Source organism: Diadema setosum, chromosome 22 (genome assembly GCF_964275005.1).
Source record: "Diadema setosum chromosome 22, eeDiaSeto1, whole genome shotgun sequence".
Lineage (NCBI taxonomy): Eukaryota > Metazoa > Echinodermata > Echinoidea > Diadematoida > Diadematidae > Diadema > Diadema setosum.
In genome coordinates this window covers 10,068,339-10,212,517 of record NC_092706.1, presented here as the reverse complement: position 1 = coordinate 10,212,517, position 144,179 = coordinate 10,068,339, and the positions used below count along the sequence as shown (strand labels likewise).

The 144,179-nt window shown below is 38.8% G+C and overlaps 4 protein-coding genes and 1 long non-coding RNA gene across 6 annotated transcripts; 3 read left to right on the top strand and 2 right to left on the bottom strand.

Annotated features, from left to right (window-relative positions):
• Positions 1-2,558: 2,558 nt before the first annotated feature.
• Positions 2,559-3,932, bottom strand: LOC140245632 (galanin receptor 2a-like). The gene has a single exon (XM_072325195.1). The coding sequence runs from the start codon at positions 3,930-3,932 to the stop codon at positions 2,559-2,561; it is 1,374 nt and encodes a 457-aa protein (XP_072181296.1).
• A 27,306-nt stretch (positions 3,933-31,238) lies between these two features.
• On the top strand, positions 31,239-69,937 carry LOC140245399 (uncharacterized). The gene is made up of 16 exons (XM_072324976.1): positions 31,239-31,305; positions 35,214-35,326; positions 35,804-35,882; positions 37,610-37,664; positions 50,493-50,634; positions 51,075-51,175; positions 51,606-51,704; positions 52,894-52,961; positions 54,080-54,166; positions 54,926-55,037; positions 56,015-56,130; positions 57,969-58,108; positions 59,576-59,771; positions 60,070-60,171; positions 60,507-60,694; positions 63,873-69,937. Exons 1-16 carry the CDS (start codon positions 31,239-31,241, stop codon positions 69,603-69,605), a joined length of 7,398 nt encoding a protein of 2,465 aa, XP_072181077.1. The 3' UTR covers positions 69,606-69,937.
• A 6,585-nt stretch (positions 69,938-76,522) lies between these two features.
• LOC140245446 (beclin-1-like) lies at positions 76,523-95,526 on the bottom strand. Its single transcript, XM_072325025.1, has 12 exons — positions 95,488-95,526; positions 91,190-91,355; positions 90,515-90,641; positions 88,815-88,902; positions 87,586-87,648; positions 86,132-86,281; positions 84,326-84,450; positions 82,481-82,627; positions 80,434-80,583; positions 80,131-80,241; positions 79,124-79,270; positions 76,523-77,590 (listed from the first exon to the last, which is right to left on the bottom strand). The coding sequence occupies exons 2-12, from the start codon at positions 91,335-91,337 to the stop codon at positions 77,488-77,490; spliced, it is 1,359 nt and encodes a 452-aa protein (XP_072181126.1). The 5' UTR covers positions 91,338-91,355; positions 95,488-95,526; the 3' UTR covers positions 76,523-77,487.
• A 1,957-nt stretch (positions 95,527-97,483) lies between these two features.
• On the top strand, positions 97,484-113,436 carry LOC140245631 (uncharacterized). Its single transcript, XM_072325194.1, has 10 exons — positions 97,484-97,899; positions 99,948-100,131; positions 101,059-101,178; positions 101,763-101,922; positions 103,392-103,590; positions 105,142-105,214; positions 107,016-107,060; positions 107,463-107,632; positions 111,203-111,314; positions 113,033-113,436. The coding sequence occupies exons 1-10, from the start codon at positions 97,484-97,486 to the stop codon at positions 113,288-113,290; spliced, it is 1,737 nt and encodes a 578-aa protein (XP_072181295.1). The 3' UTR covers positions 113,291-113,436.
• A 22,177-nt stretch (positions 113,437-135,613) lies between these two features.
• On the top strand, positions 135,614-140,164 carry LOC140245480 (uncharacterized). Of its 2 annotated transcripts, XR_011902346.1 has the most exons (4): positions 135,614-135,715; positions 138,315-138,469; positions 138,769-138,900; positions 139,750-140,164. It is a non-coding gene; the product is annotated as an uncharacterized lncRNA (long non-coding RNA). The 2 variants fall into 2 exon arrangements; XR_011902345.1 differs by lacking the exon at positions 135,614-135,715 and having other exon boundaries at positions 138,135-138,469.
• Positions 140,165-144,179: the final 4,015 nt, after the last annotated feature.

The following is a 144,179-nucleotide window of genomic DNA, read 5'->3' as shown; positions in this document are numbered from 1 at the left end:
GTAAGTCTAACAGCCTCCCAATCAATCTCAGATCTCAGATCTAAATCTCAGAAACCCAGTTAAATAGATTTGTGTCAAGCATTGATCATATCATTTTCTAAACTCCGTTTTAATCAGGTAATTTCAGATTTGCATAATCCATTTGTTTTATCTTGTCTAGATTACCTATTTTTCGGCTTTGCCCACCCAAATGATGTAATGTAACCTAACTGATGATAGCGCATTTTTTTTTTGTTTTGCATCTATATGATTTTTGTTTTACCTTAATCAGGCATTTTTATTGTATTTTTGTGGGCCATTTTGTTCCTTGTCGTGTTGTGAATGCTATCTTTTGTTTTGCATTATATTTTGTTGTTTCATACCATGTAAATTGATATATACGGACTCACTGAAAACACTCCCGAGGTTGATAGTGTTTTTTAACCGTATTGAAACAAAACAAAACAAAACAAAACAAACAAACAAACAAACAAACACCATTTTCAATACACAGTGAGCACGAAAGTTACAGCTGACAATGGAACTTTATTGCAAGAACCTCTAATCACACAAAACAATTACAACCAACACGACCAGAAACAGTCTAAAACACAAGGAGATCGTGAAGTCGATCTCTGCCACAATTGCCATAGTCTTTTAGAAGATTTGTGGTTTACAAATTACCGGGAAAATTATAAGATTGTTGCGAGCAAACTCCGCTTCACGTTCGACCATCGCTAGTAAAGCACGCAATACATTATGTGAGCACTGGGGCGCAGTTGATAATGTCCTCGATTTTACAACAGTGCCCTGTTGCATAAAACCCTTACCGCTGGACTTACCGCTCCTTTCTAGCGGTAAATCTTCAAATTAGCGGTAAAGCTTATAATCCTTGATGCTGATTGGCTGTGACGCTTAATTTTGACGGTAGTTACCACTGAAATTCAACGGTAAGTTTTATGCAACGGGCCACAGATATCAAAGCTGGGCATTTTTGAGGATCAGTGGTAAAATTACAAATGACAATCTGAACAATTAGGAACATATTGGAGTTATTGTTGTTATTTTCATATGGTCGTTATCTTGTGTGTGTGTGTGTGTGTGTGTGTGTGTGTGTGTGTGTGTGTGTGTGTGTTGCCATAATTTCTATTTCATATCATCGTTGTAAAGATTAGGCACTTAATGAGTAAGGCTTGGATTTGTCTCGTATTGCAGCCATTTTATTGCGTCATTGATAGGCAGCATGCCGCATCCTTTCCATCACAAACCAACAACAACAATATGGCCTTATTGTATACCAAGGGCAGCCTATTCAGTATTTGATTTGATTTGATTTGACTTGATTTGAATTGATTTTTTTTCTACTTTGTGTTTACAAAAACAAAACAAAATCACTACACAATAACATTCTGTTGGTCTTCTTTTTTGACGTATACAAACATAATCGCAACGCATATATTCTAATAACATATACATTTGCAAGAAATGGTAAATAAACAGTAGCTATAAGAACCAAAGTGGGGAAGTCTAAAAATCAAAAGCCCAGAGATTGTCTTACTTGATTTGCGTTGATACTGAAAATATAAAGGCGGTGTGTGCGAACCTACGGAATTACGCACCTTATTTCGTTTTCGGATTACGAATCTTCAAAAAAACAAAAACAACAACTACAACAACAACCCCGAACCTTATTTTATTTTTGGATGAACGAACCTTCGGAAGAACGAACATCATCCGGTCAGGCTGTAGGTCCCCTTACGGTCACTGCACGTTTGTAAAAGAAGTGCTTAGGATAGGTCTACACAGTCTTTAATTGAGTACCCCACTGTAACCGCCTGACCGGCCTTTTACCGAAAGCGCGTTGAGGTTGTAACAACAAAGTAACTCTGCGAAATGAACTCCGACCAAAAAAAAAAAAAATAATAATGAGCAATTCCTTTCCGTACTTTTCATGTTTCTCGTGTAATTCGTTTGTTCTACATAAAGGGAAAAACTTACATTGCTTGTGATCCCACGACAATTCAAACTGCAATTTGAGCTCAGTATAGATGAGATAATGATATGCAGGTGAGAGTTTGGAGCAACTCTACACATGGGCAAATATGCAAATGAAAAAGTATTGCTTAATCTGTGTAAATAGATATGATAACAGTATTTTAATAACATACATGTCAAAATGTGATATTCTCATCAAAATATCGAGATTGAAAAGAAAATAAGTGCACAGTAACAGCTTTCTATCTAGCCCGCATCAGGAACTGAAGGTTGTGATTATAATCATAAAAAAGTGACTTAGACCCTGCCAGTTCTAAAGGTCTGTAAGACGAATAAACCAAGTGTGGAAGGAAATATCCAAAATCACTGAGAGGATTTTGATAAGAATATACATAATTTCTTAACATTACTAATCAGATGACCAGTCAAGAACACTTGATGAAGATTTTTTATTTGTTTGTTATTTTATCAATGAAAAAACCCGGAACTTTATTTCCTACAAGGCGCAAATTCAAGGAAATATTGCTATATACAAATGAGAGATACGCTTGTCTGCATAGAGAAGCTAATTCGAATTAGTATATCTAGGCTTTATTGATCACTGATTTATCAGTCCGATCGATCATACTCTTGGAATTGCCACTCTGGCTGTCCATTTTCTGCTCAAATAAGGGGGCGTTTCCATCCGTCTTTCCTGTGAAGATTCCCTTCAGGGCTTCTCTGAACTGAGGGTGGCGGGCCGTGTAGATGAACGGATTGGCGCAGGAGTTATAGAACCCCAGGACGGTCAGAGAGTGGTGCAGAGCACTCCCTGAATAGGAGCGAGGAACGAAGCCAAAGACGTATCCCAGATAGGCGGTGAGGTTTGGCGCCCAGCAAATGATGAAGATGAGGATCACTTCGAACATCATCTTCAGAACTCGGTTCCTGGCAATCAGGTGTGGGGTCTTCGTGGTTCCGCTCTCCTTGTCGTTCTTGAAGCGGAGCGACTGCCGGTGGAGCTCGCGCGCTATTAGGGTTTGAGTGAGCACCATGACGAACATCGGGAGCACGAGGCGAATGATAAACCAGTATGAGCCCAGGATGTAGGAACTGTACTCGGTAGCCAGGACAAACTTGCACTTCCTGGAGACAGGATCGACGATCTCGACGATGAACGACCAGCTGGTGGAAAGAAACGCCCAGGCCCAGATGATGGCGATGGCGATTGAGACCCGACGCTTGGTGAGGAGACGTGAAAAGTGGAGTGGATAGGCCACGGCGATGTAGCGTTCGACCGAGATCGCCATGAGAAGATAGGTGGATGCCATAACGCTGACCCACAAACAGAAGGAGGTGTTGATGACTTTGCAATAGATTTCGCTCAACCACGACATCGGTACTCTCGTCTCGTGTGGTATGGGGATCACGAAGACAGACGTCAAGAGGTCAGCTATGGCGAGGCCGTTGACGAGGGTGTCGGTGGAACGGCAGGCCGCTCTGCGCTGGAAGAGCACGAGAATCACCAGGAGGTTGCCAATGATACCGATGATACCAGAGAGAAGTTGCAGAATCAGATACCAGTGCCATATCAACGGCTTCCAGGCCCAATCGGGTAGATTCAGACTGGATTCCTCGTCTACACTGTACAGGTCTGAGTACTCTCCGCTGCCCGAAATCTCCGGAGATGTCGGGGACCCGTCGGGTTCATCTGTTGCTTCAACTACTCCAAGGAACACAGTGGAATGGTTTTCTGCACGGGTTGGCTGCTGCACGTGCATAATGTCAGAAGTCTGCATTTCGGTGGCTGGTGGACTTTTTGCGGAATACGTGCTTTCAAACAACCCAATTGTCGCCGTTATATCTGATGCAACAGGAAGCTCAGTTGGAATTGTCGAATTTCCAGAACCTTCGAGAGCATGGGCCATCGGTACTACAAGTTGCAGGAAGAAGGCTCCGAGGAGTATCATGATCCTCATCTTTCCGGAGATCAGTGGTGGACTCGAGCGAACCTTTCGTCAATCCCCGTTGCTGGGATACTGAAATCATTAAGTAACATAAAAAGCAGGTTAGGTCATCAGTTCATTGAATACAGATGTAGGGTTTTTATTGTTTGTTCGTTAGTTATTTGGTTAGTTAGTTTGTGTTTAATGAGATAATGTGTTCAAACAATGAAAATTTGAATTTCATTTTGTTCGGGAAAAGATGATCTGCAAAATTTCAGTTCAAGATAAATGTGGTCAAAATATATGCAGAGAATTTGTTTACTTGCCTTATTTCTGTATTTTCAATTAGAAATGAAATCAAACATGACATTCAAATATCACATTGGGTACATAACTGAATATAAAATACAATTTATGATACAATATATTTTAGCGAACTGACAGGTATACCAACGCAGTATATATATGTATATGTATATATAATTATATGATTGCTCTCCGGGCAATAATAATCGAAATATACCGGACATCGCCATCACAATCATAGTCTTATTTCACACGCAAGTATTTACTCACTCTCTCTCTATGTAACACACACACAGACACGCGTACATACACACAAACACACATGCACACGCGCACACGCAAATAGACAGTGTTTGATGCCATAAAGCACACCTCCAGTGGTTTGACTTCATTCAAAGTCATCAAGCACGGCCGATACCATGAAATACGCAAGTAACAAAATTTAAAAGTTACCTCGCATCTTCATTAGATATTGAAATTGACAGCAGCCACCTACAATATATGAAATTTTATGTATAACGTCAATGTTTCAACCTCTCCATTTTTTGTTTTACTTCAGCTTAAACATAAAAGTGGTACGTTACTACAAAAATATATATATATATATATATATATATATAAGCCCCATTAAAAGGTCTCTGTAATTTGAGGACGTTGTGCCTTGTAGTGGAGATTGAGATATGCTGATAAATAGGCTAACTGAAAAATAATGTGCTTTTAATAACTATTTCTATTTCGCAAAAATTACATATGCTATAATGCGTTGGCGACAATGCTCGAGGGGCTTCCTGCAAAGGCCCCAGGAACTAATATCTCCTGTCAAAAGAAATTCAACGAAATAATCTCGATGCACACGCAGAACTCACGACAGCGATTATGCATTAATACAAAAATACAAACATTCATACATACGTACATATAATTTTATGATAAACGTACATCTCCCTTAGCAGTATACTGTATGACTAGCGCATCCTTCATGTTCGTCAACAGCAGTTCTATCAGCGTAATTGCATTTTTGCAAGGTTTGCAAGGTCTCAGTTTTGAAAGGTTCGTTTAATGATGGATGATAGGAAATGGGACAACACTCGTCACAATCATACGCCTGACGCCAGTCAATGAACTTTTGTTTTCACGTTATTACAGAACACAAGGTTACAAGAAAAACAAGTGAATTATAGCGATAACTGTGTAGTTCTGGTACTTTATGAACAGATATAGATGAAAAGAAGTGGAATATAAATATCCGTATATACGTCTATATAAAACACACACACACACACACACACACACACACATGAATATGTGATGCGTTTTCAACTGGACTGTAAGTCATCGTTGATTTAAAATAGCTACGTTCATGCGGAAGCAGTGGTTTCACAGAGGATCAAAAAGATTTGATATACCAAGGGAAAGTAAGTCTCTTTCAAATCCACATGGCTTGTATTGATGTTATTGCCTTTTAAATTGCAATATGCCGATGTATTGGTGGTTTCTGCCTATACTATTATATATATATATATATATATATACATATATATATATATATAGTTGCGTGCGTAACGGGTATGAAGGTAAGTGGATTGACTATTTTTTTTTTTCAATTCAATTCTGTCCAATTCAATTCAAGGCAATATAATTCATTTCAATTTCTTTTTTTCTACAACAGAACATGTCATAACAAAAGAAAAATTACAAGTAATCTTGAGTACACAATATTTTAGAGTGCAATGTATGATGAAAATTGGAAGTAATTAAGCATGTATTTATGAGAGCATGTATGCATAGATTCAAACCAAACATTTATAAGCTCTGAGGGAAAAGAACAAAAATGAGGGATCCACTATACACAGCAGTGATTATATACTGTGGGTAGCTCACGCGATCGACTCAAATACTTACATTTTGTAAATTGTAAAAGGATAATTTCATTTCAATATGAATATCTGTATCATTCCTAAGCGAGCCACCAAGAAAAGGTAAGATTTTGTTGCCTGAGGATGGAATACTTTTCATTCTTTCTTTCTGATTTTCTGTATTCTTTCTTTTCCTTGTTTATTTCGGAGCCAAGATTTCTGTCGTTGATGGTCAGGCATATACTCCCATAGGAGTGGTGACACATTCAAAACTTGCTGCCTTTCATCTGTTTATCAAATATTTCGCGATTTACGACTCTTTAAGGCTTCTTTATTGACCTGGGGGAAAATAAAAAAGAAAGTGTTTTTTTTTTTTTCCGTATACATCAAGAGTTCATTCCAGTGGTGTAAATCATATTACGAGGTCGATATACACGTCCCTGGAGATCGAAAAAATAAAAAAGAATTGTTACTTTCAGTGTTCTTGACGTTGGACTTCGAATAAAGTTGATGACGCAACCCACGCTTTACAGATCTTACTCAGCTACGAACAGATTACATGGGAGAAATCCCTAGATACATGTTATACGAGGTAACATATTCTAAAAAGAATGTAGTGCCAAAATAATTGAATTGTCACCTTTGACGCGCAAAGCACTGAAGTTAAAGTGTATAAACTTATGACTCCTTTTGATTTGTCATTTGTCAATTTCGTTCAGTTCTTCAAGATATAAAGCGAAATCATCTCTTTCCGGAGTAATTATTTAACGTCATATCTATGCTTCTTATTTCTTTTTTTTTCCCGAAAAAAAGAAGTCACCAGCAATTAGAAAATACAATACAGAAAAAAGAAACAACAACTCATGACACAACTTTGTTTGCGTTTTTTGATAATAGCAAAAACAAAAATACAGATAGGATTCCACTGTTGATGCATGGATATCGATAAAGCTTTTGATAAATATTTACGTCTTACACCGTTACCGTCTGTTTACACACGGTCTATGGGCTTGCGGTCTATAATAGGGCAATGATTACTAACACCCCTTTCATATCTAATTCTATCTGATATTCACAGTACGCCCTGTATTGTGTTAGTGTATTTAGTGGGTAAGATAACGAGAGCCGTCACCATAGCAACGCGCAATTATAAAGAACATTATTTTTTTCATATAACGTCTTGACATGTCGTGTATGATACTGATTGATGATGGAGGCCAATGCTATGTTTCATGAAACCATATTGATCCCATGAAGCAGTTTGGTATGTGTGTAACATTAGTCAATAATCGCGTTGTCATGGTAACTGACCCCAATGCTCTGATACCCCGCCAGCAGCAATGAAAACAACAGGATTTTCTAATCCTCATGGTACAATATATTAGATGATTAGATTATTCTTTCCATAGCTTAACACACTATACTCATACACTACGATTCGTCCCATGGTCATGTTCTTCAAAGATCCATATTTTCGTCCTAGATAAGAATGTAACAGAACTAAACGAGCCGCGAAAGCGTTGAATTAATCAATTGCTCCCTAACAGTTTGATATATACCCATATAAGTCAATATCATTTGTCCCCTTTTCTGTAAAGATTAGTTACGAAATGTTTGCATTGTCGGACAGACTCATTAGCAAAGAATGACGGAATGCTTCGCGACATCTGGCAAATATTTGGACAAGACCAGGTACGGACATTTTGACGCTGACGTCATTTTGAAAGGATTCGTCGAGTTCGAGGGATTAAAGCGCCTATCTATCCATAACTTGCTGTAACCACGTTTTATGGCGTCTTTTTAAAACCTTCATTGAAAGGTAGACAGAGGTAGATAATTACACAACGATTTTCATTGACAGAAGGAGTTCTTGAGCTGTAAATTGATGATTGAAGATATATATGAAATATCAACTTAATTCATTCATTCATTTTATTTCAGTACCGCACAAGTTCGTATCCGTGCACAGATAAGAAAAAAAAAACGACACAAAAATACTATGATGTATTTCTATGAAACAATACATATGAATATATAAAATCAGAGAAAAGAAGAAAAAAAAAGAAAAGGAAAAGGAAAAATAATAAACAAGAGCAAAATCACAAGATTATATCACATAAATATGAGTTAAAATAACTCTCAAATCATATCGATATCACAACTTTCTCTGTTATCAAAGGAAATGAAATGTATATGTTTTGTCGAAAAATGGCAGAAACCTTGAAATTGAAATTGACTAATGTCCGATTAGCAAACAGAACAAAAAAAAAACTTATTCTTCGAGATTATTCTGCAATGTTCTCTTTTAAAATATATAATATATTCAGACAAGATTGTGAGACAATATCAGACTATAACTGCATATCATCGTAGATATAATCGTGTTATGCTTTGTTTTACGTGGCTGCTATAATGGGAGCAATCAATGCTTATATAAAGCCAGCAATCACGTGAGCGACGGCTTAACACGCAGTCCCCACCGAAGGATTAACAGGCAATGAGGGTATTAAAGTCTCCTGCCTTAAAGGGAACCACATCCGCATCCAGGGTTTTGGAACTACAGACCTTGGACTAACCATACGTTGTCTCATCTACAAAGACACAACAGCTTCTCTTTTGACCTTTAGCATTGGTCAGTATGGGTCTGGGACGATTGTTTAACATTTGCTTGGCAAGGAAACATCCTCTTGCACAGAAAATTTGAGCTAAAGACACTAAGGTATACCCATAACGTCCTGAATGACTCAGGGTTTCATAGTCCTTATCATCATTAGCGCTTTCAGTCACGTGAGATTCAAATTTGTTCATCCCGACACCATTAAAGCGCCTCCGTTCCACTATCACGATCATTCTCATACATGACTATACGCCTTAAAAAGAGAGATTTTCCTCCTTTCAAGCTGTAGCTTTTTTGGGGGCGTTATTCGATTCAAGTCTATGAAACATCACTGAATCGCTGGGAATATCTGTTAAAAAATAACAGACGTTTGTAGTTCGGTGTGTAAACACGAAATCGTCGCATGGCGGACAAATGCATTTGCATATAATACATTCCGTTTATTGATGCATAATAATCATGCATGCTCCTCATTGTACTCGGTTAAATCCTTTCCTCAACACTAGACAAGTTCATTGTCTCTCAGTCACGTGATTAGCGAAAATGGGGGATTTTACAGATTTTCAAAGCATAGTTATATACTCTCTAATGACAGTTCTTCAGGATACATCAAATTAGACTTAATTTATCTGCGTATCATTGTACCTGGGTTTTTATGGGCATTCCCTCAATATGATAGGTCGGTCACGGTTGAGTTCGAACAGCGAAAATTGTTTTTATGGACTCGTAATATTAGGGCTGCAATTATTAAATCTCCTCACACCGTCACCACAATTAACGTTTACACCTATTATGCCAATATAGATTTCCACATTTTGTTGGTAACCTGGCCATAGAATCACGCAGGTGAAAATCTGCGTGTGGATAGATTTAGAAACTTGATACGGTGGAAAATTTTCTGTTACACCTGAGTTTGATTGTTATTGATTAACGTTATCAACATTATTCGAATGGCTTGCCCTGAGAGACAGCACTTCTGTTTTCATGCGCGAAAAGACCCTTTCTGTTGGCTGTATCACTGTCTTGAATAAGTCAGATTTTATTTATTATTAGTTTGTTTTTTTATAGTTTTTTTTTTACACTTCTCGTAATTCGTAAGAGTTCATCACAAGCAACCTTGAAAAGTTAACATTGCTAACCATCTGGCTTTATACCTTTTCCTTAATTCAACAATGATTTGATAAATACCGGTCCTAAGTATTATTGAAACCATTACTATCGGCAGCATCAGATTTCTCCACTACGGAAAGCCATATGTATGTTAGAGATTGTGCTGAATTATTATCAAGAATTGTATTCATTGCTTTGTGTGTGATCGTACCATTTAAACGTCCATTGTTATATTAGTTGTCATTCTTGTGTTACTCTGATCTCATGTCACTCGTATTTTCTAGTCAGAATGATCGCTGCTAGTTACCTGTACTATTCGTCGATAGTAATCCCTTCTTTGAGAAGACATTTCACGATGGGTAGTAGAAGGCTTAACGGTGCACCACGTATTCTTTCTTTCATATTATACCCAGGAAATAAAGACATTTCACCAACTCTGTCCCACCTTTCCCAGGTGTGTGAATTGTCATGTACAGGCACCTGCATGACCTAACTAAGGATGGAAGTGGGGCTCTTTGAAGACATACATAATTCAATAAGTACTGCTTTGAAATGCAGCATAGCTCTTTCTTAGTTTAAGTGCTTACTGAACCGCTCTTTCTTTTTAAGAGTTAGCCATGACTGAGTAGACAATGTTCTTTTTATCTATCATCTCTTCTATCCTTATGTATACTGCATAATGTGTGTGTTGTGTGTGTGTGAGTGTATGTGATGGTGACTTGTTTATCTACTTGACTTCACACAGAATTATTTGTAATATATGTTGCCATTGTAAAGTATATAGTATTTTCATGGATAGGTATCCTAATACAAGCACAAGATGCTTTCAAGGCTGCCTGGCTCTCATTGTAAACACCGCTATTGTATGTGTTTGTGTTTTATTTTGCCGAATAAGTGGCCTAAATTGGCCTCAATCAATCAATCATCAATCAATCAATCAATCAATCAATCAATCAATCAATCAATCAATCACTACTACTTGCACTGACCGTGGATGTTATCTCAGGTTAACTAATGTTGGGGGTAATGTTGCTATAAAATTCAATTTCAATTGCAGTTACACAATTTATTTTTATATTTCTCAGTGAAAAATACATCAAATATAACAAAATAAAAGGGTTCATGATATCCAGCTAAAAAGCACAACAGAATATTACAAACATAATTATAGAACATAATCTATAAAAGTTTGAATTAGAGAATGAATGCTAGAGAAATATGATGGAACCTACGTAAAAGCACTTAATTAATTGATCATCTTGTTCCCATTCAATGGACATCTCTTAATTTTACCGCATGACCTAAGTGACGGATTAAGCATAACAGGTTCAAGTTCAAGTTCAATTCATTCTTATTTTTCTCCATCTCAACATAATCAATATCATAATTATATGCACAGTGTAGATGAAAGTAAAGAATTTAAACATGAGGATCATACAAATAAACATTATAGTGATAAATTATAGGTCCTACCGTTGGGAGCAGTGATTTAAAAATTTTCACATTTGATGCATATGTGTAGGTCAGTTGTATCACAAAACATCCTACATATAAGAATTTTGCAATAAAACCTATGATATAAGGAAATATCACTATTTTTCTCAATAAACCATAACTGTAGGCGGTTAAATCTGGAAACATTTTTATTATAACCATTGTTTACATTTTGTATATTAAACAATACTTAACATTGATTATACTAATTCAGATTTTTACATAGGTTGTTTCTATCCCTAACTCACATTTTACAACTATTTTGAAGCACTAATGCTGGGTTTTTATTTCATCTGCACATGGTAAATTATGCCTTTAATCGGAATATGGAGATGGGTGACCCACTGAAAAGCGAAGCTTGTAGATTCACTCTAAATGTGCTCATGATCAGAGAGATCAATTAACAAAAATTGTATACCCGATGTTAAAGAGGAAAATGAGTTTTCGTTTACGAAAACATGTGGCGAAGATGAGAATTAGTCACAAATTTTGCAATTAATAGGTTTGAAAAATATTGAAACAGATTTAAAAAAAAAATAATTTTCATCAAAGGGCCCAAATGAAAGACATATTTTGACATTTAAAAAAAGAAAAAAAAAAGAAAAAAGAGAACTTGATAAGGTGCCTTTTCAAACTGGACATGGCGCCTTTTCACCAGTACGTTTAGTATTTCATATATTATTATTTAATATTTGTGTTTGTTCTGTCCTCCCCCCCCCCCCCTTCCTCCCTCCTTACACTCATGAGTTCTGGGATTGTCAATACATGTCATCTGTTAAGGGGATATTGAAAATATTGTGAAATCAATCACTTTGTCACCGCCGGCTCTTAAATCTTCACAAAAGCAAACACATCCGGAGAGATGGTGCCGCATGGTATGCTAACATCACCAACACCAGTACTTATTTTAGCGCGCGAAAGTGCTTCACGGTCTCATCACCTCACCCATCAAGTCCAGGGGAAATTTTGCCGGAAAAAAAAAAAGTTGTCATCATTAAATTTGCATCCTTTGAATTCCGGTGCATATATCATATATTAGAGAAAGATTAAAATGTAAACTTGTTACAATCATTATATCTACTCAAAATCAGAAGAAGCTTTAGAGTAATTTGAAAGAAAAAAACTGCAACTTCTGCAATGCATTCAATGTCAAGAATTTGATTAATGAACTTAGAAACTGAAAAATTGTTGAAATTTATCAAATCAAACTATGTTTGAAAAACAAAATTCTTTTAATAGGAGAATTACAATCCTGCATTTATGATAATTTCTTCATACTTTCCTTAAATTATTTTATCGTTTACCGATTTTTTGATGATCACCTTTGTCCTATTTCTTTCTTCTGTGACGATCAATGCTTAAGATATTTGTATTCTTTTATGAAAGACTAATATGCATTTTATTATTATACTGTCATCTATTTGAAAATATGGCGATATACCTGGAAATCAAATTGAGATTGAAATGAACAAGATTTTTTTTTTCTCTCCCTCCACCTTATGGAACACCAACAATGGATATCATAAGTCAAATATTAACAGGTCAAGCACCAAAATCACGGAAATGTGGTGTCGAAAATTCGATGCGTTCATGTTTCATGCGTTAAATATTGAGAAATCATTTGAAAACCAAACTCCGGAAAGGAGAAGGCTGCAGGAATTTGAAAGAATTGGAACTTTTTTTTTGTTTGTTTGCTTTCGTTGTTGGTTTTTGAAAACAGGGTTATGCTTCATTAGTATTTCCGATTTTTACTTTTAACTAATAAAGCAAAGCTGTCACCTTGTTGACACTGCAAACATTGGATGACATGAAAATTCGAATGATGTGTAATCAATTGTTGATTGACACATAAATTGCTGGAACGAAACAAAGTATACAAATTGTAGGACGAAAATAAAGCATTATTGAATTGAATTGAAGTGAATTGAATTAAATTGATTTGAAATGAAATCAATTAAGTTGAATTAGATTAACTTGAATTGAGTTTAATTAAATTGAATTAAGTTAAATTAGATTAACTTGAATTGAGTTTAATTAAATTGAATTAAGTTAAATTAGATTAACTTGAATTGAGTTGAATTAAATTGAATTAAATTAAATTAGATTAAATCAAATTTCATCGAATTGAATTGAATTGAATTGAATTGAATTGAATTGAATTTACTTGAATTGGAAAATGAGATGTCATTATATTCAGGCAAGTATTCTCCGTTTTGGTTGCTGCACGTCCAAACCTTGACGAGGAGATACACATTTACTTTTGAGTGTGTGTTTTTGGTGAGCAGATTAAACAAACAAACGCTGACAACTTTCTTTCTCACCATTTGTCGTATATAGCGCAGTGCACGTGTGAAGAATTAATGACCCATTTAACTTTACGTGTAATGTCCTGGCGACGTCTATAGCAGCGCGTGTAGGTGTATTGGTTTGACGCCATAACATTGTATATGCCAACGTCCAGCCACATCGGTGCCCATTCATTCTAGTAGAAATGACGTTCTTTGCAAGCAAAATTTTTGGGAGACAGATCTTTGTGTTTTCAGTAGATGTTCTAAGAATGAATATCGATGTCAAAGTTCAGTATCCTTGGAAATTTTGTAACGTACACGTATTGAGGTTCACGTAAAGTTTTCACGAAACAAAATAATCCATGTCAATTGTCAATGTTATCTCGAGGGCTATTGTAACAAGACGGAACCTAAGTCTCACTCTCAACTATTCGAAATCTGGATAAACATGAAGATGCGAAGCAAAGAGAACGAAAGAAGCCCTCGGTTGCATTCTATCTACAACAGTAGGCCTATATTTGGTTTTCGGCTAACAGGCGAAAATATATAAGGAGTCACGTGATGCCCATACACGTGCCAATTGAAACACCAACCTCGTTGCTGTGGAGGGGATATAGGTCTGGAAAAATGCTATTGAATTAATATCTCACAATCCATAGTTGATGAAACCCACCGTTGATAATTTATTAAATTCATTGTTGGCAATGTAAACGAGTACATTAAAAGGGGTGCAGCTGTGGCTGACGGGGGGGGGGGGGGGTAGAAGTGGCATGGATTGGGTGGGAAGGATTTCTCTTTCCTTTTTCTTTCCCTCTTCCTCAGTCCATATTCTTTTTTTCAAATATTTCATTTTCTTTCTTTCGTATTTCTTTGCCTTTTCTCTCGGTTTATTACCATTAGTACTCAAACTTCATTATGATCAATAAATATATACGTACATTTATATAAACGTATGCGAATGTACGATTATAATTATATACATAGTTATATGTATATGTACATAATAGTATGTATGTATGTATACATATATATAATATATATATATATATATATATATATATATATATATATATATATATATATATATATAGTTGTGTGTGTGTGCGCGAAAAACTTTGCCTGGACAGATCATCATTGCATTTGCGGCATTGCACAAATTAGTTTTAATTCTGCTTTGGATTCAAGATTGATAATTCACTTTAAATATTATTATCATTCAAAAGGATTTGACAGAATTTTGAGACTCTTTTCATTGCAATAATGGGAGTTACCAATGAATAATTCTCCTTCATCAGGTAGGTTGCGTCAAACCGTTAAAGAGGTTGATTGACATGTAATCCTTTGTATGCTTTGATAATACCAAGGTATACTTTTGGGCAGTTGTTACTGGGGCATGGAACGTTTAGTGCGATGGGGTGGGGATGAGGGTCTAAGAAGGGGCAATATTCCCCCCCCCCCCCCAAAAAAAAAAAAATCTCTTGGCGAAACCCCAGGAGAGTGACAGTTTTTTGGTTATATTTTCATTATTTTTATCCCCTTTTTAAGAGATAAAAGGTTCCGACGTTCCTATCTTGGTCCTACTTAGTATTTTTTTTTTCCGTTGCAGAAATGTCACTAGCTTCTTCATCGCTAAATTTGTAATTGGTTCTCAATTTGCCAGGTCAGTTTTGAAGATTACAGTCCCACTGCTCACTCACATTTGCAAGTGTTTGTAAATTTTGCTTCGATTTCAACGAATCCAGTCACTTCCATCTTACTCTCTCCAATATGAGATGTGCAGTAAAAGTCAGAAGTGCCAAGATAGCATTGAGAAGATGATAATTTCCGCGATAAAAATTCACCTTGCTGGACTTGATGTGTCAATTGCTATTGACCAGCAGATAGAGAGTGTTTAGACAGCTGTATGTGGATTAACGAATGACCATCGTGCGGCCGTCCCCAAGCAACGCGCATGCCCTTCCTCCGCAACATGCTGTGTTGCGAGAATGTTTGCCCGTATATTGTTTTATTCATGACCATGCATCACTGTGATAGCTCAAAGCGATGACAGCACGCACGTTGACAACAATAGAAGTGGACTATTTACTGTAGCTGCCGATACCTGTCAATTAGCAGTCTAATGGTCATGCTGGAAGAGGAAACAAAAATGAATTTACACTCTCGACTTTGCGTCGAGGTTGAAAGTGTTCTTCCATTTTCTAAAAAAGAAAAAGAAAAAAAAAGATAGAGATAGAAATTTTTCATTAACTTGACCTTCCTAACAGTATCTTACAGGAACAGGAACTTCGTTAACCATGCAACTTAGCTCCTTTATACCTGCCACTTGCCACAGTAATGATTTACAGTAGTTGTTTACCCCCTATTAGTTTTTTTACGTTGTTATTAATCAAATATATCAATAATGATAATAATGATAATTACATTAAAAATGATAATGATGATGACAAGCCATTAATTGAAATTGATACAAAAAGTTAACAGAGGACTGATAGTCCATTTTAGCGGTATCCAATAACTTACAACAATAACATGATGATAAATCATCTTGATTTGCAAGAAAAAAAAAAGAAAGATAAAAAAAAACTTTCGAGTTCCTAAAGGCATGAATGAGTATTCAACAATTAAGTTTGTCAAACGTAAAAGACATTTTAAATCGAATCTGTACCGATAACAGACATGACAGGTAAATTGTATCATATTTTGAGGAATAATCTTCTTGCTGATAATGAACGTCTTTTCCTTATGTGGATAGTAAGCTTAACTCTTACAATGTTTTCTTTCTAAATGTCACCCTTATATAAACATTTCTTCAACTCACCATTAACGCCTCGTCGCACATAGATTGTCGAAAGCAAGATTATCTCTCGTTAATATGGGGTTCCTTACCAAATAAAACCCTAAAAACATTAGAGTAAAATCATCGCACATCCACTCAGGAACAGGCGTTAGTTGTGCCGATTACATTTGGGTTTTTCTTCACGGATTTCTTTAATAAGGTGTTTTTCATCACAAAGCAATCTTGTAGCAGTAAGATAATTATACTCTTATAATATTTTAATCACTTTTTTACTACAAATATATATATATATATATATATATATATATATATATATGAAGAGTTTGTTTGCAAAAACCGATAAGTCCATTTTTGAAGATTTTGAAGTACGGTCTCTGTCATAAAGTACAAAATAATACCTTTTAAATGATACATTGGTCACTACATATAAAAGTGTATTTTTGAAGTTATGGTCAAAAGAAGCAAAAATTTTCTTATTATTCTCTTTATATTTCTTGACCTTTAATCGAAAATATCTCCATTTTGCAAATATGGACTTATCGGTTTTTGCAAACAAACTCTTCATATATATATATATAAAGCAATGTTAATCGTTGAGATTGATATGAAAACTATCTTTGAAACATTGAAACATTGCTTTTGAACCATCCACCTATAAGAAAAAGTCCATAAACGTGTAGGTGTAGTTATTTTACCAATCTCACTTTAGGTGCTCACTCAAACAGGGAAAAAAGCACGGCAAAATTTCATTCAAACATTGACTTTTTTTCTCTCCACCCTGCGATCTCTAAAGAGCTACTCAGAAAATGTGTTGTGTAAACGCATGACGATGTCGAACATTACAGACGTTCTTATAACGTGTTCTTGGTAACATGATTGCAAACGTGATGCAGAGGTCCTTCCAGCAGTGGAACTGATCTTGACTCGCGAATCTAATCCTTTCTAAACATTAATCACTGTTTCAGCTATACTTTATGAACACAGTGTTGGTATACCCGAATGGATTTCGTTACACTTCTCGTCCTTTGTCAAGTCTTTCTCGCAAGACACAGAAGCATGAGTGCCCCCATTGCATAGCAGGGGTTGACACTTCCTAATAATCATTTCGGCAAAATATCGGGTGTCCTTTAAAGGTATAATAGGGCGTATAAGACAAGTTCGACTGTTCAACGAAACTGTAAAGCGTAATTCTGACTTTGGATTTTCCCTTCAAATAGCCATTGAACACACAAGCGTTAGCCTACGAGCTATCACGTGACAGTGTCTTTACCACCTGTAAATTCTCCATAAAATCCTCGTTTTTTTTTGTGTGTGTGTGTGCATACAAAACGAATATGGATATTTTTACATTTCTTGTCTTTATGTTGATTTCAAATGTTACTTTTCAAGGCAAACACACTTCTACAATGGCTTCACGACACTATATCCGAAGTTATATGCAGTGGAAATACATTACAAACTGTTACACAAAACCATTATGCGCAAAGACATATCATGATGAACAGTATACCAACATAATGATATGAATTTTATTCATAAAGAAGGTGATTTTTTTTTTTTTTTTGTCCGGAGCTATAGAATTTCTTTATTCTACTTTTTTTCAGTTCTGGATCACGTAGTACATTTATGACAATCGATTTTCTAAGTTTCCAAGGAAACAACATCTTTAAGAGAACAGGATGTATGCAGATGTAGGCCTACAATACATTTTTTTAAAGATGAGAAAGTCTGGTCATTGGGACTGACAACAACGCTGCATTAGATATCACTACTAGTAGGGCCTACAATGTACTCACAGTATTTCAAAGTATAGTGATCACCAAAGGAAAAAAAAAAGCTTGATTCATGATCTCACACGCGCGCACACACACACACACACGCACACACACACATGCGTAATCAAAACCATCTTTGTTCATGAAAAAAGAAATGCTGTCTACAGCTGCTACAAAAATTCCTGCAATTGGGATTTTGGAATATGACATTTTCTTCTTCTCCTCCTCCTCCTCCTCCTCCTCCTCCTCCTCCTCCTTCTTCTTCGTTTTTAACATCACTATTGCCGACCCGTATAAACTTTTTAACGAAAACGCATAATCATAATAAATGATTAATACAGTATATCTGAAAGCGATGCACAGTTACAATTTTAAAATTCCGTCATCGAACTCACCTTAAATTGGTATCTCAACTTGTTGGCGTATGACAGGAGAGCCTAGCACACAAATTAATGTTGGCGGTGGACTGCAAACGGTTTTCTGAGGAATCCACTTTCTCGATCAGTCGGTGTGCGGCCGAAAAGCAGTCGTGGAAATGACGTCACGAGCAGCGCATGCGCACTCTAAGCCTTGAGTCGCCAATAATGAATCTGGAAAACCAGGTCCACATACTGTTTCGACGCTTCACAATACAGCTCAGAAATTACAGCATGTAAAAGTAGAACTGTTGATGTTTTAATTCCTCAGGAGTATAAGAGCTAATGGGCTTCACTGTAATGATTCGATTGAATAGGGTTCGAGTGTTACGATGGCTTAACTCGAAGTCAGTGTCAGAAATAGGAATGCTTGCTACCTTTAATAAAAATGAGAATAGAAAATGGTTTCACTCCATGCATAGGAAAAGCTGCATTTCTGTGATGGAAATGTGAGATTTGTGGTCTGTGTGATAGCCACATGTTTCATAACAAAAATCAAAGACTGTCAGTCTGCAAGGGCAGCACCAATTATTTAATCTACGTCATGTTTGACACGACTATGACTTCGTGCGCAGAACGCGTGGATCTTATTACATTTGATAGAGCTTTCACTTTTTCTCCCATGTCGGCGTACTTTAAAGGAAGTCCTTGATACCAGAATCCTTCAACAACGACAAAACATGTGACGACAAATGTAGGCTGATGGAGGTCCCTTCCACCTCCCTGGTAGAAAGAATCGCTGGAGTTGAAATGGCGGTATCTTCTCGTAACGGCGTATTATTATATCACACGCAAACCTGCGCCACACCCTATATACACTAAGCGCTATCTACCGTTGATGGCTGAAAGCGTTCCTCTTGTCTTCTGCACGTGTACGTGTCGGTTTGACCCGATGCAACCAGCCAATAACAAAACATTGGAAACCGAGTGAGTTATGGGTGTGCGATTGCTTGTGCCAAGATATACACGATTCGTGATATTCATGGCTTATACTGCAGCATAACAACTGGAATACGTTCGATTTTTTTTCCCCTTTGGTCTCTATGTGTCATTCCCTGATTTTTATCACAAAAATAACGAAGTTTATATTGCTGTAATGAAAACTGAACATATTATTTTCATTTTACTATCATAATGAAAGAGCGTTTGACTTGAGGGTAGAATTTGAAGGCTAGTACTCCCCTTAACATGCTTCAGTAGCAAAGGAGTGTGTACCATCCGTTATGCATAAAAACAAAATTTGTGGAATTTTCTGATTATTTTCTTTACGTCGTTGCCCTTGTACCATCACGAATTGTTGTAGTCTTATACACACGGATTTGAAAATTTTAACAAATAATAAAATGACCGATTTTCCTTAAAACTTTACTAATACTGTATCTAATATTCGTTTATCAGCATCAATTCAATCCAAGTATATATTTCAGTTAAATTCCTTTTATCTTGAATTAATACTGGATGTCTTCTTTTATTTGTAATATATCTGGACCACCTCCCTCCTCCTTTCACAGATACCCAATTTTCGTCTCTCGAATGAATTCTATTTGCCTTTTACTATTGGACTTTTTTTTTTTTTTTACTCAGTCTACGGTTACATCAGTTGGACTAAAATTTTGAAATAGGTTCTGTTAAAGTATGTACAAAAGCGGCCCCAAGTTTACAAAAATTGTTTACAAAAATTCATCCAAGCTATATTATTAGACAGGATGGTTTTATATTTAAATCATGAAAAAACTTTGCTGATTGATTTGTCAATAGTTGGAAAAGAACCGGATTATTTAACTTTAATTTCCCTCTATTAAAAGCATGTACATAGTTCAGCGGCTCCTGCTTGCTCTTGCTTCTCGGTATTCACTTATTTCTTCTCTGTTGCCTGCATGCTGTCGTCAAATCACCAATTAAATAAAGGGTAATAGAAGGGTATACTCGCTACTTTCCTTGTCATAAATATGCAAAATCCCTTCTCTTCTCTTGCATAACAAACAAAATCAGTAGTTTTCCATGATCTTCCGGTACGCGACCCAAACTAATATGCGTGCTGTTAACATTCTGGAGAAACCAATCAACGTTTCAAATATCGTATTTTATGCACGTGATAACTAATGCAAAGTCTCCGCTCTTGTTGCTCTTTGAAGCAAGCTACAAGATGGTACAGAAAAAAAGGGAAGCACTCAAAATGTAAATATAGCTCAACACATATATTCCCGAGTATTTTCTCTTCTTTAATCTACATAAGAAAGGTCTACACAATATTCTTATTGACTTTAAAAAGAAGTTAAGTCAAAAGACAGAAAGTTTTGAGAAATCACACTTAAACCTAAATGTTTTAAGGGTATGGGAGTTTGAAAGTCTAACATCTCTTCGCCTAACAGCATAAAGTATAGCAGTTGAGGTCTCATACGTAAATTAGACAATGGCGTCATCACCACACAAAGTGTCACATTATGACATCCTAATGATGCCAGCTTTAAGCTGAGTCCATTATCTGAAATTAGATATCGATTATAATTATCGTCATAATCAGAACTTTTGGTGTTTTTTTCATAATGTAAATTTCTTTTTTTTTTGCGGACAAAAATTTTGTTCTGCGTTTTATATGATTATACAGTTAACGTCATTTCCTCGTAAGCCTTTACCATCTCTGAATATAGATGTTATCTATCATAGATTTCCGGATACTGTCGGCCACATTAAGCATGCATTTTAACTCTGCTCTTTATCAAGATATCAAATCGATGATATTTTAGATGATGGTGTAAGCACAAGCACGTTTCATTGCCATGCAGATTGTACTTGGCGCCGCCTCGGTCGTTCAAACCAAGTTCTTCCTTTGGTTTTCTTGTCTTTTTTCCCTCAGTTCCATTTTATCAATCATAGCTTATCTGTCAATAGTATATAGGCCTAATGGTAATCATTAACATGATTAAACAATTTTCTCACGCTTCTCATGCGAGCGTTGCAAATCTCATTGATTCTAATTGCAGCTTTGACACTTCTAGTGGCCAACTGACATGAGGAGCATCAAGAAATTCAATCATGTGGCCTGTCCATAAACATGCACACTGTCTTCTGACCACTCTCCATAAAGAACTTTGATATCTCTTTTCCTCCCTTTCTATCATTTTTATTTATTTATTTTTATTTTATTTTATCATTATTATTTCATTTTTTTTTTTTGGGGGGGGGGGCCTTGCTCCTTTTAGTTCCACTTAGAATTTTGATTTTTTTTTCTTACACACTTTGTCACTCCTATACCGTTACCCCATTCAAGTTCACTGCTTATTGATGACAGTCTCCTCTCCTATACCTAGAAATATTTTCACGTGTATCATATATCTGTGTGTCTTTACACATTCTGAGGAAGTTTAGTTATCACGGGTATTGTAGTTTGGTTGTCGTTGATCCATTACATTTCTTTTTATTTCTACAAGTTGACAAATAAAATAGACAATACGAATAACTGACCTGAACTGAACTGAAAAAAAGAGTGATATTTTGAGTGCAGAATAGATGATGGCACGGCACCGTATCCAGGTATATCATGCTGTAGCATGCACTCGACCGCGTCGCGATGCCGTATGAGATGCTTTTCGACCAACTGGCTCTGTTTGGCCAAGGGGGTACGAGGCAAGTTGGCAAGCTAGGTTGAACCTCCTTCGAGAGCTGCAGTGCGAACCAGCTGTGATTATTCAAAAAGTTGCCAATTTTCTAGCGATGCTCAAAAGAATTGCATGGATGCATTTGTTCCTTTGGCAATGTACTGTATGATGATCGGGGTGCCTGATCCGCCATCATTCAAACCTGCAATCTGACGCTAAGATCCATTTTGAACTCATACATAAAGCCGGGTATATTTTGGGAGTTTATTCCTTTAATAAAAGTAAATTTTCAAAACAAACAGACAAACTATCCCTTCCAAAATAGTGGAGTGTATTTATAGTGGATGAATCAATGCTGTATGTTGTGAAAGTGTTTGAAACTGTATACCCTTGTGGAGCCGGGATTTGCAAAAACGCCGGGATTTGTAAAAACATCTCGCCGGGATTTGCAAAAACGCCGGAGAATGTAAAAATGTTCAATTTTGCCGGGAATTGTAAAAACGCTGCCGGGAAATGTAAAAATCATGTACTTCAACCATGTCAACGGTATTACGTTCCGATGATATTGTAGATAATCTCGATGTCTAACAAAACTGCTCGTGAACCTTTACCGTTATCATTTTCTTGTAAACTCCAAAACGGATTTTCACCAAACTTGGCAGATGATATATTTATGGTGATAATAATTATTATGATTTTAATTTGTTTAAGTAAGTCCCCCCCCCCACCGCCGTTGGCAGATGATATCTTTATGGTGATAATATCATGATCATAATTTGTTGAATAAGTCCCCCCCCCCCCTCCTCACCGCCGAAGGCGAGGGGGGGGGGGGGAGGAGTTGAAACCTCAGAGTCCCTAAAGTCTAGAATTTTTCATCTTCTTAGTCGAACCAAAAAGTAGAGCTAAGTTAGTGCTATGAAGACATTAATGACTGAAATTTCATGTTTGCTTATGGCGGATCCAGGGGGCCTAATCCAGAGGGGGTGAGGGGGGAGGAAGGGGATTTTCTACATTTTCAGCATCTGTTACGAAGGTTAACTTGGACTAACGAACCATCATAACCACCAAAAATACCCAGACTCTCAAACAAGGTGTATGGTCGATGTCGGTCATCTTGTCGAACTCTTTATTTACATATTCCTCCGCGAAACAATAAAGTGCCCAGAAAAGATAGTACAATGCACATGTATCTATAACACATCCTTTTCAAAAATCTATGGATTATGGATTATCACCACACTTGGCAGATAGAATCGTTTTGGTGATACGATCTGAATTTGCTAAAATGAGCCCCCCCCCCCCCCTGCAGAAGGGGGGGGGTGAGTTGAAGTTTCAGAGTATCTAAAATCTGGATTTTTAAAATCTTCTTAGTCGAACCAAAAAAGATAGAGCTAAGTGAGTGCTATGAAGACATTAATGGCTGAAATTTCATGTTTAATTATGGCGGATCCAGGGGTGACCTGATTTGGAGTGGGGGGGGGGGGGAGGGGGGGGGGTCGAGGGGAGGAGGGGAGGAGGGGAAGAGGGGAGAAGGGGAATTTTCACATTTTCAGCATCTTCTTGAAAAATCTTTGACGGATTTTCACCAAACTTGGCAGATAGCATTTTTATGATGATATGATCTTAATTTGTTAAAATGAGCCCCCCCCCCCATACCGCCGAAGGGGGTGGGGATGGGGGAGTTGAGGCCTGGAAGTCTGAAGTCTGGAAGTCTGGAAGTCTGGAAGTCTGGAAGTCTGGAAGTCTGGAAGTCTGGAATTGTTTTCTTTTTAGTCGAATGAAAAAAGATAGAGCTAAGTTAGTGCTCTCGACGGAAATGCATGATTGATTATTGCGGATCCAGGCGTGTCCTGATTGGGGTGGGGGGGGGGGCGGGTAAGGGAAGCAGAGGAATTAATTTTCCACATTTTCAGCATCTCCTTGAAAAATCTATGACGGATTTTCACCCAACTTGGCAAATAGCATCTTTATGGTGATATGATCTCAATTTGTTTACATAAGTCCCCCTCCCCCACTTCCTTCAGAGGTGGGGATCAGGAGTTGAAGCCTAAGGGTCCCAAAAATCTGTATTTTTTATATTCTTAGTCGAACCAAAACAGATAAACCTAACTTAGTGCTATGAAGACATTAATGACTGAATTCTCATGTTTGATTGTGGCGGATCCAGAGGCCATAATCGGGAGGGGGAGGGGGTGAGGGGGATGAAGGGGATTTTCTACATTTTCAGCATCCTCTTGAAAAATTTATGCCGGATTTTCACCAAAATTGGCAAATAGAATCTTTATGGTGATTTAATATGTTAAAATAGTCCCCCCCCCCCACCGCCAAAGGGGTGGGGGGGGGGGGAGTCAAAGCGTCAGAGTATCTAAAGCCTGGAATTTTTTATATTCTTAGTCGAAACAAAAAAGCTAAGTTAGTGCCATGAAGACATTAATGACAGTAATTTCATGTTTGATTATGGCGCTTCCAAGGGGTGCCCTGATTGGGGGAATGAGGGGGATAAGTTGAATTTTTCACATTTTGACCATCTTCTTGAAAAATCTATGAGAGAGTTTCACCAACTTGGCAAATAGCATCTTTATGGTGATGTGATCTTAATTTGTTTAGATATGTCCCACTTCCCTACCCCCAGCGGCGAAGGGGGGGGGGGGGACTGAAGCCTCAGAGTCTTAATTTTTCATATTCTTAGGAGGGGGAGGGAAGGGGATTTTCTACATTTTCAGCATCCTTTTCAAAAATCTATAATGGATTATCACCATACTTGGCAGATAGCATCTTTTTGGTGGTATGATCTTAATTTGTTAAAATAAGCTCCCCCCTCCCCGCCAAAGAGGGGGGGGGGGGGAGTGAGTTGAAGTTTCAGAGTATCTAAAGTCTGGATTTTTTTTAAAATCTTCTTAATCGAACCAAAAAAGATAGAGCTAAGTTATTGTTAAGAAGACATTAATGACTGAAATTTCATATTTGATTATGGCGGATCCAGGGGGCCCTAATCGGGACGGGGAGGGGTGAGAGGGAGGAAGGAGTTTTTCTACATTTTCAGCATCCTCTTGCAAAATCCATGACGGATTTTCACCAAACTTGGCAAAAAGCATCTTTATGGTGACATGATCCTAATATGTTAAAATGAGCCTCCCCACTACCGGAAGGGTGAGGGAGTTGAAGCCTCTATCTAAAGTCTGGAATTTTGTATCCTCTCAGTCGAACCAAAACGACAACAAAGGAAGATTAGTGAGTTTAGTGACTCTCCAGGATTCAATTCCTCCCTCCCTTCGGTGGTGTGTATCGGGAGGGGGGGGGGGGGGGAAGGGGGTGGATCATTATAACAAATTAAGGTCATAAGTTTGGTAAAAATCAGTCGTAGATTTTTTTTTTTCAAAAGTATGCTGAAAACGTAGAAAATTCCCCCTCCTTCTTCTCCTCACCCCCCCCCCCCCCAATCCGGGCACCCCTGGATCCGCCATAATCAAACATGATATTTCAGTCATCAATGTCTTCATAGCTCTAACTAATCAGCTCCATCTTTATTCGGTTTGACTAAGAAGATGAAAGATTCCAGACGTTAGGGACTCTGAGGCTTCAACTCCCCACCCCTCCCCCCCCCCCCTTCGGCAGTGAGGGGGGGGGGGGGGAGGGGTGGCTCATTTTAACAAAATTGAAATTATATCACCATAAAGATACCCTTTGCCAAATTTGGTGAAAATCCGTCATAGATTTTCAAGAAAAAGCTGAAAATGTTGAAAATCCCCCTTCTACCCGTCACTCCCCCCCCCCCCCTTTCAGGACACCCCTGGATCCACCATAATCGAACATGAAATGTCTTCGTAGCACTAACTTAGATCAGATCTGTTCGACATATAAAGATAAAAGAATCGAGAGTTTAGTGGCTCTGAGGCATCGACTCATCCACCCCCCCCCCCCTTCCGGCGGTGTGGGGGAGGGGAGGGCTCAAATTAAGATACAGTGATATCACTGAAGAGAGATATGGGAAATCACCTGTTGAAATCTTTGCACAGTCTAAATTGTGGTTAGTGAACAGCGACTTTGTTGGGGAGTATCCGTGCGCCCTTTCTCCAAATGTCATATCTGTTGGAGGGCTCACTGCCCGAGATCCTCGCCCACTCCCTCCAGATTTGGAAGATTTTGTTCAGGGATCCAGCCATCATGGTGTTATTGTTTGTTCGTTTGGAAGTTTTCTAAATATGACCAATGATCACATACGTGCCTTCCAGAGCTTCTCTAGAGTTTTTGGACAATTACCTCAAAGGTTCGTCTGGCAGGTGGCCAGCAAACTATCCTTTCCTATCCCACCGAATGTGAAAACCCTCCCTTGGGTGCCGATCAACGACTTACTGGGCCATCCCAAAACTAAAGCTCTCTTTTATCACGGTGGCCATACGAGGCCATAATTCACGGGGTCCCTACACTCGTTATGCCTATGTACGGAGACCAGAAGGACAATGCCATGAGGAGTGTACATCTCGGATTCGGAGTGTGACTATCAGCAAGGACTTTACTGAAGACGAATTGTACAACGCCTTACGCACGATAATTACTAATGGAAGTTACTCGGAGGCAGCAAGCCATTTTTCGGATGTCTTCCATGATCACCCGATGAGGCCGCCCCAGCGGGCCGCATTCTGGATCGATCAATCATCAAGTACAGTGCCGATCATCTGGCGATTCCTTGCGAAAACCTGAACGTCTTCCAATATCACTTGCTTGACATGCTTGATGTAATTGTCCTTGTGATGCTTATTTTAGGGACTGTACGGGGTTGTGAAGTGCGTTACCGTCGGTTGCCGTCTAATAAGTTGCTTCAAATCCAACAAGGTTAAGGCTGATTAAATGACTGTATTTTGGTTTTGGTGAAAGTGTAATGCCACATCATGGCATGATTACTTTTAATCAATTGATTAAAATCGGCCAAAGATCAGTAGAACGGCGGAGTTTCCATCAACATGCTATTGACAAATTCTCTCTTCTGATAAGTTTGTTCCAGGACTTCTCCAAGGCCTTCGACACCATTAATCATGATATTTTACTTTAAAAAAATGTACATCATTATGGAGTGGGTGGGAAGGCCTTGGAGTGGTTCAGGAGCTACCTCATGAACAGGAAGCAATTATTAAATGCTGGGTTCTGCAGAGAAGTTTATTAGGTTGATTGATTGACTGATTTTATTTCCGCAAAATAAAATATGTACATCACTTCTTATTGAATAATACAAAGAAATTATCACAAAAGTACATGAAACTGCGACTGGATCGCCCTACTCAGCTCCGCCCTCATAGTGGAGCTGTTCTACGAGGGGTCCAGAAGAAAACACACTCGGTATATCTGAAATTAACATGCAAACTTGAATCAACTAAAACTACACTGCACGGAATTAAAATAACATCCACTACTACCATTCAGTTATACTAACACCATTACCATGGTGGCAATCAATGGATTTAACAAATATATAAATCTATGCTTCAAAGAAAAAAGAAGAAAAAAAAAGTACATCTACAGATACACTTAAGTTAAAGAATTAGGTCCACTCTTGTTTATTGTTTACATAAATGATTTTTGTAGATCATCAGAATGATGTTCTTTCTTTTTTTCTCTTTGCAGTACTCATTTTTTTTTCCGCACAATAAACCTCTCACCCTTGTAAATACAATAAATTCAGAATTAAAAAATGTTGCCCAATGGATAAAAGTAAACAGGTTATCTCTTAATCTTCAAATAACAAAATATATGCTTTTTAGCAATTCTACTGAGGCATTACCTATTGATATTGTTTTTATGGTACTCCGCTCGAAAAAGTTTCCCATGTAAAATTTCTTGGAATAACAGTCGAAAATAAGTTTTCATGGAAATTTCATATTGACAGTATAATGTTATGTAAAACTATTTCACGTAACATTGGTATGATTAATAAGCTTAAATTTTGTTTTCCTTTATCGTCCCTGCTTACATTATATTCATCCCTAATATTGTCATATCTAAATTATGGTATTCTCGCGAGGGGAAATACATATAAAACACTTTTAGATAAACTACTTTTATTACAAAAGAAATCACTCCGTATCATATGTCATACTGCATTTTTGTCCCATACTGACCCGCTATTTTTTGAGCATAAAATATTGAAAATTAAAGATTTGCGTTTGTTTAATTGAGGACAATTTATGTACAATTATAATAAAATTAATCTCCCAAATATATTTGAAGAAATCAATCCGTTCACAATTATCCAACAAGGCGATCGAATGATTTTCATTTGCCATTTTTGAGAACTTTGCTGGCTCAGAACGCATATATCTACGATGGGCCAGAGTATTGGAATGAAATATAAATGAAGAAATGCACTTTAATATCCAATCGTTTCCAGAAAAGCTGCAGAACACTTCTTCTTTTGGGGGGTTATTTTTCTTTCTTTTTTGTTGAGGGGGGGGGGGGGGGTAGTGTGTAGACATCTTGATCTTTTTCGCTGTGTTGGACTTTTAAAATTTGTGAATTGTATGTCTCTTTTTTTTTTGTACTGATCATAATTATAGACATGAACATTTTTTTTCTTGAAGTTTTTATTTAACAAATCAAGAAACAAATCAAACAAAATAATCACAGTAATGTTATTCACATGATTATACAGAGCAGTAAGAGAAAACATGTACATAGCAAGTCACACACACACAAAAAAAAATAAGTTCAAGATGATATCACAGCAGTTGCCAAATAAAACATAAAGATGAAGTTTTATATCAAACTTCCATTTTTAAAATGCAGAGAGCAATTTACCATTAATTTTTTCTTTGATATATATAGAATTCTGTGTCCTTAATACCCTTCAAACGAGCTCTGAATTCCACAAAATTGGGGATTTTGCTACTAAATTTGCAGCAGTGAATAGAATATTTCAAAGCCAAAAATATAAAGGTCAAAAAATTTTCACCTTGAATCCCAAACATCTCAAAAGGAGAGATGGTTATATTTAGCTGTCCTGGAGTAAATAAAATTATGAATTTGAAACTAATAAAAATCTATTCTTATCAACCATGGCACTCTTCTTCTTAGTATGAATTATCTTATTTATCAGAATTGTGATCTTTGTCGCCATCACCTTATACATTTTCACATTACTTATCTTAAAAACAACGTGTCTTGTTATTGTAACAAATGGCGATTATTCTTGTCCTAATAGAAAAATATTCCTGGGTAAAGTGGCCATGTGTTTAGGTATAGTGATATGTGTGTGTGTGGGGGGGGGGGGGTTAAAGTTCGCTATTCTAAAGGTTCTTTAGTCCGAATTAAGGTTCGTTATTCCGAAGGTTCGTTATTCCGATGATTCGTTATTCCGAAGGTTCGTTAATCCGAAAATGTGATAAAGTTTGTTATTCCAACGGTTCATTAATCCGAAAATGAAATAAGGTTCGTTATTCCGAAGGTTCGTTGATCCGAAAATGAAACAAAGCTCGCTATACCGAAGGTTCGTTACAGACCCTATTTCATTTTCGGATCAACGAACCTTTGGAATAACGCCGGAACCCTATTTCATTTTCGGATGAACGAATCTTCGGAATAACGAACCCTATATTTCATTTTCGGATAAACGAGCCTTTGGAATAGCGAACCCTATTTCATTTTCAGATTAACGAACCTTCGGAATAACGAACCTTCGGAATAACGCCACAAATATTTTGTGTATTTCGGATCAACGAATCTTCGGAATAACAAACAGCACCCGTGTGTGTATGGGGGGGGGGGCGTTGAACGGACATTAATCGCCTTTCTTGGCCGTAATACATTGAGATCGTCTCTCGGCCGCAAATCATACCAGGTCTAATCTGAGGACTTGTCTATACCTACATGCCCCCTGAATATTGGATTTTTCAAGAAGAATTCAACAATCTTTGGGGTGCCCACTTTGGTGGAATGATATTTAAAATGTTTTTAATCAAAGAGATTCTGGGACAGTAATTGGATGAATCATGGTATCTGTCACGTCTTGATCTATACGTTGTCGGTCTTCACGGTGCACTCTGTATTGTGTGTTGAAGTCGACAGTGGGGCCCGGGGGCCCGGGGAGGGGGGGGGGGGGGGCTTAGAGGATGTCTCCCTCCCACATGAGGGAGCTTTTGTTTTCTCAGAATTGATATGATTTGGTGCATATTTTGGTGGAATATTTGCAATTTTTTATTTAAAAAAAGAGAGGAAATGTAGGGGAAATATGGCTACGTTCGTTATTATTCGCGACCTCTTCATCCAAGATCGACATAATATGCGCGTCTTCATTGTGTAAGAGGTGGACCGAATTTGAGGGGCCGGGGAGGGAGCCTATGCGTTTTTAAAATCAAAATTCAACCATGTGATGCACACCTTTGGTGGAATATTTGAGAATTTTCAATAAAATATTTGTAATCTTCAACATGTTCGCATTGCAGATCATCGTGACAAGGTCTATCAAGACTGCGAAAATAAAAATAAAAATAAGAATATTAAGTTTGAAAATACAGGGGGATGATCCTCAGACAAAAAAATAAAAAAATAAGAAAATAAAAAATCCAGGGGACACGTTCCCCCCCCCCCCACAAGATGTTTTATAAGGCCAAAAGGGCAGGGGCGAAAGAGAGGGAGAGAGAGAGAGGGAGAGATGGAGAGAAAGACGCCTAAAGTTTAGTAGCTCGAATTTTGAGGGACTACAGATTCGAAAATAATGGACATTTGTTCTTTTTTTTTTCATCTTTAGGTATAAATCATGCTTCTAAATGGGAATTTGAAGCCTTAAACAAAGCTATACCGCTGTTTGCCCCCTTAAAACGGAGAAAATGAAGGGGAGGCAGAATTCACTCCTAGGTCACGTATATTACTATTATAGACGCTCGCGATAATCCAGCGGTTTGCTTCCTAAAATGGCCGTCGTTGGGCTTCATGGCGTACTACACCTGTTTACGTGTAGAATCGCACGAGTAGAGTACATCGACCCTCTTCGGGTTGTACGCTCTTTGATGTACAGTACGAGCACGCACAGAGCTCTGTACTAGCAATATGCGCTACGCCACCATCGTCGCAACATGATCAGTCACCGTCAAGATGGCGACGCTAACTTTGTCGTCCGTCTTGGCTCCCGAAGTGAACGGGGCTCAAAAACACGCAAACGGTGAGTAAAATTGCTCGAAAATGTTCCAGAATTATCAAACTCTATTAGAATAGTACATGATGAATGATTTTGCCTATTGTGAGAGGTACTTGCGTTGAAATTAGTGTTATTTTTGCACTGCTATTTAACCAGTCGGTCTCTCCCACACGTACACCCGTGCAGCTTGCAGTGCCAGCAGTGGTGGTCACCAGTTCCGTGCTCTACCATACAACTAAAAACGCACTTTGACAGCTCAGTATGATTGAGCAGTGTTGAGGGTACATGTATGGTTGGACCTACTACTCATCGACCGCCTAATGTTTATTTGCTTGATAAGAATATTTAACACTGAAATTAGCGTAGAAACTTGACCTACGTGATTGAGAAAATCCAGCACTATCATTTAAGTATCAAATGCCGTTGTTCCCTTTTTAATTCGAAGTTTCAGTGCAAAAATATCGCCGTCGAATTACACGAACTTGCGTCGTGTGCGTGGCCTCTTTTCAGCTCCCCGCGGTGCCTCTCCTTATTGTACCCATTGAGCGACTTGGGCCATGGCTAGCCCGACCAGACGCTGTTAATACGCTACGCGAATACAGCGTCTGACCAACGAGCGGGCACCTACAAAGTGGGGAACCACAACACAACTACAAAACGTATGAAAATTCATACGTTCTTTATAAACAATGTACACGTTACCAAACGTTACTCACCTTAAGTGCATGCTTGTATCACAGAAGGTTCGTAAGTTCATTGAGAGCCCTCGTGATAAGTCCGTGGAACCAAAAAATGATACTTTCTGGCGGATTCCCTAACATCGTCAGGGTTCATCGTTGCAGAATTCAAAATGGCGCCTTGATCTCTGCGGAAATCTTTTGCGTGCGTGCGATGCGCTGCTTGAGTGTTGGTGTAGCAGCACGGTCGACAGCGCGACCTTTTGAAAGGGCATTCAGATCATGTGACCTCCCGGATATTGGAAATGGCCTGGCGTGAAAGACAATGTACTGTTCGTGAACCGTTCACACATGCTGCATATAACCATCATTTTAGGTAAGTTATTAAATCTAAATTTCAATATTCATAGCATAGATATGAAGTCTCAGTATCATTTTGTTCGTCAGAAGAGTTTGAAGTGACAAAAAAATGATCTAAAGACGAAAGTATCAAAATTCAATCCGATCGCATGCGATCGTTAGACCCTCTTTGTGTTTGGAGCTTCGTTGGTACAGCCCTGTCGCGCTACGTACATTGTGTATGTACAGCGGCGACTGGGCTGTGTATAGTTAGGCCATGGCTACAAAATAATTTACTAGTACAACCACACTCGTGTGGCTGGATGATAAAGATACACGCGTGTGGTTGTATACACTGCCTTTTAGAAACTTCCATAGACAATTTAGATACATTACGATTCGGTTAAAAGTATTCATTCGAAATTTTGTACCTTGATTCAAACCATTAATGAACAGTGAATTTTCGCGTTTTCCCACACATCCTCATCAACACTCAGTCAAAGCCAATCCATTTTTATGTGCTCTGCGTGCAGCGAAGTGCCTACTACTAAGTAGGTGCCTTAGAAGCGTTCTGTGCGCCAATACTATGCGGTCGGTTTCAATAAGGGCGGTCGATATGTTCTACTCTAGTAGGGTTTCCATACCACCTACAGGCTACAAACTAAAGATTGTATCGCTACCCTTCTGCAGCTCGTCTATCCCAAAAGTATGAAACAAATTTGTGTGAGTTTTGCCTCGTGCTGTAAATACTGCGGTCGAATCTTGTGACCGTCCTATAGTATTTATTTTGAATCTCTAGTGAAATAATGCGATTTTATTCATAGATAATACCGAGGTCACTGTAGGTCCTAACATGTTAGATCTACATGTAATTTATTTTAGTTCAGTGCATGCGATGCATTTTCTTTGCATGGCTTAACAAGTGAATAAAAGATTTTAACAAATGCATATTGATTTATATCGATTCATGATACCCTCAAGTTCAACATCACTTTTGCGGTGAAACAATTATTGAGAAACCATTCATATTCGTAAATAATTTATATTTTATTTTTCTTCAGATTTTAGATATGTTCCCTGGCAAAAGACTTTGGAATGCACTCTCCCCAAGACCAAGCATAACTTGCATGTTCCTTTTTTGGCTTTCACATTTAATATCACAGAAACATGCAAGTTTATGCTAAGTCGAGGGGAAGGTGCATTCTTTTGTTAAACATAATATTGATAATATTAATATTAGGTCCTACTCCTCGTGTTTAGCAATGATTGACAGATGAGGTCACAACCAGAATCTTGGTTTGGAAGGTTTCACATTGCGGGCATATCCAACTAGTCTACAAAGTAGACCTCTACAGCTACTGTATTACTATATCTTAAGAAAAATAGATTAGAAGAAAATTTATTAAGAAATAGACTCTATATGGAATGCTTGTAGATATTCATTTCACTGCAAGACTACAAGAGTGATGTTGTATGTCACTATGGATATCATGAATCGACACAAATCAACATAGGGTAAGAGTACCAGTAGGCCTATTCGGTCACCTACCGGAATTCGGTCACTTATCACTGTAATCACCAGCCAGTAAGTTCTACTGTCACAACACACGCAAATCACATCAATTCACATACTTGCATACTCATTCACAACAGGAAGGTCCCATAGTCCCAACAATCCATCCAAAATCCCAAATTTCACTGTGGCGCGACTGTCCAAAAGCATGCGTGGATTACATGTAAGCCCAGTTTTAAGAGTACGGCTCGCTGAAAAAGCGCTAAAAATCGAGAAATATGCCGTTCTCTTGCAGGATTTTTTGCTTATCGCAAGCTCAGAGTGTGGTGGTATCCTCAAAAATGCAAAAGAAAAACAAAATGTTTGTATGTGCCGGTATGCAGTGACTCAATGTGCAAGGGTTGAATGGAAGTGCCGATTCCCCAGTAATTTGGTCACTACTGTAAAAGTGGATATTTTCGCGCTCGGCTGGGTAAGAAGAGTTTCACATGTTTTTAATTCAGTGGAATCTCGACATCAACTTCTGGAACATATGGCAAGCAAAAATATTCATGTGCTTATATTTTCGCGCTGATTTCGGATTGCGCGAAATGCGCGAAAATTTCCACTTTTACATGGGCGCTGCAACATCACCGATGCAATTTTGCGCCAACAAGTTACATGTAGTGTGCGCCGCATTTTCAGCTGCCTTGAACACGCATTGACTTTGAACGTGCATATCGCGTGACCAAATTCTGATAGCGGTGACTGTATTCCGGGGGATTTTCAAGGTGATATATTTCTAAGAGTAACTGCTAAATTTAGATCTCCCTAGCATTAGTAGTCGCAGCTCATCATGAGCAGAAATCAGTGGAGTAGAGTTCTCAGCTTTTGCCACTTTTCGGCAATCCATTCGGCAATGTAGTATTCTGACCTGACTTTGACACTGATATTTCAGTTACACTTACAGAAATGTATTCTGACATGCATGTTTCAGTGTTTCAATGATCGATGCCATTGCATTGTGAACCGAATTCGAGGATCAATTATGAAAAATGATTGCCATAAGTTGGCGTAAATATTGTTGGATGCCGACATAAATTGAATAGGTCTAGTTACCGATTTGCTACTCGCTCGCTACCCTGATACACCTAGCTTACGAATACAATGCACATGCATCATCTGCTGAAGTTAGCCAGTCACTATGACGGAAAGCTGGCATGTATTGGATACAAATTTGTAGACAAGGTCTAGACTGTACTTAAAACAAAATCATCAAGAATCAAAAGTAAGTGTTAAGTGCTAAATACTAATAACAACTTAAGACACCTTACCAACTTATGCTCTATGCTTTTAATCTCCTTCTGTTCTTGTTTAGAGCTCTAATCCTATGTATTCATTTTTATTGTATTTTACACAAACAGAAAATGGCAGTGACCATGACACTGTGCTCTCCAACCTTATGGAGAAGCTGAAGATGACCAGCAAGCAGATCAAAGCATGGTCACACAAAAGCCACAAATTGAGGCTGGCTATGGTAAGTTCATGCTCGCACACATGTGTGTACAACAACTGTGTGTATGTCTTCTTCCATAGAATTGCTTTTATGTGTAACCAATGCTAAAGTTTGGATCAACTATTTCAACTGGGAGGATTGGCGTTTGAATTGTTATCTTGAAAATACTGGACCACTCTTCTTTACTTCTTTCTGATAAAAGCTCATAGACTAGAGTACAAAATGGGTTTTTTGTTGTTATTTTTACATGACTGAGATTCTGTTATTGTACTTGTTTTGTATCTTTACATGGCTCAGTATAGGAGGCACGCATTTATACACATGTAGGATAATAGCCCCTGTAAAGATATTCTTATAATTGAATATATTTTCACCTCATCCAAATTGTGAAGTGCAGCATGAGATTTTGTTTGTCTGTTGACTGTAGAACAAGTAAACATTGTGGTGTTGCTCAAAGTACGTTTCCTTCATGAAGAAAGTGTCTGTGATGTCTTTCAGTCCAAGTACACAGAGCCGGACCCTGTTGATCCCTCAAGACTACAGAAATGTCTGGACAAGCTGAAAATGGCTATAAAAGGTAAGTCTTGAAGTTGTATGATGAACTATTATACAACACCTATTTAGAATGTAGCTAACCGATTGGTTGATTGCCCATCACGTGACATTTAGTGAAAAGTTCCATCGCACGCTCTGGCTGTCAGCCGTGCAGTTTTGTTTCAGCAAAAATGGATATAGCGCATGGCTGACGTCACCCATTTCCATTGCCTCCCGTGTTAAACTCAAGATTGACGCAAGTTTTTGTTCCATTACACGGCTCTGATGTCACAATAGACACACATTTGCTGCACGCATTCAACAATTAGTACAAGCGTGTCAACAAGCGCATACTTTTGTCACTCATTTTTGTAAACAACTGTTTCGCGTACGTACGTACACTGTGACTGCCAGTGTGCGGCTACTATTTCGTTTTTCACAGAAAATGGTTGCCATTTCTGTGCTAAATTCAAGAATCTGTGAGGACCAAATCTGTTGACGGTCGAGGTGCTGTATAGAACAAATAGTGAATGGTCTTTACTCGTGCAACGGAACAAGATTTCGCACTCGGTTAAAGACGAGTCACACTATTCAACTCAGCTTCGCCTCGTTGAATAGAGCGCGTCTATCTTTCACCTCGTGCAAAATCTTGTACACCATAGTACCATTGCACTCGTGACCATTCACTATTTGTATTTCACTATTTGTATATGAGCACAATATACAAATAGTGAATGGTCACGAGTGCAATGGTGCAAGATTTCGTACAAGGTGAAAGATAGAGGTGCTCTATAGTGCGCCTCATCTTTCACCGTGTGTGAAATCTTGTTACATTGCATGAGTAGAAGATCTTACACTATTTGTTTTAATATACAACACTTTGGACGTCTACAGAGGTAGTCCACACAGATTCTAGAATTTAGCACAGAAATGGCAACCATTTTTGTGATGATGGCAAATGAGTAGCTGCACAGTCACAGTGTATGTACGTATGTACGTACGCGGTGTACGCGAAACAGATCGGTTGAAGTTGTTTACAAAAATGAGTGACAAAAGTAGCGTTTGCAAGCACACATGTACCGGTAATTGTGGAATGTGGGCGGCAAATGTTTGTTTATTGGGACATCGAAGCTGTGTGATGGTAAACGTGCGTTATCCATTTTTGTTCAAACAAAATTGCACGGCTGACAGCCACAGCGTGTGATGGTACTTTTAACTGAATGTCACATGATGAGCAATCGACCAATCAGATAGCAACATTCTTTTTAGATGGTGTATGATACAGCATAATACCTTCCTTTTTAGGTATGTTCAAACTTGTCTGAAAAAAAACCAACAATCAAACCCACAAGCATAAAAAACAAGTCAAGTACAACTGCATGTGCTTGGTTAGTTGGTTCTCAGCTTAATTACTTATTCTGCAATATTGAAAATGCAGCATTTAAACCTTGCATGATTCATGATATATCAGTGTTTAATATTCATTTCATGTTGCATCCACACAAAACTAATCCAATCAAAGGACTGTTTTCAGGGACTTAAAAAAAAAAACCAAACAAAAACAAAATGATCAGTCAGCTGAATAGGGTGATTGGAATGTCCAGTAAATTAATATATGTATCGACTACAACCCCACAAGCAGCCTTTCACCCACATGCACCACACAGTGTGAACATGTATGAAAGAGTAAATTGCAAGTGTGACAAATCTCCCCAAACATGTTTTTGTTCTGCCTCCCCTCATGTCAATTTTGCGATGTCTTCTTTTCAGTATCCTCGCTCCCTGCCATGAATGAGAGGCTTGATTCCATAGCCAGACAAGTTGGGTAAGTCGGCTCAGTGGTAGTGGAATCAATCGTTAGAGGATAAGTTCACCTTCATATACAAATGTACATGTGGATTGAGATTATGCAGCAATATCAGTAGAATGCATCAGTGAGAATTTGAGGAAAATCGGACAATCCGTTAAAAAGTTATGCAATTTTAAAGTTTCTGTGTGTCACTGCAGGAGGAGAAGACAACAACAGTTGATGATGTTACATGAATAGAACAATATAAGGAATATATAAAGAGAGTTGAACACTAAATTTAATTTCTTGAAAAAAGAGTACACATTCCCTCAGCTTGTAACTGACATATGTTAAGGGTAATATTACTCCCCCTGCCTTGTGAGAGAGGCAACTCATGTGCTCTTCTATTATGGTAGAAAAGTGAAAATACAATGTATGTTGATTTTTGTTTATATTTTCTTTATATCGCTCTACACATTTGACATCACAAGCTGTAGTAGTCTTCACATCCAGCGATCCCTAAACTAAAACTCCAAAAATTCATAACTTTTGAATAGATTGTCAGATTGTCTGATTTTACTCAAACTTTCACCAGTGTGTTCAGGGCTCGACCTTAACTTTTTTTCTAGGAAGCCAGCCGGGCTCCTCAGGGACCTTTTTAGGGAGCCAAATTGAGTTTTAGAGAGCCACGTTTCCCTCAGTCACAATCAGCAGCTGGTCTATTACATGTACATGTATTAACCTGGTGGAGAAGATTTCGTTTAGATATAACATGCATTTCTCCAGACACAAGCCGGAGATACCTGGTTCTTAGTACCGTATCTAACGGGTTTTAGCACAGTCACAGTGTGTGTGTGTGTGCGTTGTGTGTGTGTGTGTGTGTGCCTGTGCCTGCCGTGCACCTGCGTGTGTGTGTGTGTAGGTGTTTTGTGTGGTCCCTCTCCCATTCCCTTGTGTAATTTCTTACCCTGGTCTGTTCATAATTATTGTCTTTCTTTCTCGGTTCTTCTTTTTTTAGCTGCAAGGTGTGGGTTAGAAACAATTATGTAACGCCACATGTTGATTGATCAGTAGAGCTGCCAACCTTTGGAAGCACAAATCCGTACTCAGTAGCTCCAAAATCCGTATTTTCCACCAGAAGCTGTATTTTTTCCACCTCCCTCATTTTTGCCATTTTGAATTAAACTTGTCGACTTAAAAGGCCTACAAGCTCTTTAACATAACATTACGACACATGCATGCCGAAGTATCGAGCTGGTCACTAGCACGATAAAGAATCCAAACTACGCAATGTTCAGCGGTGATTGATTGCTTTCTCTCAATGCATGTGTACAAGACTACAAGTGCATGTATGTACATCCAGAAACTTGCTGGGCTGGTTATGGAAGCTTCCACTATCTAGCAGGGAAGGGGGATGCTTTCATCTTCTCAAGAAAGCTTCTGTGTGAGTGAATGCAAAACTCTGTTCCTTCGGTGTTTCCAACTATTGTTTACTATAAAACATAATCATGCGCTGTTTTCAAGCTTTTTAATTTGACTGGATTTTAAACATCAGTATTTTCCGAAAGTACCGGTATTCCAATTTCTTTTACCCTGACTGGAATTGGAAAGTCTGCTATAACGATGATCGCAAAATGCCGCGCTGTGTGTGGTTGCGCCACTGAGCAAACACGTGGTTGTACTTTCAAGTTTAAAGGAATGCGCCATGTGCTCCTGCCTAAGAGGTTACTGCAAGGTCGATGGATCGAATGTGCCATAGCTGAGCTGATGGCTTGTTTACGGTATTTAACATGCAGTTTACATTCGATACGAAGAAGTCATTACGTCTTTCACGAGGAAAAAACATACAAAAAAAAAAAACCACCTACGAACGAATGTTGATAGCCAAAACTTTGAAAAGTAATAAGCAGTTATGATGAGCATGAACTGAAATTAATTGTCATGATTTTGCTGTCTAACCATGTGATGACTGCATCTCATTGGACCTACTTCATAGTGAATTTGTCTGGGCATACGAGACCTTTTAAGTATTTCTGTGATTGCCTTTTTAATTGACTGATTAATCGATTCTTTTTTTATTGTTCAGGGAACATAAGATATTCGATTAAGTACACCATATTCGACTGATGTTTCCTGCTATGCACCAAAAGAAAGGCTATAAAATTGTAGAATCACGGTATCTTCGCAATGATTCCTTTAATTCAACTGAGCTGGTTCTTCTCGAGATCGATATTAATTTCAAGATATTTACACGCTGTTTATTCCAGCGCGCGCATTCTTTCGTCTGGCACGCACCTGGTTGGGGCACCTGCTTTTGTGGAAATTTCCACAAGGGGAGCGGGGTGGGTGTCAAGTTTCTTCGAGCCGAAGAGACTGCGCGCACGTATTCAGTATTTCACAATCTCTTCGCTCTAATTTACTGTAATTCATGACATGCTTTCTCCTTGAATATTCTGTGCTGATATTGAACATTTAGATTTAACTTTACGAAGGTTGGTAGATCGTGGATCTTTTTGTTGTGAGGTGTATGTAATTTCTTTTTTTTTTATCATTCTTTGGAGGGGAAAGAAGAGTAAGGGGGAAAAAGAATAAGAGGGAAAGTGAAATAAAACGAACGGCAAGTACGCTCAGCATTTGCAGTAAGCCGTCTTTTTATACCAGCGTAGTTTTCATCATCACCATCAGACATCACTCAGATCATTTTAGCCTTTTCCTATCAACATTAAGAAACACGCACAGTCCCTCGAGATAAAAACCGAGGAAAATAAATAACAAATACAAAGTATCATCACCTCCCAACAACACAAATATTTAGAAAAGACAACACACGTCGCTTCGATTCGAAAAAGTATTGCAGCAAAGCGGAGAAATCGCTGTTACGAAAATAACAGTGCGAGACACTTGAAAGAATTGTTTAAATATTTCAAAGTATAAAGGGAACGGATAAAGTCATATAAAATGGAAGAAATCGTACCAAACGAGGTGTGAGAAACGACAGAAATAGAACGATAAGTTTAGTAGTTGGATTAGGCCCTAGCAAAAGTTTGCAGCACCGAAAGCTACGCGAAAATTAATACACATTGGAAACTCTGTATTGCGACGAGATCCTTGGGATCGTCAATAAACGATACAAAACAAAGGAAATTAATTCATTTTGACCGGAAAATAGTTTGTTATAAGTATTCTGTTATATGAGATCTCCTTTAATAGGCCTAACAGTAGAAATACATCGAGTTTCCACGATACTCGGGAAAGAAAGTTCGAACGCTTTTCACCTGCACATGTACTGCAGTGCTCATCAATACACGAACAGAAACTCACCTCTTCCTTGCAGAAAAATGATGCAATAACGTTACAAAACACACACACAACATTCTAAAAATCATTTCGTACTTGGGAGGCAAGGGAAAAGCGGAAGAAGAAGAGAAAAAGAAGCAGACATTGCACAACGGAGTGCTTCTACCCCGACTCAAAACGAAATCGGGTACTGTTTATAGTGGCAGCTGGCTACAGTGTGCAATAGCTAAGCTACTATACTCACGCTCCCCAGCCGGCCACACATGGGGATACCACGGCGATCGATGTAAACATCCACGGTCCGTAGGCGACAGGGATTCAGGCGCGCGAAGTTCTATTCGGCGTACACAGTACGCAAGCAGCGAATTGCAAGCTAGTGCGCACACCACTAGTATTCTATAATAGAAGATAGGAACACACACACGTCGGGTACCGTACACAAAGAAACACACACATGCGGGCAACGTGGGCCGGCTGGAGAATGAAATATGTTCAGTGTGTAGTCTATATTGCAATTGCAGGGATAATAACTTCGAGCGTCAGGGCTCGCTGCGCGCGCCGGGGTAGTCTGGGCTCCGTCCCCTTTTCCTTGGTGCGACCAAGAGAGGGCGCAAATTTTCTGATTGCGATAATCGAGAGACTGCGCGCCCAACGAAAAAGGGTCCGGGAAGAAAGTTTCAGTTCCGATCGGATTTTGACCGAACGCGATAAATCATTCGCTCTGACAGGTCCCGCCCACCGAGTATGGTAGTAGTCTGTTCAGCCAGTCTCAGTAAATGGAATTCGCATCTATCTGATTTCGTATGTGATCTATATTAATGACATGTAGATCCATATAGGTCACAAATTGGTTTCAGAGTATTCAATTCTTCTGAAGAAAAGATACAGTACCTTTTTCTTCATAGTAGGCCTAATACGAACACATATTATGCTGAATTTACTGCTGAAATTGGATTAGACTAGTCATCGACTGTTCTAGGTATTACGCAGTTCAGTACCTTTCTCCCAACACACGTATTCAGGGTGCGCGCATATACGTACGTCGCCATATTGATTATGACGTAATCGAACTTGACAACATGAACAATTCGTCGCTGATGAGCTCTGCATTTTTAATTACCCCTGTTTTGAATGGCCACTGGAAAAATAAAAACAGAATGAGGGTGGAAAGTATAGGTCTCCTCACTTCATGCATATTCATATATTGAAAACGCTACATTCGTAGTTGCAAGATCTTAATAAAATTTCCATATAAGTGTACATTTTCGTAACCCTAATTTTATGCATTAAATATGACTTTATGCAAATTATTTATAGCCTATCAATAACATGTCAATAATAATTTTTTGACAATTTTTTTGTATCTATTCCTTTTAAATTTGAATGAAAGAGGTCATGTCTACCTGTTTCATGCAGTCGGCTTCCATCCTACAGTTTTTTGCTCATTGACCCATCCTCCCGATTTAGGGGTATAATAAGGTTTCGTGAACTCTGTAGGCTACTGAAATATGACCTGTTGCGTTGCCAGCGTCAGATTTGTATTATATTGAGGTGATATATTCATGATCTCGTGTCAAGTTATTGTTTCTGTTATAACGATCAAGTAGACTGCCCTTGGTATTGCATTTTTTCTCTTTAGCGGAAAAAATATTACATTCTTTCCTGACAAAATAGCCGCAGAATTTTATTTCTATCGGTGTGGCGCTCGCGCTTCCCCCTTGTGCGTAGGCGCAGCGATTTGGTCCCACGTCGTCCATTGTTCGATGCGTGAACGTGCATTTTGGGAGTTGGCGCATGCCTGTGGCCGCTGCATTATGTCGTGCTATTTTGCTGGTTTATAGGCTAGTTTGCATGCAGAATGCATGTTGTACCAGAAATAGACCAGAAAGGACTATGTTCCTATGTGTAGCCAGCTAGAGTGCTAACAATCGCTACATTAGTCAGACAGCAGTCTGCGTCTGTCGTTGTTATAGGTCTAGACGTAATTTAAATCGGATCATCAGTAATAAAATAGTCGGCCTACATATCAAACCTATGGTTTTAATTCGTGCATTTACACATTGGCTTTGCAATATCTTGTCTTATATTGAGTGTAGCCTGTATATAAACTAGTAATAGTATTTATTTTGATAATAATATATCTACTAGACCCTAACAACGCTGATAGATCTACGTGTAGGTTGCTACGGGCAATTTGCAACACATGTCTAATAATATACTTGCCATACATGGTGCATATCATGTGCCAAAAATGAAATAAAAAAAAAGTCCCTGGTACATAATTTCTATATCAAATAGACATGATACGTTACGTGATAATCTGTGTCTGAAGTGACAGTGCATGCGGCGGTTGTTTACTTTGTATCTTTGTTGATGAATTTGACAAAATGCACAATAATAATGTGACGTGACCTGAAAAAGTACTGGTATTAGCTACTGCTATAGTGATGTATTGACTTTCCATCCAGTGCATGCTCATCAAAGATACTTTTTTTTTTATCAGTGTTGCACAGAGAGATGTAATTTCCTGGTTCTTTGTTGAAAGTACAGATTTTCGCGCTGCAAAACCATGCAGTTAATGCAATGAAAGTTGGTCAAGTTTTTTTCTTTCTTTTTATTCAGCGACCAAAGTAATGAAAGGTGATGGTGTTCACTATATTATATAGGGGTAGGAAAATAGTGGGGTACCCAGTGTTGAACAAAAGTTGCTTCTAGCAAGCTACTACCACACAAACAATCACAGTCAATGGGTTCAAATGATATTTGTAGCATAGTCAACTGTTCATAAGTTGTTGAGATACTACTACCACACACAAACAATCACGGAATCAATTGGTTAAAATGACATATTCATGATATTTGTAGCATAGCCAACTGTAAAAAGTTGTTGAGATACTACTACCACACAAACAATCACAGAATCAATGGGTTCAAATGACATTCATGATATTTGTAGCATAGTCAACTGTTCATACGTTGTTGAGATACTTCTGCCACACAATCATAGAATCAATGGGATCAAATGACATGACATCTGTAGCATACTCGACTGTTCATAGTTGTTGAGATGTATGTACAATATAATGTGCAGCAACAAACAAATAATTTGAACTAGGTATACTCCTTTGCCAGATGAAATTATATTGCACTGTATCTATTGATAAACAAATTAATCAAACGACAGCTACCAGTATTTTCTGCTTTCCTGTAAATTTTCTGCAGTCTCAATTTGATAGTGATGGTAGTGGTACCTACATATCACTTGTATTGTGATGACAATGATAACAGCATGGCAATAATGAAGTTATGATTTCAAAGTAGATTTCACTTGCATACAGAGTTGTGCAGTCTTGTATAGTGTCATGTGCAATCCAGTCTTTTTTAATTGAAGGAAGTTTGATTGATTGTAAGCTTGTGACGGCAGTAGCACAATATAGGAAGTAGTGTAACGAATATTGACACACTCCTTTGATCCATCCTCCCTCTGCCTGCCCGCGCCCGGCCCGGCCCGGCCGCGCCCAGCCCCGCTCCGCTATACCCCGCGGGCCCGCATGATATCTGCACAACCCGTGTCGGGCGTGTGAAGCAGAGCCCGCGCGCGGTGACCATCTATTTGATTTGCCGTAAGCGTGAATCGATAGCCCTGAGCAGTAACACAAGGTCAAATGCAAGGGGCATAAATGATTAACAAAAAAACTGTAGGATGAACAGAAACCACAGATAATTGTCAGAAATGTCCTAAATGATGTCAAAAAGACGATCGCATTTCACAAAAAATTGCAACTTAAGATATGAAAAAGTCAAGAAAATGTGTTGAAATCTGATGCTAATTACGATCCTGTCTGTGTGTCCCATGGGACCGACTCATGCATGTTAGCGACACATGGTTAAAATGTCGAGCATTGTGAAGTGAATGTTCAGCTAGGAACGTTCTGATTTGTTGTGAGAGATCGTGTATGTGTTGCTCCTCTGGAATTTAGTTTTAATATGTTTGATAACCACTCTGAACTTTTTTAATGACGTCAGATATTGAGTCATCATCTTCCGTTAGTGAGTAGTTTCGAACGGAGACCGAATCAAAGTATTTTTAATGTAAATGCTGAAGTGAGCCCTCTCTCGACGGATTGCACAATGGCCGCGCTCTACGTACGGCGATGAAGCGCCTATGACGACCCCACATACGTGAACACCCTGCAGATCTGTCCTTGGTCTCACCATGGGCGGATGGAGTACTGCATGCATGCATTGCATAATTATGTACATTACCCAGTATAAGTGTTTAGTTTGGCCATGGAGCTAAAAACGAATGGCGGTCTACGATCGTTTATCTCTAGTGATTTCTCTCTAATGTGTTTTTTTTTTTCAACTTTGTACAAAAAATAGGGCCCAACAGTAGCCATGACTGCTCGTATCATAATTAGAAATGTTCTTGATTTTGCGATCTTGTTTGTGCAACAGGATTTTGTAAGAGAGAGGTATTTCAGTCGGCTGCACTGTGTCCGAGTGAATCCATAAACACTTTGAAAATCGAGGCACTGATTCTAAATATCAAATTGATATTATATGCAAATTGACTGGGTATACTACGACTGCAGTCGACTGTATGTTGTACTTGTGGGCCATGCCCACAAGATGAAGCCTTGAACTTCTGGAATCCCTTTTTTTTTTTAGCCAAGTATAAACGTAAAGTAGGTTTACAATTGGATTTCTATTAGCTATGTCTGGAGAACAATAATTCACAACACAACCACAATACTATCAGCATAGGGCCTAAATACCACGCAATTTCAAATAAAAACATCCACAAATCTTTCTGAGTGTGGCTCTGACGATGAAATTACTAGTAATAAGTGATTTCATCGATGAATAGCCATCAAAGCTTTATGTGTTATGAAAATATAACAGGTTAGAATACAAAAACACGCTTTGATTACGCGAGCATACAAAGGCTTACCGCGTTGAGCCTCACAAGGAATAGTATTTTATCAGTTTTGATTAAAAAAAAAAAATAAGCTGGTATTTTCTTCAGACCTAATTTACCAAAGGAAGATAAAGATATCACATGTTTGATGGAGAATTTACGTGGCAAACCTTATACACGCTATGTATCCAAAAATTGAATAGGCATTGTTTTCCCGAAGGTTCGTTAATCTGAAAATAAGAGAAACTTTATTATTTTGAAGGTTTGATAGCTCCCCCCCCAAAAAACAAACAAACAAACAAACAAACAAACAAGCAAACATCAAACAAACAAACAAACAAATGAAACAAGGTTCGTAAATCCACAAATGGAAAAATTGCATACTTTTAAACTAACATTCGGAATTACTAACCAATATCGTTTTAAATTAACGAACCTTCGGTATTGCAAACTTTTTTTTTTTAGTTTTCTTTTAGGGGCTATACAAACGAACATTCGGAAGACCAATCCTTTAGTATTTTAAACGAACCTTATTTTGTTTTGGATTACCGAACCATCGTAATAATAAACCCTGAAAATGAACCTTCAGAAAAACAAACTGTAACCAGAAATAAGAAATTTCTGACTCCAGAATTATTCAGCATTTACCAATCCCAGAGGGCAGCGGATATCATACAATTCTGATATTCACCTTGCATTATAATGATGATGCCATGTAACAATCAGGAGGTAAACTATAATCATCGAGAAGGCGAGAGAGCCTCCTTGATATAACAGGCAAACTCCACAACACCATGCTGAAGGGCATATAAATCAGACACTTGCTTATGAATATATCGTAGTGCAAAATAAATTCATTGATTATTCATTTAAACTTTATGATACCACAGTCTCCGGGGTTCACTCCTCAGAACAATACATATTATACATGATAACAACATGGTATGGACTTCTATAAAGTTTATCTAGCTGCCCTAGATTTTTAATCCTTCATTGTTGGACGATAATTAAAGATGTTCATTAACAGCATGATTAAAGGAGAAATATCTGGTATTTCCAATGAAACATAATAGTACGTTACAATATGTCGTGCCCCACACTGCGCATCGTCAATTTTATACAGATGTTCAATGCATATAAATGCAATTTTACTAATAGCTGGGTTCGAAAGTTATATCATCTGTGATGTGTAAATATTTGCTAAACTATTTACTTCCGGGTATTGCTTTCCAATAGGTGATCTTTAACCATACAGACAAGAGAAAGTCCACTCCCATTAAAAAAGAGAAGTAAAATGCATGTCTTTTCAACAGTATGGTTTTGCGGGAGGTAATTTGCTAGTCGTATATCTTATTCAATTTTGCCCCCCCCCCTTTTTTTGTGTGTGTGTATCAATGCCATGAGAATGACCTGTATTCCGTCCTGCATTCACATTGGTGAGCACCCATTAAAAAAGAAGTGTTCGCTTTCAAAGTCATAAGACAATTTGAGTCACTGTGTACCTGCTTCTGTGAAGCATTCTCCTTCTCATCATTACAATGTCATGTTGTATTATCATCCTTCGATCAACACGGCTTAATGTATACCATTACAAGTTTGTTTCTTTTTGCTTTGTTTTGCTTTACTGCTATAGGTTAGCACTACACCTTTTCAGGAAAAATAGATGTGTGTAACCCTCCTGTTACTTCAAAATCCATTCAGTTAATAAAATTAAAAGAATTGACATATTGTTATCGCCACGTATCAGCACATGCCGTGTGAACATAACAGCGGGTATTTACAAGTACATAACTACAAACCCTTCTTTTAAGTTTCGGCTAATGAACATTATTTCATTATCAGGAAAAAAAAAATAGTAAGCAATAGTTTATTTTCGAATAAACGAACCTTCGGAATAACAGACATAGCTTTTAACCCATATTCCTCACGAATATAGCACTATCAGCATAATCTGTTTTAAAGGCAAGCCACAATTAGTGTTTTGGTAAAAGGACGCAAGGAATAATGTTGCTTTTACGTTTAGATGAAATAGTTTGACTATGAAAGTTGTTACTATGAATAAATTCCCTCAGAGCGTTTGTATAAGTTTATAATTGGATGAATCCTGCGAGTTATGTTGGCCAGGGAGTGAGTTTTCGTAACGTATACGTTTCCCACCTGCGCTTTTCCATGGAAATGAGATAATAAAGTTACTTTAATGTGTTCTATAGTGAGATATGGGAGTAGTTCCTTGCAGGTGAGCTATATAAGGCTGTCATAATCCTTGAGGAGAAATCTCATAGCAGGGTATCACGTATGTTTCGTTGAATCTTAAAATACCTTATGGAATTCGTCAGTGAAATCCGTCTGTATTTGACTCGTATATATAAAAAAAAAACAATAACAAAAACACGAACCTCTTCGTTATCCTACCTGCAGGCGCAATCCAATGAATTTCACTTGCCTTTGTTGACCATGACAATTTTTTTATTCCTATCTACAATCAGGCTTTCAAAGACAGAAATCTATTTTGGCACGATCGGACTATTTGAATCTGGTTCCTACATTCGATATTTTGTAATGATAATAATAATAATAATTTTATTTTTTTTTTTGGGGGGGGGGGTCTGGTTTTTAATATTTGTGACACGGGATCCCTTAAATCTATTGGAATGTTGATCAAAAGTCATGTATATGAAGATCACATATTTTAGTTCAGTTCAGTTCAGTTCAGTTCAGTTTTTATTTCTGCATTTCAAAATCAATACAAATTAGCGGATATAGTGGGATTGACCCTTTTACGGATGTCATTCTGTTATTCTCGAAGGAATCAATCTAAAATAAAGTCTGTAATCTGCAATAAGCCTATAATGTCCAATGAAACATTTTTTCATCGTACTATAAAATCGTGGTATACAGCTCCCCTATTTGGATTGAGGCTACGTTTCATGAAAAGACTTCTCTCTCATAAGACACACAGGCTTTACTTCTCTTGTATACATAATGTAGCTACATAATTATGAGAATCTTTGGAATTTCCTTGATTTTATGTAAAGACTTTTATATGATGACTTCATGAAATCATGGAATGGGCAGCTTGTCTCTCATCATGCATAAAGAAAACACGTAGGCCTACATAATGCAGTATGAGCTGGCGATCGAAGTACAAGTTAGTGGGCTCAACTTCAAACCCCCTATTTTGGTGGACAATGCTGTAGTGTAGTGGAGGTGGGCAGCACTTCCACACACTACCAGCGGGAATGCGATCAGCTGGTATTCTCATTAACTAGTAAAACTGTCTGATTGACTGCGAGTCATGAATATTCATGACCACTCTAGCGTGAACTCTTGACCCTGCTCGATCCGGCGAAAGTATTTTACTGGACTCTTTTTTCTCGGGTATCGCAGTTCTCGGCCTATCGCAATCCTCGGGTGTCACGCCCTCATACGGCTTGTCGCGTACACTGAATCACCCCTACGAGTAAAAAGAGTCCAGAAGCTAGACTAGCGCCGGGGCCGCTCGCGCTCGAACGTCAATAGTGTGATTGTGTACAGAAACTATGATTCTGTCTTGAAACGTGTGGCTATACGGCAAAAAAACTTAAGGAGCCAGCCGGGCTTTTTTCATACATTTCTGGGGAGCCCGTAGCGATTCTGGGGAGCCAATGGTCCCCGGGCTCCCGCTAAGGTCGAGCCCTGGTGTTCTACTAATATTGCTGCAGTCTCTCAATCCACATGTTTATGAAGGTGGACATGTCCTTTAAAGAGCATTTGCTCTTCCTTTGTATATTTGTTTTTAAAAAAATCATCCCTCCATGATTCATTCAGAGTCCCCCCAGATCCCATTCAATGTGATCGTCACATGGCATGACATACACGTTTTCAACCTTCTTGGCTTTGCAGTCAGCAGAAATGTACATTGAATGGGGCAGATGGCCCTTACCTTTGATTGCTTTGCTGCCTGAATGGATGTTGTGAAGTGCTGTGTAAATTCACAGAATACTATGCTCAGAGCTGCAAACTACATTGCGGTATGAGTGTACTACACTTGTATATGAAGCATGTTTGATTACTCTTTTTCTCCTCACACATACACATGAAACTGGTTTTGATCAAGAAAATAGTTTTGATTCTTTTTTTTCCTTTTTTTCTTTTAATTTGGTTATTCATGTATGATATGTGTTGTTTTCCCTCTTTTTTTCTAGCCAAACATGTCTTGAATGTACTGACATCAATATGGCATTTTTATCTGTGTGTGTGTGTGTGTTTGTTTGTGTGTGTGTGTGTGTGTGTGTGTTTTGTTTTTGTTTTGGTCTCTCTTTTTTGCCTGCTGAGTTTCAATGCATTGCATACTTTGCATCATAGTAGATAATTGCATGATGGAGTGGCCTGCTTGTACATTTAAAAAGAGCTCAGATGAAGCATTGTTACTAGCCTGAAGTTTAAACACTATATGTGTCTTATAGTGTGTTCACACTTCCAGGAAATGTTAGTTATCTACAGATGTTGAACTCTATTTTACTCTGTTCTCATCCATGTTAAAGCACCCGGCTACCAAAGACAGTGATTCTGGAGAAAAGGGGCCAGAATTACAATAAGTACAGATGCAAAAAAAGATGACATATATACAGAGATGCTGAATGCTCTTTCTCTTTGTAACCCCCAAGGTTGAAGTCGACGTGGAGTGTTGAGAAGACCGACGTGTACCTGAGCTCGGACTGCTTCTACGTGGAGGTCATTCTGCAGCCCAATGGCAGTGTCAGGGATGTCATGCTAGCTCTTGGTCATGGTATGACCGGCAACAACCAGGTCAGTGGTCATCTCCACATTTTTGACCAGATGGTGTGTGAAGAAATGCAATGTAATTGCGTAATAAATCTTCTGTTGTTTGGTTTTGTATTTGTTTTTATTTTGTTTATACATGTGACAGCCTCCATCAGAGCTGATGACAGAAGCTGATGTTACTTGAATTGCTCATCTATGATTGATTGACCATTACAATCAAGAGTGCTCACTTATAGATGCTGAAAATGCTTTGTATGTGTGCTAAAGGAAATAAGTTTGATTTTGCATTCAGCGATTGTTTTTGGTTGAGCCATTTTAGCTGTGCATGTAAAGACATAAATTTTGCCTTCATGTCTTCATGACCTAAAGGTATAGGAAGCATTACAATTCCAGATATTTTAGAGATGCTATTATTGTAATTCTATCGTTATTTTTCATTCTCCCCTTCTTATTTTTGGTTAAAGAGCTGCCCTGAGATGTGTGAGGTACTGAAGAAGAATGACTTCAAGGAATTCACTGAACATCTGATTGGACTGTGTCAGATGCATCAACTTGGCGGAGATACGTAAGAACCTTCATGACATGAATCCATATCAAATATTATGTGAAAGCACTTGTACACCAGTTTGCAGACTTGTGATACAAGTTTGTAGCAGTTATGTGTTTACATTCACAGTCCATTTACATCTATTCCCTAGGAGTGTTCGTCATCACTACTTATATGTCATTGACTGTTGAAATACCTCAAATTTTCCCATTGAGGCCAAGAGGTCTTCAGCTGGATCAGATACCAGTATTTGATTTATTCATTCATTTATTTTGATTAGGGTTTACAAAATATGAGCAAACTAAAATGAAAAAAAAAAGAACAAAAGCAAATGGATTAACGCTGCCTATTTGCAGTACAATCAGCTTTGCATGAGGATCACACAGGAATATGGGAGGCTTGTAGAGGATATTGTAATTTCACATAATCCTGTTTATTCTTCTTGTAGGAAGATGAAGTGCACAGCATTCAACTGTCTGGTTGCCCTGGAGACTGACCTGAAGACTGTGTTTCAGGCCAGAGGAAACAAAAAGATGCCACCACCAGGGTACGTAGAATACAGGAGTATGTTTTCTTTAAAGGGAACCCAAGCCCAAAGAGCAATGTGGATTGAGTGAAATCAGCAACATTAGTAGAACACATCAGCGAATGTTTGAGGAAAATTGGACATTCAATGCAAAAGTTATGAATTTATAAAGTTTTGGTGTTGGAACCGCTGGATGAGGAGACTACTATAGGTTATGACGTATGAGTGGACAACTATATAACGAAAAGATAAAGAAATTCCACAAAAATGCACTTTTCTAGCACTATAGAAGAGCACTTGACTAGGCTCTTTCAGAAAGCAGAGGGAATAATTGCTCTGCTACCCAGAATATATGTCAGTATCAAGTTGATGGAATTTGTCATTTGCATGAAAAATGAATTTTTGTGGATTTTTTTTTTTAAATTTTGCAAATCACAGTTAACAACATGCAAAAATGTCGTCATGTGCTAGAGTAATAGTGCATTTACGATAGCGTCAATTCGTGAAAACAGCATCTCACAAAAATGTCTGTTACCTCCACATTTGCGAAAATATCTGTACGTGAAAATTACAGCTTTTACAGTAATGACTTAAAAGGTATGCAGAGCTCGACATTAGTGGTGCCCTGGTGGCCTTCGGTCACTAGAAATTGATGTCTGGCCACCAAATTAATAAAAGAAATAGGGCAACTAAGATTTATACAATGCACTCCCGTTACAACAAACACGGTTATAACGAAATTTTGTTTTAGCGAAGTAAAACTTCTGGTCCCAAAATTATTGCCATTAAAGTCTATGGTACAAAATTTGCTTATAACGAACACGGTTATAGCGAAATGTTCGTTGTAACGAAGTCTTTTCCGAGTGCCGCTGACAAAGAAAAACAAAAGAAATGTGCTCCGTTATAACGAAATGAGGATTGCTTTCGAAAATACATAGTGGAACAAGCATTATTGTTTCTGCATGGGCGAACAGGAGTGCACTGTAGTGGCTTGTTGAGCTCGCTTTTATTTCAGGCTACCTGAGAAAAAAGTGTGCATCGAGCCCTGATGTATGTGTGTATTTGGAGAAAGATAAGTTATATTTTTGATCAAAATCAAGCAAGTCTGCCAGGAAACACTGAAAACCTTTGATGTAGGAAGTTTATGGTGCTGCATTCTTTGTAATACTTTGTTGCATTTTGCCTTGTTTGATGTCCTACCATCCATTAGAACGGAGATCAGCCCTCTGATGCACATTTCAAAGGGACCGGTAGGCTACCTAACCCCCAGAGTAGGAGGTGAGTCAATGTTAACATTTTTTTTCATCACCCCCCCCCCCCCCCTTCACATGCATTGTGTAAGTGACCAGATTTACTAATAAAGACATTGTTTTCAAATTTGTGGATGCATTTTGTATATATGTATTCTCAGAAGATATGGCAGCAAGCTGTTTCATTCATTGACCTACAAAAACTGAATGCATTTCAAAACTTGCCTTCTAGTTAACAAGCCCTCTGGTTGTCCAAATAAACTTCCCTATAAAGGAACAATACACATAAGATTTAATTGTAAGTTTGTAGACTAAACTGTGATGTATGTGTAGACTTTAGTATGCCTCGAGTGCCAGCGCCTGTTATAAACTTGACATGCATGTTAACACAAAGTGAAGTCCAGTAGGATTACTTGTCTGTTGCATCTGTCAACAATTGATTTATGAGCAAGGGAATGTGAAATTTGTTTTTAGCTGTGGAATTATATTGATTTGATTAAATAAATGTTCACGTATTATATGGAAAAGAGAGTTGTTACATCTTCAAGCATAGCTTATTGTGAGTCCCTGCAATATTTGTATGCTGTTAGCTCGTAATTCAGTTAATCCATTTACAGTTTTACTGCATACAGTACACTTAATTATCTTTGTGTCTGATTCAGTATAACCTTGGCCATATCATTTTAATTATCTTTGTGTCTGATTCAGTAATACCTTGGCCATATCATTTTTGGGAGATATTATGCTGTTATGTTGCATATGGCGGAGGAAAATGTTTTATTACAGAGGAAGGGATTTGGAATAAAACCTTAAGTCGAATGTGACCTGAAAATAATGCAGCTCACAACAAAAGTCATTTTAAATAAGTCTTGCTTGGAAGAATGCTACTTTTTTCCATTTTTTCCCACCCAGATGATGAGTCTTTTTCATGTTGATGCGTTGACTACACAATTGAATGTTGTGTGGAATCTAAGAGGTACACCGCATGACTACAGTTTTTGAAGGATGTGCGTTTCGAGTCGTATTGTCTTTCTTCTTGAATTTATGGAAATATATGTGCATATGCTAGATAGCTATTACTACCGGTACTCTTTCTTGAAGCAATTAAATACATTACTCATTGTGTTCATCATTTTGTGTCATCAGGCCATCCTATGCGTCTAACGTACTTTGTCTCACCCTATGATCTCTTGGATGTGGAAAAAAAGCAGACCACAGAACTATCGAACAAAGGTGAAGTGACCTACAGATCTTTGTACTCTTTCTCTTTCTTCTAAGCAGAAGATCAGTAGTTGGTAAGATGCCGCTTTGGTTATTTAACTACTTTGGCTGGAGGAGTGTAAATTACTACATCTGCTGATGTAGAATAATTACTTTTGAACACAGATGACATATTTTCATTTTGCTGCCACTACTGATCATTACCTGTCATTAAGTGCACATTAAGTGCACATTATAATTAAGTGCACATTTCATCGTCTAGTGACTGAGGTATGTCAGGGCAAATTTAATTCTCCAAGCATTCATGAGGAATAATGGGTCATGTGCTCATTCAAGGAAAATTGATTGTGTGATATTTTCTTTTTGTACCTTTTGATTGTTGTACTCCTCTGATGTCACAAATCGTTGCACAGTTTTCACAAGAGAGGGCAGCACATAACCCTTGTCAGAACTATCTGGATGTATAAATTCAAACTGATTGCCTTCACAGTTTCTCTGAATGTTCACTTATCTTTCTTGCATGTCTTGAATCCATGTTATTTATTTATTTATTTATCTATTTTTTTTTTTTTTTTTTTTTTTTTTTTTTGGGGGGGGGGGGGGGGACTTCCTATGCGAAACTCCCTACAGAACCACTTCGGATGTTGCTCACAATATTTTGGGCTGCTGCTGATCAATGCTTACTCATGAAGTACATGTTTTTGTTCAGAAAATGTCTTTGTATCCATTGGATGGACTACATTGTGAATGATGTGGACTATTGTCTTTCAGAGCCACTTCCAAAAGACCTAGGCCTCTCTGTGACAGTTGGGATAGAGAGCGGCACTCAGCGGAAAATCCAGACAGCCCCAACAGTGATGACCATGGATAACAAGATAACAAGGTAAGCATGTGAAATTCAACCACTCAATGGGCCAAATAACAAGGATAAGCAAATTTTCTTCTTAATAGAGCATTGTTGGTTTGTGATTTGATCAAAATTTAAGCCTTTATTATATGATCTAGCTTTTAATGAAACCTGTTTGTTTTTGCCTGTGTTTGTTTGTCTTTTACTATGATTACTCTAAAGGTTAAAGGACAAGTTCACCTTCATTAACATAAGAATTAAGAGAATGCAGCAATATTAGTAGAACACATCAGTGAAAGTTTGAGGAACATTGGACGATCGATGCAAAAGTTATGAATTTTTAAAACTTTTGTGTTGGAACTGCTGGATGAGGAGACTACTAAGGCTCGTGATGTCATATGAGTACAACAATATAAAGAAAATGTAAAGAAAATTCAACATATTTTCACTTTTTTTGCATAATAAAAGAGCACTTGACTTGCCTCTTTCTAAAGGCAATGGGAATGATATTACCCATAACATATGTCAGTAACGAGTCAAGGGAATGTGTACTTTTTTCAAAAGATGAAATTTTGTGAAATTTTCCTTATATTGTTGTACGCATGTGACATCATACACTGCAGTATTCTTCTCATCCAGCGGTGACTGCACAAAAACTTCAAAAATTCATAACTTTTGAACGGATTGTCCGATTTTCCTCAAACTTTCAATGATGTGTTCTACTAATATTACTACATTCTCTCAATCCTTATGTTAATGAAGGTGAACTTGTCCTTTAAGAGAATTTGATGAGATTTTCAGGGTACTTGTATGTTTGTTGTGAGAAAAGCAAAAGATGATCAGAATTTGGTGGTGTTCTAGAACATGATCCAGATCCAGGACTTTTTGAAGGATGCATGCAAATTTCAGTGTCATCCTTGAGTCACTTCACTGTTCCAGTGGCATTGATGGAGGGTTCTGCTCATTGAATGCTTTTGGCTATGTTTTGTCTTTTTTTTGTCTGTTATGTTCAGCATACTTCCCCTGACCAATCAGAACAGCATCATGATCCCGGCAACATTTGTCCTGAAGCTGAGTCAGCCCATGCCAATGTCTGTGTTTCTCATTAGGCAACTCCAGAACATCCAGGGTGGGTATTTCAAGGGGAATTCATTTCAATCAATTTAGTTCAAATAATTCATTTCCATATAAAGTAAAACAAGGTAATAAACATAACACTTACATGAGTAAAAAAAAAAAGATTTCAAATTACGCAAATTTCAATGATACATAATAGAGTCATTATGGTATTTTTGTCTTTATATTTTGATAAATTAACAAGTAAGCAACTAAAATTATATTTCCAAGAGAATATTAAGTAGAAGGGTACAGGTTGAGGTTTTGATTTTCTTCAGTTTGTCTCCCTCTGTAATTTAAAGATAATAAAAAGTTTTGGTACCTCAAAAGTGTCCTTGAATTTCCTTGTCTTAGTTTGTGTTTCAGGTTAAAGTACCTTTCATATAACTAACACTGTGAGACTTACTCGCCCCAAAGTGCTCTCATGTCTTAGTAATCATGCAATTAAATGCGACCAGCAGCCCCATACGCATAGCGACCAGCAGTCCCATACGCATAGCGTAATCGGGCTTCGCATTGTAGCATTCAGGATCATGACAGATTTAGTATCGCAGGGTAAATGTCAACTTAAAATCCCATAAATTCTTCAATTTGAAGACTTACCAATTAAGCCGTATTGAAAACAGGCTTCGGGCAACGTTTGGTTCTGCCTATAGTCCCTTTCTGTTCGAATTGATGACTGAATGTGACTCGGTCGACAGGACCTTAGGAGAGCTACATACAGTACACTGAATACTACAGCCAGTGCATGCGAACACATCACATGCACACAAATTTCAAATCCATGAACGGATAAGATGTTTGTGTGCGCATGCGCTGGCCATGATATCCAGTGTATGTAGCTCTCCCAAGGTCCTCTCGACCGAGTCACATTCAGTCATCAATTCGAAAAGAAAGGGACTATTGGCAGAACCAAACGTTGTTCGAAGCCTGTTCTCAATACTTCAACTTAATTGGTAAGTCTTCAAATCGAAGAAGTTTTTGGATTTTAAGTTGACATTTACCCGCGATACTAATTCTGTCATGATCCTGAATGCTACAACGCGAAGCCCCATTACGCTATGCGTATGGGGCTGCTGGTCGCAGTTAGCTATGCGTACAATGGGCTGCACGCTGCTGGTCGCAGTCAGTGGTTTCGTACAATATTTATCGACGCTGTACAGCGTCGGCTCTGGTACGAAACCATTATTGCATGATCACTAAGACATGAGAGCACTTTGGGGCGAGTAATTCTCACAGACAACGTACTTTAACCTGAAACACAAACCAAGACAAGGAAATTCGGGGAAGCTTTTGAGGTACCAAAACTTTTTATTATCTTTAACAAACATGTTGGAAAAGGGAACCATGGGACTCAAACCTGTCTGGTGGTAGTGCCGCTACCGGAAAGCAGTAGATGACAGGTTCGAGTCCCATGAATTCCTTTTCCCGACGTGTTTGTTAGATTACGTATCAGCATTTGCAATCTTACAAATTTCATTTGTTAGAGGGAGAAAAACTAAAGAAAATTCAAACCTTAAAATTGTACTTTTAACTGTATATGGAAAGGAGAAATCCACAAGGAAAGCATAGCTTGGAAATTTTGTGAATTACTCTCGAAGATTCACCCCAAGGAGACGCTTCATTGCTTTTCTTCACGTAAACAGTGGAAAAGAAAGATATTCAGACATGTCTACAGGCAGCCTTGCTGCAGTACTCCATAGGAAGTAAAGAAAATAAACTGTAATTGTTCATGACATTGTGATATTGAAGATAATAATGCAATTTAAGACATTTTTGACCTGATGACAAAATGTGATATGAAAGAGCTGTTTAAAAAAACACAACTGTTTTGACAATTTACTCGATTAGGCGTGTCCACGCAGTATGCTGACCTCTCGGCAGCCACAGCCCTCAACACCCTCATCTGCCGCTTCACCCTTGACCCTGTGACCCTACTTCAAAACCAGGCCAAGGACGGGAGACATAGCAGGATGAATATGTTCCATGTGGTGAGTCAGATTGTCATTTCTTTTATACCTGGAGCAGACAAGTCCCCATGATTGTCCAGGATGTTTCCTGAAAATGTGGGGCATCTCATCATAGCATGACAGAATTATATAAGATTGTCACTGATTTGGGGATTTTTTGTTTTGTTTTGTTTGGGTTTTTTTTTGCCCATCAAAAGACTTGTGCTATGCAAATGTACGTTGACTTGCATTAATTTGTAGTACCGTGATCATCAATTACAGTATGTGGATAAAAGAATATCTAAAGGTGTGTCATATATTCTATAATAATTCTTCACTCTTTTTTTTTTTTCACTTAATAGATGAGGCACAAAAAAGCCCCAAACCCTTCTGCACCAAGATTCTGTCGATAACACCTTTGGTCGATCACTACTGATGTACTACTGTGATTAATAAAGTGCATTGGAGTGCACCGTTCCTTAACTGAGCCAAACTTGCATCTTTCCATGCAATGTCTCTTGTCATTGGAAAATTGAATATGATAGTAGCATGGGAAATGTTCAAAAGTTATGCTCTGTCTAGGAGAAGGTGTATTCCAGTGTTGTTAATCATATTAGTGCTTTAGCAGTGATTGACAGTGGACGTCATTGATGGATTCTTGGCTTGGGAGGTTTTGTGTGGGCCTTTTCAAGTAATCTATAGAAAAGAGACAAATTATTATGAAATACTTGACATAGATATTCATTTGGTCACATGAATGATGTCGAGGATATCATAAATCAACAGAAGTCAACATCCATTTGCATTGCACGAGTCTTTAAAGATTAATAGAACACAAAACGGATGTCCCTACTTGCTCTCTGGAACCCTGCTGATTTTTAATGTTTGATTGTTGACAGCCCTTTATACATCAATCTAGTGGGTGAAACCATGTGCTGATTCTCATTGTCTTTGTGCATAATGAAGCGCAAGGTATTAGTATCTTTTTGATTGATTGATTGATTGATTGAGGCCAAGGTAGGCCATTTATTCAGCAAAATAAAACACAGAAACACATAAAAGTGGCATTGACAATGAGAGCCAGGCAGCCTTGAAAGCATCTTTTGCTTGAATTAGGATGCCTACACATGAAAATACTATATACTTTACAATATGCATCTTTTACCTATTTCTTTGAAGGTTTGTGGCAGAAGTGTGATGCAAGGAAATCTTTCTGTACAAGAAATATATGACATCTCGTATCTCTTGGACTAGATAAAGATGAACAATCGGAGATTTACACGCAGGGCTTGAAATAAGTGCCGTGATCTGAGATACCATCAACCTGTTGTGTAATAAAAGACAATTGTAACCTAAAGAAAAAAAAAAGAGAAAAGAGTTCTGAAGGTGACATTAAAGTTGTGTCAAACTTGCCAGACTGTTTTAGATGAAGTTGGACATTGAGCAAACCCTATGTTATGACAAAAGCCAGTGGCTGATCATTTGATTGATACTTGTCATCCTGTTCAGGATCTTCCCGACCAGAAGCACTCGTACATCATTGACTCTGTGAGCCCAAGTGACATCCGTGAAATGCAAGGTGCTCTCCTTTCCAAGATCAACTTCACGTCGCCGAACAACGTCACGAAGATCATCACAACCCTGCGGCAGCAGGCTGTGTACAACACACTCATCGCAAGCTGTGTGCGGAGCAAAGATCATGCAGGTGAGGTGGTGGGATGTATTTGGAGGGGTTGAGTGCATATGCCATTTATCTGAAAACCGATAAACACATCTGTCAATTTACTGGACATGAGAACTAGACATAAGAAGTGTTTTCTTTCAGAGTCCCCAGGAAGTGCAGGATACAAAATGGTATAAAGTCAGTGTGACTTTCCTTGTGTAATGTAACGTTTGCTCAGGTGCCTCCCCTCACATCATCACTAATTTATATTTTGCTAGTACATGTGTAAGGGCTGCTACCTGTAATTAGCCATATTACGTTTATATTCTGTCTCACGCAGGTGGTGATTCCTCAAAGGCGCTGCTTTTTGAGGTAGCACCGTGCACTCACCAGAAGCTGACTGTCACCTTTGAACACCCGGCGAAAGATGGCGTGGCCGTTGGTGAGTTGAAAGCTGAATTCTCCCTATTGCATGTAACTGAAGAGACTCAAAACAGCTGTGGCACTGTTCAATATCCTTTGCAATCTGTCAACAACACTGTGTTGGTATTCATCCTGGCTCTCCAGTATTTATACCTTTGTTCTCCAAACAGCTCATTATCCAGGCAAATCGCATCAGCCAGGACAAGCTTCTTGGTAGACCCTTTTGATGTATGGCAAGCAAAATCCAAATGGTGGAAGATGAATTTTGAGCCATTATGAAAACTGTGTTTTAGCTTGAAGTGCACAGAGAATAAAGAAAACATCTTGGTTTGCTCTTTTTCTGCCTCTCTGCAGTGGAGTTCGACCTAACGGATCACTCCTCCGTCAAATGCAAGCTGCACTGTCCGCCCAACGAGGAGCCGTTCTGCTCTGACGAGTACGCCACCAAGGTGCTCCAGAAGTGCCTCTCGATACCCATCACGATGAGGGCCGTGATGAAGAAGGCGGAGCAGTGGCTGGAGACCAACCAACTCACAAAACCGGTAGGGGGACACTTCCAAAATGGGAGCACCAAGAGAAATTTGGGAATATGAGAATTGCCCAACCCTGAAATCAATCTTTTTGGAACATATATTTGATATTTGTTGATAGTATTTCCTGTCTTCCTTCTGTCTGTTAGCTGTGGATCTTTGAGGTAGAATTGAATTGGAAAAAATAACATGTACTCTCAGTTTAGTGAATATGGTTATAACAAAACTCTCATTACCATGAAAGTCAGGTATGCAAATTATTGTCTATATATCTTTATGTACTGTATACGCCATATATTTCGCGAGTCTAAATTTTCGCGAATCGGGAATTCCCAACAGTTTCGTGAGTTGTTAAATTCGCGATCTTGGAGTCCTGTACTGAACGGAGAAATTTACACGCGATCAGAGTAAATATTTTCGCGTGTCTTTAATTTCGCGAATAGCACCCAACTCGCAAAATTCGAGAAAATAAAAACCTCGCGAAATATTCGGCGTATGCAGTACTCTTTTTTTGGCTATAATGAAATTTCAATATAACAAAAGAAAACTGCCGATCCCATGGATTTGCTATAATGGGAGTCTCCTGTTTATGTTTTTTTTTACTTACAAATACTTGGCTTTAAACATTAAACTTATTATATTTAATGAATGATTTGGGCAAGTTGATATAATGATGCGAAGGTTCTAATTTCCTGCACAAAATTGATATGATGAAGCTTGCTCTAAGACTCACTGTCAGCACTTTTTGGGGAGGGTCTTTTATTTGTTTCTTTTTTTCAAACCTTGCAAAAATTCCAGTGAAGAGTATATTTATTTGCTTTGGTTTTATTTCTAGATTATTTGTGTAGATCACTAGTGTTCTAACAATTGTGTATAGCAAGGTTTGATCTATATATTGGAAATGAACACTGAAATGTAACTTCCACCTTATTTAAAGGTCCAGTTTACCTTTTGGAGTAGCGATTTCACAAATGTTCAAGATATCACATTTGATGCAATATGAGTAGGTCTGTCATACAACAAAACATCCTACCCAATAAAATTTTGAAATAAAGCCTAAAATATAAGGAGATATAAGTATTTTTCTTAACCCTATTCCCACCGGGGGGGGGGGGGGGGGGGGGGGGGGGGGGTTAGGAAGAAGGCATTTTGGCCCCCCCCCCCTCAGCGTTTCACGTGATTATTCCGCAACGCGTGATGCTCTCGCCGCGACATGTTATGACTTTTTATGCCTCCGCAACGAAGTGGCCGGAGGCATTATGTTTTCGGGTCGTCCGTACGTCCGTCCGTCCCATTTTGTTTTTGTCGATATCTCAAGAACCGTGTGGTAGTTGTACATCAAACTTGGTATGAGGGTATATCCTTGGGGGATAATACTTTGTGTGGATTCTAGGGTCACAGGGTCAAAGGTCACAGGTTATTTTGTGAATTTTTTTTTGAAATTTCATGTTTTTCTCCATATCTTGCAAATGGTTCAAGGTATCTTCATGGAACTTAGTATATATGCTTGTACCGATGGGCAGTGATTATCTAGAGAAGTTGGGGGTCATGGGTCAAAGGTCAGGGGGTCAAAGGTCAAGGTCAACTTCTCAAAATATCACTACTCTCCTTATATTTATGCAATGAATGAAGGTTGTTTTTTTTTTTTTAACTTGATGTATACATGTATTACCCAATATATATTCTGTGGGAGGTTTCTTGCCAAAAGGTCAAAGGTCAAGTGAAAGTGCTGAATTGCACTTTTTCCTCCATATCTCAGAAGTAACTCAAGGTATCATCATGAAACTTACATATTTATGCATGTTCAACTTAACAGTGATTCTCTTTGGAACTGTGAGGTCAAAGGTCAAAGGTCAGGTTTAGATAATGCTATTTTCCCATTTGATACTGAAATTATACTTCTTCTCAATACCTTGAAAAATTACTCAATGCATAAACTTATAAAAGGGTCAAAAGTCAAGTAAAAATCATCAGTTCCCCAAATACCTGCACTCTGACATTTTAATCATTCATCCAATTGAACCTAGTTCTAGGAAAGTGAACATTCAGCACATTTGTGTCAAACCTGTCATTTTAATATTTTGCCAATTGTTTGAAACTGTCATCACACATTGTCAAGACATTGTACTATAGACCTATTAGGAGAACCATGCATTATGGCGGAGGCATATCAGTTGCCGTAGCGATATATCTAGTTTCTTTCAAGTATCGCACAACTTTTGAGACCAAATTTGTCGCTCCCGGGCATACCGTTTTGAAGCCACGCCCCTTTGAAAAAAATTCGACTAAAAAATTGCTCAAAAACATGATTTTGTGTACAAATCCAATGTAAATTGTGTTTTTGCAATTAATTCATATAAAGATAAGTACTTTTACATTCATTGGCTGATAATGATTTATTTTAGGCTGATTATGCTTTAAAAAGTTTCTGCGACAAATTTAGACAAAAAAAAAAAAAACAGAAACAAGGAAATACATAAGAAATTCAATAAACAATAAAATACATAAGAAATAATCATGAAGCCGAATTTTTGCTTCGGTATTATTGTTGAGGATATTGAAAAGAATATGTTCACCAAAAATTAGAAGTCTTGGAGCTTCATTTTTTTATTTATAGGCAAAAATATTTTTGCCTACATTAGCATAAATTAATTAATATAAAATCATAAATCAAAATTTGAAAAATCTAACTATACAGTCTTGTAAATTATATTGGCCTCTACCTTAGTGCAGGATCGCACGATCCACGACCGAGATCTGAAGGGGGGGGGGGGGGGGGGGGCAAAAAGTTGCCCCCCCCCTTGGTGGTTTCAAGTCCCTCAAAAAACCTGTGGGGATTAGGGTTAAACCGTAACTATTAGTCTGGAAACATTTTTATTAAAACTATTGTTCACATTTTGTATATTTAACGATACTTAACATCGATTTTACTGATTAAAATTTTTATAGAGATTGTTTCTATCCCTCACTCACATTCTAGAACTATTTTATTGCTAGGTTTTTGTCTCATCTGCAAATGGTAAATTATGCCTTTAAGAACAAATATAGTTAAGACCAAATATTGAGAAAATCTCATCCAGTAGGTATTTTTGTATGACATGCACTTTGGTTTTTATACAAAATATGTTGTGTTCAGAATTTTTGGCCCTGATTAATCAGCCATTCAACTTTACTTTCCTGTAATTTGTAGGTGAGTCAGTCACCCGCACCCTCTTCTGGTCCTTCCGGTGGCTCTGTGTTTGACCATGTCAGTAGCCTGCATCGTCATGGTGGCGTTGGAGGCAGTCATGGAGGTTCCTATTTTGGCAGCCACCGTCCGCACCAGTCCTCATCATCCCACCAGCTCCACTCTCACAGCATCCTCAGCGACCTGACGACTACCTTGTCGGCCATCCTGCCCCATGGTGAGGCCTTTGAGTTCTTGGGGGACAAGCCTACCAAAGTGGCCCAGAACCCCATGCTGGCCAGTCTCCTGCAGCACGCCGCAGGAGTTGCCAACAGCACTGCACCAGTTGCGATCCCTCCACCATCACCATCGCCGATCTCCTCTCCACCTCTGCCATCTGGCCCGAGGCCGCACAAGAACCCCATGCTGATGAATCTGCTGCAAGAACACAATACTCTGACACCAGTGGCCGCCATTGCACAGCCGTTGGGCCAATCGGGTAGGGGGCCCAAGAAACTGAAGCGTGTGCGGTCTGTCAGTGTCGATAAGTCACCCAAAAGACAAGCAAGCGAAGATGATCACGATGACGATATGGCTCATCGGATGCAGATTCAAAACAGACTATCAGAAATGCAAAAGTTAAGCCAGGTGATGGACCCACCTAGATCTGTGCCTCAAACCGGGGAGCTGTCGGCCTTGTTGTCAGAGATTGACCATCCAATTCAACCTGTTGCTAAGCCCAAAAGAGGGCGCCCTCCTCGTTTGGATAGCACCAGTTCACAGTCAAGTGTTGGTGCGCGCCAAAGTCCCAAGACGCCAAGCATTCCCAGTGTACCAACCACACCAACATTTGCTCCGCCAAAGGCCATGTCTCACAGTACTCTGAGTACGCCAGAACACTCTTCTGTTGAAGACATACCTGCTGTGATTAAAGCGGAACCGCTGCATAGAAGTGTAGATTCTGATATCTTTTCTCACCAGTCAAAGAATCTCTTTGCAGAGGATCTCCTCCCTGATCCCCCAAGGTCCACCATTTCTCCAGAAACTGGAAGGCGTGCTAGCTGCCGCTCCCAGTATAGTCTTGACAGCATCGACATCAATGAAGATCTGCTGAAGAATACGGAAGTGTTTGATAATGACGATGAGTTTGGCAGCTTGCCAAGCGTGCACACAGCAATAACTCGCATGGGAATTCCTACGGGGAGTGAGTTTGATGAACAGCACCGTACGACCACCGACCTGCCTCCCCCTGTGTCATTGTCTGCCCTCACCCCGGGCCCTCTGTCAACAGCCATACAGGCTGGTCTTGAAACTAGAACCGATATGGCCAAGATGACTGGTGGCGTCCTGGATCTCAGTGTGTCCAACCTTACCAAGAGTCTCAGCCTCGATATGGCCACAGGTAGCTCGTCTCTGGGTGGGAAACCAGCTCCACTCAGTAGGATGCAAGGTGTGACCAATCTGTCTCAATCGCTTCCTGCCGCCCGTCTTCGAGTACCTGTGTCAAAAGGAAAGCCAAAGAATTTTACCAAGAGTTTTACAGAATCTGGACCATCTTTGCAGAGTGAGGGTGTCCGCAGGGGTTCAAAGAAGAGGTCTCGGAGAGGTGCTAGAGATGGGAGTGGTTTTTCTGATTCTGATGCACCTAAACCCAAAAAGCGGGGTCGACAGAAGAAGAAATTACCTGAAACATACAGCAGTGAATCGTCCCCAGAGCCTTGCCAAGATCATGGCAACTATTCCAGCGTAACAATGGCTGTCAACATAGAGCAACCCTTGAAGATGACCTTCAAGACAATCCGCCACAAGCCTGAGAAGGAGCCAAAATCAAAAGCCAAAGACTCTGGTCCAGCCCCTCCGAAGATAAAGATCAGGCCAGTGACAAGTGGTGACTCTGCAACTCCATCGCCAACTCCGGGACTGAGGGAAGTGAAAGAGGAGAAACCTGACAGCAAAGCAGAAGTCAAATCAGAAGTAAAAGTGGAGCAGCCAGAAAGAGCCGAGCCAGTTATGAAATCCATCAAACCAGACCCATCTGCCTTGAAAACTGAAATAGAAAGAGAAGTGAAGCCCATCAAAGAGGAAGGTCCTAGAGTTTTGAAGGATGTGTCAAAGGTGCAAGTTGTTGATGACCAGACCAGCAAGGGGCTGTCACAGGATGTTCAGTCTAAGGGTACTCACGATGTTGCAGCAACAAAGTCAGAGCCCACGTCTGTGAAGCCATATTCAATGGCCAAGAGTTCACCCATGTCTAATGTATCCAAGGCCAAGGCAGAACTTGCCAAGAAAGCAAGGTCCCTCGATTCTTCGCAACGTGCTAGTTCAGTGCCAAGATCTCCAATTGCTGGTTTCTTCCCCAAGACAAACATTTCATCTCTACCCCGTATTCCAAAGTTAAGTAAGCAGGCATCTGAGAGTAAGCAGCTGCCAGGCTCCAAGATGCCCTCGGCCCCCAAACCTGCCACTTCACCATCTCCAAATGCAAAGAGCCCTTTGTTGTCCTCACCAAAGAGGCCCATGTGGGGGAAGGGGGATTCCCCCAAGCTTGCCTCACCAAAGAAGATTCTTCAGTCAGGGCAACGCATTACGACAGTGAGTCCCACAGGCAGGAAACCAGACGGTGCAAAGCCGCCATTTGGTAAATCACTGTCCACAGTGAGCAAATCTCCACTAGCTGTGGGACAAGGTGTAAGGAGACAAGGACCAAATATTCTGTCGAAGTCCATGTCAACGTCAACGTATGGGTCAAAAGCAAGTGCAGCTGCAGCTCAGGTCAGTAACCGTGGTTTACTCCCTTCCAGTTTGGGAAGTGCAAAGTCGGGGCAGTCCCAAGTAAAACTGGACAGGTCACCAAGTCCAGTACCAAAGACTTCTACGAGTAGTACCCCAAAGCCGCAGCCATCTGTAGTAAATGTAAAGCCCCCAGCAGCTCCTACATCTTCAAGTGCAAGCAAAGTTCCTAGCAGTCAGGGTACCGCATCAACTTCTTCTGCTTCTAACTCAACCCCATCTATAGGAAGCAGTACATCTTCGAATAGCAGTGCCACAATCACTACTGCTGTCAATACCACGTCTACCACATCAACTACTTCTTCTATGTCTACTGCATCAGTTATACCCAGCACTTCGAGTTACAGTAGCACTCCAGTACCAACTACATCAGATACTACTCCCCTGACTGTAACACCATCAGCTGCACAAACCGTGCCAAAGGCCTCCCCCATCAGTACCGCTGTGACCACATCACCCAATACAGTGACAACCACTGCTTGTAAACCTGTGACTGTCGTGAGTGTGAGCACAACTTCAAGCTCTACTCTTGCTACCACAAGCATACCACCAACTTCTTCTGCTGCTGCTCTGTCACAATCAGCTCCTCAGACACCTACAAAAACAACTGTGGCAGTGTCCAAATCTTCGACAACTACATCTAATAAGCCGCCACCATTAGAAATACCAGCAAGTATCAAAACGGCAACTCCATCTTTAACCTCTCCTACCACCCCGTTGTCTGCTAGCACACCAACAAGTGCTGGTCCCAGCTCTGGGAAAGTCACCACACCCAAACCGCGCATGCGTGTTGGCCGAAAAGAGTCCCTCATGGGCATCATCAACAAGATTAAAGAAAATGCAGAGAAGGAAAGTGTTGAAAAGGTTGACAAAGTGGAAAAAAGTGAAAAGGCTGAGCGGGTGGAGAGGGTTGGTCTATTCAGTGCCCTTGGATCTGCCCCATCAGGATTAGGGGAAGGTGCTGGGGGAGAGGAAAAAGAGAAGCCAGACTCTGGGAAAGACACAAAAACATCCACTCCTGAAATCAGTGGAAATGAAAAGACGGAGAGTGTAAAGCCTAGCAAGAGTGGAGGGAATGGCAAGATGGATACGGATACACCTACAAAGGAGAAGAAATTAACTGACATGACATTTTCTGTGGCAAAGTCAGAGAGTGCAAAACCTCAGGTATCAAAAGGACCAGTAGTGTCAGGGCCCCCATTACCAACTCGACAACCATCCCCCTCACCACTTTCTAGACCCAGTGGCTTGATTTCTTCCCCATCAGCTCAGACTCCTGGTGTTGTAAAGAGTAAGTCATCCCCCAAGCATCCCTCTCAGTCGAGACCTCCAAAAGTCAGCACACCCCCTCTTGGTAGTCAGAAGAGGGCGAGTAGTCCCACAGGAAAGAGTATCTCGGTGAAGCAGAGCAAGCCTTCACCACTGAGTACAAGTAGCATCCCCACATCAAGTGCAACAACAAGTCCAGTGAAATCGGCAGCCAGACCTGGCACATCGCCCATTTCACGGAGTAAACCCATCATCCTCAGTCATGTGCAGTCAACTTACCAGTCTGCAGAGAGAGGGCAGCAGAAAGTCACAAAGGTCCAGTTGGCAGTGACACCAGAAATGATGCAGACATCGGTCTTGACAGTCGGGCAGACCCCTCCTTCAACCACAGGTGTCAAGTTACAAACGTCGTCTTCCCAACCAAGAATGCAATCCCCGTCAGTCAAATCCCAAACACCCTCGACAAGCAAGCCAAGTGAACTTGCCAGAAAGACCTCCTTAGTCTTACAGAAATCTTCTCCTGACATGTCCAAAACCGAGTCCAAACCCCTGACAGGGACCAAACTGGTCAAACAGGACCAGGGGCCACTGCAGAAACCCAAACCAACTATGGCAAAAGAGCCTGGTCCGCAATCTCAGCAGAGCAGCATTCAAGGAGATGGTAAGCTATCATCATCAGAGGCTCAGAAAAATAAGACTCAAACTTTCTCCGTTAAAAAACAAGAATCCAAACCCTTAGACCCGCGGATGAAAAGAGAGGTTGCAGGAGTTAGCAAGGAGAAAGAGGGAGACCCTGTCAAGACGTCTAAACCAGGGGTTATGCGAAGCCTCTCCAAGGATGCCAAAGATGCTAGTGAGAACAGTGGTCGTGAGGGGAAGCAGACAGCAGAAGTAAATCGCAAGACATTTACAACACAACCCCAGCAAAACAAAAACATTTCTCAGGAAACGAAGAGCACAGACAAAGACAAGCTCAAAACTGAAGACATCAGGAAGGTGGACCCCAGAACTAGTAGTACAAGCAGTGACAGCAAATTGCCAGAAAAGGACCTCTCTGAGGATATGAGCAAGAGTAGCACCGTATCCAAACAGCCAGGGATCGACTTCAAAGTGCCCAGTCCTGCCATGGTTCCCAGCCCAAGGAATCCTACTGTCATGTCTGTACCAAGTCCAAAGCCTGCGATAAAGTCTGCACCTTCTCCCAAACCCCTTGGCCCCATTTCCCCCAAAGCTCCAAGCCCACAGCAGATATCCACATGTGGTGTGACCAGCCCCAGCGGTGCTCCGAGTCCCAAGGCGACTAAGCGGTCATCCACACCGATAAACCTTCAGCAGCCGGTGACCAAGAAGGCGCGGCAGGCAGCATCACCATACAGCCCAGTGGACAGCGAGGAGGAGTTTGGAATGGTGATAGACATGCCGCAATCTCCGCGGACCCACCATCAGAAGGCCCAGAGATCTCCGCGGCCAGAGAGTAGGAACAGTAACACCCAGACTGAGGCTGGATCTACCTCGCCCAGGAGTGCTGTGGCTCACTCTCCCCTCGGCCAGATTGCACAATCCCCCCTGGGCATCGGCAAGTCGCCTGCATCAGTGAAGAGCCTCGGCTCTGACAGCGTCTCCAGGAGTCCCTGTCGCATTGACGATGAGCTGATGGACGAGGCTCTCATCACTTCCATCCATCCAGAGGACCAGTAGGCCTTCTTACAACTCTTCAGTGTCAGTTACATTGCAGTTTAGCCAGGTGTGACCATGTGCAAGTAAATCAATGTGTACTGTTGCAAATGTGCCAGAGGCAACTGGTTTCTGGTTACTTGTCTGGCATGAAACTTTTTTTTTTTCTTCAAGTTACAATATGGATTATACAATAATTTACAATCATGTGACTTTCTTCTTGACATATGCCTGAAAGTGACAGGTGCTTTTGACAAAGGGTTTCGTGAATTTTTTAAAAAGCCTATAGAGAATCACAGCCGATCCTGGAATTGACAAGTTTATTCTATTTTCCATCTGCAAGTTGCAGTGAGTTTTATATTGCTGTAAAAGTGGATATTTTTGTGCGAGTTATTTTTTGCACTCAGCCAGGTGAGATGAACTTTGCCTGTTTTTAATTCTGCGGAATCAGGACATTAATTTCTGGAACATACATGTATGTCATGCAAAAATATTTGTATGCTTTTATTTTTGCGCTAGCTTCTGGTTGTGCAAAATGCGCAAAAATTTCCAAACCACGGAAATTTCCACTTTTACAGTATGTTGCTGGCTTCCAAGAAACTTGGAGAGTCCATCCAGAAGATCAGAGGAGGAGGAGGAAGGAGGCACTGAAATCCAATTTTGTGACAGTTCGCGCACATGGCGATGAGATTGTGATGTATCAAAAATAAGTAGGTCTTTACTTCTTGTTACAGCTAATCACCTGTTTTAAGAAAGCCTTTAAGCTTTGTGAAGATGTTCAAAGCATGCGATGTGTTTGCTTTAACCATAGGTCTCAGACCACACTTTCATTTATGTGTGCACAACTACATCTCTATTTATCAAAGTATGCAGGCACAGAGGAATGCATCAGCTTGGCAAAGTGGCCATTGCAGTGTGATAAGATGAAACCCCCAGTGTATGCTCAATGCGCGGCTCATGATTTCCAAGCCTGTACAAAGTTATGAGTGACTCTGGAAGCGATGAGTATGGTTTTCAAATTTTGACTGTTTCAGCTGCAAGATTGAAGCAGTTGAAATGCATGGAATTGAGATTATGGTATATGTGATACTTCATTCAAACTTGTGTGTATGATGGAGACATCAGTAAGTCCATCCTCTTCTTTTCTCTCTCTCTCTCTTGTTTTTTTTTATTGGGGGGATTTAGGATTATGTAATGAGTATGACAGATCACAGAGCACAAAGCTGGGAATCTATGAAATTTGAAGGAAACATTAAATGAGCAGTGACTTATGAAGTGCACATTGTGTCATTGCTTCCAGTTTTGTGGGTGATATTTTCATCTTTCGTGTCTTCTGTCTGTGAAACACCATGGTATCATCTGTCTTCATTCGAAACCATCCCTGAAGACTGTAGAATACACTGCATCTGACCTATTAATCAGAATGTATGAATTATCAAGAAATGAAAATGACTTGATATGTCAATTGGATACTTAACGCGATGCAGTGTATAGGTATTTAACATGTAATGACATACATGTATTTTGAATTACATGTACATGTATAAATACAGATTCATGTACATCTCAATCACACACTTGAGATTGCATTGTAATGCCACAATTTCACAAATGTCTGTGCACATACACATGCAGAGAGGGTACCCTCGGAGCCAGAGCAGTACAGCAACATCTGTTTTAATTTTGAACTTTGCAAAATGTAATTTTTAGGCCAGAATAAAGGCACGTACCTTTAATTATGTGGTTAGTCTAGGAGTTCTGTAGATGTAATCAGTATAGGAGACTCGTGCATGTTAGCTCATAGTAAGTTGCTTGAAAAACCAGCATGCCGTACCATGGAGTATCGATTTGGTAGGTATACTTGTCAACCGTGAATAGCAAACTACCTCTGTAGATTGCTATATTGAAATGAGAAGGCATATTGAATGGTGATTTTTCGTAATTGCTGTCGGTGGAGAAGAGGGTTAGTTCTTTCTTTTTCTTTTTCTTTTTTTTTTGAGGGGGATAATTTTCTGAGATGCAGGACATTAATTCTTAATAAAGCTTGAAATTATGAAGCAGTTTGTGGAGGTTACAACTTTTGTGTTTTTCAATCTGTAAATGTGTGTATTGACTTGTTAAAAGCAAGACACTGTGACAGTGATTACATTCTTCTTCAAATTTTCAGTGCTAGGGTCAGTGGAGACTTGTGGTCCAACCTTGATAGCCTCTCTGCTTGATAAGTGTGTTGTGTGCCACTAACATGACTGGAGTACTGTGTATGCCACTGTTCATCAGAGTTACTCATCTAGGTTTTTGACAGTGAGAATTGAATGTTTCGATAGAAATTTCTTTGTTGTATCCAGGTGTAAGATGTGTGCTTTGCAGCCAGATACTCATAGAGATTGTTCAATCTGTTTAATCACTGATGTATCTTGTAATTTGTGCATAAAAGCATGTGGCCTGGGTGACTACAATGTTGTACATGAATTTCAAAGGACTAGCATTGGCATACTAAGTAAATGCATAACTTATTTTGTCATACGTGAGACTGAAATTTGATGAAGGTGCTGTACATCAAATATTAGAGGAGTGAATCTCGGCAATCAGTTAATTGGACATTCAGTATACACATTATTTTGAGTAAAATGTACATGTATTGTTAGAATGGAGTATGACACACTTTGATCTTCTATTTTTGCTCTCTGAACTTCAATGACATAGATGCTTGCAATGGTTTCATTTAATGTTTATGAAGAAAAAGCACACACACTTCTTTTCTTTTCATTGTTCTTTTTGCAGTGAAATGCCAAAATGATACTCGGAGGTTGATCAGGAATAGGTATTTCATTAATTTGTTTCCATTGCTGAAACTTCAAGACATTCACATGTATTTATTTACATGTATCTATTTATTTATCTTATTATCATTATAATTATCTTTTTATAGAGGCAGGAAATGGGCTCATGTTCTAAATGTTTATTTTGGGTCCTCAGCCAGAAGAATTTGGTGAAAGGTGTATATATCTTTCATTCCCCTCCCTCCCCCCCCCCCCCCCCGACTCTGATACGTAAGCTACAAATGTATGTAAAGATGTGAAAAAGAATTAAGCAGATCTGCATTACATGTATGCAACATTGTGCTCACAGGTCAAAACAGAGTAACTTTGCTCTTTCTTTTTTTTTTTTTTTCATGAAAATCAAACATTTTCATTGGCTTTATTTATGGCTGATGTCATGGGATATTTAGGATTTGGTATTGATTTTTCTTCATGTGTTTATGTGTGCACAAAAATTTCATGCATGACCATGGAGCCATACCTGCAGTTGTTTGCCATGACAGAGAAAGCCATCTCTATCAGAATATTGTAATGTATACCACTTTTGTATATACATGCAGTTTTCATGCTATTGAGAAAGAATGTATAGGATGAAATAAACTCTACAAGAAAAAAAAAAAGGAAACGGTTTGAGGCAATTAACATGTTTTATACCCATATAAATGTATACTCTTAATTCTTATTGTATTCATTTTGAAATTCTCCTTTTCCCCAAAAAATGAAGGGGCATCTTATAGCTTGTTTTATATACAAGCATATGTATGTATATACATGTATATATATATATATATATATATATATATATATATATATATATACACAGTATATACACATACATATATATGTATGCACATATACATATAGTACATTTGTGCTCTGCCCATGCACATAGTACAGGAACCTTCTACGCTTATGATAAAATGTACATCAACATGAAACATGAATTCCGCAGGTGGAAGCAAACGGAGTACCATTAATTACACACATACATGTATATATATATATATATATATATATATATATATATATATATATATATATATATATATATATATATAACACAGTATATACACATACATATATATGTATGCACATATACATATAGTACATTTGTGCTCTGCCCATGCACATAGTACAGGAACCTTCTACGCTTATGATAAAATGTGCATCAACATGAAACATGAATTCCGCAGGTGGAAGCAAACGGAGTACCATTAATTACACACATACACTGCCTCTTGGAAAAACAAAACAAAACAAATCCACACCACTTTTATCCAGCTTACAACACAAAAACACAGATTGATGAACTGGGCCCATAACATTTGTCGTGCAGTCTAACTGATCTTTTTATTGCACTTAAAATACATGCAATTACATATCACTTTGTACAGGTGCGACAATTGCTCAATTTGGATGCAGAATATCCAAGGAGTGGGTAGTCTGTCCAAGCACTTGGCTTGACATGAAAAATGGTACATGTATTGTTGATTTACTTACACGTGTATATTCATGATATACTGTAAAAGTGGAAATTTTTTGCACATTCCTCGCAACATGAATGTGAAAAAATGAAAAAAAAAATGAAAGCCTGCCAAATTTTCGCTTGTTAAAAAAATATGTGAATGTATTGTTTCTTTGATCTCAAGGCAGGCATGTTGTAGGGTTATTACTGTACTGTTACATGGTTATTACATGTAGTTTTCTTTACATCAACTAGCTAGTCCCTGTAGTGGACCAGTTACCTTTCACCATAGCATGTGCTGCCAAAACAAACATTACTGCTGTGGAAGCAGTGAACTGTTTGAAGTTCCTGCTCAATTGTGAAATCACAACATGAGACATTCGTCTTTACCTGGCCCGGCTTGAAAAATTATATGCATAAAAATTTCTGCTTTTACAGGACATTGACAGTGCATGTTCACATGTATAACAAGCTTTGCTTCATCAGACAGACAAGATCCTTTGAATAAGCCAGTTCAGGGTTCCACTTTGAGCACGAGCAGAAAAAGGTCATCTGTACCAGCAGAACATGTTGGTTTTGAAATTACCGAGATAAGCATCTTTGATGTAATCATTATTCGAGTGATTCTTGTAAGTGGTGCTTGCCAGCACATCCACATGACAGCAAACACGAAAATTGCATTAAACTTTGCGATTTAAATTCAAGTGCGTTGCTGAGAAGATATGCGTGTGATTTCGCATGATTCTGTCGAGATAATTTTTCAGTGCCGACTGAGTTGAAATATGTGTGATTTTCCTTCCCTAAGTCGCCATATTTGTTCTGTTTAAATTTGTATTGCCATACTCTGAAAATGAATTGTTCTCGCGCTCCGATTCGCAACATTACCGCTCTGTACGGCGCCGGCCCGTCTGAAATAAAAGAAGAAGAAAAGTTTGTTTGAAAACGACATCTTTCGGACTACTATAACCTTCGTAAAAACAAACTTCTTTCCATTGTCGGACTAATTTAACTTTGGACCGAGATTTAAACCTTCGGCATAGCGAACTTTAGCAATAATTCGTTGTCATTTTTTCATTGACATTTTGTGAAGCAGCATGCGTTTCGGCAGTTTGAAACGTGTGAATGTTGCGATGTCTTTCCCCTGCAAGTGCAGACTAAGTTCTGTCACAGCGAAAGTTCCGTTACGAAATAAAAAATAATGCGAGCCTTTTCAACCATAACGCACTTCCATAAATTTTTATGCGTTTAAATGCAGTTTCTAGTTTCGGACAACGCTCTTGCTTTTTAAATACAGCGTTGCTTGTGATTTGACGGACTTGCATTTGATTTTTAGAGTTGCGTTTAAACGAAATTGAGTTTAAATTTCATACAATTTTCTAGTTTCGTATGATTATCAAATGCAAGTCTTTTCAGCGTTCCGTGTGATTTGATGGACTTGTATTTGACTTTCAGAATTGCGTTTAATTTTTAATTTTTTAAATGAGTTGAGTTTCAGGTTCGTACAATCATTTTCTAGTTTCATATGATTATCAGACGCAAGTCTTTTCAGCAACGCACTTGCGTTTAAATGCAAAAGTTGTGTGTGATTTGATACACCTGCATTTTATTTTTTTTTAGTTGCATTAATAGTTGCACTGTAATAAATTTTCTAGACAGGTCCCAGGTTTTAATACCGCTTCGGAATTATTAACGTCAGAATATTCGGATTTACAAAAATATTTCATGTTCGGATAATGAATACCTACTGGGACATAGTTAAGTGTACAAAATTTTTGCGTTTTGAGAAAAAAAAACATTGCGTTTTGAGAAAAACGAGAGGGAGAAAAGGGGTAAAGTGAATTGCCTTGGGTACTACATGTAATACTCCAGTGTAAATGAGTGTATGTCCTTTCTATATTCTGGCATACAAGACAATGGACGCATGGTGCGAATGCTACCGCGCCGTACACTAGCGAATTACCGAGTAGAAATGCAGCGAATCAGAGCGGGAAAACAATTCTTTTCCAGAGAATGGCGATAAGATTTTGAGCGAAAAATTATGTCGACTTAGACGAGGGAATTAACACATATTTCAGCTCAGTTGGCACTGAAAAATCAGGTCGACTTACGTGAGTTGTCAACTTATACATGTCGACTAAGACGAGGAAATTTTCAAGGAATAACAAAGGCAAAAATCGTGACTTTTTTATTGTGTCGACTTAAGCGATTCGTCAAATTATGCGATGTCGACTTAGGCGAGGTCTACTGTATTTGACAAAATCAATTGCAAGAGATTGTTGATGCATTCAATGCAAAATAATGAAATGGATGCTTTCCAAAGTGCTAATTGATGGATCATTCTGGTCACCTGGTCTACGCAAGTTCATCCCCGGTTTGAACATGACTGATGAATTCCATAAATTGTTACGCGAGTCAAACTTATGCCTTCTGTCGCTTGAAAACTAGTGCAGTGCCTAATCAACTGAGAAAGAAGAAAGGTTAATTGTACCCATGTGCTCATGAGCTAACCCCATACTGGCTTATTGGATTTACATTTACGGAGAAAGAATGTACGGTATCTGTATTCAGTATTCACATTACACTACATAGATGATGGCCACTGAAAGTAAGAATTAATGTACAAAATGCACCTTCCTCAAAGCTTCAAATGCTTGTTCTTGACAACAAAATCAGTCACCTGATAAACATGTATATAATTTGAATTCTTTAAATGACAGCTGTACTTTGAGAGAGCATATTTGAATTTTCAGTGATGATAATTTTAGCAGTATAACCACCAAGAACATGGTGCACATAGTGCAGATTTTGTGGCTGATGTGTGCAGAGCATGCCCACTTCGTTATGTGCTTTAAAATGTACTTTCTCAAATAATAATTCCATATGCAACATAAATCTTTGGAATTTCAGTTTGCAGAATTGTAATAGAGTACAGCAATCTTATCCATTAACAGCACCAAAAAACAAACAAACACCTATCATTTGCCATGTATACTATTTTGTTTACATGAAAATATTTTCCCCTTGTAATAAAAATGAATGTTTTCTCAAAGTAAACCTATGTTGCAGTCTCAGAATGATGTGGCACATGGGGGTTCACACCATGGCACATAAAGAGTTAATAATGACAGTACACCATAGTACTGATACTCATAGCTGACTGGCTGTTACAACTGTGGGTGCAATATCAGTTGACAAAACCTGGTACTGTCAGTGTACTTGTGCTGTTGTGAACGTGATTGAACATGTCTCTTGATACTCGAGAAATTAACATGCCAAGGATGCTACTACGTACTAGATTTCTACTACCACATCATCAGCACTTTGTTGCTGCGAAGGAACAACAGTGTCTCCCACTGTACCGCACCACGTGCAACTTTGTGACATCTGTCGCAGAGTGGATAAGAACAGTCAGAGATTTGCAAGTGAACGTTATCCTGTCGAGCGTGTGAGGCCTGATTTCATTCGACGCGAGCAAAATTCGACTCGGCAAATAGGAAGATCTTGTTGGGTAACAGAAACATAGACAACTGCTGGTCAACAGCATTCCACGTGCAGTTGGTTTTTGCGGACAGCTTCATTCCTCGGAAGCTTGAAACACGTGGTCTAAAGCTGGAGAGCGCCCTCATTTGTTGAACTGGGAGGAGACCCAGGCCAGCGCCCACTTCAGGTTGGTCAGCATGAATTTGAGCGCCTTCGTCCACTGCTCCTCTGAGTTGAACTGGATTCTGGAGTACAGAAAACATGAGTGAGTTTAATATAACATGATCAAGAGATTAATGTGTTACAGTAAGAGACAGATTAATACAGATGGAGATAAATCAAAGAGATTTTCCCCAGTGACTGCTAGGGTGCGGAGTCTTCATACGCCCTGTACTATTGTTTTGTGAGCGCAAGGGGAGCATTGGATGACAACGAGGCGGTACAACGGTAGGCTCACCCCTCGTGCTAACACGCTAGCAAACGAGCAACCGAGGAGCAGCCAAAATCAAGTGCGTACTCGCGTAAAAGTTCAGAAGTTCGCGTAATACGCGCTGTAGAAATGTATACATAGTACGCAAAGTCCGCCATTGTTAAGTGGAACAATGGCGGCCCCCATGAAATCACTGACTCCATTGTAGAGTCCGCCCTCTAGTGGTGGGGAGGAGAAAAATCTCTTTGAGATAAATAGACAAGGAGATAAAGACAGAGCTACAGAAAGTGAACAAAGACAGGAAAGACACTAAATTCACATAAAACTGTTTCAAAGGAATTCACTCTTGGATCTTGGTCAATATTCTGCTCAATTGATGACTACAACTGAATAAGTAAATTTCCAACCTAGGTTTGATAATTTTCTGAGTGAAATCTATTTTTCTTGTAGTTAATGTGTAACAACAAAATGAAGATTTCATGAACTCATGTTTGACATGTGATACACATTTCAATTGCAATGGCACTGCGGTGATAGAGATCCACCTTCAAACTGGGGGAAAATAGTATTATCTGAATGGTTCAATGTCTAATGATTGAAGATCTGATGTCAAGGAGATTTCGCTCTATGGTACAAATTTCTAAATCTTATATTGGTCTATAGATCAAAACTAATGACTTCATTACCATCTATTCAACCGCTTTTCAAAAAATGCTTTGAAATTCAAAAATTTTTGGTATTTATGAAGAATGTTTTGATTGTGTTCTGAACTCCATGATACGTAAAGCACAACTGACTGCCTCAAACATTCGCAACATGTTTTCTGAAAACACCTTTACCTGGTAGCTGGGTTTCTGTTACCATCACATTCCATGCTACCACTCGCCATCACACCCAATTATACCACCACTTACTATCACACTCAACGACATCACACTATTACTATCACACTCAATGGTACCACACTGTTATCATCACACTCAATGATACCACACTGTTGTCATCACACTCAACAATACCACATTGTTACTATCACACTAAATGATACCACACTGTTCCCATTACACTCAATGATGCCACACTGTCACCATCACACGCAATGACACCACACAATTGCTATCACACTCAATAATACGACACCGCTACCATCACTTTCAATGATTCCACGCTGCCACCATCACACTCGATGATACTACACTGTTACCATTACACTCCAACCACTACACTCAATGATACCACACTGTCTTTACCACACTCAACAATACCACACTGTCACCACTACATTCAATGATATCACACTGTAACCTCCTATCTTTCACCACCAGCATATACAAAGCGCCGTACGTACTTGATGGAATAAGTCTGGCCTGTGCTGGTGTCTTCAAGCTTGCCGTTGGCCATCTTGTACGGCAGGCAGAAGCTGGAGTCCCCCCTCTCCACCTCCTCTTCCAGCTGCTGAAGGCAATCCAGGAACGCTACCATTGCATGATCAAACCTGTCAGTATTCATCAGAGGGTCAAAGGTAAAAAAATGCAGGTAAACTTAGCAGTGCATAAAACTTTCAGGGATTAAAAGCAAGGTCATACTGTACTTCTTCTACTGTTAAAGTACTAAACTTGCCTTTTTGTTGTTGTCTTTTTGTGTTTGTTTGCATGTACACACTGAAACTGAAGGTTACTCAATTTTTTCTTTCTCAAAGCATTTCCTTTTCCTAAGAGACTACGAAGATTTATAAAACAGATAACGCTGATTGCTGAAAAGAGAGAAATCTTAACCCAAGATTGTTACCAATGAGGTTCCATTACACCAAATTCAGAACAAATGAAGAGTTTGTTTGCAAAAACCAATAAGTCCATTTTTGAAGATTTTGAAGTACAATTTCTGTCATAATGTACAAAATAGTATCTTTTAAATGTTACATTGGTCACTACTTATGAAGGTATATTTTTGAAGTTATGGTCAAAAGAAGCAACAATTTTCTTATTATTTTTAAAATTTTTTTGACCTTTAATCGCAAATATCTCCATCTGGCAAATATGGACTTATCGGTTTTTGCAAACAAACTCTTCAAATATACAAGCACATAATGAGACAAACGGGGACATCACAAGACACATTAATTACGCATCTATGGCCTACTTGAGAAGTGTGTACAGTCAACCATGTATATCAGGGTCTGAGAACCAATATAATCACTCCGACTCAAACAACTACCAACACTCAACCAGATATTATTGCAACACAATGTAAGCCGGGACCCTTTCTGCTACTTCTTGACTATTCTGAAGCAATTTTATTTGCTGAAGGACGACTTTTGGGGAGTGTATCTTACAGAAGATTTCGTGGTTGACTCACTTTGTGTCCCAGAAGAATCGGAATCCACCGGATCCGTGGAGGGGAAGCTGCTTGGATTTGTCCGTCAAAGACTCAAGATGGGAATGATTGCCATACGGGACCAGACGGAACCTGTCCAGAGGAGAAAACAGAAGTATCTTTATTTTGATCACATTATCTATCCAAATCATCCCCCTTTTTTTTTAATTCCCAATGGTAGAAAAATCCTATGAGCTGAGACTACCGTGACCCGGCATACACAAGCAACATATTCGTGTCACATGCCCACAACAACAGCAAATTTATGGACGAAAAAACACTCACCTCTGGAATGTAAAGTTCATCTTTTGGGCAAGAGAATGGAGCAAGAGTACAGTCTGACCCCAGGCGGCGTTTATCTCACTCCATTCCACAGGTACACTGGGGAGGCGCCCGAGGCGGAATCCGTTGATGGTTCCAAAGTGGCCATTGTGCCTACATGGGAAATGAGAGGTCGTTGATACAGGAAATTCGGTAACAAGCGCAGTTGGATTTAAGGTTGTTATTCCATTTGCAAGCTTGTTTTTGTTGTTGTGTTTTGCAAAAATTGCAATATACATGTACAAATACACCAGTCTTCTTACAGAATTATTACCTCCGCCAAGGGAGGAGGTTATGGTTTCGTTACCGTTGGTTTGTTTGTTCGTCCGTTCGTTAGTTAGTTTGTTAGTTAGTTGTCCGTGTGCAAAATAACTCAAAAAGTAGTTAACGGATTGGGATGAAACTTGCAGGAAAGGTTGAGAATGACACATGTAACAAACAATTAACTTTTTGTAGTGATCCAAGAATTTTTGGAGAATTTATGAAGGATTTTTGATATTTTGTCAGGTAGGGTCAATGAACTTGGGAATTCAGGCTGCGCGTATTTGAGGTTTGCCTGCGTGCACTAAAGTGCGTGCTCTAGTTTCTGCTGGGGTGAGGCGCGCCGTGCAGCTGAGGGTTTATGACTTAACAAAGGCTTCTATATTGGGAAATCAGGCAACTTTCAGCACACAATGCTATAAGTACGTATGGGTGGAAATCACTGATATCTCTATGGAAGAACAAGATCAGTGGTGAAAATGATTTGCATGCTTGGCGGAGGTCTGCGCTCTCAGAGTGCTTCTCTAGTTATAATTATTACCATTATTGATTCTTGGCAATCTGCAAGTCTGCCAGGGCATCAAAAGTCAATTTAGTCTCGCCATCTGAATATGTCAGCTTATTTTCATGTGTTTCATCATTTCACCAATATTTTTCCCCGACTCTTTGCGAGACATGTGAAGTGAGTTGCTTTACATGCATATGCTTCAACGCTCCCCGCACGGGATCCTGCGAAAGACTTGGCACTGTTGTTAGACTGGGACTCGAACCTCATGCATGCATGGAAGCCCTCGATCATATTTGCGTTGTCTTGGTCACTCAGCCATGACAGCTCCAGATGTATTAACCCTATTCTACCGGGGGGGGTCAAATAGACCCCTCTCGACGTTTCGCGCCACGATTCCGCAACGCGCAAAGATTTTGCCGCGTTGTTTCATGACTTTTTTTCAGAAGTCTCCCGCATATTTTGAGACCAAATTTGCGATATCCGGGTACACAGTTCTGAAGTTATGCAATGTTTTGCATATGCATGTCAAAACGAAAACCGCTCGAATTCATGATTTCGTGTGCAAATCCAATGCAAACTGTGCTTTTTTGTTTAATTGATATAAATTAGATTATTTCAACTTTTAACCATCAAAATAAATCAATTCTAATGCAGATAAGCTTGAAAAAGTGCCTCCAACAAATTTTGGCAAAAAAACAATTGAAAACAAAAGAGCGAAAAAACAATAAAATACATCAGAAATTAACAAAACAATAAAAAACAAAAGAAAATGATTTTGATTGCGCTATTTTTTTACAAGAAAATTGTTTGATGTGTCTTGAGGAACTTTTGACACAAAAATTTAATAATCCTTCAGTCTTTTTGATGGAGTTAAAGGTGAAAATATGATTTCATGCGTTAATTTGCATAATTAATTTATTAAAAAATATGAAATCAAAATTTTTCTATTGTATGACCATGTAATCTTGTAGTTGACATCCAGCTCTATGTTCAGGCACAATTTTGCTGCGATCGCGCGATCGGCAGCCGAGATCTGAAGGGGGGGTCAAATTGACCCCCCAGTAAAAACTTGGTCTCAAATAGCCCAGTTAGAATAGGGTTAAGGCTTATGATTATTTCTCTTTAGACAGAGTGCACAGAATCCTTTGTGTGTTGAATGTGGAAGGGATTTAAAAAAACAAAACAAACAAACAAGCAAAAACACCACACTTGAGACACAGTGTAAACTGGCCCATCGCCTACCATATGTGGAAGGTCGCATTGAAGACGTTGGTCTTCTTCAGCCGCTCCAGTTGAGTCTGTGTGTATCTCAGCTGGTTGTCCACACTCCTCTGCTCTTCCTGTAGCTCCAGCAGCTGGCGCTTATACTCGTTGTATTCCTGCCAGTAGCTGGTGGGCAGATTTCACATAAAGAGATACATGAATAAAAGAAAGTGTGTCTAGTGTTGTCAAAGAAAAGAAAGTGTGTCTAGCGTTGTCAAAGACCCGGTGTATGGCGTTCAAATAGAGGTACGTGAATATTGAGATGGTTGTATATTTATAAAGATTTGGTGTAAAGCATTGCATGTTAACTATCATTAGAGACCTGGAAAACAGATTAAGAAAAAAAAAAAACAGTTGCAGGCAAGTAAGAGCATCATTTTTTAATACAGGCGTACAGAATGTAACATGATGAAAATTCAACATATTTTCACTTTTCTAGTGTGATGAAAGAGCACTAGACTTACCTCTTTCACAAAGCAGGGGGAATAACATTGCACTTGACATGCCAGTTACAATTCCAGGGAATGTGTACTTTTCATATGAAATTATATTTTGTGGAATTTTCTTTATAATTTTCTTTGTATCGCAATACACATGTGATGCCATGATCCGTAGTAGTCTTCTGATCCAGCAGTCTCGTCACCAAATTTCAAAAATTAACAACTTTTGAATGGACTATATGATTTTCTGCAAACTTTCACTTATGTGTTGTACTAATATTGCTGCATTCACTCAATTCAGAAGTATATTTGGGGTTAATATCCCTTTAAGCAATGCTTGGGGTTGGAATCTCTGCTCTACTGCCACCTCAGCCCGCAGAGCTGCGATTTGTCTAGTAATGAGAGGGTTAAAGGGATCATATAGTTTTGGTTGAGACCTAATTTCAGGTTTCTAATATTTTTTGGTGAGATAATGAGAAACCTCTTATGAAATGTGAAAGAGCATGTAATTCTATGAGGAATTCAATGTTTATTTGATGAAAATTGGCTTTGAAATGTCTGAGATATCCAAAACAGAGCGATTCTAATAAAGTGTGGGACCCACCTTTTATTACGATCACTTTGTTTTACTTTAGTTTTGGATGTTTCAGTCATTCTAAACCCGACTTTCTTCTAATAAACTTTGAATTCCTCTTAAAATGGTATGTTCTGTACTCTATCATAAGTGTTTTCTTGGTATCTCGCAAAAAAGTTAAAAGCCCAATTCTCATCTCCACCAATACTGTACCATCCCTTTAAAGGACAAGTTCACCTTCATAAACATAAGGATTGAGAGAATGTAGCAATATTAGTAGAACACATCATTGAAAGTTTGAGGAAAATCGGACAATCCGTTCAAAAGTTATGAATTTTTGAAGTTTTTGTGCAGTAACCGCTGGATGAGAAGACTACTGCAGTGTGTGAATAACTTAGATGTCACATGTGTACAACAATATAAGGAAAACATAAAGAGAATTTCACAAAATTTCATCTTTTGAAAAAAAGTACACATTCCCCCGACAAATATTATGGGTAATATTATTCCCCCTGCCTTTAGAAAGAGGCAAGTCAAGTGCTCTTTTATTATGCGAAAAAAGTGAAAATCTGTTGAATTTTCTGTACATTTTCTTTATACTGTTGTGCGCATATGACTCACAAGCTGTAGTAGTCTCCTGTTCCAGCGGTTCCAACACAAAAATTTTAAAAATTCATAACTTTTGCATCGATTGTCCAATTTTCCTCAAACTTTCACTGATGTGTTCTACTAATATTGTTGCATTCTCTCAATCCTTATGTTTATGAAGGTGAACTTGTCCTTTAATGATGGGGTGGATATGTTCCTCACTTCTCCTCCTCTTCCTTGAGTTCCTCCAGCTCCTTAAGCTGCATCCTTTTCTCCTCCTGCGTCTCTTTCCTCTCTCTCTCGATCAGCTCCAGCTGCTGAACCATGGCTGCCTCTTCCTCCTTGAGCTGGGGGTGCAGAGGGACAAATTACCGCATCTTTGTAGTACCGTATTCCTTTATATCGTCGGCCTTATGCCAAAGGGGCCTTAAAGAACTTCCCCTGTTATGCCAAAAGGGCACTAATAGTGCACATAGTCTACAGCATTAAGGGCCTTTTGGCATTACAGTGGAAGTGGTTTAAGGCCCTTTTGGCATAAGACCGACGATTTACAGTCCGACCTCTCCTATCCAGCCTCCCTTGATCTGGACTCTCTATTATTTGGATGCAAACTCTGCATGATTTGTTTTGTTTTGTTTTGTTTTGTTTTTCAATCTAATAATTACTAGGAAAAGGGGAATTCAAACTCATAATAAACTGTATTCCAAACAAATTGATTTCATTTTGGTTTTAAAAAAAAATGAAATGAAATAAAACGGCGTATAATCATGCACTGATAGCGAAGAGTTTTAGTGTATGCTATACCTTCAATTGGTTACATGTACATGTACAGCGTACACGCTGTGTAGCTACCATTGGGTAGTCAGCTGCATGTATTGAAAATTGCTTCTCCCATATCCGGCCAAATCCCTGCTCCGGATGATTGCTGGTCCTGACATGTCCGGATAGGAGAGGTCAGACTGTATTTTGCAGGGGTTTTATTTTTGCAAACTACACAAGTCAGGTGCTGTTTGTGAATTGAACAACACACAAAAATATCATGTGATACTTCTGATCCCAATATGAGTGTGACGTGCACACTTACATTCTCCATTGCTGTACCACACAATCACAAACTAAACCACACACAAAATTGTCGGGAAGTCCAGACCCACAAAAAATTAGACTCCCCGAATATGTGGCGTATACTGTTGCTTCCATTTACCAAGATCCTCAAGATACACACACAGAAATTTACATCAAATCTTTCCGAAGGAGATGCGTTTGAGAGGTTTAAACCAAAGTCTAGCAATGAGGGTGTGGAAGCAATATACAAAAAAAAAAAAAATAGTAATAATAATGCCACAGTTGTTTGTCTATGATTTTACATGCTAACACGATGGCATTAATAAAATGACATCACATATCATAGGACATCAACTCGTGCATTGCATAATCAGTCAGCATACAATGGTAAAGAATTGTATATTTGTAGATAGACAACTATAATTATACTTGAAACACATCAAATTCCACTGTCTAATCTAAAGAAAAAAGTACTTTGAGAGAAGTGGGGATCAAGCTCTACACCTCACATAACTGCATGAAAATTCAGGGCTTTGATTATGCAAATCTCACGTGCAAAGCAGCTTTCCAATCAATTGCAATGATGCAAACACACATACATGTAACTTTAAATGACATAATATCCTTGGGTGACAAGATCACATATACATATTAAAAATAAAAAAATCATGATTGATCAGGACAGTGAAAAAACTTTATCATAATTGCATACTTCTACAAAAAGAAATTGATGCTGACGTTGATATACAAACATTGTTTTGGCTAACACATTGATGAATGTAGTGTTTTAACATTCAAATCAGTATTTTTTATATTCAAAACTAAGTTAAGAGGTGTTGGAATATATGCTAACTGAGATCACCCCAGGGATAATAACTTACAAGTGACGGTATACATGTACACAAACTAAAGGACACATATATGACAGCAAAGCGCGCACAAAGAGATGGTGTACATGCAAACCTTGAGAAGTTCTCTCTCCACGTCCTCGCTGCCCTCCCCGCTTTCCTCGGCCTCCGTCAGTCTCTCCAGAGACTCCCGGTAGTGCTTGCACTCATCCTCCGTGATCTTCAGCTGCTGGTCCAGTTGGTCAAGAAGAGAGTCTGTGCACTCCTACATGACAAACCAGTATAAAAGACGAGTCCTTTTATCTCACAACATTGCAAACCAGTTCAACAAGGATGCCCTTTAACCCGTTAAGGATGAGTCCCGGTACCGAGTATACTCAGGCAAGCGTCCATGGGAAATGCGTGTTGTAGCAAAATCAGTCTGTCCTCAACGGGTTAATCTCACTGCAGGACATCCTATTATGACACGCTCGCTTTTAAAGGTAGGGAATCCCATTTGCATGCCTTAAATGAAGAGTTGTGTAAACACAGTGGTATGTTGAAGAGAGTATCATTTTAGAAACTCCCATAAAGTATTGAAAGTGGAAGGTAACATTTAGTACATTTTTATTGACCGTTAGATTTTGAATTGAATTTTTTTTTTCGGGGCTCACCGTAAATTCCAGTACATTACCAGGCTACCTTTGCAGACCCATGCACTGCATGTGTGTCCATCATGTATATTTTGTGAATAAAGTTCATCAAAATTTACAAACATTTCTGTATACATTCTTGCCACACACTCTATATGTTATTACATCAGCTCTTATACTTTTAGATTTGCGTTTATAGATAAAAAATACAGAAGACTGCAACAAAAAGGCTTAAGTGTGGCTGACACACAGAACTACTGAGTAGTTGAGTTTTGTGCATTATTCAAATTGTAGATAACTGTTGACTTCCAAATTTCTAAGCAGTGGCCTAAACAAGTCCCCTGAGGTTCATATTTAATGTTTTGCTGCATTTTGGGAGTTCTGTAAAACGTATCCCCTACCTTTAATGTGAGTCACCACTTTTCATGAGAACTTTGTGATGCCAATTTTCTGTTACGGTATTTAGATGGTTTCTCTTTTAGTAAAAATGTTTAAAGTAAAGTACTTGTACCTGTTACAATGACATTAAAAAATGGCAGTCCCAGCAACGTCATTATGATGGGATCTTCCTGCACATTTCCCCATACACACATGGATACTTGCAAATTTTGTTGTTCCTTCAGAAATGCCTTTTCACAAATAACAGTCATAACAATGATAAAGAGGGCTTCTTTGTTACAGCAAACATTACCATTTAGTTATGTCACTCTAGGAATTAAGTAGCAATCCACAATCACTCCGCGAATTAAAATATACTGTTAACACTTTTGCCTGCCAACTATAAAACAGGAAAAGATTACGACTAATATTGCCATTTAATCTGTAGCCATTACCTTCACATTAGAAAACATGCACACTTACAACTCTGACTGGATATTGTATGACAATGATTGTAGGCAATCTACAACCAAAACAATATTTATCTCAGGCCACTTACTTCACAGAGGGGGTGATCAATGTCAGACTGGCCTGACATAATGTCAAACAGGTGACTAGAAACCTGCAAAAAATGGAACAGAGAAGACAGAAGACTGGTCAAGAATGTTCACATGAGACCCGGGTGCCTTTCTCAATGAGCATACAAAATACAATATTTACAAGGTCAAGCATAGAGAAATGCCATGCAATTTCATCACAGAAGCATGTAAAGTTCATCATGATTTGAATGACACATTACACCTTGCCGCTTAATGAAAACTGTATGTCTTGTGCTGTGCTAAAATGACGAGGTTGAACTGCTAATGGACAAAATAATTATTACCTTGATAGCTCTCTATTTTCAGCAGATTTTTCAGTACTGTCTCTAATGATACATCTATTCATATTTCAAATTTGATTAATGTGAAAAATGAACATAAATGAACTATTTTCCACTATCTGAGAGGGCCACACTTCTTTCCATCATTTTATGACAAATGCTACATCACTCACACATAGAAAGGGAAAATACATTTTGCAAATGAATCACTGAGGTATGTTTATCACATGAGGTAATGTACAAGACAAACAAAACATATAACTCAATTCACTGGTGACACAACATTTGCTCCTGGGACAATTGCTCTGGTCTTACTTCCTCCAAGGACTTAGGGTTAGGGTTGTCATAGGGTCATAGATTTAGTTTGATGTGAGGATTAGGATTAGGATTAGGGTTATGGTTGTTTTTGTGAGTAGAACTTATGTTTGGCTTAGCATGCAGACATTTCATGGGAGCAACTGCCGCAGGAGCAAATGTCACAGAGCCCTCTTTCCTTATCCCCCTATAACAATACAGTCAACCTTAAGTAAAATCTATTTGGACTGAAGAAATAGCTTTGACTTAGAGAAATTTGCCTTATGAGAAATCAAAATCAATAGTAATACAAAGAAAAGAGAACTTGAAAAGACCTTCAACTTATGTGGTTATTTGACTTATATGAGGTCAACTTAAGTCTTAAGCAAAGTTGACTGCAAATTATTCCTCTCAACTTGATGGACTCAACATTTTGAAGAATAATATATTTGCACATTTCTTTCACAACCAAGAGTTGATAGTAAACCCCACCACAAGATTTTCCATACGTCCACTAGCAAAATTTACCAGGAGATTATCACATCAAATCTGGTTGTTTAAAAGATCCAATATTCACTTTAGGGCAAAGGCTAGAGATGAAAGTGAACCCCCACCTTTAGTCTGTGGCTCAGACTCTCCATTCTACTACTGGCCGTCTCTCCCAGGAGGGTAAAGTCTTGACCACTGTCATGGGAAGACAGCCTTTGTGACATGGGACAAAAGGAGGAAAAAACAACAACAAAAATATATTGTATATGCGAGAAAAACAAAAACAAAAAAGAACAACAAATGGGCATACATTTGATGTCATCAAGTTAGAATGAGATTCTCCTGAACCTTCATAATATGGAATCAAAATTGACTACAAGCTACTAAGTTGGTATTTAAAGATAATAAAAAGTTTTGGTACCTCAAAAGCTTCCCTGAATTTCCTTGTCTTGGTTTGTGTTTCAGGTTAAAGTACGTTGTCTGTGAGAATTACTCGCCCCAAAGTGCTCTCATGTCTTAGTAATCATGCAATAATGGTTTCGTACCAGAGCCGACGCTGTACAGCGTCGATAAATATTGTACGAAACCACTGACTGCGACCAGCAGCGTGCAGCCCATTGTACGCATAGCTAACTGCGACCAGCAGCCCCATACGCATAGCGTAATGGGGCTCCGCATTGTAGCATTCAGGATCATGAAAGAATTAGTATCGCGGGTAAATGTCAACTTAAAATCCAAAAATTTCTTCGATTTGAAGACTTACCAATTAAATTGAAGTATTGAAAACAGGCTTCGAACAACGTTTGGTTCTGCCAATATTCCCTTTCTGTTCGAATTGATGACTGAATGTGACTCGGTCGAGAGGACCTTGGGAGAGCTACATACACTGCACTGGATACCATGGGCAGCGCATGCGCACACAAACATCTTATCCGTTCATGGATTTGAAATTTGTGTGCATGTGATGTGTTCGCATGCACTGGCTGTAGTATTCAGTGTACTGTATGTAGCTCTCCTAAGGTCCTGTTGACCGAGTCACATTCAGTCATCAATTCGAACAGAAAGGGACTATAGGCAGAACGTTGCACGAAGCCTGTTTTCAATACTTCAACTTAATTGGTAAGTCTTCAAATTGAAGAATTTATGGGATTTTAAGTTGACATTTACCCTGCGATACTAAATCTGTCATGATCCTGAATGCTACAATGCGAAGCCCGATTACGCTATGCGTATGGGACTGCTGGTCGCTATGCGTATGGGGCTGCTGGTCGCAGTTAATTGCATGATTACTAAGACATGAGAGCACTTTGGGGCGAGTAAGTCTCACAGTGTTAGTTATATGAAAGGTACTTTAACCTGAAACACAAACTAAGACAAGGAAATTCAAGGACACTTTTGAGGTACCAAAACTTTTTATTATCTTTAAAGGACATTGTTAATCACTGATATATGGCTGATTCACTGCAACTGTACAATCACACTTTGACAGGCATGCATTCATCTCCATACATTAACCTTCTCTGAATCCACCCCTCATACTCACAGATGACTGCAATTCCTGAAAGGTACAAAGGTTCATGTTGCACATGATATTGACACAGTTCTGGTACTGTTTTTGAACACTCAAACAGTGATGCAGGATGATTTTGAGAATTGTCTTTTCTTCACCCTAATGCTGATACTGCAGGTCATACAGTCTAAACTCAATTACTGCAGAAAATAACAAAATTTTCAGAACTTGATGGCTATTACATGAATTCAGCAAGCGATTTCAAATCAAAGAAACTGCCACACACAAATGACTTAAATGCATTCTTGGTTGTACCTCGCTGGTGCTATAACTTTGCGGGACACTCCATCGTCTTTGTTGACATCGAATGGCTCGCTACTATCTGTGCTCTGCAGAAGAGGCGTCGCTTTGCCTGAACTACCTGTTCCTGCAACCAGGGGAGCTGAATAACATAAGGGAGAAAGTGGAATCAGTACGGTGTATGCATTATGAACTCACAAGCAATAAAACTTGTATACACTACGCTGAGGTTAAGCAATTGTAGTTTACTCAGACTGCAAAAGAAAACAGGGGGGGGAGGGCTGGAAGGAAACTTAGGGAAGGGAATCCTATTAAACAGACTTTGCCTCGCATGAGAAATAATCTAACACTGTACATAACACATACAAGTAATGAATTTCTTTCTTCGTACCTAACATGTCTTAAATCACACAATCTTTATTACAGATATAAAATACACACAACTTTGTTAATGCTTTAAACTTTCCTTCCATTTCATTTTCACATATCATTTTCTCACAGAGGCCCTTCACTTGCTATCAACCTCTTCCTCATTCAGCAGCCCCCCCCCCCCCCCCAAAAAAAAAGACTTAGGTTAAAGTGGGTGGTGTTTGTTTGCTTGTTTGGTTTTTTTTTTTCAGCTTCTTATTTCTATCACAAAATTGATTTTGTTCATGTCCAATCACCATGGATACTGTGGCCACCACATACCTGTGAGGTCAGTAAGTGTTTGGCTGTCAAGTGAGCTGAAGGACTGGTCAAGCTTGAGTGGTTGACAGCACCTCTGGCAGACAAAGCTGACCTGGGTGGTGGCCACTCCTGACCGCTGGGAGTCGCTGCTGTGACTGCTGCTGGTCATTGTGATGTCACTGAAGCACTGCAGAAATATGAAAGATAAAAACAAAACAAAACACGGAAAAGATATTGACCAAGCACAATACAAACATTCAGAACTAAGCTGCATGATATTTCTGTGATGAGTATACTGCATACAGGTGTATGCACACATTAATGATACTCCTGTCTACTCACTTACTTGGGTTTACTTGGGTGTAGAGATGTAAAGCATCTGCTTATGTGCCCCTCGTCACCGTTTGTCTCTGATATGGGTCGTACTTCAGTGGGTGGCTTTCCCAATGTCTCTCTAGTGCCGACTTGAATTGATTTACACTGGTGGCTGAGACTGCTGCTTCCGGTAGAGCATTCCAGTTATTTATGCTTCTTACAGCAAAGGCATTTTGTCTCAGCAGCAGTGTAATTCTTGGTTTCTTCAGTTTCAAGCTGTGGCCTCTGGTGTTGCTGCATTCAACCATGTCAAAAAATTCAAGAGTACTGTCAAGGTGATCTATTCCCTTTATGATCTTGAATATCTGAATGAGCTCGGCTCGTTGCCTTCTGTATGCAAGGGTGGGTAGCTTGAGGATTTTCAGACGCTCTGCGTATTCCAGATGACGAAGGTGGGGGAGCAATCCTGTTGCCCTCTGTTGTACTTTCTCAAGAAGGTCTCCATCCTTTTTCAAAGTAGGAGACCACACCATATTGCAATACTCGAGTGTTGGTCTTATTAGTGCTTTGTACAACTTGAGCCATCCCTTCTCATTCAGCGCCGAGAAAGATCTCTTGATGATTCCAAGTTTGACATTTATAGCTCTTTTGGCAAGCTCAGCTGTTTGTACACTGAATGTGAGGAATCTATCACAGATGACTCCAAGATCTTTTTCGGAGATGTCCTGAGTGATCTCCTCCTCACCATCCTCTCCTGACATGGTCTGTCCTACCATTTCTGTTTCTAATCTATCAATGAATACCCTGAAATATTATATTAGAATAAGATTGGTATAATAGGTCTATTAAACATCTGTAAATTGTAAAATATATTTCATAAGATTTTAAGACATATGATTAATAAAATTCTATGAGATACAATTATAATAATTAAACTATACAATTCATGAAGTTTTATCGATAACTTTCAGCATGGAAACTACCCATTTAATCCTCTTTCCTGGAAAATTCCTTGAACGTGTTGTTACCGAACTTAGAGTTAAGATATGGAAAGTTAAACTTAGAATTTAGATCAATCTACAGCTTTACCTGGTTGTGATGTCCGTGTTGCATTAAATATGAGAGTTCTAGAAGGCCTAAATCTTATTCATAGGAATTGTAGAGACGCAGAGGTCTATCTGTTCTTCTACCAGATGACTAGACTAGATCTACTACAGATCTTGTCCTTCGTCCTAGACAAACTATGTAACTAGTACAAAATGCACTTGTCTTCGTAAGTATTGAATAAAGTACTGGAGCTTAATTTGATTACTTAGCGTCAGTATCATTGTCATTTCCCCTAGTAGAGATATGGATGACCTAGCTAGGGGTCTATGTCTTTACGCTGTGACAAACATGATCAGAATAGGTGTCTAACAATACGGTCTAGTAGTAGGGTGGCGTACATGTATCTAATTACCGGACGCTTTTTTTCGTGGCTTTGAATTCCGTACTCATAGTCAGAGGATGAAATTTCGGCTAAAAATAACACCACTTATTCACAGACTCCTGGAAATTACGAATTCAGCCTAAATGTCAATTGTTCGCTCCAGTCTTTAGAAAATATGCTTCAAACATACCCTTCTAAAAAAGTTGTCTTTTTGCGCGGTGCAAAATCGCATTGTATTACCAGACTTTCGCAATGAAATAATCAACGTCTTTCGCACCTAGTCCTTGCACCAGAATCACAATTCAAAGACAAATCACCGTACACATTCTCACGGAGCGGATGACAAACAAAAAATTGGCAAATGAGGCTCAAATTTCATATTTTACGGTAAAAATCAAAATGTCTGTCTTGAGTATTTCGAACAGTTCACGCAATAAAACCTTGTGAGAAATCGACAACACCACAACTTCTATTTTATGTATTTTGTCTATGGGAGCTGCATGCGCGGGTGACGAGTTGCGGGCCCCTATAGCTAACTACACGCAGCCGCTGTCGCGAAGCGACGCGGCTGCACCTGTATTCCTTCGCAGATGTTGTCATTTTTCAGTGTGGTTGTGCGACTCTTCATGAATATCTTTATTAATCATGGAAAACTAAAATACAAAGAATTATCGTAATCTATGATAATCATTCAATAATCGGTATGCGATTTTTTGTTTAATTACGTCAAAAACTCACCGAAATCTGTGGCTGAAATCAGGTCTGTAAACGTCCTTATTGCTTCACTCCTCATCTGCGTGTTATTTGAATGGCATTCACTCTCTTATACTACAACGTACAACGTAGGTAGTCGGAGAGCTAGAGGGCGCCTCTCCGACTACCTACGTTGTACGTTGTAGTATACGAGAGTGAATGCCATTCATAATAACACGCAGATGAGGAGTGAAGCAATAAGGACGTTTACAGACCTGATTTCAGCCACAGATTTCGGTGAGTTTTTGACGTAATTAAACAAAAAATCGCATACCGATTATTGAATGATTATCATAGATTACGATAATACCTTGTATTTTAGTTTTCCACGATTAATAAAGATATTCATGAAGGAGTCGCACAACCACACTGAAAAATGACAACGTCTGCGAAGGAATAGAGGTGCAGCCGCTGTCTCTACAGCGGCTGCGTGTAGCTACCTATAGCAAACTATTCCGCATCGTCGCGTTTCAGGATGATAGCTACAAATTTCCGATAGCGATAACCTTACCTGGTCAAGACACATCAATCAGACAATCTCTGGCGCAAACAAGATCTTAGGTCTCCTGCGCCGCAACCTCTGGAACTGCACTAAATCTACCAAAGAAATAGCTTATAAAACCCTTGTACGCCCTAAACTAGAGTATTGTTGTGCTATCTGGGACCCTCATCAAGTCACCCACATCACCAACTTAGAGAAAGTCCAAAGAAGATCTGCTAGGTTTGTCACCAACGACTTCAGGAAAACCAGTAGTGTTACAGACATGCTCCAAGAGCTAAAGTGGGACTCTCTTCAAAGACGACGCACAATTGCCAGGCTTTCACTGATTTATAAAGAAACTCATTGTTTAATCCCGTCAAACATAAATCATCTTAAAAGGAATGTCAGAAGTGGACCAGCAACCAGGTTAAATCAACCCTTGAATTACAATACTATTCAGACCAACAAAGATTGTTACCACCATTCACTTTATCCAAGGACAATCCCAATTTGGAACACACTGCCAGCTGAAATAAAATCTGCAACAAATATTGATATCTTTAAATCTCGTTTGTCCAAAATGAGATTTTAAAGTGCTGCAACTGCATGCATGAGGGACTGCACGTGTATAGCCCAGCAGCGGCGGTTGGTGCAGTACTGACAAGACAAGACAAGACAAGACAAGATCAGTGAACTTAGTTTTGGTTCTACGGCTGTATTGGAATATTCAACATTTTTCCTGTATGTGAATGGGATTTCATAGAATTTCAGTCACGAAATGTGCTTCAAACATGCATAATATTAACTATGATGAGTTGCGGGTCACTCAACTATAAATTTGAGATATGTTGATTTTTTTGTGTTTTTACATTTTTACGTGGCGTTTTTTGCGATTTCGGTCCACACAAAGTTCTGTGACTGTGAGCAGGTGAAGCTAATCTACAAAGTCTCGCGTGTACAGAATGTCATTACATTAGTAGTATAGTACGCAAAAATGTGCGTGTCCGGTAATACCATGGTGTCCGGTAATACCATGCGTGCCTATAGTTTAGTAATATAAAGCTATATATAGAAACTAAATACTCTAACAAGTTAGACTCTGTGTAACTGATTATGATGCACAAACACAACAAAATTGTGGGTGTACGGGACTACGCAACGATTAACCCTAAGAGCTATTAATGGACTGACTTGTTGTTGATGTTGCGTCCTCATATAACTGAAGACCGAATCAGTTGCCCTCGGACAGTCTTCTTCAAACCTTCGTATGGCCCCGGATAAACATCACTTACAATAATACATTGCATAAATACGGTCTCGAACCAAAATGCGATAACTTACATCATGTGTGATGACGTTCTTGTTGACTTCAGCACCCACTCACTCAGCAGGGGTGGATAAATAAATTTAATCGAAGCGACCGGGGTAAGACTAACTGTTCACGGAGTTGATGATGAGGACACGCCTTCTTTGATCTCCGGGCCGCGGATGCTGTGCTACACGTGTGTAGTCTCTGGCAACCTACTGATCCGTGGCGTAGTACAGCACACCACAGGTGGTGATGAACAAAAATATAGTTATCACTGTAAGGGCCTACTAGGCTTCCTACTCTTTGCACTACAGGTACAAGGGGAAGCAAACGGTGTGAGTATTGCCATGAAGTGAAGGGTTTATCCAATCTATGTTAGGCGAGCTGCGACTACGAGGTCCCTGCTGAGCTGTGTTGAGCTGAGATTCACGTTAAAAAGGCAAGTAGCGTATAAATACCGATTGCCGGGTATTATTATAAGCCATCACTGGAGCATCACTCATGGTAGGTAGCACTAACGTAATAGGTCTAATATGTTCAATGTTGTAACGTTAGGCATAAAATTTACCATCCATTAATTTTCCTGTACTGCGCTACCTCTTCAAATTCGCGAGACTGCACCAAAATCACAGAATATACTAACTATACACAGCCCAGTCGCCGCTGTACATACGTAGCGCGACAGGGCTGTACCAACGAAGCTCCAAACACGAAGAGGGTCCAACGATCGCATGCGATCGGATTGAATTTTGATACTTTAGATCATTTTTTTGTCACTTCAAACTCATCTGACGAACAAAATGATAATGAGACTTCATATCTATGCTATGAATATTGAAATTTAGATTTAATAACTTACCTAAAATGATGGTTATATGCAGCATGTGTGAACGGTTCACGAACGGTACATCGTCTTTCACGCCAGGCCATTTACGCATCCGGGAGGTCACATGATCTGAATGCCCTTTCAAAAGGTCGCGCTGTCGACCGTGCTGCTACACCAACACTCAAGCAGCGCATCGCACGCACGCAAAAGATTTCCGCATAGATCAAGGCGCCATTTTGAATTCTGCAACGATGAACCCTGACGGTGTTAGGGAATCCGCCAGAAAGTATCACTTTTTGGTTCCACGGACTTATCACAAGGGCTCTCAATGGACTTACGAACCTTCTGTAATACAAGCATGCACTTAAGGTGAGTAACGTTTGGTAACGTGTACATTGTTTATAAAGAACGTATAAATTTTCATAAGTTTTGTAGTTGTGTTGTGGTTCCCCACTTTGTAGGTGCCCGCTCGTTGGTCAGACGCTGTATTCGCGTAGCGTATTAACAGCGTCTGGTCGGGCTAAGAATATACTAAATTAAATAGCTTATTTCCAGTCACTCACTTAAATTTTATTCTTGAACCAAATCATTTCCCCTGGAAGTGTTGATCATGTTGATAATTGATAAAGTATTTAGGCATATGTTGACTTTCGGTGTCGTCACTCAGAACAGCTTGCTCCTAACTAAACTACCGTACCGGTAAAGCCAGTCTTGGCAAGCGATTGCAGCAAAATAAAATATGCTGCCTGCTCAATCTGAAACTGAAGTTAGCTGTCTAATTTTATGCAACATAAATCTTTCAGGTATTCTGGTAACCCCAGCCCAGGGCACTGTATACATAGTAACCAGCTGACATGGACTAGCTAGTAGTCACTGTTGGGGTCGCTGTTTATACCCTGGGGCGCTTGTTCACACGGTGTCGCTCACATAGTTATACTGTCTCAAAGAGAGTGTCTGAGCACTTCGCGTTCGGGCTGGTTGCAGAATAGGCCAGGGTTGCTAGTGCAATAATGTACACATATTTATTATCATCTTCATGATCAATTATGGCCAAATGAAATACATTACAATGTACATTGTTTGAATGAAGTCTAGGTGAGCTTTTAATGCAATTCATTATGTTGTATGAGATGTGTATTATCTTGAAATACCTACCTATGTACTACTTTTCAGAGACTGGTGATTAGAGTTGACAAAGCAGAATGGTGAACTTTACTGCACTATGTGGCAGCCTCTTTGTGTTGGCTGCAGTGCTGGTGATAAATTCCACTGGCCTAGATGCCCCAGATCAAGCTGCTGACGTCACCAGTTCTGAGGATGAGGAGGAGGCGGAGGAGGAGGTAGACTTTAGCATTCCTGAGTTGGATCCGAGGAACCCCTTCTACACGGGCCGACCCCGCAATGTTCTGGGGACCTACAGGGAACCGACAGTGCATGTGGAGGAGATCGGCCGAGACGCAGAATTCCCCAGCCCCGCAGAGTTCTACAAGAGATTCATCGGACAGTACAGGCCCGTCGTTATGAGAGGAGTGGCTAAGCATTCTCCGGCATACCGGCTGTGGACGGAAGACTACCTCGGGCAAGAGTATGGTGAAGTGACAGTGCGACTGCAGGCAAGGTGTGTAAAAGATTAGCACCCTTTCCCTGGGTGTTCACAGCACTATAGGCCCTACAGGGCCAGCAGCACATTTTTAAAAGTGGAGGGGGATTAGTTTATATTTCTGGTGCCACTTTCAGGTTTAATCAGCTGACAAGCAGAAAAAAACAAGAAGAAGGCCTTCATGCACTTTTCTGCTGCCATATTTTAGGGTTAAACAAAAAAAGAGCTTAACCACTTTATACTGGTGCCGCTTCTGGGTATAAAAAGTGGAGGTTCTCAAGTGATTAGACCAGTATTCCGATGTACTATGCAAAAAAAAAAGTCTTCGTAACCCTATTAACCCTAACTCCGCGGCTGCCCTAGCCCTGCTATAGACAAAATGTACCTGTCACTTTTATTCCAGGCATGGGATTGGGGGGGGGGGGGGGGGGGGGGGTGGGGGGTGGAGGGAAGGTGTCACTCTCAGGCAAATGTGCTACCCTCCCGCATCCAACACCCCAGAAATGGACCCTAAACAGTGCATCACTGCACATCGAATTTGCACCCTTAAATGCCGTCACACCCATAAAACATATTACCCTATAGGATGTTAAGGAGTCACAAGGGACCGTCACATGCGTATTTCATTATGGTACTGAGTATAATACCCTAAATGGTGCCTAAGTAAATAAATGTTTCACACACTATTTGGAAAAAAACCCCACTGAATTATAATGTAGAATTTGGTTTTAAATGGGCAGTATAGTATTGGTTGAGGTGAGGTTTCAGCCTTTTTGCAAGATACTAGAAACCTCTTTGTGAAATGTTAAAGAGCATACAATTCTAAAAAAAAAAAAAAAGAAAGAAAAAAAAAGAAGAAGTGTGCACTCTTTGAGTGCTTTTCTAGCTTAATGTTACTTTGGTAGAGTCATCTCAAGTCCTCCCATTTTCATAACTTTTTTTTTATGCCTCCGCCAACGAAGTGGCCGGAGGCATTATGTTTTCGGGTCGTCCATCCATCCGTCCGTCCATACGTCCGTCCGTCCGTCCGTCCGTACGTACGTACGTCCATCCGTCCTGTTTTGTTTTGGTCGATATCTCAAGAACCGTGTGATGGTTTTGCATCAAACTTGGTATGAGGGTATATCCTTGGGGGATGATACTTTGTGTGGATTTTAGGTCACAGGGTCAAAGGTCAAAGGTCACAGGTTATTTTGTGAAAAAAAAATTGAAATTTCATGTTTTTCTCCATATCTCGCAAATGGTTCAAGGTATCTTCATGGAACTTAGTATATATGCTTGTACCGATGGGCAGTGATTATCTAGGGAAGTTGGGGGTCATGGGTCAAAGGTCAAGATCAACTCCTCAAAATATAACTACTTTCCTTATATTTATGCAGTGCCTGAAGGATTTTTTAAAAACTTGATGTATGCATGTATAACCCAATATATATTCTGTGGGAAGTTTCTTGCCAAAAGGTCAAAGGTCAAAAGGTCAAAGGTCAAGTGAAAGTGCTAAATGGCACTTTTTCCTCCATATCTCAAAAATAACTCAAGGTATTGTCATGAAAGTTACATATTTATGCATGTTCTACCTAACAGTGATTCTCTTTGGAACTGTGGGGTCAAAGGTCTAAGGCCAGGTTTCGATAATACTATTTTACCATTTGATACTGAAATTATACTTTTTCTCAATACCTTGAAAATTACTCAATGCATAAACTTGTAAAAGGGTCAAAAGTTAAGTGAAAATCATCAGTTCCCCCAAATACCTGCACTCTGACGTTTTAATCATTCATCCAATTGAACCTAGTTCTAGGAAAGTGAACATTCAGCACATTTGTGGCAAACCTGTCATTTTAATATTTTGCCAATTGTGTGAAACTGTCATCACACATTTTCAAGACATTGTACTATAGACCTATTAGGAGAACCATGCATTATGGCGGAGGCATACACCAGTCGCTGTAGCGACATTTCTAGTTTTTTTATTCAATGACAGGAATATACCTTGTGAATTTTGAATATTGGTAATTACCATTTCAGTATGTAATCATTCTTGACCTCTGTCCAACATACACTGATAGGAGTGAAGATAGCCCAAAGATTCCAGGTGGCATCGGAGGTCTTGGACGAGACACGTTGGGGAACTTCTTGGGCCGGTACCAGACAGTGGATGGCTACGTAGTATCCCAGCTGCCTGCCGCCATGGAAAAAGACATCGCATTCCCTCCATTTCTGATGTGCGGATCCCTGGCCAATGCAGTCCAGGTGTGTGTAAATGAACTTCATAATACAGTGAAGAGTTGGTGGTTGGGTTAGTTTCTTATTTTTGTCCTAAATTTCAAAATTTATTGTTCTCAAAATATCTCCTTTTTATTAGCTCACTTAAGCCAGAGGCGCAATCATACCGTCGCATTTTTTTCATCACCCTATGTCTATCTTGCGAGGAGTGTAAAGTGTTTGTCGTCTTCATCTTAAAAGTGCAGAGGCATTTCATGCAGCCTTGCCTAGGAGTAAGCATTCTATTTGAGGAAGGGGATCTAAAGTTGTTCAAATCTACCAGTATGACGTGCCCTGCCCCCATGATTGTGGGGAGGGGAAGAGGAAGGTAACACAACATCTAAAAAATAATTACCATTTTCACAAATATTCTTTCTCATAGCCAGTTTTCCTGAGTAATGTAGCCAACTGTTCCTGTACTGTTTTGAACACATGCCAAGTCTGTAGACGAGTATGCCCAACATATTTCTTTTATATTTGTTTTGCTGTTGCACAAAATATCAAAAGTACTTTTGTTCATGTTTTCATTCAAACATAGCCAATAATCTAGGTGGAGGATGCAGCTTTGATCTTTGCTGTCACGCTAAGTGTCTGATGTGGCGAGACTATTGTATTTGCTAAGCGATACATCTGATGCGGCGAGACTACGAACAGTGGAAGCGCGAAGCATCCTCTGCCTATATTCACTCGTCTTTCTTTAGTCGATAATAATAGAAAACAACAACTAAAGCAAGACGAGTGGATATGGGCAGTGGATGCTTCCACTGTTCGTGGTCTCGCCACATCAGACGTATTACTTAGCAAAGACAATAGTCTCGCCACATCAGACGTGTAGCGTAACAACAAAATACAATAGCTGCACCCTCCGCCTAGATTATATGCTAATTCAAACGATGATCATGAAATTCTTTTTAGGAAGTTCGTCTCCTTCTGAGTGCTACGGGTGGAAAGACCCTTCTTCACCATGACGCCTACAGCTCAGTGCACTGTGTCTTCAACGGAACCCAGCAATGGCTCGTGATGGACCCAGGCCAGGTAGGGGTTTTGGCCTCAATGGCTCTCTCTGAATTTTAGCCTCCTCTCCAAAGGGTGAGGAAAGGTACAGTCAAAACCTGTCTATAGCAGCCACCCTTGGGAGATGAAAAAAGTGGCTGTTATATTTCAGGCAGCTGCTATAGACAGGTGATGGCTAAGACAGGTTTGACTGTATTAATTATCATTTTTAGGCTGCCTATCCATCCCCTCTGTCCATGATTGTGTTTTCGAATAAGTAGTTGGAAATGTCATTTCCAGCCATTGCTTTAGCTGGAAATGTTCAGTGGCGATGTAAGTATGTTCACAAGATAGAAATCAATAGACAATGTAATAGACATGATAGTACTGAGAGGTCATACAGCATTTAATTATCTTTTTTTTTCTCAGCCATTGCTTCCACAGCATAAATGTCCGTGCCATAGGTGATAACATATTGTGAGGAGGTGAAATGTCATCTTGTGTGTAAGAATGTTAGAAATAATTGTAGAAATATTTCCTTTGTGCAGAGTGTGCATGTGTCTGCCTCACATTTGAAACAGATTGATTCTCATTCTTCTCCTCTACACGGTCAAAATCATCAACAGGAAGAAAAACTTTACATGTCTGAGAGTTCCCACCACAAATTTGGAGGATACTCTGATGTCAACGTCGACGACGTCAACTTTAATCAGCACCCGCACGTCAAAGAGCTGGAGTTTGCCAAAGTTATCCTTCGGAAGGGGGACTGCATTTACATGCCCAGTGGTGAGAATTATGGCACTTTTTCTTTTTTGTTTTTCTGTATTGTCAAACAATGCATGTATGAGCTTGTGATGGAAGGTGAGGTTTGGGGAGGGGGGAGCACTGTTGCACTGCACCATCAATTTGAATGTCCAAGGTTTGAAGCCCTGCACAGTGCTCTTGCACAACATACTTTATTGATGTAGGGTGTAAAAATGGGTACTTGATGGTAAGAAGGTCAACATCGCTGTGGTTGGATTTGGTATTTGTCGAGCAGAAAGTGGCAGTGTGGCTAGAATGCTTGCCATGCAGTGGATGCAGGTGCACTCAAGCTTTTAAAGGGGAAGGCTAGTAACTGATAAGTGGGAATCAGTGGAAATGCTGGGAGATGATTGTTCCAATCCTTATGGAATTCATTCAAGAGTTCATTGTATATCTATTGTTGTGTGAAAATGATTTGCTTCAGAACGGTCTCATATTCAAGTAATGTGCAGATTAATGCTCCGTCACTGACCAGGGACGCTAACCTGGAAGCATTAAACTGCACATTACTCGAATATCAGACCATTCTGAAGCAAATCATTTTCACACAACAATAGATATATAATGTACTCTTGGATGAATCCCATAAGGATTGGAACAATCATCTCCCAGCATTTCCACTGATTCCCACTGATCAGTTACTAGCCTTCCCCTTTAACTTTGCTTCTTAGCAACCGGACAAATGTTATGTTGTTATGTTGTGAAGAACAATGTGCTGTGGCAGTAAGTCAGTGTACTAAGCTTTTAAAGATGAAATTGATGTCACTGTAATCTGCAAATCCTCTTTGTGACATAAAAAGGAGTCAACATCTCAAATCTTTTAGGAAGAATGGAACACTGACCAAAATATATGTTGTCTCCTCTCAGGTTGCACCCAGCATTTTCAGTCTGATGTGCACTGATGATTTTAGGTAAAGTGGATTCCGATACAAGTAGAACCCTTGTCATTTTGATATAGTTAAACTGAAACATATTCATGTTTTAGTATGATAATTTGAATAGACTCTTCCATGGTTTATTGAGTAAATCAGCACAGTGACTTTTACTATAACCTCTTAAAGGGGATGGCTAGTAACCGATCAGTGGGAATCAGTGGGAATGCTGAGGGATGATTGTTCCAATCCTTGTGGGATTCATTTAAGAGTACATTATATATCCACTGTTGTGTGAAAATTATTTGCTTCAGAACGGTCTCATATTCAAGTAATGTGCAGATTAATGCCCCGTCACTGACCAGGGACGCTTACCTGGAAGCATTAAACTGCACATTACTTGAATATGAGACCATTCTGAAGCAAATAATTTTCACACAAGAATAGATATATAATGTACTCTTAAATGAATCCCACAAGGATTGGAACAATCATCCCTCAGCATTCCCACTGATTCCCACTGATCAGTTACTAGCCATCCCCTTTAACCAAGAAATATTTATTTTGTACTCCTTGCAGGTTATGCGCACCAGATCAGAATGAGAGGGTACATGAACACTGCCATCTCCATCCATTTCTCACACTACATGAACTTTGACCCGGCAGGCTGTGAAGGGTCAAGCAACCTGTTCACCCCCATGAGTCAGGCGTCGGTCATTTGGCGCTATCCAGGCCACGGGGACATTCCCCAGGGTCATTTGGATGTCCACATCTTGCGGTGAGTCCTTGGCATTGTAGGATATATGTCTTAACCCATTGAGGACGTGCTGATTTTGCTACAACACGCGTTTCCCATAGACACTTGCCCGAGCATAGGGACTCGTCCTCGACTGGTCAATGGAACTAGTCCTTATTGTCAATCGTTCTTATATTCTTATGGTAGAAGACTCTATGTCGCATCAATACATATGGTTTCCTAACCCACCCCCATGCAGTGAAGGACTTTTTTTTTTTTAAATCAAGAATTGAGAAAAAAACAGGGACTTTCATGGATCTATTTTACGAATTTCATAAGAAGTGCATGATAGGTTTCTCAATATCTAATGAGGTAAAACATGCATGATTTTCACATAAAGATATACTTTATTTTTGCGAAGAAGGGACTACAATTTTGCGCAGGCTAGCATAGATTACACCACCATTGCGGGGTACGCTACCTGCCTAGCTGCCAGTGCACTGGGATGGCAGCTTGGACGGCAGCTATATACATTAACATTGTGTCTCCCATATCCGGTCAATTCGCTTATCCAGATGAGCGCCAGTCCCGACATGGCCGGATAATCGAAGTCGAACTGTATGTTTGCTTGTTTTCATTCTCCATCAATATAAGATGGCTGGACAGCCCATAGTCAGTTGCACAAGCTGGTCTTCCATGAGGTCCAGTTTTATGTACTTGGGGCACACCATTTTACCAAGTTATTCACCCTGCAAAGAGCAGGGTGAATGAATGAATGCAGCAGGATCATTTACACACATTTATGACTCACACACATGGGGCATCCACTGTATAACATGTAATAATTAGTCAATCATAAGCAAGCAGTGGCCACATGACAATTTAATCTGCTTGCGTTAAAAACAGACAGAGGTATCAATTGTGATAAAATGTGTCAAATACACTCTGGTAGATATTTCATTTTGTGAAGTCTTATTTGTGAAGTCTTAAATTTGACTTGCCTTTTCCAGATCAGAAATAGCTAAAAATGAAAAAAGGAGTATAATGTGAGTTACTACCTGTATATGTGAATATTTTGCGAGCTTTTTGTCTTTGCAAACTTTGCAAATTTAAAACATGCAAAAATTTAAACTCTGATCCTGACATGAATGTGACGTGCACGGATACGTTACTTCGTTCAGAACTGTACTCCACATTCATGAATTTAAATACTCACGAAATTGTCAGGAAGTCCCGATTCGCGAAAAATGAAAACTCACTACATATATGACGTTTATAGTGTACCAACATATGCTCTTTACAAGCATTTTGCATTTATGCAAATGAAATTGTGTCAATGCTATCACAAGTTTTTTTTTTAAGCAAAGCAGTAGTCAATCAAGAGACATTGTTTGATTTACTTATTTTCATCAGCAACACTGTTAGATTTTCTCTCTACTTTGTTTCTGTGCCTTATTGGTCATCGACTAGTGTTCACCAGAGAATCTGTATTCATTGCGTAATATGTACCATTAGACAACTTTTTCTTCAGTTCACTCCCAAGGTAATCAAACTCTTATGCATTTATCCCCACTGGCTATTTGCCTGATACAGGGCTGTCATGAAGACGACAGCTGATGAAACCGATGAAATATCACTGCATGAATTCACAGAAAACTTCATTCAGGTAAGCAATGGAGCACAAATGGCAGGGCCCGCTAGGGAATGATGGTTTTACCATTTGTAGAAATAACTTACCATTTGCATAAATAACTTACCATTTGTAGAAATAACTTAGCAAATAGGGCGATGAGTTGGCTCAGTCGGTAGCAGGTCTGCCTCATGATCCTAGGGGCTCGAGTTCGAACCCGAGTCTGGACTGAGCAATGTTGTGTGTAATCATACCGTCCCCTTTAGCAAGAGGCAAAACACTCTGTCCCTCAGATAGGACATAAAATGGAGGTCACGTGTATGAGAGAGTCACAACTCATGCACGTAAAAGATCCCACTTCATTCATTCATCGCAAAGAGAGAGCAGGGTGTTTAAGCCCGGTGAAGTGGTCCCACCCCACATCCAACTGGACCCCATGGAAGACCAGCTTAGTGTAGTTGAATATGGGCTATGCAGCCATAGTCTCCGATGGAAATGAACAAACAATCAAGGGGGGGGGGGGGGAACATTGATTACATTTTTGCTAATTATGGTAGAAAAGTGGTCCATGACAATTTCCATAGAAAAACAAGGAAATACATAAGAAATTCCAAACACAACAAAATACATAAGAATCTAAATGACTACTGGAAGTTTTTATGATATACATACATGTACAATTGTAGAATTTGTTAGAAACAGACATACAGACCAGAAATAGACTCTTAATGGTTGTAATTAGTGTTTAATAGGCTAAAATGAGATGTTGGCTTAATTTTGTGTATCAATTAATTAATTAAAATTAGAAATTGATAATTTCAAAAAATTTGAAGTCACAACCTTGTAGATTACGACATAGGAGTCGCATGTGCCAAATTTTGGCGCGATCGTGATGCCTGAAATCTGGGGGGGGGGGGGGGGGCACAATTGCTTCTTCCCCCCCCCCCTTTTTTCCTCAAAGCTAGACCTCTATATGTATCACCATCATAGAAATTGTCCCTTGAAGATATGTGAGGCATTTGGGAATTCCAGCTTTCACCAAATTTTTGAGCAGTGTGGTTTGAATCGTCTGATTGAAAAATGTCACCGTACATGTTTGTAAGAAATCAAATTATCAGTTTCGTTAGCAGCTTCCAAATAATTCTCCACTTTCTCTGATATTTTACATCAGACATTCTGTTTCACAGGAGTGTCCCTTGCACCATTCTGATCCTAGACATTGTTTTGCTTCTTAGTTTCCTCTATCTATTCCCCCTTTATCATTTGCCTTTGATTTGAGCATGTTTGTCATGTATTTTGTAGCATGCTGGAACATTTTGTGCAGTGGGACTTGTGACAAAAATTTTCACAAGTGCTTGACTTCTCAATAGAGAGCCACAGCAGCAGAGTGAGAAATTGGCAGGCCGTATACCCTCCATTCAAGTATCAAATTTACTGTATATGCCATACATTTAGAGAGTCTAAATTGTTGTGAATCAGGACTTCCGGACAAGTTTGCGAGTGGTAAAAATTTGAGATTGTGGAGTACAGTGCTGAAATTAGTATGTGCATGTCACGTTCGTGTCGGAATCAGAGGTAATATTTTCACGTTTTTAAATTTGCAAATAACACCTGTTTTATGAAATTCGTGAAAATAAAATCCTCACAAAATAATCGGTGTATACAGTAACCATGTCCCACTGTAAAGATGGTACATGTTGCACATGTGTGTTATAGGAAGAAGTTGTGGCATGTTGTTTTTGCGTGGTCGAAGCGTATACTTTACATTATTTTGTATGTCAATAGCTTTGATATGTATACTCCTTTAATTGGACTCATACTTTATTTATTTATTCAGGGGGAAGTGACAGATGAAGATGTCCTGATCAATCAAAGACTGCAGGTGAGACTAATCAAAGTGCCATGAAAATTGTTATGTATGAACACATGTGTGCTTTTGTGAACAATTTGTTCTCTTATGTTTTGAGACACTGGTATTTAAACAAATATTGTTAAAGTGGATATTTTCGCACGACTAATTTTTACGCTTTGCATGGTAAGAAGAGTTGTGGCATGTTTTTAATTCCGCGCAATCATGACATCAACTACTGGAATGTATGGCAAGCAAAAATATTTGCATGCTTTTATATTCATGCGTTTCTGGTTGCACGAAATGCGTGAAAATTTCAACACCGCGAAAATTTCCACTTTTGCAGTAGTAGAAACTATTACCGAAGATGCAGCACCAAACCTCAGAAGATATGTGTTGTGAAAACTGTCATTTAATTTTCTCTCACCTGTGCAGTTTATGGAGCTGCTAGCGCCATACGTCTCCCGGCCAGGAGTAATAACGGTGGAGGAGCTGGACGGATTATCCATCGACACCCTCAAGAAGCTTATCGAACTCTTTGACCCCCTGGATGCTTCCAACACTGCAGACTTTGAGTACAGCCACATTCAGCCTGATGGAATCTGGTAGGTAGCAGTTGATCTTTTATATCAGTGGACAACTCCTTGTCCTCATTTTTACATCACTGTCATTATTATTATTTATTATTATTATTATTATTATTATTATTATTATTATTATTATTATTATTATTAATATTATTATTATTATTATTATTATTATTATTATTATTAATAATGATATTATTATCATTATTGTTATTATTATTATTATTATTATTATTATTATTATTATTGTTATTATTAGTATTATTTATTTATTTATTTATTTATTTATTAATTTATTCATTTATTTGGCAATTCAACATAATACAAACAGAAAATTATATTACATGGTATAAAGATTGTGGTGATTCTAGATGCATACTACTGGTTGCCAGGGGAGGAAAAGCTGAAATTCTTGGAAGCATTAAATTTTCACAAATTTGGTACGTCACTCTTAACAATACGCAAAAATACAGCCACCTGATGCACTCCTTTCAGTCGTATACTAAGTACATGCACAGTAAAGTGGAGGAGTGTATGGACAGACATTAGTGTACTTACGATAGCCTGGTGTCAATCATAATGACAACATCTCGCAAAAATGTCTGTGACCTCATTTACAAAAATATCTGTATGTTAAAATGAGACAGCAACCTCTTTGGGAAGGGGCCAAAGCAATGATTGTTCCAATTTTAGTGGGCTGCCATAGCAACTTACTGCTCACCACAAGTGCAAAAAAGAGAGAAATGAGGGCTGCAGCAGCCACTCAAAAGATGCCAAAAGTGAAGAGTGCTTGTTTCTGTAGTCTATTTTGGTTTTGGGAAGATTAGTAGTCTGCTTAAAAGAGATGATGAAAGGGAAAAGTGAACATGTTCTTCATCTCCAAAATGATATCTTAGATCAAGTTAATTTTCATCAAGTTAATCATCATTACAGACAAGGGGTAGATACTCGCAGTTGTTACAATATCAAAGGGACTGTACAGTACTGGATGAGGTGGGGATTCATGTTTTGAACATTCCTAAGTGAGATAATGAGAAACCTCTTATGAAATAGGAAAGAGCATGTAATTTTGAGAAAGATTTATTTATTTGATTTTATTTTCATTTATTTGATGAAAATTGGTTTTCAAATGGCTGAGATATAAAAAAAAAGTGATAATAATAAAAGGGGACGGGCCACGCCTTTTATTAGGATCTCTTTGTTTCACCATGTTTTTGGATATCTAAGCCATTTCAAAACCGATTTTCATCAAATAAACTTTTGATACCCCTTAGAATTGCATGCTCTTTGACATCTTATAGAGTGGTTTCTGAATATCTCGCAAAATGTTAAAAGCTAAATCCTCACCTCAACCAGAACTGTACACACCCTTTAACCCTATAAAGCCCAAAGGAGGGGGGGGGGGGGGGGGGGGGGGCACATTGTGCCCCCCTACCAGATTTTCATTTGCCACTCCTTCGCCCTTAATCAGATTTCAACCAAATTTGGTGACTTTTCCTAAAATCTTATTGCGAACATTTTGATATATAACTTAGCTATATTTGACGTTGCTGGTTGCCATGGCAACCATAAACTGACAACCATGTAAGTCAGATTCTGCATCTTTTTTCTGTTCCCATTTCATTTAACAGCATTACAGTGTATGAAATGGGTGTTTCTTGGCTGAACTATGTTGAATGAGTAAAATTTGAAGTAATTATGGTCCTAGAAAGTTTTTCTTATTATTTCTTTTGTGTTTATGTGACAAAGGCATAAAACAATAGATATAATAGAGATAATTAAAAATGATAATATTTTGTTAAGATTGCCCTTCCATTTTGTGTTATTTTGATTCATTCACCCAAGTTATGCCTCTAATATCATTAGTTTAACATACTATCAATTTGCAATCTCAAAATTCCACTGTTATGCAAATATGAAATGTCATAGCTATAGTACCCATCCCAAACATTTCATCTCAGGTCTCATAAGGTATTATTATGTTGACATGAATAGTTCCCCCATGGGGTGACCTTGAGAAATTTCAACCATAACATATAATAAGATTCCACTTGCTTATCATTTGTGACAAATATGAAGATGATTGGTCTATAGTAAAACATATATAATGGGGATAAAGAAATTATACAGACAAATCATGTTTTTAGCATATTTCCTATGTATTTCTTTATATTTTGGTAAATAGCGCCCTCCATGGGTGACCTTGAGAAAATTCAAATGTACGGTCATGTAGAGTACGAGTTACTCTACCCACGTGCCTAATATGACGATGATACATCAAATAATAAAAAAGTTATGTAGGGGGGTGGGGGCACAATGTGCCCCCCCCCCCCCCCCCCTTGGGCCTGCGAGGGGTCAAAATAGCTTGGGCTTAATAGGGTTAACTGTGATCCTTGTGGTCTCACCCCATCTGACCTCAGAACAGTTAATTAATTGAAGAAGAATTCAACCCTGAATGGATATAAATGTGTTAATTCTGTCGTGTGAGTCGATTAACAGTGTACATGTCATTTAGAGGATTTCCTTGAGTCTCCATGGATTCAACTTAGGTGAGATCAATTGTATCTTTACACTGAAAATGAAACAGTTTTACTCTTTCTGTTTTGAAGACAGAGAGAGAGAGAGAGAGCTCTAGCCTTTATCAGGGGAGTCGTGTGTAACATTTTCACAACTTTGGATTCATGATGTGCTCTGGAAGCTGAGAGGAGCATCGGACAGCTATGTCTGCTCTGCCCTGCCCCCAGTCATTAATATACAAATAATGACTGCTATGAGGGGCACAGTTAAAATTATGGGCCCAAGGTGATGTGAAAACCGTAACTATGCCCGAAGCGAAGCTGAGGGCATGGTTATGGTTTTCACATCACCGAGGGCCTACATAATTTTAACTGTGCCCCGAATATCAAGCAGTCATTATTTGTTTTATATACCGAAAATATAGATTCCGAAATATAGATACCGAAAATATAGATTCTAGTCTCTTTTATAGCACTCATAATCAATGCTGATCGACAGCGCGGCGGTCGTATCATTGGTGCGTACATGAGTGATCATCTATATGACAATGTGTACATACAGTGTACGGGGTTGCGACTGTCTCCAAACGTATTTACAGGGCACAGTGACCGCTAGTCTCTTTTACAGCACGCTGATCGAATGCGCGGCGGTCGTATCATTGGTGCGTACATATGAGCGATCTATGTGTATGGGGTTGCGACTGTCTCCAAACCTATTTACAGGGCACAGTTGATTTACTGTGCCACGGTGCCGGGCACAGTAGATCAAAAATGGGGCACAGCTATTTTCGTGACTCCGCTTTTAACCAATCAGATGAGAGGATTCTATATATGAGGTATATAATGTTTGTTGTATCTTTGTTCTGCTTTTCTTTCTTTCTCCTATACCTCCGTGTTTCCATTACCCTCTAGGAGATGATGTAGATAACCCTTTGAACACAATAACAACATTTGCCATATCATATACCCTCTATGGAATTACAATACTTTGAAGTCAACGGGTTAAGTCTTTCTAGGTTTTGAGGAGTCCCTAGGGATAAAGCTTACCATTTCTTAACTCTTTCTCTTCTAGGAGTGCAATATCAATGCTCAGGGGTGCAAACCCCACCCAGTCTTTTTCGAGAAGGGACTTTATCAAGATCTACACCATCTATCTCGGAGGAACAGAGACGGTTGCTAGCGAGGCAAGGCGGGTTGTTTCATGTTTTCTTTCTGTGAAGAGATTGACAATAACAACAACAGCAAAAAATAGTGATATGTCACAAGTAACCGAATGCAAAATCTTTTCTCTGACATTATCAACACTTCTCTGTTCCTTTATTTCATCAAGGCAGGAAACTTATGAAAATGCACACATTGGCATCAGAACACAGTTAGAAACAAATCAATCAAATCATACATACAGTAAAATATAATAAATAAAATAATTAAAAATATGTACAGAGGTCTAGAGGTACAGGTATACGCTGTGGTAGACAGCAGCTAGAAACAAAGTGACCCTTAAACTATATTTCATGAAGATAAACTTGTGTAAAGTAAAAAAAGGGACATGACAAAGACAAATTAAAATGTACATTTACAAGAAAACAGAATATAGGATGTCACATGACATGAGGGATAGAGCAATAATACTGTTGATATCAATTGAAGAGTTTAGATATAATGGTTGGGAAGATTTTTTTTTCATAACAAGAATTATATTTATTCAAAGATGAATTACATATTACATGTGGTAGAGAATAACATAAGGTATGTTTTTATGAATAATAAATTATTCATGAAATGAAATGCAAGGTAGAGGTATGTGAGAATTACCAATGAATTGTGTACTATTAGTGTGCTTTATTTGTGAATTTGATTATTAAATTTAACAATTCTAAAAGGTCTTTGGTAATAATAGATTTTGAAGATACATAGAAATTCCAGTTTGGTATTTATGCTGATCATTCAGTCATGATATCTTTGGAGATGAAAAAAAAAAAGATAGGATATGGGTAAGCTAAGAGTCAGAAAGAATTCATAGTGAACATTTTTTAAGCAAGAAAAGTCTTTCAATATGAAATCCATGAGCATTGCACCAGATGGTGATTCCATATTACAAGTGGGGTAAAATTCTTGCATTATGAATTGATTTCAGAACAGACTTCTAGAGACAATTCATTTTGGACTTTAAGACAATTCATTTTGGACTTTAAGACATTAAGCCAATCTTTTTTGATTTTGATACAAACAAAATTAATATGATTTGACCAATTTAATTCATTGTCTACATTTACTTCTAGAAATTTGAGAGAAGAGACCTCTGTTTGATTTTGGAATAACACATATCAATAGATGCGGCATCACTAGGCGTTTTCACATCAGCCTGATAAAAATCCAAGCTCGAGATATTTTTCGCGATCGCAAATTGGCGCGCTATTTCATTTCCTATTCACATCAGCCCGAACATCATCAGATAGCGTGCTAGTTCGCATTAATTATCCTGTTATTTTGGAAATTTCCCGAGTTGGACTCGAGAAATTTTCTCAATCAATTAGCGCGCTAATTTGTATTCACATTATCAAATAGGGCATTATATCATGATCGGGTTAATTCCTCAAGTCAGAAAATAGCGCGCTATTTCAAAACATCGGGCTGATGTGAAAACGCCTACTGTTGCATAAGTTCTCTAATTTAATCAAATAGTCAATTAATTTGTGTATGATGTCTACCACGTTACATCACATCTTGTGATATTAGCTCTGTAATTACTCATGTTATTGCAGTTATGAAGCAGATGCTTGATTAGTCGCCACGTGCATTTTGTTCGGTATATCTTTACTGTTGTTTCTGTGCACTAGAGTGCATGCATCATGTAGAGAAGGGCTTTGTGTATTTCATACTCTCTGCTTTTGTGAACCAGATTCTATCAGTACTCGACCCAGACGGCGCGGACCAGATTACGGGACGGATGGTGATGACAAACGGCGACAGGGCCTTTGCCAAGTTCGGCCAGCGTGCCCCGCGAGACTCTACGATCGAACGCCTCTGGTACAAACAGTTTGCATACCACGACCTCTTCAGGAAATACAGTGTCCCCCACTCTGTGGAGGAAGCGATAGAAGAGCCGAGTTTTACGGAGGAAAATACCAGCTTTGAAGACAGACATGATGAATTATGAAGTTGGATAATATTATGCAGCACCTTGTCGCAGATCTTTGGAGTACTACAGTGTATTGCCAAACTAAAATTGCTACTCTGTATTCTAAAATTATGTTTCTTGGAGGTCAGAGATTATAAAGTAGAGAGGTGAAGATGTGCTATGACCTTTATCAGTTGTCCTCCTCTTAACAGATATATTTGGAAGATCGCACATGCTGATCTACATTTTAACAAACATGTCGGAAAAAAGGAACCAGTGGGAATTGGTGCTGTCATCTCCCCCAGAGCCTGGGTATTTGTTCCAAGTTCATCATGTCACCGTGTCACTGCAGTAAGCTGTCAACCAGGGACAGCCTGGTGGTTAGTGTTGCTCCCCGGAAAGCAGTAGATTTAACAGGATCAATTCCTGCTGATTCCTTTTTCCGACATTTTTGCTGAATAGAGATTAGCAGTTGTGATCCTATGAATACATTTGTACAGAGGGAGACAAATTGATACAGGCCATATAGCGCATCCTGTTTCTTGTTGGCATGCCATGATTATAGAAACCATTGTGTGTAAATTTAGTATTTCATCAATTCATCACTGCCCAGGTTTACAGGTAGAGTAGTCTTCCTTTTGTCTTTCTGTTCTTTCTTGAAGGGTTCAGGGTTGTTTGTAGAGCTGTGCTGTTGTTTGTGAAACACCAGTATGTAGATATGATAGTCTGTACAGTAAGTGGATGCAATTCTGATGTCCATTCTGAGAATTTGGCAATGTCTTATGCTGCTGAGAGTATTACTCTCTAAGGTCCAAAATTTTGACAATCACACAAAAAAGAGAATCACAGGCAGGCCCCAACACAAATCTCCCAAGAGTCTTCACCCCAGTGAATGCTGATTCATGATTAAAGTATAGAGCTCTATATATGAAGCATTTTATCACAAAACAAGCCAACTCCATTCTTGCGAAGATGAGATTTTTGTGATTTAAAGGCTGCTAAAAGACAGAGAACATAACAAGAAAATATGGGGTAATATTTTTAATCACTGAGGTATCAGTGGGAAGGTTTTGTTTTGCTCTGTCTCATGATGGACTTCAAAATGCTTAAAAATAGTATTTAGCCCAAATTGTGCTGAAATGCGTCATAAATGATATTAGTTTTTCTGTCTACGTGGCCCAAATACTCCATATACCTTGTTAACCAATGCACAGTGTATTGTGATTTACAGTATGTATGCTCACACTATGCAGATAACTCCACAGTCTTTCACAAATTCATTCTGACACCGAGACCATGGCATGAGCAACAAGATTTTATACACACTCAAAGAATTTCACTTCCGTCAATGGCAGATATCACTACAGGGCACGGTTTGGACTCATGTGGAGCTAGATATTTTTTTGATTTGTTTGTTTTGTTATTGTTTGATACAACGGGGATGACTGAAATTGTGTTTGATGTGAGCCATGTTTGATGCGTGCCTGTAAGTGCTATTAGGATTTTGTGCAGAAAGAAAACATTCCATGGTAGTAGTTCCTTGTGAACAAATGGTATTTGTTTGACTTCCACATTTGTCAATGGCAGATATCGCTACAGACCACAGTTTTGACTCTTGTGGAGCTAGATGTTTTTTTATGCCTCCGCCACGAAGTGGTGCCGGAGGCATTATGTTTTCGGGTTGTCCGTCCGTCCATCCGTCCGTCCGTCCGTCCTTCCGTCCGTCCGTAATGAATTTTGTGGACAAGGTAACTATCGAAACCTGTTGAGGTATTCTAATGAAACTTGGCATGTATGTGTATTAAGGGGTGAAGTTGTGCCTATCAACTTTTGGGTGCACATGCTCAAGGTCAAAGGTCAAAAGGTCAAGGTCAAATACATAAAATTTCACTATTTCCACCATATCTATTGAATGCCTGAAGATATTTTCTTGAAACTTAGTGTATACATGTATTACCCAATTAAGATTCTCTGGTGAAAGTTTGGGTCATGAGGTCAAAGGTCAAAGGTCAAAAGGTCAGGGTCAAATACATAAAATTTCACTATTTCCACCATATCTATTGAATGCCTGAAGATATTTTCTTGGAACTTAGTGTATACATGTATTACCCAATTAAGATTCTCTGGTGAAAGTTTGGGTCATGAGGTCAAAGGTCAAAGGTCAAAAGGTCAAGTAGAAATATTAAAACTTCTTTTTTTTCTCTGTACCTTGGAAAATTGTTCAAGGTATCTTCATGGATCATAGTATATACATGTACTGACTGGAAGTGATTATCTAGAGAATGTAGGGTTCATGGGGTCAAAGGTCAGGGGTCAAAGGTCAAGTGCAAGTCTTCAAAATTTTACTATTACCCTCATATTTATGCAATGCCAGCAGGGTTATTTTTTTACACTTGGTGTATGCGTGTGTAACCTAATAGAAATTCTCTGGAAAGTTTTTTTTTTCTCTTTTTGCCTCAAAGGTCAAAAGGTCAAAGATCAAGTGAAAGTGCTGAACTAACTTTTTCCTCCATATCTCGGAAGTGGCTCAAGTTACCTTGAAACTTAGTATATATTATGCATGTTCTACCTGAAAGTAATTATCTCATGAATTTTAGGGTCAAGGGCCAGATGAAAATGGTAACAATTTACTATTCAATTCAGAAATTGCACTTTTTCTCCACACCTGTACCTTGAAAATTACTCAATGCCTAAATGTATGAATGGTTCAAAGTCAAGTTAAAGTCCTTAAATCCCTAGATACATGCTCTCCTATTCATCCAATTAAACCTACGTCAAGGAAGGTGAACATTCAACACATTTGTGACAAACTTGTCATTCCAATATTTTGCCAATTTTGTGAAAATGTAATCACACAGTGTCCACATGTACTATCTAGACCTATTGGGAAAATCATGCATTATGGCGGAGGCATACCAGTCGCCAAAGCGACATTTCTAGTCTTTTGTTTGTTTAATAGTGATTGATATAATGGGGATTGCAGAAATGAAAAGTGATGTTAGGATATTTCAGGGTCATCGTTTTCAGAGAAGTTTGAATACATGCCTTGTATGAGGCATTCAGATTCTGTGCAGAAAAGAAATCATTCCATGGTAGCTGTTCCTTGTTAACAAATTGCGCATTTCTATGCTTCTTTTACCACATATCAAATTCTGCGATGCTCCTATAGATTTTCACCTGTGCCATTTTGGTTAGCCCCCCCCCCCCCACCCCCGTGAATTTATTACCATAGTTTGTTCATTTGCCTTTGCTTGATGGTAAACATCTTTGATACCTAGTTATTATTTCATTCTTTATTTTTATTGATTTTTATACCTCCGCCTTGAAGTGTTGCCGGAGGCATTATGTTTTCGGGTTGTCTGTCCGTCCTTCCGTCTTTCCGTCCATAATCAATTTTGTGGACCATTTAACCCCCCCCCCCCCCCCCAAAAAAAAAAAAAAAAAAAAAAAAATGTTGTATCCTAATGAAACTTCGCATGTATATGTATGGGTGGACAAAGTTGTGCCTATCAACTTTTGAGTGCATGTACTCAAGGTCAAAGGTCAAGGGCCAAATGCTTAAAATTTCACTATTGCCCTCATATCTACAATGCCTGAAGGTATTTTCTTAAAACTTATTGTAAACATGTATTACCTGTCTAACATTGTCTAGAAAAAATTTTGGGCCATGAGGTCAAAGGTCAGGGTTCAAGTGAAAATGCCAACATTTCACTTTTTTCTCCATATCGGAAATGGTTCAAGGTATCTTCATGGAAATATGCATGTATTTCCTAACAGAGAATCTTTTTTTTTTTCTTTTTTTTTTTTTTTTGGGGGGGGGGGGGTTATGGGGTCAAAGGTCAAGGTCAACTCCTCAAAATGTCACTATTTTGCTCATATCTATGCAATGCCTAAAGGTATTTTCTTGAAACTTAATGTACAATTACCACGTAGAGATTCTCTCGGAACGTTTTTGGCCAAAAGGCCAATGGTCAAAAGGTAAAAGGTCAAGTGAAAAGGATAAATTTCACTTCCTCAGACATACCTTTCAGAAGTCGCCAAAGCAACGTTTCATGTTTATGTTTTGGATGGGGGAAATGTTTCTTTGTTTGTAGTGTTTGGATGTTTATCAAAGGGAACCAGTGTGATGTGATGGACTTTCACTTCTTTTCTCCATGCCTCAGAGCTGGCTCAAGGTATCTTCGTAAAATTTTGTACATGATGCATGTACTGCCTGACAATGATTCTCTCGGGAATCCATGGGGTCAAAGGGCTAAGGTCAAAGGTCAAGCAAAAATGCTCAAATTCCCAGTTTAAAATACTTGCTCTCCTAACCTGTACAGCCATCCATCCAAATGAGACCTATAGCTCAAGGAAAGTAAACACCAACACATATGTGAGAAGCATGTCATTTCATATTTTTGCCAATTATGTGAAACTGTTGTCTCACATTGTCAAGACGTACTCGAGCTATTTGGAGAACCGTGTTGTATGGCATAGGCATCACCAGTTGCCATAGCGACATTTCCAGTCTATCATTGTCTATGAATCAAAAGGCAATGCTGCAAAATATGAAGAGTTTGTTCGCAAAAACCGATAAGTCCATATTTGCCAAAAGGAGATATTTCCGATTAAAGGTCAAGAAAAACAAAGAGAATAATAAGAAAATTTTTGCTTCTTTTGACTATAATTTCAAAAATGTGCCCTTATATGTAGTGACCAATATATCATTTAAAAGGTATTATTTTGTACTTTATGACAGAGACCGTACTTAAAAATCTTCAAAAATTGACTTATCGGTTTTTGCAAACAAACTCTTCATATAGAAACCAGTCCTTAAAAGAAAATAGACCAAATAAATACCCATCAATCACAGAAGTGATGTTAAACAGCCCTCTAGCAATCTATAATTTTGGAAATTATAGCATAATTATAACACAGGGGTCTACTGGTCAGGAAACCAGACTTATGTGTATGGAACAGTACTATTGCTATTTTGCTAAAAATATGTACTCTATATTTTGAAAACTTGATATTGTACTTTACATTTTTCTAATAAACACTCGTCGGGGTACTGTGACCGCGGCCAGTGACAACCTGCGTTCATTTTGTGATATCCGGGACTTCGCATTGTGTAATTTGAAAGAGAAAAATGTGATGATTATTGAATACATGTATGCATTCTCAAAATTACTAGAGATTTTATGTCGAAAACAGATTCAATCAAAACATCGTAGGCCTATATACATATCACCCCCCCCCCACACACACACACACACACACGGCGCGCGCGAGCGCACACACGCAAACACTTTTAAATAATCTGACTTTTCCACATTCAAACAGGAAAATAAAATTTCTCTCCAGTTTCGTAGTGCTGACAAACACTTGTAACATAGGCCTGCATATATTTTGATCTTCATGAAATAAAAACAAACTGAAGTTAATGTAGCGCAAAATTGTGAGGAATATGGAGGGAAATTTATGTTAAAAAAAGAACAAAAAAACCTCATAGCTGTATAAACCATATTTTCTGTTTGTTTGCTTGTTTTTTTTTTTTAATGTACAATTGCGCGCCATGCTCAAGTCAGCTGTAAAAACAAGGGCTGAAAAAAAAAAAAACTAAACAAAAAACGAAACGTATATTGCAGGGGTAAAATCTTAACGTCGGACCCGAGGTTCAATAGTTATAAAATTTTAGTACATGTACACATGTATTCACGTTTTCTCGAAATGGTTGTAATGATTTAACAACAGATTACACACACGTACCACGCACAAACACACACACACACACACACATATGTATATATATATATATATATATATATATATATATATATATATATTGTGTGTGTGCACAACTATAATGGTATGATGACATGACGTGAAAAGTCGCGTAATCATGTTTGACACGGTGTTGTTTGACATTTATCATGGTGTTAAATGCCTTTTTCTAAAATGGTAAGTGCGAGTATATGTATTTAATTGACTTTCCATAAGAATTACATATTATACTTTTTTTGTGTGTGTGTGTGTATAGAATTGGGTGTCTATTGTTTATCCTAGTCGGAATAATTAAGTTCTGATGATGATATCGGGGATAAAGAATAACCGATATGATTATCGTTTTAAATTAGCCTCATTTTTAATAAAGCTCAGTAGCTCTGAATCTTCTGGCATGATATTTAATTTTAAGGGAACCAACTTCGTAAGTAGGTAGGCCAACGTCGTCGGAGAAAGATGGATGGCGTTTGACATAGCAGTGAGAGGGTGAGATGGGGGGGGGGGGGGGGGGGAGAAGGAAGAGTACAAACAAAGCCAGTCTAATGCGCACGATGTGCTCTGCCCGTAGAGATACGTGTATTATTTACACTTTACTAATATGGATTATCTCTACAAAGAAAAAGGAATGGCGCTGGCTCAATATAATTTTATACGCTTCGACCACTTAAGTTGGAGCCTAGTTTGACCGAAAGATCGGTCTGTATCTGGTCGTCGGGGAAATGTTCCGCGGAGACTGCGTCTGGCTTCACGGATCCCCTTTGTCTACGGAGGAGAGCGATAATGTCAAAAAATAAAAGACTCCTCCGGACAGACGGATCTTTCTGTCTAAAGCCTAGTATGTATTCATGTACGATCAATTAGTCGCTAATACTCTCGCCACAGGATCTCGGATTTGAGCTATTATATCGTGAAAATTTTATCGTGTAGCTTTTTACGCTCCTTGTCTGTGGGGCGTTCTGAATGTGTTTCATGACTACATTCTCTACATGAAATGAACTCCTGATCACTGCTGCAGATGAGAACTTAAAAAAAAAAGGCAACTAGCAAAGGAGGCAATTCTTTGAGGATGACATGAAAACGACGATGCTCCTGGCGGACTGGAGGTGGTTAGTGGTCATTTGTGCCTTCTCCGTCAATCTCGTTTACATCGGCACGCTCAAGGCCTTCGGCGTCCTCCTTCCCGACATCGTCGCGGATCTCCATTCGACCACGGCGGAGATCGGGCTGGCTGTCGGTCTGTCGCATGGCTTATCCGTCGGTTTCGGTAAGCAAGAAGCGGCACTCTTGACATAATTTTGCATCTCATTTATTTAACATAGGCCTTTACTTTCTGATTTTTTTTTTCAAGTGTTGCGTTTGTGAGGGGCTTCTTTTAGTTTCTTTCTTTTTTTCTCTCGCGCTTTTCTTATTTTTCAGTGGGCTATCACTTCACCGTCATCATAATTAAATACAAAAGATAGAGAATCTGTCACACCGAGCATGCGTAGAGTTGCGTATTGTTACTTACCGACTACGCCGAGGGTACGTTACCCTGCGCTTTGGCTACGCCGGCCTGCGTATACAACAATACGTCGCAAAGGGGTAGTTTACGCGAAGAAATTTAACATGTTTGGGTTTTTTTTTTTTCGCGTACTTTTGGCATAGAACCCAGTAAACACACGTAATTCTACGCCAGACCGATGTAAAGTCCTTTGATTTCTTCTCATTCTTACGGTCACTTGCGTGAGTGTGCGGCCAATTTCGGCGTAGTATACGCTACACTAGGCAACCTACGCAGGTCAGACCTGTGAAAGGAAATACAAAAGTTATCAAGAAGGGTTACACTGAATTTAGTGAGGCATGAATGATGATGACGATGATGATGATGATAATAATAATGATAGGGCCTAAGGTCTTCTTTACCCAGGGTAGCCTCTTCAGTGTTGCCACTGCTCTACCAGAGGGTCCTGACATTATTATTACCCTAGCATTGTCAGGTTTCCAGGTATACACCTGGGTCGAAAGGAAAATTGTGTGTAAAAATATCCCGTCCAAAGACGTAAGCATTGGGCGGGAATCGAACTCGGGTCTTCTGATTGGGAGTCGGGAATCGTAATATCCACTATCAGCCACAGCGCCACCGAATCAAGTAGGCTATATTATAGGCCTATAATCAAGACAAAAATTGAAACGTCGAGAAAATCTGAGTATTAATGGATAATTTTGAATGGCAAGTGGCATGCAGGTATTTAAGGATTATCCGGAGTCTCTTCATACACAAAATCTAATTGTGAAATGGAGATCGGGTGGTCCTTTCAACCTCACGTTATTCGATTCTGATGATTCGTGTTGTATTGTAACGTGGTTGACCAGGGTGTATTTATCACTGCGCGGCATTAGTACATACACTATTACTGGATGACAAGGATATTGGTCGGTGCAGAAAATATAACATTTCTTTTCTTGTTTCTTGGGGGGGGGGGGAGTGTTACAGGGAAAAATATGTCCTGGTTTTCTTTGAAAATAACCGTGGTGTTTTGTTTGTTATTGACAAAATGTTTTGAATAACTTGCTTTAGAATTATTAAGTCGCTTCCTCAGCCCAATAGGAAAGGGGAGCGACTTTTTTTTTTCTTTTTTTTTTGTCCATTAAAATAATTCGAGTATGATGTTTCTTTACCATTTTAAAACCATTATCATTTGCCCACGTCTTGGTTGTGATGTGAGCATGCTAGCTTGCTGAAAACGATTTTGTTCATCCGCTCCGACAGGTTATAATATTTCCGTGAGTCCATTAAATTCGGCAGGCAAATATGAATCTGTCATTCTGTTGTCGTTCTTTTTTTCCTAATTTTTCTGATTTATCAGCACCACTTTAAGTACAAATATCTGTAGAAATACTATACTGCGTACACTGTTTGCGTTGAATGCCTGTGTTTACGTGCGCTTATTTGATATTTGCATAAGTGAATGCAGGTGTACTGAGTGAAAGTTATGTGTGTGTGGGGGGGGGGGGGTGTTTATGCGTGTATCTAGCATCACATTCCAGACTTAAAGATTTATCAGATGGGTGCTGTTCGTTATTCCGAAGGTTCGATATTCCGAAGGTTCGTTATTCCGAAGGTTCGTTAATCCGAAACACACAAATTCCCTATACCTAGAGGTTCGTTAATCCGAAAATGAAAAAGGGTTCGTTAATCCGAACATTTGTGGCGTTATTCCGAAGGTTCGTTATTCCAAAGATCTGTTCATTTGTTTGGTGAAATTTTGACCAAAATCGGAGAAAGTTTAGGGGAGTAAATGAACTTGGGAAGTTTCACACAACAAAATTTCACAAAACAGTTCTTGAACAGTCAATATGAATATGCAAATGAGTGAGCTGCTGATGGACATCGGCGTCACCACTGTCTTGCCATGTCGTCATAGCTTGTTCATAAAATCTTTAGATTTTCAGGTTCTGTTTTGTTTTGTTTTGTTTTACTTTTTGCTCAAATGTAATTATGCCCAAGTCTCAAATCTCAGCTATGAATAACATTACGTTATACAGATTTTATAGTAAAAAAAAAAAAAAAAAAAAAAAAAAAAAAAAAAAAATCTTTGTTCGTTTTTTTGTACATATTAAAAAAAGACCCTAGTGAGGTGATGACATCATGAGCTCATTCGTGTAGGGTTTCAATGGCGATTATAAAACGTTTACTATAGTAGAAGGGCTGGCCTCATGGTAAGCCACGTATTCTTTATCGGGTAGTATATGTGACCCTCAAAAAGAGTCTGCCCATTCTGGACGCTTCGGTAATACCGTTTTCAAAAGCATGAAAACGGTATACATGCTTACCGAAACGACGAGAGTGGGAGACCCTTTTCAGGGCCACACACACATACCCAACAAAGAAAAAAAAAAAGAACTTCGAGTCTTGAAAATTTGAGAACTTCCTTGTTTTATCCCTCTTTTGATAAAATGTCGTTGTTGTGCTTCTAAATCATTTGCAATTTTTCTTTAATCAAGTTATTTCTGGTCCTGAATAGCCCTACAGTTTGGGGTATGTTTCATGAATATACACCGCGTAAAACAAAGAAAATTCATCATATTTTCACTTTTCTATAATAGCATATGACGAAAGAGCACTTGACTCACTCTTTTCAGAAAGCAGCGGGAATAATATTTTCTTTAACAGTATGTCAGTCAGTTAAGCAAGTATATGGAGGGAGTATGTACTTTACCTCTTTAAAAAAAGGAATTTTGAGGAATTCTCTTTATATTTCATTTGCATTGTTTTTAAAACCTGGCATCACAAAGTGTTGTAGTCTTCTAATCCAGCGATGGCTGCAATAAAACTTTTAAGAATTCAAAACTTTTGAACTGACTGTCCGATTATCCTTTCCTCGAACTTCGCTGGTGTGTTCTGATACTAATATTGCTGCATTCTTGGGTGTCATTCCCCTTTCACCTACCGTATTACGATATATTTAGATCACCACGATGCACATTATGTTCATGGTATTTTATTTACTGAATTCGTTGCTAGCTATTAGTGCTCAAACACAATTACACGCACTGCTAAACTTTGCCCCGGGCATATGCCGGGGGCAAAAGTGTGATACATCACTTTTATCCCCGGCTTTCACCTGCAAGGACAAATTATCTGTACAAATCACAGAATCTACCCCTCGTATACTGGATAAAAAGATTGGAACTGACATTTACAGTACTCTTTCCCCCTGTAGCCCGTCAAAGGCCACCATATACCCCGACACCCCAGGCCCTCATTGGGATCACATGCACGTTTTCTGAATAACGTAATCTATGTGTGGTTCGAAAGTTAGTCCACTGCCTGAACAGTCTTTGGTTCTGCTTTTTTACACAGTACCACCGTAAGCGTAACAATATTTCGTCGTTGGTGGCGTTGTAAGAATGCGAGCCTAACATAAGTAGAGGTCATATTTCTGAATTGACTTTTAAACATCATAAATGTGTTTTTGATGATATTTGCCCCTACATCATGAATTGCACATTGAAAGGCTGTAAAGCTTCTCAAAGGGACACTTTTGAAAATGATGCCCTTTGGGTTTTGTTTTGTTTTTTCAAAAATAAATCCTGCAGTGTTGATCAGTTCTTCATGAGTACATATATTTATGCAGGCAGTTATCTTTGATTAAGGGGGTGTCATCATCACCTTATTGCCTACAAAGTACTTTGAAAGACTTTGCTTTGTCAAATAGATTAACTGTTTCAGTGGTAGCCAAAATAAAGAAATGCATTAAGATACCACAGTCATTCAAAGTTGTGTGATACTGACGGTGATGACTGCTATGTACTAAGATCTAGTGCCATAAGAATATAATAAGAAAACAAAATAATTGTAGTCAAGCAGAGTTGGGGGGGGGGGGGATGGAGGAGGGGGAGGTTAGAGGAGGAGAAGGGGGAGGGAGGAAGGGATCTGACACAGATCGCAGCAGAATTTGTATTGTTACGAATCTATTACGTCCCTACCTTTTCCTCGATAAGATAATAATGTGAGTAAAAATTTAAAGAATAGTTATACTGCGTCATTTTCATAGAAGACTTGTGGATTCTTTTTTTAAACATTTTTATTCAGATCGTTGCCCTACACTGTGCCATAACAAATAGTCTTCCTTATACATAGCGAAGGCGGCAAATGTGTGTCTCACCGGGGGGGGGGGGGGGGGGGGCATTTCATGAAGGAACTTGTCGGATGAAATATCTGAAAAGTCAATTATATCCGACAAGTTCAGAGAAATCAGCCAATCAGACTAAAGAATTTCTCAAAACTTGTCGGATATAATTGACTTGTTAGATATTTTATCCGACAAGTTCTTTCATGAAATGCCCCCCAGAACTAAGTTCTAAACGGATTGCCCTAGACTAATCATTGTCCAATTAATTTTTCCTCAAACTTGCCAAGTAGTTACAAGGAGTACGTCTGCATTCATTGAATCCACCTGTATATTTGAGGTAAATTGCCCTTTAAAGACACCCAGTCGCGAGGATACATGGACACATTTCAGCCGCGGGCGGCAGCACGTAAACTCGCTTCCGAAGTTGCTACGAAGCGAAATGTGTGTGTGCGCAAGACATCCCTAAAGCGATGTATCGCGCTATAGTATCTCGTTTGCTCGCTTGATTGACCTGAGCGCGGGGAGTACGTTTTGTGTAATGTGAATTGAATGTATGGTATACAGTATGTACTGTGTGATGCAATGTTCGCATGAGCTATAGTAACTAGCTGCCTATACTTCGTACGACTACAGTGTACGCCTTCTCTTCATCGCACCGTCGATCGTCGTCACTCGTTAAGTACACTGTAATCGTCAGATCAGATTATTTATAGGTAGGGTGGCCATCATGGACGATGACACATCGTCATGGGTAGCAGATATTACCGCCGAGTTGTCCATTCTGAACGCGGGACGATTGGGTCGGAGACCCCGTGTCTTGTATGGTAGCCCTACTACATATCGACCACCCTTATTGAAACCGACCGCGTATAATTCGCGCACTGAACACTTAGTACGCACTTCTCTGCGCGCAAAGCACATAAAAATGGTTGGCTTTGAATGTAGATGAGGATGGTGTGGGAAAACGCGATAATTCATTGTTCATTAATGGTTTTAATCAAGGACAAAATTTCGAATGAATATTTTCACCGAATCGTAATGACAGCACAATGTAATGTCTATGGAAGTTTCTAAAAGGTTTCTAAAAAGCTTCGTACAACACGGTGTTCAATACAACTCGGTTTGCGTGCATTGTCAATGCAAAAACAGCGGTCGATCCTAATAACGCGATTTACCGCGGGGAGCTGAAACGAGGCCACGCAAGTTCGTCGGCGATATTTTTGCACTGAAACTTCGAATCGAAAACGGAACAACGGCATTTGATACAGCTGAATTTTCTCAATCACGTAGGTCTCGTTTTTTTTAACGTGAATTTCAGTGTTAAATATTCTTATCAAGCAGATAAACATTAGGCGGTCGATTAGTAGTAGGTCCAACCATACTTGCCCTGGCGTGTGTAAATTCAGGACGGGGAAGCGACTGTGCCCGTGCAGGGCCAACGGCCACAGTTGCACTGCACAGTGTAACTGTGGCCGTGGTAGAAGGGGGCCGTGCACCAACCGACATACCTTCAAGTCGAAGTAGGGCCTAAACTAGAATCTATTATTGTTAGATGTATCATCTTTGAACCTATAGTTCCCCTGTTTAAACGATAGAGTTCTACCAGATCTATTGGGTTAGACTACATGTATGATGGAGCTTGCGATAGATCTATTCATTTTTTTTTTTTAATTTATTTGCAAATCCTAAATCATATTCTTGGGGAATTTGCATAACATGATTGATATGAAAAACTTCTCATTTAATGGGACTAATGACATTAAACTGACCCAGCAAATGTCATTTCAATTACGGCATTATCATAATTTGACATAAATGAGAACGCGGAATTATACATAGAAAACTAGGCCTACTTGTCGATCAAACGCAAATGCCCTAAAGTTACTGATACTAGATTAGAAAAAGTCATTCCACTTCAATCATTGATTCATGTGTAGACTTCTACTTACACATCATCTGGATCGGGATTCCTTGAAGTTGTTGACTTGGCCAGCTGGGGTTGCTTGATTGGCATAAAGCCGTGGCAACACAATTCCACCGTGCATGTCGTAACACGAATTTGCACATTCTAAATAAAAATTCCTGCAAAACTGTTCATGCAACTCCAGCAAGTGGAAAGCAAATTTTTCATCGGCACGCTGAAGCCTCCCCCTCTGGTCTCTTACTTGTCCTCCAGCTAAGAACACGTCTCTCTGCGTTCTCCACTCGTCGATAGCGTCAAACAAGTAGATACGTTGCCTCGAGTTGGACGGCTGTTTGATCTCCATTGTGAGGTTTCATTACTAAACCAAAGCCAAGGCTAAGCCGAAACAGTACAGCACTTTTTATTGCAAACAGTACTCGCATACCACACACAATATTGATATTGACATACCGGTACCGACGACTCTCTATCAACTTTGTTATGTTACGATCCGGCCCAACGTACTGTAAGCTGTACGTATAACACATGCAGCTGACGCAGCAGACAACATTGCACGATGAGATCATAACAACCTGCCATATGGCCATATGCATTGCAACTTGCTATACATGAAGCTGAGAGTTTTAATATTTCTTCATCAAAGCGTAATAAATACCAAATATTACACAACGTAATATATGAATAATTTATGATATTGTTATATAATATTTTCAGACATTTTGAAATATTATTGCTTAGATTGCTGAAATTGGCACCATAGTGCATATAAACAGAGACTGGAGCCAGATACGTACGTACCTACACCCGACAGCTCTCACTACTTGTGTCGCGGACCGGGAGAGATTTTCATGCGCATGGCTGTTGTGCGGTTTTGTGCATGCACCCATTCGGCCCCATTCGGTAGGTATTCGGGCGTCCATGTTGAAATTACAGTGGACAGCTCGCACGGCGCTCGTGCCCCATCTGGTTTTCGCTGGTGCGCTGCGTAGCGTCGTGTTCGGCATTCGGTACGTACGGGGGTATAATAACGGGAGGAGCAGCTTGTCGTGCTTTTCTACTGAGCTGCGAATCGCCTGCGACGACCGGCTGCCTTTAAAGGGGCATAGTCCCGGTAGTGTAGATGGCGCTGTTGATGATACTGCCGATCATCGTTAGCATTGATACGAAGATTACCGAAGTTGAGCTTTCATCAAGAGTAAAGTGCGTAGGTGTTGCTAAGTAACGCTGCCTTTGTTGTCTTCTTTGCGCATCGCGCAGTCTGTAGTAATGCCTGAGTGCGTGCATATGTGCTTGTTATTGTGACATCACAAAAGAAGTTTGCTAAAGCTGTAATCCCCCTCAGCCGATTCATGAGCCGAACTGTGATGGGACCACTGACTACACTGAATCGGACTTCTTCGGACTCGGGGAAAATGGGCCAAAGCGTAAGCGCCAAAGAGAAGTCGATAGCGTAGGTCTCTATAGGAAACTTGCGCCGTGCGCCCGCGTACGCATTTGACTAAAACACCGGGACCATGCACCTTTAAACAAGAAAACCGTTTTTTATTTCTTTAATCTAATCAATGGCAGACATGTTTCACCAGTTCCACCTTTCTCTCCTAAAATTTGACTTAATGATAGATAGAGACGTTACTGACAGTCGACACTGTAATATCGGTATGCAATCTACCGTATAGATGCAAGCCTCGGACACGTACCTTGTATAATGTGGCGTGTTCGGCTACCGCGGGCCAATAGGAAACGAGACGCGTGGAATTTAACCACGCCCACTCTTGATGAGCTTGCTCGACAACGTATAAGGCGTTGGATAAAATCACAGTAGAAATAAAATACATTGTGTAAGAAACGAAAGCAGACTCGTCATCAACCTGTATGGCGTGTCACACCATAGATGATCACGTACCCGGTGCTTGGCGCATTGCTGTGAACGACAAAATATAATAAATTATACAAAAATAACCCTTTCTGTCACAAGAACGTTTGACAGTGCTGACAACGCTATTACCTTTTTGTGCCTATCGGCACTCTAAGCACGCAAAGGATGAAAACATTTTGGCCCGCAAATAAGAACAGAGATTGATTGCCGTATTCCAGGAACCTTTGAGTCCAAGTCATTGTCATATCTCTCTCATTTTCCGTCTTTTCTCTCGAGGTTTATGGTCCTCCGCCTCCCCCTCCCCCTCCCCTCCCCCTGCCCCTATCCTGCTTCTTTAACATTTTGTCAACGATCAAAGATTTGAAATGATACCTAGACTCTCGAAGACTCTGTCAATGCATCAGCTCTTAAAGGGACGATCTAGTTTGGGAAGGGATGGGGATTCAGATTTTAAATGGGTCGTATAGTTTTGGTTGAGACCCAATTTCAGGTTTCTAACATTTTTTGGTGAGATAATGAGAAACCTCTTATGAAATATGGAAGAGCATGTAATTCAATGAGGAATTCAACGTTTATTTGATGAAAATTGATTTTGAAATGGCTGAGATATCCAAAACAGAGCGATTCAATATGGTGTGGGACCCACATTTTATTACGATCGCTTTGTTATACTTTGTTTTTTGATGTTTCAGTCATTCCAAATCCGATTTTCATCAAATAAACTTTGAATTCCTCTTAAAATGGTATGCTCTGTACTATTTCATATGTGTTTTCTTGGTATCTCACAAAAAGTTAAAAGCCCGATTCTCATCTCCACCAATACTGTACTATCCCTTTAACTGTTCATGATATAATTAGAAACCACTTATATGTGGCATATTAAAGAGCATACAATTCTAAGGGTAATTCAAAGTTTATTTGATAAAAATCGTTTTTGAAATGGCTGAGATATAGGCCTATCTAAAAACAAAAAAAAAAACAAAAAAGGTGATCTTGATAAAAGGTTGGTCCCATCTCTTGTTAGGACCACTTTGTTTTTATATATCTCAGTCATTTCAAAACCGATTTTTCATCAAATAAACGTTGAATTCTTCGTATAGAATTGTATGCTTTTTAACATTTCTTATAGGTGGTTTCTAGTAATATCTCACAAAGACCAAATCGCAATTCACATCGATTCAGTATAGGGAGGACTGTTTTGTTCAAACATAATAAATACTGATGAAGGCAGAAGAAGAATTATAACAAAGGGATTCCTCCCCTCTTCGTGCAATAATCAATAGCAAAAGCAAAAGTAAAAATTAAAGCAAAAAAAAAACACCTTTCTCAATTTTGAATGTATATCTATTTTTCTTCCCGGTTTCTTCCCATACTGAATATAATGCACTATTTTTGTTGATATCAGCACGTCTATGGAAAGAACAAAAAAATTAAAGGTAATTTCGTCAACTAGGGAACAAGTGGTCACAATATATATATATGTGTAGTTTTACAATACTGCAACCAAAAGTGTGACATTGTACTACAAATTAAATTCCACTAGAATGACCTCAAAATAAGCTTCATTTTAATGAATAGTGACTTCTTGATATTCAGGGTTGTACAGAGAGATAGTGCAAAAAAAAAAGCTCTGTAAAAAATTAAATCAGAAAAATGTTATTTTGTGTACATTCCTATAGGGAAATCCATTGAAAATGCTTGGTGTCCTATGTAACATCCGTTACATAGAATATTGAAAATAATTTTAAACACATATTGTTGATCACAAAATATTTATGAACTTGATTTGTTAATAATGTAACTAATGTATTGTGATAACAGTGCAGAATTTTACTGTTTGTACTTATTTAGGCATTTTCCAAATATGCATAACGCGTGTCGCAACGCGCGTCGCGATTGGACACTAAAGAGAAAGAGGCAAATAGTTTCTTCCCAAATATTTTATATAATTTATATTCTTTTCTTTTGGATACCTATCATGGAAAGGAACTCAGAAAAATCAGAAAGGCCAGTAAATAGTATTGGAAATGTACAAAATAAAAGATCAAATCTTCATGTGTAACGGTGGTTACATTGGACACCAAAAAATTGCTGATTTACCATTGTTAATTTTGACATAAAGATGTAAATATTTTGGAACAACAGTCACATATTTTTCATCCCCCATTGAGCTCATTAAAACAGCAAAAATGCATTGATTTTCAGAATTCCGATCAACCTTTTCTAGGATCTCTGTGTAACGGTTGTCGCGTGGACACCAAGCGTAACACGCGTTACGCACTGTTTATAATGGCATTTTAGGAATGAAAAAGGTTTATTAACAGGATTTTCTTTACATGTCATTCCAAATAGGCATGTTCTGGAATAAGATCAGTCAAAAACACTTATAGAAATATATAATTTAGTTGAGTATGATGCATTTGATCTTAGGGGTACTAATCATGTCACAAATTTGGTGTCCTAAAATGGCCAATTTTTAAGGCATATTGTTTAAAATATACATGAAAAATGTAAGGTTTCATATGATTTTATCTCCACTGTCTCTCATATATGTGGGCTACATATCCTGAAAGTTTTAAGTCTTAATTATGTTTAATTTTTGAAATAGGGCTAATCAAACTTAATCACCTTAAATCTCTGCAGTATTGGAAAAATACACATATATATATATATATATAAACATGTTGCGAATTCACGTATTGGCTCCAATATAGCGAAGAATCAAGAAATAAACTAGTAATGCATTATTTCGCCAATAAGAATGAGTTTATTGAACAACTCAAATTTTCGGTGGCCTCCACCTTCTTCAGGAGTCTCGACGCGGAATGTCAATACCAAAACATAAATTGAACATGAAGAGCGCGCACCCATATACACAGAATTGAGATGGATTCACACTGTCATCCTATTACTCAGTTGTATGAGTCAATCAATTTCACACTTGCATGTTCAAATCTGTTTAGCTTTCAGCGAGACACCACCAAACTGTGGCTTTTGTAATTGACTATTTCATCAGTTTCTTAACAGGAATTATTATACCGACTTCTTCCTACCGATGATTTTTGTATTTTAAGTCATGAAACAATTTGATTGTTGGAGCGCTCTTTAACCTAATTTTGTAACTTATGGTACGTTGATGAGTACATATGTCGATATCTTAACATGTGATAATACAAAGTAATTGAACACCATTGTTACGTAATAAACATGTCAATGTCCTCCTCCTTATGCGTGGGGTACCTTGACTACATTGCGTCTACATGGCAACATCATTGTAAAGGGTACGCACTCTCATAGCAACCAATTCTGTGTATATGGGTGCGCGCTCTTCATGTTCAATTTATGTTTTGGTATTGACATTCCGCGTCGAGACTCCTGAAGAAGGTGGAGGCCACCGAAAATTTGAGTTGTTCAATAAACTCATTCTTATTGGCGAAATAATGCATTACTAGTTTATTTCTTGATTCTTCGCTATATTGGAGCCAATACGTGAATTCGCAACATGTTTATATATATATATATATATATATATATATATATATATATATATATATATGTATTATACATTTAATATATGCATATACATGGTAACGTCACAATAGAGGAATGCATCAAATATCAATTGGCTTTTATCAAAAATCCTAATTTTTTATAATAGGGCCTCTCCCTTTCTCAGGGATGGAAAAGATATATGACCATATATATAAATATATGACCGTAGCCGCATGCTTATTGGCCTCTTATACTCTGCAATAGTGTATTGAGGTGATTAAAATGGCACCCATACACAATTTAAAGTCCAATGATGACTGATTTTGTGTCTCATCAGGTGGCAAAAAAAAAATCACCCCATGAGACTTTATTTCTCCCCCCCCCCTTTTTTTGGTTTGGCGAGAGAGAGAGAGAGAGAGAGAGAGAGGGGGGGGGGGAGAGACGGAGGGCGGGGGTGAGAGAGGGAGGTAAAGAGGTTGCAAAGGATTTAAACTTAATCGGAATCATCCGTCCTGGTTAAGGAATTAGAGACAAAATTATGTTCCCTCTGAAACACATTTTTTTTTTCTTACAACACACTGTATTTCGTATTTTTAGCTCTCAAAGTAGGCCTATACTTATATATACATGTATTGGAAGATAGATATGAAAAAGTTTTTTGTTTGTTTGTTTGTTTGTTTATTTATTCACAGTAAAATCACAAAAATAACAATGATACAATACAATTGGGATATATAATTGAAGGAAAACGGATGGATTGCCCTGCTCAGCTCGGCCTTCTTGGCCGTGCTGGTCTTCCGAGGGATCCAACTTTGAATAAACTTAAAGTTACTTGCAACTCTGTGTTATTGAAGAAATAACGTGAAATATGATTTTAAGTTGGACTCCGATAGCCAGAGTATGGGTCGTTGTAATGGTTACAGCTCGTTATTCCGAAGGTTCGTTATTCCGAACGCTCTTTAGTCCAAAGATTCGTTATTCCGAATTTCATTTTTCGGACTATCGAATCTCCGAAAGTACGAACCTTCGGAATAACGCCACAAATGTTCGGATTAACGAACCCTTTTTCATTTTCGGATTAACGAACCTCTAGGTATAGGGAATTTGTGTGTTTCGGATTAACGAACCTTCGGAATAACGAACCTTCGGAAAAGCGAACCTTCGGAAAAGCGAACCTTCGGAATAACGAACAGCACCCGTTGTAATGGGTTGTAAAATGAACTTTCAACTTTCGACTAATCACAGTCCCGCAAACACGTCATGAAAGGAAGGTGTCGATCGATTAACAGATCGTGTAACGCAAACTCCAGAGCGCATTAGATCGATTTTCTTTATAATATCTTATTAAATTGCTGCCAATTACTGTGCCGAAACGACGGAATAATAGGTAATATCAATATTGATAATTGACTTATTTGTATGTTAATACTTTAACGAATGCTTGTTCACAACAATAGGTAAAACAAAATGCACCGTCTAGGAGATTGATTAATAATATTGATTGATTGATTGATTGATTGATTGATTGATTGATTGATTGATTGATCGAATGAATGATTAATTCTATTCGATTAGAAAAAAATTTCCACTTTGTGTTCGCTAGCACAAAAACAAACATAATTGACTTACAATGATTATACAATAGCATTGTACATAGCATTATATAAGAGTCAAAGGGGGGGGGGGGGAGCCTACGCAACTTGTATTACCTGGGCCCCCCAAAATAAATCACATCGTTACTTTGATTGAATTGATCTGAATTCATTTCCACTTTGTGTTCACAAGAACAGGAAAAAAATGAGTTACAATGATTATGAAAAAAAAAGGAAAAATCTATTTTTTAATGTGAAATACATAATAATCTCAAAACATGTTCAAATAACACACACGCTTGCAACAAACCGTAAATAACTACTGGTCATAAGAACCTAAGTGGAGGAGTCTAAATCAAAATCATAGCCAGTATATTAGATAGACCCCTGAAAAATCCCATCATAACAGAACCGTAATTTACACAAACAACAACAACAAAGTATTAATACCTTTAAAAAACAGACATATCACTATAACAACTGAAACTAAAGCCCCGCAATGATAACAGAAAATGAGATGGAAGGATACGAAACAGAAGGAATAGATGAGACAACTTGAGATTAGGAGGGAAAGAAGAGATGGAGAGGGAAGCTGATATCGAAGAGAAGGATTTAACATTTCAAACATAACATTGTTGTGACATTTGGTTCCTAAATTGTCTCTTAAAATAAATGATAGACTGTCGATGCGTCAAAGTTGCATATAAATTGGTTAGTATATAAGTATTCTTTTTTTAATAGTTTTTTAAAGTTTTTTTAATTATGTTTTTATTACCAAAATCATGAGGAATCACAACATTCATAAATGACTGTTACAAAATTAGCATACAAATCAAAAGAAATAAAAGGAGCAATAATATTAATAATAATAATAATAACAAAAGGGCTGAACGAAGATAAAATGCATGTATTTTTCAAGAGCAGAGCTCCGAGACATAGGAAGTGAAGCCACCGGAATGCCCGAGATATATACATTACGGCTAATGCTTAAATTCCAGTTTTGGTACTTGGGCACTGCACTTCATTTTACCCCGATGATAATATTATACAAAACGTCCTTTGATGTGCGCTACCAACATTCATTTGAGGTGCGCAACCAATATTCCTTTGATGTACGCAACCAGCACTCCTTTGATGTACACAGAAGGCGACTGGAGTAGGAAGGTCGACGAGCGGAGGAGCGATCTACACGTGCGTAATTTGAGTACAGGGAATACACCATCAGACTTGTTATACCCAACACAACAACCCTATACTGCACTCTCTTCTCTCATCTTCAACCCCATGCACATTCAACACATGCAATCCTCCATAAACAACACTCGAAGTCACAATTATAAAGGAAATCGCTCCGCCACCCGATCTCCCCCAATCTAATCATCCCAATAAGGTACATGTACATGTATTATTCCAATGGAAGGTAAAGGTATCAAAAGAGATTTAAAAAGGAGATTGCTACATGAATTGGCTCACATTATGGGTCAAGATGTCATACATAATCAGGGAGCTCACCCTTGGAGTACAATGAATTAAGTGTCACCAGCATTACACGGAGCATTGTACAGCTGTACTTACGTACGATATAATTATGATGTTACAGGTGCATGGCATATGTATACAAGACCTTGACTGTGAAAAGGGAATAAAGGACAAGAGTAGCCGTATGCACCGTTTTTGTCGAGGGTTGCAGAAGTATACCAATACAGACAATAAATCATTTAGTACAGGTGTAGGGATGAATATAAATGGGCATAAGGAGAGGCATAGGACTACCGTATACTCTCTTAATTTCTAGGACTTAAATTTTAAATCTTTCTTACGACTTAAAATATTTTAAGTCTTTAAGACTTATTTTAGGTGGCTTCGATTAAAATTTGAGTGTCGAAGCTGTTCGCAATCTAAATCTAACAAGGACTTAAACTTTCAGCCAATCAGATGACTTGTAAATGACGTCATGCGCTATCTTGAACCGCCTAAAACCGGAATTGGCGCTGGCCGTCACTTTGCTTCATGCGATGCTAGATAGCGTAGTCATACACACACATTCAGTGCACAATATGTGTATGTACTTGTACCTACCATGTTTGCAAACAAACGCTATTGACTCGAACAGTTGAGTTGGTCTTGAAGGCAGAAGTCATGCAGGCCGGAGTTTTTTGAGGGCATGATCTGACGGAAGCTTGACCAAGTTGCTTAAAGGTGAGCATATTACTGTATGAATGCTTAAGAATGTGTTTGATAACTCTGGGACTCAGTAACCAAAGATAAAAGATGTTAAGATGTGCACTAACCGCCCTACATTTTTGGCGAGTTTGAGCCTTGCCGCTGTAGGGTCTATACAGCGCTGTCCATCCCTGAAGCGCCAGTGCTAACGTTAGCTGTTCATGGCTAATTAGTAGTGTGTCTATCCAAACATTGTAACAAGTTACATGAAGGCTAACGTTATACTAGTATTGTGGGGGCTCTATTTCGGTGAAACTGCAAGTACAAGTGTAATAATACAGGGACTCTTATAAAGCGCCCATTCTACCTAATGATTTACGATGTTGGTGTCTTGACTGAAAGGTAAAGCTATGGGCATAACAGGCTACTGTAGCGTTAGCCCGACCAGACGCTGTTAATACGCTACGCGCGGCGACTGGGCTGTGTATAGTTACTGTAGCGTTAACTATACACAGCCCAGTCGCCGCTGTACATACGTAGCGCGACAGGGCTGTACCAACGAAGCTCCAAACACGAAGAGGGTCCAACGATAGCATGCGATCGGATTGAATTTTGATACTTTAGATCATTTTTTTGTCACTTCAAACTCATCTGACGAACAAAATGATAATGAGACTTCATATCTATGCTATGAATATTGAAATTTAGATTTGATAACTTACCTAAAATGATGGTTATATGCAGCATGTGTGAACGGTTCACGAACGGTACATCGTCTTTCACGCCAGGCCATTTCCAATATCCGGGAGGTCACATGATCTGAATGCCCTTTAAAGGTCGCGCTGTCGACCGTGCTGCTACACCAACACTCAAGCAGCACATCGCACGCACGCAAAAGATTTCCGCAGAGATCAAGGCGCCATTTTGAATTCTGCAACGATGAACCCTGACGGTGTTAGGGAATCCGCCAGAAAGTATCATTTTTTGGTTCCAAGGACTTATCACGAGGGCTCTCAATGGACTTACGAACCTTCTGTAATACAAGCATGCACTTAAGGTGAGTAACGTTTGGTAACGTGTACATTGTTTATAAAGAACGTATAAATTTTCATAAGTTTTGTAGTTGTGTTGTGTATCCCCACTTTGTAGGTGCCCGCTCGTTGGTCAGACGCTGTATTCGCGTAGCGTATTAACAGCGTCTGGTCGGGCTACTGTAGCGTAGGCCTAACTGTCGTCTAACACTGAGTAACAGTAACAAGTTAGTGTCAGTTCACCCCTTCCTACACTCTTGTAAGGTTTAATTTATCAATTTCTACGTAGAAAGGCACAGTTCTAGGCCTTATCATGCCCTATGCTGTGATAAAATGTAGGGCATATGCTGTTAGATGGGTTTTATTTTTAACGTTGTGTTTAGGCCACCAATAGTACGTAGACCCTATAGGCCTATGGGCGCTACAATAGAACTGCGACCAGCCCAAACACGAAGCCCCCTGTGTGATGAGCGCCCCAGGGTTTAGGGCGCCAATGTTGCAATGCCAGTGCAGTGGCGTCAAGCTCTGAACTTTAAAAACTTCTATCGCATGGGCCATATTGGCTGACATCACCAATTTCTATTGACTCCCATATTAAAATAGGGGGTCTACAATTAATAAACAGTTTCTGTTCCACTGCATGACTAGGTCTACTGAGTCTGATACACTGATGTCAAAATGAACAATTACCTTTGGTGTGTGCACTCAACACTCTTACTATCAAGCGTGCATCATGTCACTCATTTTACTGGAATAATCAACTTCAATGCTACTTGCACTCGGCTGCGTACATGTGTATGTAATGTGAATGTGCTACTGATTTGCATTCCATGAAAATACTTCTACTATTATTACTACCACTCAGTAGTAGGCCTGGACACCTAGGCCTTATGGTTGCCATTTCTGCACTGAATTCAAGACTCTTTCTTGAACTAGTAAGTCTGTTAGTGTTATTGTTGAAGGCGTTGTATGAAACAAATAATGTATGGAATTAACTCGTGCAATGGAACAAGATTTCGCACCTGGATAAAGGTAATCTACTCCAGTCTTTCTCTTTGTAGCATAATCAATGTGGTGATCTGTGTTTGAGTAGAAGGATCTAGACTTAAAAATTCTACAGATCTACACTTCTGGCTGAGATGTATGCATTAAGCATCACATACACCAGTGAGAGAATGTAGTGAAGTTTTACAATATATGAGGCCTTTTTTTATTTTTTACTTTTAATATTTTTTAAGATAAAGGGAATGAAAATTACCTGTTATTTGTATAATTTGTACTCCAAGGAGTACTCTGTCAGGACTATCCCTTCTTGGTGTTTAGATATGCAAGACATCCCTGGTATTTCTAAAAATTGATTTTAACGATAACATCTGAAATAAAAATCAGAGATATCGGTCTCATTTTTTCCTCCAGCATGAAATACAACCCTTGAGACCAATAAGAAATAATTAATTACATAAAAATCTAGAAGTGTGGCTATGACGACCGTTTATACCCCGAAGCATATTTGTTTTCTTCCTTTTTTTTTTGTCAAGCGTTTCTGTTTTTCATTTTCCACTTCCTTATCACTGATATTTCACAGTTTTTGTGTTTATTTTCAGATCAATGCGGACTTTGCCCAGTTGTACCGAGAAAAGTGCAGGAGATGGTGAACAGATGGGGGCCATTTTATGTCAATAGAATCTTGCACTTGCCAAGCGAAACCACCCTTAGTTGCAAGACATCGTAAGAAGATGTGAAGACATGGATGGAGACAGTAAGTCCTTCCGCCAATCCTCATAGATCTTGTGGCATTGATTATAATTACTGGAACAATTTCTGTCCAAAGTGTAAGAGTAAAACTTACTCATTTGTTTATGCTTCATTGCTATTACACATTTCAGGAAAGTGAATGTGCACGAGTTTGCTCTTCATAGACTGATATTGATAATAAGTCGAAAACTGAATGTTAGGGATTGTCAGAGCTGATACAATACGTCATATCTAATATGTTAAAGAGAATGGGTGAAATACTTAAAGTTGAAAAAAAAAATTGTATTGTGTTCCATTCTATAGGAATTTTGTGGAATGTCACTACTTGCAGCGATGCTTCACAGACCCAACATCCCCATGTAGAAGAAAGGGAGAGGACCTCTTATGCTCCCGAGGGATGCCCAGCAGTACCTGGTGCAGAATGACTATGTGCCTGTAAGTACAGTATATGTATATGCTTAATGTTTATAGACTTGAAATCAGTTCATGATCAAATCACTGAGCTTCCAATTTTGAGAATTATCAATATGCATGTTTCATTGGGCTTCTAAGTACCAGCTCATGTTTAGAGAAGAATATTTGAGCTTCGTATCTTACAAAGCAAGACTCGTGTAGAATCTGCATGTACTCAGTAACAGGTGGAATTTAAAAATCTGAATTTCTCATGCTGTCGTGAGAAATGCAAAGTTTTCTTCTCTGATATATCAGTGTTTTTGAAGCGATTCTTCTCAAACAAACTTTAGAACATTCAGCAATGAGTATTGTGAAGGGGTATCTACCGTGTTTTGACAGTTTTCTTTTAAATTCATTAAATTACGGATTAAAAATGCATGCTGACTTCTATTGATTTGTAATAATATGTACATCAAATATCTTATGAGTCTGGAACATGTAAATATCAAGTAGGCCCCACCCCGATGATGGCAAAAAGTAATCTGATTTCTGGGAATTTTTTTCAAGGCTTTGAGGTTTACCAGATCAGTGAGACAAAATGTTTTAAAATAATATGTTCCGAAATATATCAGAAATATTTACTTGTACATCACAAACTAAAAGTTATGTGATGAATATGTTATTAGTACATTGTATTTAAGATCAATATGTAAAATTATATTTTAATATTTTTTTCCCTCCAGAGTGCCCTCTCACTGAGAACTTAACTTCCCTCTATGTGATGCAAAGTTTATTTGATAATAATTGCAGCCTTTGTCATTTGCTCAAACGATTCAAGTGAAATTTAGTTCGAAATATCAGTACTGCTATACATGTTTAATCTCTTTTCAGGTAGGAACCAATGTTCATGGCATTGCTGATGCAGAGACTCCAACCCCAGCCCCAAGCATCTTCTGATCTGGAGATTCTCCCACCTGAAAGCCCTAACAAACAGGAAACGCCAAGTTGATCCGCGCGAAACGTATACATCACGAGCGAGAAGCGCAAAGTTCAGTGATGCTAAAGATGCCACCTTCAGCCAGCCCTGCTTAGTCAGATAAGGGAGTGACTAGACGTACATCCAGTATTTTCTCATCCTGGACAAGACCATACTAAGTCCAGGCTGGAGATGACCGGAAGCAAGAATTTGACAGACTCTTTAAAGCCCACTGTGTCTTCATCGTCAAATATGCTTGGGTGCTTGAAGCATTCTTTGATTTTGTGGCGGCATATTCATGTACTGCTACAATCCCGAGTGAGGGCTTCGTTCTGGGCATTAGCCACAAACTTCAAGAACACGTCAGTGTATGATGCTAGTAAGATTTTCCGACATTGTGCCACAAACCCATGCACACAAGAAGCCTATCTGACTTGCCCTGATGTGCAGCAAAGTCTTCTTAATTTTCGGTGAATTCTTAAATCAAAGTAACACAGGTAAAATGCTGCAATGTTTCCTTTGAAGATACTATCATGCATAATGTTTGACTCATGGATATTGAGTTATGTTATGTGTGCCTCACTTTTCCATTTATATTGAGCTACAAATCCATGCACACAAGAAGCATGTCTGTCATGCCCTGGTTGTAGTAAAGTTTCCTTGTAATTTTTTTTTGTGTGCATTTTTAAATGAAAATAACACAATAAGGAAAGTTAATGCCGCAATGTTTCCTTTAGAGGTGCTATCATGTATGTGTGTGCCTCACTTTTGCATTTGCATTGCTACGTGAACATTTAAACAATATTTCAAGTTTTTATACATGTCCAGTTTCAATTTATTTATTGTTCATCTTTGGCTTGTTTTCTGTATATTATGTCTGGTTGATGATGAAAAAAAAAAAAAGTAATGCCAGATCCGCATTGATTTAAATTGAAAGAAGAAAGTTTAAGTTCCCCTGAACAATTTTGTAATTATTCAACGATTACCTAATTTTCATCACCCCCACAGTGTTGTTGAGCCATTGTCCATCACATTTATTTAGCGCTGATTTGTTGCTATTTTCATTATGACATTGTGGCTAAACACTTTAATATGAAACTCTCTATTTATAAAGAAATAAACTTTGGTTTTCCAGCCAAAGTATGTGCTTGAACCCACGAGGAAGGATAGATTCAGATGGGCACCTTAAACAAATTTAGAGCATTTGACTTGAAATTTGGCACACATGACCACTATGGTATATAGATATGGAAACAATGTGGTGAGCAATGCGTTGCCATGGTAACAGCTTTTTTTAAACCAAAAAAAAACATACAAAAATATTGTGAATTCAGCTAACTTCCTTTAGTCTTCGAGCATTTAGCTAGAAATTTGGCACAAAAGACCACTGTGGTATGTAGATGTGTAAACGTATTCTTTCGTAAGTGTCGATCAATGTGTTGCCATGGTAACGGCATATTTTGAATGAAAATCATACAAAAATATTGTGGATTCAGTTAACTCCCTCACTCTTTGAGTAATTGGCTTGACATTTGGCACATGCAACAACTTTAGCATATAGATGTGCAAACTTAATCTTTCATCAACGGTGAACAATGCGTTGCCATGGTAACAGCATCTTTTCACTAAAATGCATACAAAGATATTGTGGATTCATGTAACAACCTCAGTCTTTGAGCATTTAGCTTGAAATTTGGCACACCTGACCACTATGGTACGTACATGTGCAAACTTAACCTTTCGTCATTGTTGATCATTGTGTTGCCATGGTAACAACATAGTTTGAATGAAAATCATACAAAAATATTTTGGATTCAGGTAACTCCCTCAGTCTTTGAGCATTTGGCTTGAAATTTGGCACATGCAACCATTGTAGTTCAGAAATATGCAAACTTCATATTTCATCATTAAACAATCTGTTGCCATGGTAACGGTGCATATTCCATGAAAATCATACAAACATTTCGATTCTCCTGTCTCTGTTTAGAGCATTTTGGCTTCAAATTTGGCACATGTTACCTCTACATTACCTAGATGTGCAAAAAATCTTTTGTCAGTGTGGAAAATGTGTTGCCATGGTAACAGTATATTTTGCATGAAAATGATACACTAATGTGAATTCAACTAAACCCCTCACCCTTTTAGCATTTAGCTTGAAATTTGGCACATATGACGGCTCTGATATAGGGCCTATAGTTGTGCAAACTTCATTTTTTTCTTAATGTCCAACATTGTGTTGCCATGGTTACACAATTTTTAGTAAAAACCATAGAAATCGTCAGTTTATCTATCTTGCTCACTCAGTTTTTGAGCAATTGATTTGAGAGGTGGAACAGTGCATTGCCATGGTATTTTTTTTCTTTATTAAAAAGTAAGAAAAAATAATCCTGGTTGAGCTAATTCCCTCAATTGTGGGTGGGGGTATATTAATCACAATGAGTGATAATTCTAGTTAAAAATTCAGATTGCATCACTTCAACATAGTGCTTTGTTACGAGATATGACATCAAAGTAATTAAGAAACTAGTGGTCCATCTCACTTGAACAGTCTCTTGAGATGGTTCCCTGTCATCAGTTGAGATTGATTCTTAAATATCAATAGATTAAGCAGGAATTTGTATATTCTTTTGTCAAACATTTTGTCTACCAAAATGCAGTATGGAAATGTACTTATGTAAATCCATTTCAGACAATCGATATTCAAGGAATTTTAGAAGTAAGTTTAGAATGTTAACTGTTATTTGAGCTTCTTAATGTTTTAAGGTGAATTTACTTCAGAGTTTACATAGATCTTGCTCCCTACTGTTATATGTAATACAGTTTGGATTCAATTGTAAATTTTCCCTACGGAATAGTGGAAAAATTAGGGAAGTCTGGTAAGAAATAAGGAAATGTAACACGTTTTCAGAAAACATTTCTTGACTAGTCCGTATGAATATGCAAATACATGCAGGTGGAAAGTGTAAAAATTTTGAAGGAATGACATCATCAATTCCCTCATGTGGACGTTCATAAAGACTGGACAAGATCTGTTTTCTGGAAATGTGTGAAATTGAAAAGAGGCATATCTTCCTTATTTCGTAGCTGATTTTCATAGTCTTTACACCATTCTGTGTAGGGAAATTTCTTCTCTTTTCTAATTTGATTACACTAATTTTGGCCTTTACTTCCCTCTTGATTAAATTTATACTATGCATCATTCCAAAAAATCAAATAATTCTTTAAATTGCATGCATGGGACGTACAAAGCGTGTAAATCTAAACGTCAACTTAATGGAGGCTGTATTGTTTATTACACAGCATCATTTCTAAAATTTAAGTTATTAGAATTCATATATAATCTTACATTTGTTCATAGTTTCCATCTTACGACTTAACGATGCTCACCAGGGAAAGAAATACATAAAATGAAAGTGAATCAAGTCGTATGGAGTCATCTTGCAAGATTTAAAAAAAAAAAGTGAAAAAAGTAATCTATTTGGCAATGAAGGTTCCAGTCGTCTAGTAACTTGTTTACAGAACACAGTGAAAGAAGCATCAGTAACATGAATGTGAAGATGTGACCATCTGAGACTATTGCAAAATATGCTCTGTTTTCATCATGTCGTATTTCATTTTTTTCTGGAGCCTACATGTGTATGACAATCATCTCTATATTTTGTAACTTATCGATGTTTGTGAAAAATGCATCAGTTTGATTTTGTTAAAATAAATAGACCTTTACATGTGAAGAAAGTGCATCAATTGGCTGTCATTTTCAGTAGTCTGAGTTTAAATCCATGATGGATTTATTTGAAATAAATCCAAGGAAGGCTTAAAATAAGTCTTTTATCGTTTAAATCCAAGCTGGATTTATTCTAAAAACAAGTCTAAGAAAGATTTAAATGTAATCTAATAAGACTTAAAAAATAAATCCTATAGACTTGAAATTTAAGTCGAACATAGACTTAAATTTTTAAATCCTAGCTAAGACTTACTTTTAAGTCCTAAGGTTTTGTCCGTATCTACAGTCCGCTAGGACTTAAAGAAATAAATCCTTAGGACTTAAAAATAAATCCTAGAAATTAAGAGAGTATAGCCTTATGCATCCTCGTGCACATTGCATCATACAAAGTAAACAACCGAGTAAATGATATAGTAAGTATATCAAAACCCATCATCCACAATGAAGTCACGACTCATTTACATGTATACAATTTGATCAGAAAAAAAAAAATCAAGGAAAACCATAAATGAAAACGCCATTTTTTTAAAGTGCACTGGCAATTTTTTTTTCTTTTTTAGCAGAAAAGTATTCAACCTCTTTCTGTTTCCTGACAAAGCATTTAAATGCAGTAAACTTGGG

Excerpts from the sequence above, each read along its gene's own strand:
- LOC140245631 (XM_072325194.1), top strand. The coding sequence starts at position 97,484 with ATGGTGAACTTTACTGCACTATGTGGCAGCCTCTTTGTGTTGGCTGCA. Across the intron at positions 105,215-107,015 it reads TCACAGAAAACTTCATTCAG|GGGGAAGTGACAGATGAAGA; the intron begins GTAAGCAATGGA and ends TTATTTATTCAG. Across the intron at positions 107,061-107,462 it reads TGATCAATCAAAGACTGCAG|TTTATGGAGCTGCTAGCGCC; the intron begins GTGAGACTAATC and ends TCACCTGTGCAG.
- LOC140245399 (XM_072324976.1), top strand. The coding sequence starts at position 31,239 with ATGGCGACGCTAACTTTGTCGTCCGTCTTGGCTCCCGAAGTGAACGGG. Across the intron at positions 51,176-51,605 it reads CATCAACTTGGCGGAGATAC|GAAGATGAAGTGCACAGCAT; the intron begins GTAAGAACCTTC and ends TTCTTCTTGTAG. Across the intron at positions 52,962-54,079 it reads CCTAACCCCCAGAGTAGGAG|GCCATCCTATGCGTCTAACG; the intron begins GTGAGTCAATGT and ends TTGTGTCATCAG.
- LOC140245446 (XM_072325025.1), bottom strand. The coding sequence starts at position 91,337 with ATGACCAGCAGCAGTCACAGCAGCGACTCCCAGCGGTCAGGAGTGGCC. Across the intron at positions 80,584-82,480 it reads AATGCGACCTTCCACATATG|GCACAATGGCCACTTTGGAA; the intron begins GTAGGCGATGGG and ends TTTCCCATGTAG. Across the intron at positions 77,591-79,123 it reads GGCCAGACTTATTCCATCAA|AATCCAGTTCAACTCAGAGG; the intron begins GTACGTACGGCG and ends TCTGTACTCCAG.
- LOC140245632 (XM_072325195.1), bottom strand. The coding sequence starts at position 3,932 with ATGAGGATCATGATACTCCTCGGAGCCTTCTTCCTGCAACTTGTAGTA.